This window comes from Leucopleurus acutus (assembly GCF_964270905.1).
Source record: "Leucopleurus acutus genome assembly, chromosome: 13".
Lineage (NCBI taxonomy): Eukaryota > Metazoa > Chordata > Mammalia > Artiodactyla > Delphinidae > Leucopleurus > Leucopleurus acutus.
The window spans coordinates 51,208,062-51,352,240 of record NC_139155.1 but is presented as its reverse complement, the minus strand read 5'-3'; positions in this window follow the sequence as shown (position 1 = coordinate 51,352,240).

Here is a 144,179-nt window from a genome sequence, read left to right as displayed (position 1 = left end):
GAAAGTCTTTAAACAAAAACAAATTTGTTGACATACTGGGACAAGAAACTCAGAGAACAGACAAAATGTTCCATGAGCCAACTCTGCCCTCAGCTTCAGCATTCATACTTTTCTCAGCCAACAGTCCTTGTTCCACTCTATAGATGAAGCCAACTCATCAGCTTATCATGATTAGGTCAAATGCCTTTACCAAAGGACCAAAAGAACACCAAGACAATCATAAAGAGAATCCCCAATTGCAGAAATCTCCAGCTGTGGTACGTAAAGGAAACAACTAATCAACAAAAGGAATGAAGAAAGGTATTGACAACAAATAATACATTGAGATGGCTTTTGTACTTCCACTCTCTGTCAAGCAATTAATTTCCTCTGGCTACACTTCCCTCCTCTCCAAGGGTACATAGAGAGGGGTCCCTCTGCCTTTGTTACAGTGAGTGACAACATGACAAAACTTAGAGTTCTGCTTCAAAATAGAAATACAAATAAAGATTAGGGTTCCCCAAGGAAGGAAATTGCTTTTCCTTTCCCAAGCAACAGTGAAGGAGACAGGGAAAAGAGAGTTCTGGGGAATATCAAAATAGCAACAGTTCCTTAGGCAAAGGAAAACTGTATTGCTTAGGGGTAGCCCCATACTGAGGAAAGAGATACTGTTAAGAAAACTGATCTTATGAAGGACCAAGGCAGCCAGAAACCAGACTGAATCCCTTTACACCCAGTGGAAAACACTGGAGGCTCTTGGAAACCCAGTGGATTGACTTATTATTCAAAGATAATGGAGACCTCTAGGATTTGTGCCTGTGTGCCTCTTTTACCTCTTGGTTTCTTGGAGAACAGGGTCTTAAAAATGGCACACAGGAGCCAGAACAGAAGACGCAAGAATGTTAAGTAAATCACAAGCACAGTGCTGCATATTTTTTGTGCTGTGGATTTTCTTGGGTTGTTTTTCTCAGGAGTTAATGAGTGGAACCCAAGAGAAAAGCTACTAAGATGCTCAGACTTGCTTGCTTACCCACACTACTTTCTGAGCAAGACAATTCTTTTCTCCCTCAGAAGCCCCTGTCTCCATTGATAGAAATCAATAATAAGAATTAATATCAAGTTCAGTGGCACTCTATCCAAGCAGAAAACTTTATTTTCCAGGGGCTCAAGTGCTTTCTAAACACCAATCCTGAGATTCACAATTCTGATCAGTATGTAGCTAACAAGATAGATTTATCTTCTAAATATCAACATCTGTGTTCAAATCAAGAATAGATCCAACCAATAGTGGAAGGATTAGAACATGCAATTTAATGTCCCATCAATATAACCCAGGGCCATTATGTCAGTGCTACAAAAAATGATGTGAACTGATTAGGTGACCACCATTAATGCAAGACATGATGTGATGTCCTAATGATTCATGCCATTCCTCTGAGCCTGGACCCAAAGCTATTGTCCACTCATGCCCATAAAATTAGGAGAACCCAAAAGACTGATATTATTTTCCCAGGTTCTCAAATAATAGTAATCCTCTTTGTTTCCTGTGAATAAATTAGTCTCTCCAAAGAGAAACTCATCTACAATAATTAGTTCCCTTATATCTTTTCACAAAGTACAGGACTAAATGTATCCTGTGGAGCTTGTAGCCCCAAACTAACATTTTCATTACAATGGCATGCTTCGGTTCATTGACAACAATAAATTACTAATTGTGGAATAATTTCTCTGGTATTTTATAGAATTCAAAAATAATAGTTAATAATAATGTATCGATATTGATTCATATTATAACAAATGTACCACACTAATGCAACACGTTAAAAAAAAAAGAGAGAGAGAGAATTGATGGGGAGGAGAGGGCCTATATAGGAACCTTCTATAAACCTAAAACTACTCTAAAAATTAAAGTCTGTTTTAAAAAATAGGCAATAATCTGAACAGATGACTCACCAAAGAAGATATACAGATAGCAAGTAAACATATCAACAGATGTTCAACATCACTTGTCATTGGAGAGTTGCAAATTAAAACAATAATACCACACTATATACCTATTAAAATGGCTAAAATCCAGAAAACTGACAATACCAATTCTGGAGAAGATGTAGAGCAACAGGAACACTCATTCATTGCTAGTGGAAATGTGAAATGGCATAGCCAGTTAGGAAGACAATTTGGCTATCGATTACAAAGGTAGGTATAGTCTTATCATCCAGCAATCTCAGTCCTAGGTATTCACTCAACTTATTTTAAAACTTTTGTCCACACAAAATCCTGCATGTGAATGTTTATAGTAACTTCATTCATAGTTGTCCAAACTGGAAGCCACCAAGATATCCTTCAATAGGTGAATGAGTTAGTAAGCTGGTACATCCATACAATGTAATATTATTAATTGATAAAAAAGATGAGTTATCAAGCTGCAAAAGACATTGATGAACCTTAAATGCACATTCCTAAGTGAAAGAAGCCAGTCTGAAAAAGGCTATATATTTTATTAATTCAATTATATGACATTCTGAAAAAGGCAAAACTATGAAGACAGTAAAAAGATCCCTTGTTGCTGCTGGGTCACAACCTCAAGAGCTTCCTGGGTGAAATCTGAACGTGGCTCCCATAGAAGAAGAGCGAGACATGGCAGATCGCTCCAAATTGGCAGGTGGCAGGTTTAATAAGCAAAGAAACTTTACAAAAAGAAAAAAACCATTTATATTCTTTCAGAAAGTTAACATAAATGAAACAAGGCCAAGTTTATCAAAATTCCTTAACTGTAATCTACTCCACAGAATCCCAATGCTGGAAAGAACCTTGAAAGGACACCTAGTTCCTTTTCAAGCCTTCAGAAAAGAAAAGACCAAAAGAACTGGGAATAAAGAAAAAGGAAATTTAAAAAACCTGGATTCTAGTCCTGTCTCAGCCACTAATCCATCTGACCTGGAACACATCACATCATCTTCCTCAAATTCAATGTTTTTATACATGAGATGCATACATCAAACCAGATTATATATAAGGTTCCATCCAAAGTGAACATCCATGATTATATGAAATCCAACTACTTTTAAGGTTGACTAGAGAGAAACAGTCTACATCCTGCTTTAGAGCTATTTGCCAGGACTTTGTAACTTCCAACTAGTGCAATACTAATTGTCATAGCTGACATCTGGGGTAATTTTAATCTACACCAAAGTCAAGCTTCTACATAATTATTAAAAAATGAGAATAATTTTTCCTACTTGAGACAAACTAGGAGAGGGACAAAATGAGAAGACAGAAAATGTGTGTCACCATTTGCTCTTGTTGAATGCAGCATGACTAGAGAACAGGTGAATACTACACCTGACCAGGGAGCAGCTCAAATCTCTCTCCTGGTCATTCCTCTTTTGCATGAATTTTATGACAAAATTATATACAATAGAATAATCATTGATTATTCATATAGTAAGTTGAGGTTTTCTGGATCATGATTAGAAACTTATCAGAAGAACATGTCTTACAACTTTTCTGCTTCTAGATTTAATTCTTTATACTAGAACTAAAATACTCAGAGTTGAAATGACTCTAAAAATGAACATAAGTAATTTAAAAGAAAATGTTTAAAGGATATTGTCAATACAGTAGCATAAAATATAAAACCTACAGGTAAATACTGTGTGGCTTAAGATTAATATCATAGCTTTGCATTTTAACTCTTTGGACTAGCAATTATTTTATGAGATATTTCCAAAATGTAAATTAGTCAGATAGTATGTGGTGAATGTATTTGTATTCTATAAGAGTATTCATGGATATGGAAAAATCTCTTCCCTTTCCAAAAGGATAATTTATGTATTTAAAGAAAAACTTCAGGTAATGGACAAAGTTTCAGAGTTAAAATGTAAATGTGGAGAACTTCCAATTTAAAATGGTACATAGCACTTAATTAAGCCCTTCCCCGTTTGTCATAAAAATAACTTTGAAGACAATCCTAGTTTAAGGAAAACATCCTATGGAAGTACACAATTACTCAAAGATAAATGTATAAAGATATTCACTGGTGTGTTCTTTGTTTAAAAACCATTAGAAATCACCTAAATGTTGGGCTTCCTTGGTGGCGCAGGGGTTGAGAGTCTGCCTGCCAATGCAGGAAACGGGTTCGTGCCCCGATCCGGGGAGATCCCACATGCCGCGGAGCGGCTAGGCCCGTGAGCCACGGCCGCTGAGCCTGCGCGTCCGGAGCCTGTGCTCCGCAGTGGGAGAGGCCACAACAGTGAGAGGCCCGCGTACCGCAAAAAAAAAAAGAAAGAAAGAAATCACCTCAATGTTCATCAAGAAACAAATGTTTAAATAAGCTATGTAATACCAATGAATGGATTAATTTCTGGAATTTATAAATATTGAAATCTGAATATTTTGACCTAAGAAAAATGCTCATTGCATAACAAAATTTTCAAAATGTCAGACTAGTATCTGTAGTATGTTCCCTTTTTAAAAATAATAATCATAAAATATGTATATATTTTGATAAAGCAAAGAAAAAGTCTAAATATTTGCCAAAAATTATAGTATACTTTCCCTTCACTTTTTACTTGTTCATTTATTTTTAACAGCTTTATGAGATATAACGTCCATACCATAAAATCTACCCATTTAAAGTATATCATCCAATGGCTTTCAGTATATTTATGAAGTTGAGCAAAAATCACCTCAATCTAATTTTAGAACATTTTGTCACCCCCTCAAAAAACCTCATACCCATTCGCAGTCACTCCCTGTTCCCAACTGACCTAGGAAACCACTAATACACTTTCTGTCTCTATGGATTTGTCTATTCTGTACATTTCATATAAATGGAATCACACAATATGTAGGTTTTTTGTGTCTGGTTTTTTTCACTTTGAATAACGTTTTCAATGTTCATCCATGTTGTAACATGTATCAGTACTTTATTCCTTTTTATGGCTGAATAATCTTCCTTTGTATGTATGGTACATATGTATGGTACATATGGATATACCATATTTTGTTTATCCATTTGTCAGTTAATGAACATTTGAGTTGTTTCCACTTTTTGGTCATTATGAATAATGCTGTTATGAACATTTGAGTTCATTTGTGTGTAGATTTCATTTCTTTTGGGCAGATAACCAGGAATAGAATTGCTGGGTCATATGGCTACTCTATGTTTAACTTTTGAGGAACCATCAAATTGTTAACCACAGCAGCTACTACGGAAATTTTACAGCAATGTATGAGGATTCCAATTCCTCTACATTCTTTTCAACACAGTTATTGTTTGTCTTTTTTATTACAACCATCCTAGTGGATATAAAATGGTATCTCATACTTTTATTTCCATTTCTCTGGAGACTAATTATGTTGAATATCTTTTCATGTGCTTATTGACCATTAGTATATCTCTAGAGAAATGTATATCAAAATCATTTGCCCATTTTTAATTAGGTTGTCTTTTATTGATAATTTGTAATAGTTTTTTATATATCCTGGTTACAAGTCCCTTTATATATATATGATCTGCAGATGTTTTCTCCAGTTCTCTACATTCTTTTCACTTTTTTGATGGTGTCTTTTGCAGCACAAATGTTTTTACATTCTAAGGAAGTCCAACTAAGCTTTATTTTTCTTTTCCCACTTGTGCTTTTAGTGTCATAACTAAGAAATCATTGCCTAATCCAAAGTCATAAAGACTTATTAATATGTTTTCCTTTAAAAGTGTTGTGGTTTTACTTTATATATTTAGGTATTTAATTCATTTTAAGTTAATTGTTGTTTGTGGTGTAGTGTAGGGGTCCAACATTGGGGGTCCAACATTCTTCTTTCACATGTGGATATCCAGTTGTTCTAGTACCACTTGTTGAAAAGACTGCTCTTTTCCCATTGAATGGCCTTCGTACCCTTGTCAAAAATCGATTGATCGCAAATGTAAAGCTTTATTCCTGGACTCTCAATTCTGTTCCATAAGCTATATTTCTATCTTCATGCCAGTACTATACTGTCTTGATTTCTGTAGCCTTATAATAAGTTTTGAAATCAGGAAGAGCGAGTCCTATTTTGTTATTCATTTTTAAGATTGTTTTGCCTATTCAAGTTCCCTTGCATTTCCATATGAATTTTAAGATCAGCTTGTCAATTTCTGCCAAAAAAAAAAAAAAGGACAGCTGAAATTTTGACAAGGATTGCATTTAAACTATGAATTAAAACGTTTCACTTAGAAGTGAGTTCTAACAAGCTGACCATATGAAGATATTATTTGATATTTCAACAGGAAAGTGTATCACATGTACTGATCTAAGCCAAGATAGATAAATCTCAGAAACCTCAGCTTCAACCCTGACAATTGCCCAAGCTCTTAACTCAAGGCACTCCTGCTCTTTGGACTTGAACTTCATTTAATTTCACTGATTTGACCTACTCTCAACAGATGACTTGCCTCACCACTTTGGTTCTTCTTTTTCTATTTCAGACAGTGTTATTTCTGCATCTCCAAGCCTAGCTTAAGTAGGAATTCAACTGATACTGATTTAAAGAGTGATGAGGATGGGAAAGAAATCTCAGTGAAGCAAGATATACTGGCCGTCTGCTCCAGGGCTCACCTCACCAAAGTAGCAGTTTTCCTTTCAATTTTTAGTATATTTTTCTGTTTAGGAAAATACTGATACCCAGTGACTTCTCATCTGCAGGATCATTCAAACAATCTTCAGTGTGCAAACAAGCCAGGGTGGCCCCTGCATCAGGCAGAATCAGGGCAACCCCGCAGGTTGCCTAATTATACTTTATTTCTCATAATCCCTGAGCAGTGCAAGAGCTCAGATAGAAAAATGCCTTCTTGGCGCCATTAAGAGCTTTTTAGGAAACAACCTAAGTGTCTGTCAATGGATGAGTGGATAAGGGAGATGTGATATGTATATAAATACAATGGAACATTATTCAGTCATTAAAAAAAGAAGGAAATCCTGACATTTGTGACAACATGGATGGAACTTGAGGGCATAATGCTAAGTGAAATAAGCCAGACAGAGAAAACTAAACACTTCATGGTATCACTTATATGTGGACTCTTTTTTTTTACAGTCAAACTCATAGAAACAGAGTATAGAAAAGTTGTTGCCAGGAGTTGGGAGGAGGGAAAAATAGGGGGGTAAAGGGCAAAAACTTTCAGCTATAAGATAAATAAGGTCTGAGGATCTAATGTATAACATGGTGACTACTGTTGATAACACTGTATCATACAATTGAAATTTGTTAAGAAAGTAGAACGTAAATGTTCTCACCAAAATGTGTGTGTGTGTGTGTGTGTGTGTGGTGATGGGTGTGTTAACTAGATGGGAGGAACCCTTTCACAATGTGTACATATACGAAATCATCACAAAGTACACTTTAAATATCTTACAATTTTATATGTCAATATAAAAAGCTGGCAAAAAAAGAGGTTTGTATTAGTGTGGAAGGAATGAATGGGGTGAGGGAAGAACACTCTCGCCCTGGAGTGTTTCCTTAAAGACCATCCATTGCTCCAAAAGCAGGGGATACGTTATGGCTGTACAAGACTATTTTTAACCGGGCTGTCTTCTAAATGAGAGAAAACCCAGATGCCGGACAGCCTCCTGACACCAGAAGGCCCGTGTCACCATCGCTGCGTAGACTGTTGCGGCAAAGCCCTGGAAGATGGCCTGGGCGGTGTCAGGTACCGGCCAGAGAGGGGAGCTTCCTAGTGTACATCCCGGCTCCTGAGAGGACCTAACCCGTGTGAATCCAGGTCGCAGACCTCCTCAGAACCCTCCTGGGAAAGGCAGGAATACCACCAACCCAAGCACAAAGATCACGTGAGTACAACTGCAGCCCTGCTGAGAAGGTGCTGGAGACATCTTCATTCCTTTAGAAAATTAAGCCTTTCCTCTAATCTTGTCTATAACCCCAAATTGTGATCGCTGGGTCCTTGATTCATACAAGTAAGGGAAATGGTTTTGGAGAACAAACTGCCTTGGCCCTGAGAGCCATTTCTTACTTGTGCAGTCGAGGATGGTTTATTATAGGTCTGTTTAGTGTCACAGTCAAGGGAGGGAAGGCATAAAACGCTGATCCAAGAAGCCATCTTGCTCTGAGGAGTGATGAAGTACATTTTTGTGTGCTGAGGCACTCTTATGGGTTAGATTTCTTTGCAGAACGAGCCCAAGTAGGCAGGTACAGGAATAGAACGGTTCACTGAGAGATTATTAGTGAAATCAGAGGCTTATCTGGCTCTGTGTCTCGGGGGAGATGCACAAAGAGGGAGAATTAATCCACTCCAAGAAGAAGAAAGCAATGGCGCCTTATCCCTAATTTGATATATCACTCATATGGTGGGTGGGAAAGTTCTTTCAAGTCCTTTGGGCCTGGGCAGTAAATTATCCTCAAGTTTCTGTTTTGTAGTGGTCAGTGAGCTGTGAGTCATACAGTGACTCACAGCGTCATCATCAATGTATATTTTGGGGTGCTCACTGGGTTCTTGGGTTCACACTGATAAGGAAAGCCAGCCTTTGTTGTGACTGATTCTTTTTCCGTGCTACGTGTTTTCTGTGTTTTCTTAGCTGCCACTGCCATCCTGATGTTGTCATAGCACTCAGAATGACAGAAATGTAAAACGCTTTCTGAAACTAGGCAGACAAGAACATTATGCATTTGGGGAATTTTAAAATGCACACCCACATGTCGGGCTCACCAACTGTATTTTTAAAATCATTTTTATTTTTATCTTGATTTAGCAAAAGGAAGTACACTGATGCTTTCTTTATGGAAAGTACACTAATTCTGCTGCTCAGTAGCTATATGACCTGGGACATGTCTCTTAAGCTCCAAAGGCCTCAGTTTCCTCGTTTACTGTCTACTCCTCTGATTCTACAGTAACACATCACTGGTTTTCAAATGAAGCCTAAAAAGTACCAGAACACACATCTCTCTTTCAAAGGCCTTCTCAGGTCATGGCTTCCCCAACCCAGGTTATGACCACTGATGATCTCTCTATGAGCAAATGACTGTCTGAATTTGGTTTATAGGATATTCACACAATGTGTTGGCATTAGCAAGAAATCCCAGCTGGAAACATACAGCCCCACTCAAATACGATCGTCCATTCAACAAACACTTATCCAACACCTACTACTGACATTCTTCTAACAAATTTCTTTTTTTCTTATATTTAGGAAAATTGGTTACTATTGCCCATAAAAAAAATCCCTGCCTGGCACACCTACCATTACTTCCCCAATATTGATTCCCCCATTATCCTTCCTACTTAAATCCAGATTTTTGAAGGGTCAGCCAGGTGCTCAGCTCCAGGCAAGCTATTCATATTCCGACCTCCCATTTAGCTAAGTGTGTCCACATGACACAGATCTGGCTAATAAGTTGTAATCAGAAGTCTGCTAATATATTGTATTAGATAATCTTGTGTGTTTCCTCATATTCTTTCAGTGTCACCTGTCCCCTAGACCCTCAGACACTTGCTCCATTTCAGCTGTTGCTGTGGTGACAAACTCCACACTGTGTGAAGTTCTACTGCCTGAATCCCACATCCAGAGTCACTGGCTCTGGCTCCTCCTCCACTCTCAAACTCAGAGGAAGGACCACATTTCAGGACATGGACATTGGTTTCCCTAATAGCTGTTGAAAAGGTCAGTTAACACAACCTAGAAATGTGAAAGAGTTAACTCTTTGAGGAGAGAGCTTAAATCAACGAGAGACAGGAAATGGGAGAAAACCAGAAGATAAATTCCTTTTCCATTCCTTCATCTACTGGACTATTCTAAGGCATGGTTTTTCTTTCTTTTTTTTTTTAAAAAAAGATTTATTTATTATTTATTTTTTTATTTTTTATTTTTGGCTGCGTCAGGTCTTAGTTGAGGCACGGTTTTTCTATATTGCTTGTCTGGCGACATCTTACACAGCCAAGAGGGTAGACTTGCTCAAACAACAGTTCTGTCTCTTAGTGCTTTGTGCAGAGACATAGTGACAGGCCTTCATCTTATGTGAAAGAAAATGGAGGGCAGCTAGGACACCAGATTCATAGAAACACCAAAAAACTATACCTTAATTCCATACAAATTTAACAGGTATAATCCTTGATACTCAGGGTATTCCTTTATTTCTCAATATTAATTTAAGAATTAGCTCCAAGTCCCACATACCAGATTGGCAAGAAGTCCATTATCACATTTCAGGGCTTCCTTGTCTCTCCTGAACTACCCCAGAACCATGTCCTGGAAAGGAGGTCTGCAGAACTTTCCCTCCAAAATGAGGGAAATGACAGAACCCTGGTGTCCACCTGCTAATGCTGCTACACAACACCAGGTCTCCTCTCCTGTCTGGCCTTGCTCATCTTACCTATAAAAGATTTTCACAAGCTCCTGACCCTCAGCTGTTTAGAGTTCACCACACTCCTCTAAAAGAGGTCCCTCAAAGGCAATTTCACTATTCCCTCCATTCTCTCCATTCCCCTCCAAAGCCCCAGTTCTCCCAGAGGCACTATGCAGAGCTGGCTCAGTCCATTCTACAGTGGAATCCATGACCACTGGCCCACTGTTCAGTCCCAGAGACCCATCTAGGAGTTGGGTCACTTTGCTTTTCAAACCCCAAACACAAAACATTCTTTCCTTTCTCAAAGAACAAAGGAAGATGGGCTGAACCCTTCAAATCTTGCAGGGCTATCTACAGATTGATGTGTTCAGGGTAGGCTGCACATGCCTAGAGCACCCTAATCACAAAGGCTTGATCCCTAGGTGGAGAAAATACCTTCTGATCCTCAAAGTGTGAATTACTACCTCTTATGGCTATCAAAGGAACACTCAGGTATCCCTCTTGCCAAAAGCTATGAAAATAAAACACAAATATAGTGTTTAGTAAGTTCTCTCCTACACACACAGTAGCCAGGAAGAAAATTTCATGGAAACAAACACTCTGTTCTATAGGGGATCTATAGTAGATCCCCTATTGGTTGTCTGCACAGTCTCTCAAAATTTGGCAAAAAAAAATGGCCTCTACCATCCATAGGGTCAAACAATAGTCTTCTAGTCATAATGTTGTGCTATGGGACCTTGTACCCTTGGTTAAAGGTATTGAATCAGAGGGTGGATAGCTGATTCAAGCTTGGGCAATCCAAGTCACATCCTTGGGAACTAGAACTGAGATACAGAGAGAGATAAAATGTAAATTCAGCTATTTTCAAAAGCCAAATTTTATACCCTATGGACTGGAGAATAAAAGGAATTGGGTCCACAGAGAGAAGAGGAATAATGAGCAGATGTACAAAGAGAAGTAAAGATGAAAAAAGGAGGAAGGGTAGTTTGGGCATAAAGTTGCTATTTCCAGTTGACTCCTGAGGCTAGCTGTTTTCCCATCCTTAAATTCCATGAGATGCTCTTATAGTCTAATAATAAATTTCATATTTTGCTAAAGTTAGTTTAAGCTGCCTTATGTTATTCACAATCAAGGCTCCTATCGATTATACATTCATAACAGCAACAAAAGATCTACAAACTTAGGGAAAAAAACTAAATAAAATAGATGCCAGAGCTATAATGAAGAAATCTAAGTGACTACAGATAAATTTAAAGTTTTTTCTTATTTGAAGTTAGTTTCTTACAGACAACATATAGTTGGATCTAGGGGCGGGGAGGTTTGTTTGTTTTGTTTTTTGTTTGCTTGTTTAACCCACTCTGTCAGTCTCTGTCTCTTAATTGATATATTTGGACCAACTGCTTTCTCCATTCCTTATAACATTGCTGTCATTCATCTCACCTGTCCATAAGCTATAATCACCCAATACAAAATATTGTTTTGAACAGCTATATATTAGATAAATTAATAATAAAAAATGAAAGGTTTCATTTTACTTTCATGTATAATTTCTCTAACATGCTTCCTTTCTTTATATAAATCCAAGTTTCTGACCTATTTAATATTTCTACTCTCTGAAGTACTTCTTTTAATATTTCTTGCAAGAAGGTTTACTGGTGACAAATTCCCTCAATTTTTATTTGTCTGAGAAAGTCTTTATTTCTACTTCACTTTTGAAGAACAATTTCACTGGATACACAATTCTAGGTTGGCTTCTTTCAAGACTTTAAATATTTCCCTCTACTCTCTTCTTACTTACCTGATGTATGAAGAGAATTTCTATGTATTTTTATCCTTGTTCTTCTGTAGGTAAAGTGTTTTTCCCCCTCTGGCTTCTTTCAAGATTTTCTCTTTGTCTTAGGTTTTCTACAGTTTGAATATGATATGCCTAGGTGTAAACTTTTCGTTCTTTATCCTTCTTGGTGTTCTCTGAGGTTCCTGGATCTGTGGTTTGGTGTCTGTCATTGATTGTGGAAAATCCTCAGCCATTATTACTTCAAATATTTTTTCTTCTCCTTCTCTCTCATTCTTCTTCTGGTATTCCCATGAATACATGTATTCCATGAATACATGCACTTCTATTACATGTATTACTTTTGTAATTGTCCCACATTTCTTGAATATTCTGTTGCTTTTTTTAAATTCTTTTTTCTCTTTGCCTTTCAGTTTGAGAAGTTTCTATCAACATATCTTCAAGCCCACTAATTCTTTCCTTGGCTGAGTGCAGTCTACTGATGAGCCCATCAGAGTTCATTCTTTACTTCTGTTACAGTGTTTTATATTTCCTTTTAATTCTTTCTTAGAGTTTCCATCTCTCTGCTTATACTACCTATCCATTCTTGCATGTTGTCCAGTTTTTTCATTATAGCCCTCAGCATATCACAGTTATTTTAAATTCCTTGTGTGATAATTCCAAAATCTCTGCCATATCTGAGTCTGGTTCGTTGCTTGCTTTGTTTCTTCAGACTTTGTTGTTTTTGTTGTCTTTTAGCATACCTTCTAAATGTGGTTGAAAGTCAGATATAATGTACTGGGTAATAGGAACAGAGGTAAATATGCCTTTGTGTGAGGGTTTATCTGGCTAGACGTTACACTGTGCTTATTGTTTGCTGTAGTTATAGATGTCTGAGGCTTCAGTCTCCTCTAGTGTCCTTGTTTTTGTCTCCCCTATTGTACTTTAGTTTCCCTAGAAACTCCTTCTTAAATAGAGTGTGAGCCTTGCAGTCCTTTCAGCTGTAATCCGTTATTATACAGGAGCCCTTTTGATGTCTTGATAAGGTGTGTGGTGGAGGCATTCTGTAATCCTATGATTAGATCTCAATCTCTACTGGGCCTGCATCCCTAGACTGTGACCTTCACAATGCTTCTCAGTACCCACCTCCACTCAGATGAGACAAGAAGGTTAGCAGGGCCTACAGTTGGATATTCCCTTTTTTCCACGTCAGTTTGACTCGTAAAGCAAATTCTTTTGAGAGCAAACAGAGAACAGAATGCCCCAGGCTTATTTCAAAATGGCTACTTTTCCCCTGGGCATATTTCAAAGTGGTGGCCTCCCCTCTCCACCTTGCTGGAAGCATGGGGAATTTGTCTTCAGTCTTCACTGTGAGAGAGAACCTTTTGGGGCTTCTGAAGATATAACTCATGAAAGTGTGGGGAAGCCGCCACCCCACTAAGTTTTTCACTCTCAAGTTAATCTATACTCAGTCTCCAGCAGTTCAGCAATGACAGTTTCAGTTTTCCTAACAATTCCTGGCTCCAGTGGTCTCTGCTCCCTGTAAGCTGTGATTGTCTGTATTTGCCTGTCTCCCCAATTTTAGGAGTGTTGGTTTGCGCTATGACCTCAATTCTCTGACGGATCTAAGAGGAATTATTGATTTTCAGTTTGTTCAGTTTTTTTGCTTGAGAATGAGAGTGACAACTTTCAAGTTCTTTATATGTTGGAGCAAAAACTGGAAGTCTAAATCTTTTTTTTTTTAATTTGTGGGAATAAATGATTTGTTCTTGGGAGGGAGTAATACAGTAGATGTCAATTCCTCTTTATTTAATCTATATGATCAATTCCATTCAAATTCCCATTTGGTTTTTTTTAGGATTTGAAAAAATATTTTAAATTCATCTAAAAGATTAAAGATGCAACAAAGAGCCTTTAAAATATAAAAAATAAGAATTAAAAAGATCCTGTTCTACCAAATATCAAAATGCATTACAGAAGTATAGTAATTGAAACAGCCAGGAGCTATGCCAAAATGTACATCCAGATAAATAGCACAGAATAGGTGATGCAAGCATAGAACAAAGTTCATTTGAGACTTCATTCTATGATTGAAATGGAATTTCATATCAAAGAGCAAAATATGGATTATGTAATAAAAGTTATTGAAGCAACTGGTTAGATATTTTGGGGGAGAAAATGAAGTGAAATCCATCTTGACATCTTGAACCAAAATAAATTCCAAATTGTTCAAAGTTTTAAATAATAAAAGTTAAACAGTAAAAGTGCTAGCAACAAGGAAGATGGTGACTTGAATGCATTCCTGCTGTCCTCCCTTCCCAACTCCAATCCAACTGCAACTGTCTCCACTGTTTTCAATGTTATTTCCTTAATAATTAAGATTCTTAAGGCTATAAAATTTCCTTTGAGTTTAGCTTTATCTGTGTAACGTAAGTTTTGGTAGGAAGTGTTTTCCTCTAAATTATGTTTTAATTAGTTTGAATTTTCCATTTTTCTTATTCTTTGATCCAAGGGTTAATTAGAAGAGTATCTCTTAAATTCTAGATGGTTAAGTTTTTTTGTCATCTTTCTGTTATTCATTTTCCAGAAGTTTTAAAGGAAATTTGAACCTAGATTCTTATAACCAGCCAAACTAGCATCAGAACTAAAAGTTCTGATAAAAACTTTTGATAAGCATACAAATATTCAATAAACTGACCACATATTCTCTGAATTATTTAATTACATACTCCATAAAAATGAAAAATTATTCAGAAAAAAATGCAAAACTTGAAATTAAAAAGTGATGAGCAAATGAATCAGTATATTTTACAATTTTCTAAATGATTATTAGTACATAAAATTGTTACATAAAATAATTATTAGTATGAAAAAATAATAACTAAAAGTTCTGGATAGTCTCAACATGAAAGGTTAGGGGCAGACTGAAAGAAGACAGAGAGAACTGAAAGCATGCTAAATTTCTTGTCTTGATGCAGCAAGGGAGCAAGCAGGGGCCGATATAAATATTGATTAATTTGAGATATCTAGATAATGAGGTAAATTTAAATATGTCCTTTAAATTTTAAGTAAAACTACTAGAAAAATAGGAATAGGATCCTGAACTTCTAAACCACTAGAGAAAAATAGAATAAAGAAAATATGATCAACATATCAAAAAACGGGGAAGGAATAAGAGAGGGGAAGATGAATGGGAAAGGGAAGGGAGCATGAGAAATGAGGAGGACAGCGTGGCAAATGAAACTATAAAGCAAGATGTCAGGCATGTATCCAAATATTCATTAATCACAAGAAATGCAGCTGTGTTAAATTTCTCAATCAGATTGTGGGAGAATAAAATCCAACTCTATTTCAGTTACATGTGTTACACATAAAACAATAATTTTTGAAATTTTTTTTGAGATTTGAATTTTCAATTTCAAATCAAATATCAGAAAAATTAAAAACAAAGAGAAAAGATAGCAAGCTAATGTTAGCAAAGAGAAAACAGGTATAAACATATTACTATTATACAATAGGGAATTTAAAGCAAATAGTATTAAATGTGAAGAAAGAAATGTATTTCATACAGAAAAAAGGCTTACTCCAATAAGAAAATGTGAAAGTTTGAACGTTTTAATACCTAAAAACATAGCATTAGGGGCTTCCCTGGTGGCGCAGTAGTTGAGAGTCTGCCTGCGGATGCAGGGGACACGGGTTCGTGCCCCGGTCCGGGAAGATCCCACATGCCGCGGAGTGGCTGGGCCCGTGAGCATGGCCGCTGAGCCTGTGCGTCCGGAGCCTGTGCTCCGCAACGGCAGAGGCCACAACAGTGAGAGGCCCGCATACCGCAAAAAAAAAAAGAAAAGAAAAGAAAAGAAAGCATAGCTTTAAAATATATAAAGGCTGTCAAGCTTCATTAGGTATAAAGATTACCTGGGAAACTTGTTAAAATTGCTGATTTTCAGGGTCTATCTCCATCTCCCTACCACCATTCTAGTCTAACTTACCTGAATTACAAAAACATCCTCCTATCAGGTCAAAATTGCAGTTAAAATTTTAAACCTGAGGAATTAAGTGAGATTTAGAGAGGGAAGAATAACTGATTCAAGGTCACACAGATAATGACAGATCTGGAACTAAGATCTAAGAGTTGGGAGAATTTACTCACAAAAAAACAGCATTGACTCCAATATATATTCACATCAAGATTGGTTTTTCTAGAGCTTAGCTTTTGCTCACAACATTATTTTCTGCACAGAAGCTCTGTCTGGGCAAGACTGACCAAGTGAGGGATGGCCATGAGTCAGAGACTAGACAGACCTATACAAGGGAGTCAGGAAACCATGAAAGGTCCCACTATAGACAAAAAAAAGAAGGAAATGAGGCAGAGGGTAAATATATTGCAGCTGGTAAATAACATAGCCCAGACTCACATCCATTATATCATGCTGTGGAATCTGGAAAAAGGTTACAGGCAAAAGTTTTGGCAGAATTTTTCATAGTCAGTCAGGTGGTTAAAGACAAGGAAATGTAGCCAAGAGGAACAGACAAAGTACAGCAAATAAATGGATTATGGATTGGATCAGGTGGAAGGTGGGGAGGGTGGTGCTGTGGCAAACCGTGGAGAGCCAACTACAAGGAATGGAGTGAAAGACAGGATGTAGTCCTAACAACCTGACAGCACCCAAGTTCTTCAAGGACCAGAATCCAAGTCAGAAATCCTGGCATGAAAAGTGAGAACGGAAACCATCTACACCTACACAGTTTACTGATTACATCAACATGGCCTTACTCTTACACTGTCTTCATCAACAAGACATCACTATTCCAGGAACCTCTTGCCCAGGAAGATAAGCATTCAAACAACTATATTATTTAAGTGAACATCAACTCATTCATTTCTACAATAAATAGTAGCAAATGATAATTTACTTTTGAAAACTCTTTGAATCTCTCACCTCAAAACCCTCATCTCTCTATGTCCCCTAGTTCTAAACTACTATATCAGGATTCTTAGCCAATCCTAACCAAGCCCTCATAATTTAAGACCCACCTTAAACCACATTCTGAACATGCATAACTATGCCCACTTTGCCCTCCCACCCTCTGAGACACTGCTAAAACCCTTGTCATTGTAGTACTCTCCTTAATAGCTTAGGGAAAAATAACTTTATCTGTTTTTTTCTTTTTAAGTTCTTTTATTTTTTTGGCCGCATCACAGGGCATGTGGGATCTTAATTCCCTGACTAGGGATCATACCCGCACCTCCTGCAGTGGAAGCATGGAGTCTTAACCAATGGACAGCCGGAGAAGTCCACAAAACAACTTTATCTTATTTATAATTTGTCTTGGTGATATTTTCAGGGATCCAGCACTTGACAATGTTACAGGTCCATCAAAATCCAAACAAGACATTCTCACTGCCATGGTCCAAGACCCGTCTTAACCCAGTTCTCCCCAAATTTGCACAAAACTTTCTTAAATCAGAGGCTAAAGAAAGACTAAAATTGATTGTATAAAGTCTAATAGAAAAAGGACTCAACATACCTTATCCTGGCCCTTGTAACACTCCTGTCCTTCCAGGCAAAAACCCCAATAGACAAGGTATAGATTCATCAGATCATGAGTAAGATAATCTTTCAAGGTTTCCCTATGGTATTGATACTAAATCCAATGCCATTTTGTGTTAAGTGCCTCCTGAGACTACATACTACACAGTTGTAGATCTGTGTTCTGCTTTCTTTAGTGTCCTTTTAGCTCAAAATAGTCAATACTTGTTTGCCTTCTCTAAGGCAAATCAACAATATGCCTGGACTGTGATGCTCCAGGGGTTTTTGAAGGCATCTGCTGCTTTTCATAAATCCTTAACCGGGACCACAAGAACCTTAACTTTCCCTGTTGTCCTACTCTTTTGCAGTATGTGGAAAACCTTTTGCTAAAATGAGGTAAACTCTAAGACTGTCTCCATCTATCTATTTACTGTTCTACCTCAGGATAGGCATATTTCCAAAGAGAAGGCAAAATGTTGTCAAAGTAACTTCATAATATAGGACAAGGATTGGCAAACTATAGCCACTAATCAAATCCAACCTGCTGCCTACTTTTGTAAACAAATTTTATTTGGAAAACATTCACACCCATTCATTTATTTATTGTCTATGGTTACTTTAACACTACCACAACTCTAACAGTTGTGACAGAGGCTATATTACCTGGTCCTTTACAGAAAAAGTAGAAGTCATGCCCTGATCTAGGATATGATTTATCCCAAGGGAGTCAATCCTTTACTCCTAACCAACTACAAGTCATTCAAAATTTTACTGGGCCAGAGATAATTGAGAGGATTCTTCAATCTCACTGATTCAAGTGTCATGGATTCTCAAGTTTTCTAATTGCCACTCCATTATAGGGCTTAACCGAATTCTCAGTAACCTAACCTCTTCCCTTAGAATCTAAACATGAACAGGTCTAATTAATATTAGCTCTCCAACAACCTCCCAGTCTGGGCCTATCTAATTATCATAAATCTAATTAACTGGATGGGTTCCTGGCATTCTGACTCAACTCTATGGAAACTATGAGAGATCAATAGCTTACTAACCGCCCCTTCCTGACCCAGTGGCAAAAGCCTACCCATCTCCTCAATAATCACAGCAGCTAAACCAGTAGAGATATCTGCTGACTTGGTTTTAGGGTATCCTTTAAATTTGATGGTCCTTCATACTGTACAGTCTTTCAACTTACTGAAAATACACACTTCTTAGCGAACAGGCTTACTGCACATGAAATCCTATTTTCTCCCTCATATATTTCTAGTCATCATTATAGTACTTTAAAATCCTGTTATTTTTCTTCCATTACTTAAAATAGGAAATTCGTGACTGTTTAACCTCTGTTCATAAAACATCTATGCCCTAAGTAGATTTATTAGAAACTCCTTTAGAAAACCCAGACTCAATATTGTTTGTTAACAGGTCATATCTGAACATTGATTCAGCAAAATTCTAGGTAAGACTATCACTCCTTACCAGAAGCAAAGTCTGCCCAGATGGAAAAACATGGTGCACTCACCAGAGCTTGAAAGCTAGCTAGAAGTAGAAGGAACATTTCCACTGATAGTAGCTATGCTTTTGGATAGCCCATAATTTTGGAATATTTTGTAAATAAGCGTTCTTAAACCCCAACAGGAACCCCAATTCAGAATGGGGTCAACAAATTAAAGAACTTCTGGGTGGTCTAATGCTTCCTAAGGAGGTGGCTATATAAAGGTAAGGGCTCATAGAAAAAGGGATAACATGGAGCAAATCCCTGCTCCTCTTTATACCAGACGGCAGCACTCACTAAGATTCTAGCCCTAATGGTAAACTGAGAGATTAAATCTTGGGGTGGCGGGCATTCCAAGAGGCTTTTATAGAATGCCAGTCATTGCATCCAGAGGCAGAAAAGGGTACTGGGAGAAATCCGGATATAAACTGCACAGAGATAATCTCTGGCACTCTGAGAATGGCTTCATAGAAGTACCAGACAACCTCAGATGGAAACTTGCAAAAATATTACATGCCATGGTTCAGAAAATGCAGAAGAGTTCAATAATGCCACCACAGCCATAGAACTCCTTGCCTGGAAGGATCATGAAATCTGGCAGAATCAGAATAGAGCCACTTTAGATATAATATTGGCCTCTTGAGGGTAAACATGTACTATTTTAGGGGAAGAATATTGTGCTTAGATCCCTATAGACCTCTCTAGGATCTATAATATTACTCAAAATAATTAGAAAGCAAAAATCCTAAATGTAAGTAATCTGGTAAATTATCTGAATCTGTGGGCACTTCGGGTTGGGGATAGGCTCTATTCTCTTGGTTTAAATTGGGTGCCCTTTGTTCCTGGCTGAGAAGTAGACAATGAACTCTTGATCATAGTATTGGTCCATATTGCAATGTTTAGAGGTATGACCTCCAGAGTTTTAAGTGCTGCTATATAACCACTATCAAATGATCCTTCTTTGTGTTTTGTGATGTCCATTACATGATCCATCAAAAAGAACAAGAAAACCCACAGGCATGATGGGTGAAATAACCATCCCCAGACTGGTCTTGATGTTAATGGTCTACCTTTTAGCTTAGGCTGAACAATGATCACAAAGTGAGACACTGAGAAGCGAAACCATTTACAACCACACAGCTTACTATCTCCATCAACATGATGTTACTGTTCCCCAATAGTCATTAACATGGCTTTAATATTTTGAGAAACTCTTGCCTAGGAAGATAAAAGTTGCAAATAAACTCTATTGCTCGTTGCAGGAACGTCCCCGAAACCCGCTTAAATGAATATAAAATGGTTCAGTTCTTCAATAGGTAGCATCAAATGATAGTTTCTCTCTAAGATTCTTCGAATCCCCAGCTATAAAATCCTTGCCTTACTACATTTTCCAGTCCTAGACTCTTATATCATGATCCTTACCTAACCCTAATCAAGCCCTGAGACTGAAAGACATACACTGAACTAGACTCCAAAACCTCATAAATATCCCAACTTTTTTTTTTTTTTTTTCTTTTTTGCAGTACGCGGGCCTCTCACTGCCGTGGCCTCTCCCGCTGCGGAGCACAGGCTCCGGATGCGCAGGCTCAGCGGCCATGGCTCACGAGCCCAGCCGCTCCGCGGCATGTGGGATCCTCCCGGACCGGGGCACGAACCCGCGTCCCCTGCATCTGCAGGCGGACTCTCAACCACTGCGCCACCAGGGAAGCCCATAAATATCTCAACTTTGCCCCCTGAGGGCACTCCACTCTGAGACATCACTTAAAGACTCCCTCAAGGTCATGCTCTCCCTTACTGAGACAAGAGTAAACTCAGCTTTGTTTTGGTGTTATTTTTGAGAAATTATTGTTTAACAAGGGTCACTTAGGGGAGAAGCTTGGTTTTAGTATAAAGAAATGACAGCAAACACTACAAGAATCAACCACAAGGCAATGTGGACCGATGGATTGAGGAGATTTTTATTTGTTTTTATCAAAACTCTAACTGTTTGAAGCATCTGGAATGGCACTGAGCCTACAGGAAGGGGCTAAGTATTTCTGCTTACAGGCCATGGGGGAGCAAGGCTTCAGGGGCAGCGAAGTAGACGGGTCATTAAAATGTATGCCTTTCGAGAGGGACAAGGACACGAAAGTTAATTGGAATTTATAAATCTTATCCTATGCACATTTAAATGCTGGAAACTTGGAATCTTGTTTTGAAGCTAGGTTTAGGGCAATTCAGGAAGGAAAGGGCCCAAGAGAACTCTCACCTGTATTTCATTCATGGGAGAAGTTCTCTCATCTCTCTGTGTCCAGGTTTTCCCCTGTGAAGAGTACACATGGTAATTACTTGCTCTAGTCTCTTCATTGTCGATGCAATTGCTTTTTTGCCTTTGCCCTCTTGTCCATATATTTCTCCTTTTTTATCTCCCCTCTTTTTTCTAATTTGTCATACTTTCTTCATCTTTTGTTACAGAAACACGTCTTTAGGGAAACCAGTCATTAGGACGAAAGAACTGAAACGGAAAATTTCAATTTTCAAATAAGAACTTGTTTGATCTAACATGAATAAATCATTTGCACTCTGCCTTTGTTTCAATGCATGTAAAATCGGGTAAAGAGATCAACATTATCTCTAAGTGTTTCACGTTCTCCAGCCGACTTTCAAGTATTGAGAGGCTGATAATCCAACTTTCTTGCTTTGAAAACGGGTATAATTAAGAAAAAGAACACTGGCCAAGCTTAACAAATTCTGGCTTTTTCAGTTATTACCTTTCTGCCTTTGGGCAAGCCAGGGAACCACTGTGAAGCCCAATTTCCTTGCTGCTCAAGAGAGGCTGTCTGCCCCTCTGTGTGGTTGTGAAGAACCAACAAGATAATGCCTGTAAAGTCCCGGATGCACAAATGGTAGCGGCTGCTGTGATCACAATGTAATAAATATTTAGGGATTGGTGTTGGCTTCCTCATTGTAAAAAGAAAACGGAGACTGGGAAATCATAAAACTGGACTGGCAGAACCATTGCAAAGTTTAAGAAAGTGCTTTGTAAACTAAAACAAGTTACAATTTCAAACTAGGCTTTGTATTCTTTCTCCTTCTACATATCTTAAGATTTTTATTGTTTATTAGCAGCTTCAAAGAAAGTGAACTTCAACTCAAGCAGTATTTCTCATAAGGAATCATGAGAAGGAGTTGCATCAACTGCTTAAAATGAGATCTGAACGATCTATAAATGTGGCTCCTCATGGCATGCATCTCTCCACCATTTTCACTGAAAATGGAGGTTCCTTTCCATTCCCTTTTCTTCCCAGTAAGGTGTTATGAAAACAGGGAGGCTTTAGGCTTAGGCAAACCTAAATTCAATTCGTGATTCTACCTTAAAACAGGAAAATTAATATCTACTCTATAGGGAAACAATGAAGTAACTTTTGTAAAGTGTTCAGTAGCCAAAAGATTGACTCCTTTCCATCCAAAGGACCTACAACTTAAAGCAACTTTAGTTAAGTTCTTTGATTCTTGATACCACACACCTCAAGTTTTAATCACATTTAACAGACCTACTTTCAAATTCTTCCACTAAATAGCAAATTATTCAACCTCAGTTTCCTCTTCTATAAAAGGGAGATAATAATAGAACCTAGCTCATAGGGTGAGCAGAACAGCTGAGAAAGTGCATGTAAATGCTTAACCTGGTGTCTAGCAAATAATAAATTTTAAGTGATAAAACTATAATAATACTAATAGCAACAACATTTCAGATATATTCTAATTCTCACTGTAACAAACACTTAAATGGGTCAGTGGCAAAGCTATAGGGGTAGTTTGCCAGTTTTTCCTTCTTAGGTTTCCTTGGCTCTATTTCTCTCCCTCCCTTCCCAGGGCAGGTCTGTTTCAGTTCAGCTGCTCGCTGGAACATCTGGCAGTGTGCCCACCCTTGACGTTTTCTGTGTGTAGAGCCAACAGGGTGGGGAGTTGGGGGTTTGATCATCTTCACCTCTGAGACATTGGAATCTGTTGAGTTAAACATTGCCCTACTGTTACCATGCCCTCCCTTGCTTTCTCCCCCCGTGAATGAATCTGGAAGGAATGAACCTGAAGTCTATCTTGAACAGCTATAAAACCTTTATGGTACGTGGGCTGCTTCTCGGGGAGTAGGGCATTAGCCTCCCTGTTCATTCCTGGAGTAAACATAACGCGTCAGCGTATTCCCTAACACGGGGTCAACGTCTGAGGGAGCGGTGCGCTCTGTGCCTGGCACCTGCTGGTGTGGAGAGGCCTGCTGGCAGCAATACACCGCAATCAGCTTTGATGACGGCACTAAGGACAGAGCTCACTGCTCCAGTGCCTTTTAATTCGCAAGTAATATTTATCCTCTGATAGCACGTCTCCGAGACTCAACACTTCTGCTCAATCCTCTAAACTTACAGAATTCTGTAAGAATATATTCTATACTCTTGTGTAAGACTATATTATATAATAGAATACATACATATGTATTACAATGTATTATATGGTACCCATGTAGCCAACATTAAAGTCACACTGAGTTTTCTAAGTGATCTCTGTGAGAAAAACCCAAAGAAGAACTTATCTCTCTCTTGGAGGTGCATGCTGATTCTTGATCCAGGCTTTGGAAATGCCCTGCTGTCCTGTTTGATGTCATCCATAAAATGCTAGCTCCCTGATGGCAAGTCAGTCTCTAGACCCTCAGTCTATGAGTTATTACAGGTGCCGTGTTTGAAGGATCTATGGCACCGTATCATAACTGTTGTCTGTTTACCTGAAAGTTTTCCATTTGTGATAGCAGGTCTGTAACCCTTTTTGAATCTAGAAGGGATAAAGAACATAACTCATTTTGCTGGAGGTCGCCATTATCCTTCCTTCTCTCTGTCTTTATCCCATGCCAATCAAACATCATGTTTTATCTCCAGTCAGTTCTCCAAAGGCTTTTCTGTCCACATAGTCGTCCTCATCTCTATGGCACATCCTTGTAACTTCACTGGGATTCTATTGTAGACTCAGTTAGACTGCTATCTGCGTAGAAGGACTGTTCATTGCTTATAGCATCAGGCCACCAGAAGCTGGTGACATCCAACAACCAGCTAATGATGGATACACTACAATGGCATAAACATGGGAGCTCAGTTTGGAGTGCTAGTGCCATTTTACTACCAAAGATTATGGCATTGAGAAGTTCTGCCTCTTAATTGTAATCATCTAATTACTCCAGAAGTCATGCCATAGTCAGTGCTAAAATAAGGACAGCAGAGAGAATCTCAGAAAAATCTCAAAACCTTAGGAAGAGGAGGAAATAGAAACGCCCTTGGTTGGCAAAAGTAACAATTACACTGAACATTTTATATCAACAAACAAAACTTTAAAAAAATTGAATCCCCGATTACAATCCAGAGTTTGATTTATGGTAGATTTAATTACAATTCCTTTCTGAGATGCAAGATAACTGAGCTGTGTACTAATTTAGTCATCAAATATTTTCCATGAATAACCCAAACCAGAACCTATGAGTATATTTCCTCTGAGGTGTGAGTTTATTGTAAACCTTAATCCAATCTGTAGAATCAAATTCTATAAATTTATACTTCCATTGTGAACAACTGTGAAATGGAAAAAATAGTCCTATTTTTGTATTTTTTCTATTTTAATTTTAAGTACATTCTACTTTGTATTATTTGTTTTTTCTAAACACGTAATGTTTATATAAAGTTAATAATGTATTGAAAAGTACAAATAAAAGTTAACTATAGTCTCACCATCCAGATGGAACTGATAAGAGTTTGCTGTCTTGTTATATGTATAAATACACATAAGTATTTTTTTTTTAATTTGGAGCATACCATTCATACTTTTTTTTAATTTGGAGCATACTATTCATAACTTTTTCACTTAACACTATGCTAAAAACATTTCCCACTTAATGAATATTCTTCTAAAACATAATTTTAACTGTCTATAAGATAGTTGGCTATATTAATATAGTGTCTTTTTACTTTCTGTTTCTCTGACATCTATTTGTATGCCTCTGAAGGCTACAAGCATGCAGTCTCAAGATTATGTACTTTACTAATCTAGTATGTTCCAAATCTCCAAATACAAAATTTCCAACACTGAGAATAAAATTAACTTCTACACACTCCCAGTACCAAATCTACCAGTGTATCCACATTTGTATACACATACTCTGCCTTCTTTGCTGCCAAAAGAATGACCTGATCTAAGACCGGCCCCTTCACTTGTGCCCTGGATCCCACTCCCACCCAGGACTTCTCAGGGACTTCACTCTTACAACTGTCGCCTCTCTGTCCAGCATCATCAGCTTTTCTTACGATCACCTTCAAACATGCTGTAATGTGCCTCTTCTTAAAAAACTCTCCCTTTACCCTTCAGTCCCCCTCCAGCTTCCACCTCATTCCTCTGTACCCCTATTCACTGCTTCCAACTCCACTCCTCCAATTCCCTCTAGAATAAGAGAATCAGGCCTCACTCTTATCACATCACCAGTTGGTCACCAGAGACCTCCACATTACCTAATCCAGTGATCCCTGCTCATTCTTTATCTTAATCTCTGAGCAGCACATTCCACAGTTGATCACTGTCTCCTTCTTGAGCCAGTTTCTTCATTTGACTTCCAGGACACAACATCCTTTACCTCCCTGTCAGCTCCTACTCAGTCTCTTTTGCTGGTTCCTCCCAGCTTCCTGATCTCTAAACACTGTAGGGGAGCAGGAAGCAGGTCTCTTCCTTTCTGCATCCACACTCACTCTCAAGGTCAGTGGTTTTCAACCCTGGTTTATGTTAGAATAACTAGGAGAGCTTTTAAATACTCCCAGTGCCAGGGCAGACCCCCAGTGTTATACTCTAGACCAGAGTTGGTCTAGGATGAGGCCCCGTCATCCATACATGTATGAGCTCTCACAGTGATTCTAATGTACAGCCAAGGTTAAAAACGATTGGCCTGGGCCCTATGTGATCTCATCCAGACCCGTGGCTTTAAATAATATCAATACAATGGAAATTCCCAAATATTTATATATAATATACATATGATATATAAATATATATAGAGAGAGATTATATACATCTATTATCTCCAGCCTGAATTCCAGATTCAGATATCTAACTACCATCTTGACATCTCCACTTGGATGCTTATTAGGCATCCCAAAGTTAATATGCCTAAAGCCAAACTCTTGATTTTCTTGCTCCTTCTGTAGTCATCTGCATCTCAGAAAATAGCAAACCCAACCTTTCAGTTGCCAAACACAAAAATATGAGAGCCATCCCCAACACCTCTCTTTTTCTCACACTACATTTTAATCCATCAGTAAATTCTGTTGACACTACATTTTAAAAATACCCAGAATCTGACAACTTCTCACCGTTTCCATCACTACTGCCCTCACCCGAGTCACTATCATCTCTGGTCTGAATTGTTGCTGTAGCCTCTTAACTAGTCTCACTGCTTTTGCCCTTACTCCCCTAAGTCTGTTCTCAACATAGCAGCCGAAAAAGTATATCGAATCATATCACCCCTCTGCTCCAAACCCTTCAATGGCTTCCCATGCCACTCAGAGAAAAAGTCAGAAGTCTTTCAGTGACTGCCCTGATCTGCCCTGCTCACCGTGCTTCCCCAAGCTCATCGTCTGTCACTCTTCTCCTTACTCACTCTGACCCAACCACTGGCATCTTTGCTCATCCTTGAACAAATAAAACATATTCCCACCTTAGGGCTTTTGCATTTGCTGTTCTTTCCACCTAGATTGTTCTTCCTCCCGATATCTGCCGGCCATGCTCTCTCACTTTCTTAAGGATCTTGTCCAAATGTCACCTTATAAAAGAGAACTTCCCTGACCACCCTGTATAAGAGAACTCTACTGCCCCCCACCAGTACCGTCTCTATTCACGTGTTGTGCTCTATTTTTCCTCATAACATCTCTTACCATTGACAATACATGTATTTGTTCATACGCTCATTGTCTGTCTATATGAGTTCTCTAAGAGAGGAATTTTGTCATTAGTGTTCACTCCTGAATCCCCACCAACTAGAACAGGCCTGACACATAGCAGGCATTTAGTAAATAACTACTGAGTGAATCAAAGAGTGAAGCTCTAGTGAATCAAAAACTGGAAGACAATAATGCAATTCATTTTCATCTTTCAGGGACCTTAGAGGTCATTTGCTACAACCTTATCGTGTCATATTTGAGGAAACCGACCTAGAACCATTGAGGGACCTACTGAAAGACTCACAGCGGGCTATTGGGAGAGACAAAATAGATGCCACACCCTCTCCTGGTGTTCCACATTCATTCTATTTTTTAAAATCATCCCTTTCATGTTAGGATAAGTCAACAATAAAATAAGGTACACTTACATTATCATCACTAAGCTAAATTATTGAACTCAACTCAAATACAGAAACTGAGGTCTGATGAAAAGAGGAATTTCAAAGACAGTAAAACCAATAACTAAGCCTAGAATCAAATGAAAAATGGGAAGCACCTTTCCCCCAACTTAACCCACATCCTGACTTCCATGCCGCACTAAAATCATCGTTATATTGTATTCTTAATGCCCCTTCAGGGCCTTTTATTTTTCGCATTAACGGATAGGAAAATTGAGCCAGAGACCAAGAGGAGAGAACTGTCCAGAAACATTGACATAGAAGTATAATTTTGAGGTGGCTTATGTTCATAATTAACTACACAGAGACATTTACTGAAGGGGGAAAAAAGGAGGAGGCATTTCATATTTAATAATCTGACTTTTATCTCCAGTCACTTTAGGTTTTTAGTATGTGTGCAGGACAAGGATGCTAGAAAACATATTAAGGTGACCTATAGGCACCAGATCTGAAGAATGGAGGGACCTTTTTTAACCATTCACATTCTGTTCTTTGGTATAAGCAGCAAATCTGGTTCTGAGCCTGACTCATATAATGGAAGATTAACATGATAACTGGTTGCACTACTTCCTCTCCCCAAAGACTCATCCTAAACTTCCTTTGGCTAAATCACATGGTGTGTTTTTCATTTTCAGTTAAAATAGAGGGGAGTGGAAGAGAGAGAAAGAGAGGGAGAAAAAGATGAAGTTTCTTTTAACCATTCCTCCCATTTGAAAAAAAAAGCACTCAAACAATAGTCAATTTTCAGTTTGTCTATAAAATAGAGTAACTTATTTTTTTATTACAGAGAAAAGTTTTTGTTTCTTTAAACACTGCTTGAAATAGTTTCAAAGTGTTGGGAAATCAGTGCATGAATCAAAGACACATCCAAGGAATCCTGTAAATTTCAATGAAATCCTGTTTGCCACAGATTTGGAGCATGTTTCCTCTGTCCTTTTGAACTTGTTCTGTTCTGCTGCTCTTGCAAAATATCCTTATACATAATTTAAAACCTCTAACAGGGCAGGTCTCTTCATAGCTCACTTGCAAATCATTTGGTCACTATGTAGGGACTTGCAGGTAAGTGGGGAAGGGAGCTGGATAATCTTCATAGCAGCATTGTTCCTTTCTTCCCCAGAATCCTAAAAAGAGCATTGCAGACCCAGACATAGTGTCCTTATTTGTAAGAAGATCCAAATCTAACATAAGCTCCTGGCACAGACCTTCAAATCTCACTGGCCTTTAAGACATGACGTAAGTAGGACTAGTGGCTATGAGTACAATGGAAATAGGTAAGCAGGAGACAGGCGGAGGGAATAGGACTACAGGAAATAGATCCTGTTCTGACTTCAATTTCTGATTTAATATGAAAGCCATGGAGTTTTTAACTACCCAGTCCCAGGCTGATGGCTAATATTCTGGCCACCCAAGAAGACATCTTAAAAACGTAACAAAATATATTGTTACCAAATGGCCTCATAAGATTTGGTAGTGCGTGCGCACACTTGTGGGGCTAGACTGCTCAGTTCCTAATATCAAGAATATCCCTAACCCATCCGGAGACCTGTCAGCACTACTTAAGAAGGTCCTCAGGGTCTCATCCTGAATTCAAGATCCTCTTCCGTCTTTGAAATCCAAAGGGGGAGCTAGTGTCACTTATCTAGAAAATATATGACTAACAGTTAAACACTGGCGTGATGTCAACTCAAGTATTCAGTTACTAGGCAGAGAAAAAGTCATTTGGAGAGGAAAAGACACCTGGAAGCTCTTCTATTCGGCCTCTATTCAATCCATTAGGTGTTTATTGAATTGAACAATGCACAGTTCTGGGCATATTGACTTCTCCACCACACCATAACCTCATGTTGACAAAGGACCTTACAGATGAAACATAGATAACTACCTCTGCTGCTGAAGTCAAACATGGGGAGCTCCCTATGGCCCTCAAAGTTCTGAGCTCCTAGTGCCTAGTCCAGGCATCATAAAGACTTCTGGCCTCCTGCTAGCGGTACATCATTAAGTCATAGTTAGCAGGTCTTTTCAGCAAGGAATGAGGGTTCTTCCTTTGGTGAAGTTAGGTTTGCCAGAACTGTCTACACATAGATGTATTCCATCACAAGTTACCACTGAGTCCAGGCAAGGGCGAAACTCAATTGACTCTCTCATGTAGGCATCACTGAAGGATGCTAATGAGACTCCCTTCCCAAGGTTGTGGACCAGGTGTTTTCCTGAGCATTAAATTTATGAGAGTTCTACACACGGACACCTTAGGCAAATTGTAAGCATATTTGAAGTTTACCTTCCCCTGACTGTCATCCTTCCTTTGACTTTATGGGTCCTCAGCACAGATGACAACAGGTTTTTCTGAATTTATATACAGGCTGCTGTCTATGTGCTCTCCAATCACTGAGCGGGCTTGTAATGTCTCCCATGCAGATGGGGACTGTGTCATCATTTCCTCCCAAAAAGAAGCATCTGGGGATATGCTGAGTCTACAGCAAGTATTTAAACATTCTTTCTGAGCAGGTGAAGGAAAGAATGAATGAATGAGGTGAGTGGGGCAGTAAACGAATGACCACACCTACTTTCTTTTCCTCTCTAATAATAGGTCTTACCTGACTATCTTCTATGGCTTTCCTCGACTTAAAGGATTATCTCACATCTTTTTCTCTTTAGGGAACCAGAGTAAATTCTACAACTTCTTTGTCCTCATATTCTTTCTCTTCACCTCACCTACCCAATCTTACTGTGTAGTCACCGCTGTGGTTTCTTGCCTCACCACATTATCACCCCATTTGGGTACAGTGTGATCACTTTCCCAGCGATCCTGAGTCGCACTCCAAGGGAGCCCCTTCCACTGCTCCTCTCCTCATGGCAGCCTCCTTTGCCCGTGTTCTGATTGCACTACGAGCCTCCCACACCTGAATTACCTTGCCCTGTATATTTGCACATATCAGTATGTTAACATGACCCTCAAAACTCCTTCCAAACTAACAAAGATAATCTTCCTCTCACTGCTCTACAAAAACACCTCCAAAAAGTGTAAAGCTGGGTTTCAAACCATGATAGAATTGCACACAGTAAGAAAAGGAAAAGAATGTTCAAAGACACTGAGATGATAATAGAGATTGTGTCTAGCAAAGAAAACCACTTATATTGTTACCCATATTAGAGGTCCTGTATCATTTTTCAAATTTTTAGTAATAATATAACTTCTATGACAGAAAATAAATGTAATTAAATGCTACTCAAAATGTCAACTCACCAACAGGATCCATTTTCTCTAAATTGTCATACGTGCCACAAACGATCAAATACCAGGGTTACTAAGAATTTACAAAGGTCTTAGACATACTCTCACGTCATAGGTCTGCTCATTGACGCTGAAGAAAAGAGAAAACAGAAACTGGAGTCTTTTCCATCTAACTTCACTCATCCTTTGGCAAAGGATCCTCTCATTCTTCAGTACGTTATCCATGTGGCTGGATACCCCTCCCCCGCCCCCATCATCTACTTTGTCTTAACAACCACAGCTGGTGATGAGTTGTCCTGACTGAGACAGGCAGTGGTCACAGCTAGAGGACTAGCTGAGCCGGGTGTAAGATCCGGCTCTGACACTTGGCTGGTATGTAACCGGGGACAAAGATAAGCTCCCTGAGTGTCAGTTTCTTCATTTGTAAAGAGAAGCTTTATGAGGTTATTGGGAGGAGTGAGAGAAGTATGTGAAAACACTTTGTAAACTATTTGTAAAGCTAATATTGAATATTTATTGAATGTAGTATGTGACAGTCTCTGTGCTAAGAATTCACATGCCTCCCGTCATCTAATCTAATGTCAGCACTACTACTTGGGAAAGTCTTTGGGGCTCATCCCAAAATCAAGACCCTTTTCCCTCTTTGAAATCCAAACGCAGAGCTATTGCATTTACCTAGAAAATATTTGAGTTATAGTTAAGCCTCCATTTTGCAGAACAGGAAACTGGGCCTGAGATAAGTTATTTACTTTCCAAGGTCACACAGCTAGCACGTTGCAAAACCCTGGATTAAAGCAGGTCTATCTGACCCCAAGCTTTTAACCACCACCTGATTTTTTTCTTGTAAAATTCCTTTAACAGCTCTGAACTACTAAGTGGTGACATGTCATGAAAACTATTATTTTCCTTTTTCAGAGTAATTAACGAATCAAAACGGTAATGTACATTAAAACATTTGGTAAACCATAAAGAGCTAAACAATAGTAGGTTTCTTTAGTCAAACACCATTCTCCAGCAATAAAAGGGTGGCTATGTTGTTTATAGGATTTATTATTAAAGCAAGTATATTGAGTCAATAGCATTTATTCCTGTTTATAGAAAGCATAAAAGCTACCAGGGGAATTGCCTATTTAGTTGTGAGCCATGGATTACTTCATGTTTTGTATAATAAAGTTACAGGGTTTTTTTTAATCTAGAATTTCCTGGAACCGGCAATTACAATGCTTCATGGCCTAAAATACCTCCATGCCCAGGCAGATTTGAGTATCCTTAAAACCCCTTTCTCCATATGCTCTCCTGGGCTCCAAGCACTGGCTACCTGTAAACTAAATCCTAAGTACCCCCCAAAACAAGAAAAAAATAATATAACTTTATCCATCACTTTTATATTTCAAAGTCCTTTATCATTTGATACTCACAGGAATACTGAGTTCATTAGGGAAAGTTACTTTGGTCTCATTTTGTAAGTAGGAAATTAAAATGCAGAAAGGATAAAACATTCATATACAGTCTTATAGGTAGAGTGTCCTGGAATTGAGACTTGAATTCAAAGTATTGCACTCCCAGGTATATATCCACTTTGACGTGATTCCATCTTTGTTGCTATGGTACTTCTCCCAAAAGTATCTGCATCTATTCGATTCCATTCAATTCAACAAAAACGTTATTGAGAATCAATTTTGTACCAGGCATTTTGTAAGTGCTGGAAACTGAATGAGGAAAAGACACAGTCTCTGAACCCAAATAACTCCTAGTCTAAAGAGGGACAGACACACCTAGCTAGGAGGCAATCAACTGTAGTGTAGTAAACTACAGGACTGCTTTAAAACTTTTCTAATTATGACATAAAAGGCTCTATAGCAGCTAAAGGAGTTTTAGGCATAAGCTGGCAGGTGAGGAGTTATTTGGTTACAGGCTGGTAAAACAAGCTACCTTCAGGGGAGTATGCCTGGTTGTGTAAGGGTGCTTGGCAGGAATCAGGACAGATGGACCTGACATCCCCCTCTCAGTTTCCCCATATTCCCTCTAGAATGACAAGCCCACCCTCTGTGACTGTTGGTAGCCTGGTTCTGGCAAATGCTCCATCTGCCTCTTCCAACCATAGCTCTCACTCCCAACACAGATTCTGAGTCTCCAAAATCCCTCTCTCTAACCCAAGACTCCCGAAGCCAAGAATCCAGTGTGCTCTCTCAACCCTTCTTCCCTTTCCTCACATAGGAAAACCATGCCCTTGTCCTGGAAATCCTTACAGAACCAGCACATCAGGGTCTTGCTTTTTCTCTGGAGACAGGAAGAAGCAGAATCCACAGCCCAGGACCAGTTCTGATGGGAAAACCCTGAATGGTGACTGAGAGCATCTCAGATGTGAGAAATTGGCCAAGGGTATGGGAATAGGGGATCCCAGGAATTGACTGCCTGCAGTTAACACACACACGCACACACACACACATCTGTGTTTTTTTTTTTTTTTCGTATTTTTATATTTTGGGGCCACTCCATGCAGCTTGCAGGATCCTACTTCCCCGACCAGGGATGGATCCAGGGACCACGGCATTGAAAGCACCAAGTCCTAACTACTGGACTGCCAGGGAATTCCCTATCCGTGCCTCTTAATATGCATAAGTGTGTACGGTGGGACCATGAAAATGCCTGGCTCAGCTCTCCTGCTACGGGGGCATAGCTAACTGATGGCCCAGTTGGATCCACCACGGTGGTCAAGCCTAGGCCATGCTTCCAGCCGGCTGCTCCCAGCCAATGACCCAAAAGTGGGGCACTAGCGCAGGCCTGTTCCTGTGAGAGTTGGGACTCCTCTTAACAGGTGCCTTGGGCTCCTCAATCCCACCCCAACCCCCGCCAGCCTAGCCACATCTTTCTTGAAACTGCTGTGCAGTCAGCGATTCTTCCCACCCAACCTTCTGTCTCACGCCCTGCCCTTCACAGGTGTCAGGGTGCATCTTGGTCTGAAGGCTCCCCGGGCCTGCCCCTGCCCCTGCCCCTTTGCGCTTCACAGCCATTTCCCCCAGTAAATCTCCAGCACATCTAATCCCAGCTTGGCATCTGCTTCTTGGAGGACCAGAGCATACACACTGTGCTTGACGAAATTTAAACTGCAACAATGGTACTTTATGGGCCACTCCAAGCTAAGGAATTAAAACTTTAAAAAATCATAAAAAGATGCTTTGGTAGTATACAAGTGATAAGAATTACAGGAATTTATATGAACTGCTCACCATTTATGCCTAATTATCATGTGGAACAAGCACAATCATGCAGATTATTAAATACAGGTCAAATTAACTTTATTGTGGATTTGATAAAGGCATTGAATTGTGTTCTTTGTATCTACTAAAAATGACTTTAAAAAATTTTTTTAAGATTAGAGAAGATAACATAGACAGAGACCAACTGTCTTCAAATTCCACATATCAGAAAGGGACAGACTTTAAGGCATCTCCTGAAGATGTTTAGCAGCAAAGATTTGTCCTTTTACGTCTCACCTTGGATAGTGAGACTTCAAGTATGAGGATAAGAAACGACCTTCATTTCCTATGTGTGATCCTTACAAATTTGTTTTTCTTCCAACCAAATATTGCCTTTCTGGGATCGCTCCATATTCTCTGGTGAAAGTGGCTTCACAAAGCAGTTCACATTCTCCAGGGCACCCGAGCCCACGCCTGGAAATGTGGGCCCCTAGTTTGCTAACACTGAACGTGCCAGGCAGCCTGGACCTCAAGCAGGCAACGGCTTGTGCTGCCTGAGTCACTGAACCCACGGCCCAGGATTCAGTCTCCAGACCCAGGCAGCTGCAGGTGAGTGCAGTCATGCCCCAATTGTGAACACATGGGCTTTGCACCTCTTCGTGAATCAACACAGTGCCGCTGGGGGTAAGACGGTGCTGTCCCTGGGTCGCAGATAGACGAGTGAGGCAGGACAGGTCAGAAGTTCATAAGAGAATGCCAAACCCTCACCCCAGCTCCTCTGAGCTTTCTGGTTTGGACCCAATCTCCAAGGAAGCCTTTTTGCCTTGACTCACACTGAGAAGCCAGGGTCAGTAACTTCCCAGGGCTCTGGGGGGCTCCTAACACAGGGTGGAAATTGCCAAGTGGACCATTTTTGTGCGATAAATCTTCAGTGATCTGGTGGAGAGTTGGGGGGGAACATTTCTTGGAGATCTATCTCGAAGGTAATCATCTAGGTATTACTCTGGGCTTTTTACATATCTTATTATATTTAACTCCCACTATGACCCCTTTTCCTGGAGAAAAACTTGTGGGTCACGGATGTTAAATAACTTATTTAAGGTCACACAGGAAGTGGCAAAATCAGGATTTGGACAATGATCTGTTGAACTCCAGCTTCTCTTTCTCCTTCACCATGTTACTTCTCAGGAGTTTTCTTCAAATAAAAAAAGGAGCTTTGGGTCACATGGGTTTCCATTTCCTATGGCTGTTGTAACAGATCACCATAAACTTAGTAGCTTAAAACAGTACAAGTTTATCATCTCACAGTTCTGAGAGTCAGAAAAGTCTGAAACAGGTCTCACTGGGCTAAAAGCAAGGCTACATTCCTTCCAGAGGCCCCAGGAGAGAGTCATTTCCTGCCTTTTCCAGCTCCTGGGGGCCACTATATTCCTTTCCTCATGGCCTCTTCTTCCATAGTCCATATGCATCACTCCAACCTCTGCTTCCCTTGTCACCCTCCTTTTCCTGACTTTGATCCTTTGCCTCCCACTTATAAGGACCCCGTGACTATGTGGGGCCCACCAGGATAATCTCCCCATCGCAAGATCCTTAATTTAATCACATTTGCAAAGTCCCTTTTCCCATGTATTGTAACATATTCACAGGTCTGAGGATTAGGGCAAGGATATCTTTGGAGACTATTTTCTGTCACCACACATACAGAGTGGGTCCTGTCCCCACCTTGTGTCCTCTTGCATAGCCTGCACAAGATTCTTACCTATGTGTCTAAATCACATAAAATCTCGTGGGGACTTCTATTGGAACCTGAAACTTCCAAGCCAAGCGACATTTCTTTGCATAAAATGGTACATATTTATCATCTGAAAAGCTGAAAATGTAGTTGGAACATTTCAACAAGCCAACATATGGGTACTTCTTGCTCTTTGGTTGTTTTGCTAAGGAGGATGGTGGCATCAGAGCCTGAAGAAGCTATTAGTTCTCCTTAAGGTAAATTAATTTCATGCTTGAATTTCTTTCTGCTTCAAGTGTTGAAAAGTTGACATAACATTTAACTCTTCAGGGTAACGAAGGGCAGTAGTATAAATCATGTCCTTTCCCTAAAACTAATAGTCTTTTTTTGCCTAAAAGCAAACTGTAATAAGCAGTTAATAAATAAAATAAATAATAAATCAATAAAATGAGGAGCATCATTTCCTACTGGATCAGAATTAACAGTTCACCTTGACATTATAATACGTACTTGTTTAATATTCTGTCTGTGGCTCGAAACCTGTTAGTTTATCTTTCTTTAATGGGAATCACCACTACTAAGTATTATATGCATGTCTGGTTTGGGGCTTTTTAAATATTTACTTTCCTAGGTTGAAGAAACTTAGGAAAAATAGCACAAACTGTGTGAAACAAGCACGTAAAACTGAATTGTATCTAAATAGATGTATCTAAATAGATGTGTTGCTTTAAAAATGGCATCCACATGACTAAAGGATTTGTCCCACTTTAAGTCTGCAGTGTTGTTCTACCTGAATGCTGGAAAGATGAACTCAGTCTACAGAGTTAGCCTTCTTGCAGTACTATAGGTCCTGGGTGCTAAGTGACATTCACATACATGACATACCTCCATAGAGGACCTATGTGGTAATGAAACGCAAAATAACTTGGAGGGGAAGTAAAGCCATAGAGTGATTCATCACTACAGTTACTAACTCCAATTCAATACCAGACAGAGTCCACTAGTTTTTGATGGAAATATTACAAGCTACAAGTTACATGCAACTCTAGAATGCCAACTGCTACCCTGCTCCTTTTTCTCCTTATTAAGAAATCATGGTGGAATAAAAGTGAGGAAGAATGAAGAATTATAAGAATAACCTTAAACCTTGAATTTGATTTAATTTACTTGAAAAAATAATTACAAATATATTTGTATAGATAACATAAATATGACACAAATATGTGTATGAATATTTAATGATTATAAACATTGATACGTTATTATTAGAGATAAGTTACTTAATAAGGATCAAGACAGTTGATATAAAGCAGAAATGAGGAGGCCTGGGCTGTCTTCTAAGACCTTTTGTTTTCTACCTGATATTGTCTCTTTTTATGTCTTCTCTGAACAAAATTGTAAAAGTAGATGAAACATACTTTTGATGTCTCCCACATCTTATATCTGGAGTCCCCCCAACCTTTGACACCTTGACTCCTGACTCCCAGGACCTCTGCAGTACAATCCTGCAGCACTGGCCATACTTAGAGCTTCTTTTTCCCCAACAAAATTTATGCCCTGTGCTTTGTCCTAGGACTCTGTTCTCTGCAATGTGAATATGATCACTAATGAATCAACGTGTTATTTCTCCTCTGGTCACAAATTGCATTTTAACAGGCACTTTTCAGAGTTTGTCTTAACCAAAGGAGTTCATAGGAGGCAGCAGATACCTTTGGTTGGGTACAGCCTGAAATCTCACCCTACAGTACTTTTCCTATCAGTAGACTTTGTTTTTAGCACTTTGTCCCTTCCCTCATTATGCTTTTAATAGTATAATGGTCTAGTCCCTGAGAAATGTTTAACTTTTAACTGAACACGCACATATACAGAATCCGGTAGAATCACATAGGAGTTCCTTACTTCTGACTCAAGATACCCATTGTAATCCGTAGAGTTTCACTAGCCTGTGGAGTGGTTCCTCTATCTTATTCAGCTCATTCTACCAGCTTCTCAAACTTCTTTCTTAATTTTGGGGGCCAACCATTTGGTCACCATGTCCCCATCCTTCAGGGAGCTTCCCCCTTCTACAAAATCTCTCTTCCTTTATCCTCCACTGCCAGGAGCCTCTCAGTCTCTTAAAATTCTCCCCCCATCCTGGGAATCTTTTCTTCACTTTGATCTTCAGAATGGGGTTGTCAGTCATTTCCTTCCATCTGATTTTATTTTTTTCTAGTTGGATCTAGATAAGACTACCACTCATGAAAACAGAGGAAGAAATGGAAAACCAATCCTATCAGAGTCAAATATCTTCAAGACAATCACACTTTTACATCTCCAAGAAAGACTCAGCATAATTCCCTTGTGTTTTTAGACTAAAAAAAGTCTTTGTCTCCTTTCCCTAGCTGAAGTTGCTCTAATTTGATATGTACATAACTTCAGAAGGGCGATGGACATAGCCCATGCTTCCTAGAAGAAGAGGGAGGGGAAAAATCTATATTGCCACAGTTCATTCATTGATTTTGCAAATATTATTGGGCACTTATTCCAAGCATTAAGGCTAAGGAGTAAATAAGTCAGACTTGGTTCCCTGCCCTCCTGGAGCTTCTGATCCAGATTCTAGAGCTGGACAGGCTTTAAAGACTTCTTAATTCAGTGGTTCCCAAACTATCTACCAAAGATCACTAATATTCTATGCAATGTTAACTGCTGTTTCTTGGGTGAAGAGAAGGGAAGAATTGTGTTCAATGGTTAAATTAACTTTGAAATGACAGGTTAACCAAAGCTAAGCCAGTTTCCTCACTCCAGACCTTTAATATGCTAACACACATGTGACTCTCTTAGGGGGTGGGCAAAAGGATGAGATGCACTATAATAATTTGCTTTCCTCAAACTTACTTCAACACAAATCCTTTTTGAAGAGTACCCACTAACAACAACTGTTGACAAACTATATTCCTGTAATGCTTCCAAGATCCAAGTCCAAATGCTTCCTTCTGCACATGAGGAAACTGATGTGGCCAAGAATGGTGAGGGGCAGAGCCAAGACAAGACTGGGTCTCCTTCTTATTATTCCCGTGATCTTTTGACCATTCCATACTGTTTGTTTCTACTATCTTCTCTTCATCCTCTGGAAAAACATAAAACATCAATGTTTCTTCCTTCTTTGCTTCCCTCTTTCCTCTCAAATAATGGTCATGGTACTTGTCTTGTCACATGTTTGCTGGGTTTTTCCTGTTGTTTATAACACTGGCTCTTATATGGCAAGGACCAGCCTTACAGGCAATGAAATAATGGACAATTTGTGCTCAGTAAATGTTTGTAGCCAAGAGATGATGACAACTTCCCGATGCACATCTCCCGCAGCCTCATACAGACCTTCCTTCTATAGAGACCATCCCTCTCCCAATCCAGAACCACTGAGGCATCTTGTCTGCAATAATAATACCTCCCCTAAAATGGGTTACTCTTGGTATACTGCCTTAAAAGTACCATTGACAAGTTTTTTAATTGACTTTGCCTACTTACACAAGCGATTGCATTATTAATACGTATGATTCACACATGATTAGCTAAGTGCTGGACAGAATATACAGAATATACAGCCTCTCATATGCGACACGTTGTATGTGAGAATATTGTGTGAGTACTTGGACTTATGTGAGTATGTGATTAATTATGAAATCTACCTAACTAAAAATTAGGTCATAGGGATATGATTCTAGATTTTAGAAACTTAAGGGGGAAAAAAATCTCCTTTCACTGTCTCAGTTTAAAAGATATCCATGACCCTAATATGCAAGTAGGGGCTGTTATGCTGCCACCTTGTGGTAAGTATGCATAAGAGCCAATTAAATCAATACAGCCGACCCTTTTCTCTAGTGCATTATTACATAATGCCCCAAAGAGGAAAATACTTGAAGTAAGGAGTTATTCAGGAAAAGGAAATATTTTAACATTAATTAAGTGACTCTTGATGTATCATTTGGGCCCTTAAATCAGGTTTTGCTTAATAATCAAACAGCAAATGGTCACCATTGAACACTTACTGCATGTGTGACCCACCCACCCTGTGGAAGAATTTCCAAACTTCTAGTGGATAAAGATGGGAACATGACAGTGAGCTATGAAGCAAGCCCTAGTGGGTTATATTAGGAGGTGTAGCCTCAGAAATTAACTTTAATTGTTGGATCTCTGTTCATTACGTGCTGGGAGAACAACACTGATCTGGTCCATGGGCATCTGATAGGTTGGGATTGGCCATCAAACATTCTACTTGCGTGTGGTCTGATGGACCTCATGTGAGAGCAAAATGCCAAGGGGCTGAGATGTTCTGCTAAGGAGACACAGCTAAGTCTACCTCCTCACTTCTCGAAAACCAGCCCCCTTCCCACAGGGCAAGCAAATCACCCAGAGCCAGATCAAGGTAATATTTGTTCATTCATTCTTTCGTTTAACCAATAATTATTCATTCCACCAATAATTATTAAGCATCTACCACATGCCAGGCACTTGCTAACTGGAGGAAATATAATGGTGAGAAATGGTCCAACGGTGAGACACGGCCTCTGTTCTCATGGATTCACAGAGCACTAACTAGACTTGGACAAGGCGGGGGTCAATGAAAAGTGATCATTTCTCATGTGCTGTCACTCATGCCTTCCAACCTGCCCCTGAGGGAACTTATGTCAAGTTCTGAGAGAGAAGGTGTCAATAACAACTCAAAAGGACTAGGCAAATAAGAGTTTTAACACTCAGGAGGCTGGGAGAAGAGACCCTCCATGTTAGAGGCCCATTGACAGATCACAGTTGTGGGTTTATCCCACCTGACAGGTGTTTGCTGAGTCTGTAATATGAGCTTAGCACTGTGCTGGAAGATACAGACAAAACCCAGCCAATGCCTCCAAGTAGCTCAATTTTCATTGCAGAATAAGATATACATGAAAAATTAATTAACATGCACAATCACAAAGCAACTTAAAATAAAATGCTAAAGGAATGGTATAGACAATATAGACTAAACAGAGAAAGCTCCATGAAGGAGGCAGCAAATCTGTCATGAGCTGGGCGTTAAAGAGGGGCAGGAGTTGGATAGGTAGAGAGGAAGGGGTAAAGGAAACTCATCCTAGGTAACAGAACAGCAGGGAGCAACAGGGATGAGATGTGACTGGAAATGTACACTGAAGACCATGGAAGGAATCTGAGACTCACGGTGCCTAATTATAAGTCCATTTTTCTGAGTACACATAGAAATTTACAATGCTAAAAGAGTGGGTTCTAGTCTGAGAGTATCTCCTCTGTTCCTTCCTAGCCTTAGTGGCAGGTCTAGCCAGTCAGGTGAGCAGGAAAAGTGTCACCAAATAATAAGGTCATCCAACTAGCGCCAGAAGTGGGTAGAAAAAGGCAAAGACCTTTTTCTATCAAGTTTCCCAGCTCCTCTCCCCATCAAGGCTTCTGGTCTTGACCTCAGAGAAGAGCCTGCATTTTCTCTCCAGGAAGCAAGTTCCAGGATAATTGTCATATCAGAAGGGGGATGACACCTTCTGGGAGAAGTGCTCAGAGTAGAAAATGTAGGGCTTAGAGAAGGCATGACCAAGTCTCCAGTAAGGTAGAGAGTTGAGAAAAGATCCATGAGGTTCCCAGGGCACTCACACTGCAGAGGCACCTGGAAAATTAACTCATCAGCATCATCCACTTCCCTTATCTGCTGTGGGCATCTCCTGGGTACCTGTTACCTCACTATTAAGTAATCTGCGCATTGACTAGCTTCCCTGTGTTGTTTCCTTGTTATCTGAATCACATGAGGTTAAGCTGTATTCCTTTACATTCTATTACTTAATATCTACATATTGAGAATTCAAACTTACAAAAGTATTTAATAGTCTATGAATACTTACTCTTGGCATATGGTCTATTACAGCTTTATGGCGTAAGACAGGGATCTGCAAACTACAGTCCATGGGGCAGATCTGACCTGCAGCCTATTTCTGTTAATAAGGTTTGACTGGAATACAAACATGCCCATTATTTTGTGTACTGTCTATGGATGTCTATAGATGCTTCCATACTACAACAGCAGAGTTGAGTGGTTGTGACAGAGCCCATGTGGCCCACAAAGCCTAAAATATTTTTAACCTGGGCCTTTACAAAAGAAATTGCTGACCCCTGGCATAAAATAGATATAATTGATGATTATAAGACAGGTTCAGACTTACTGACCAAGGTCTTATAATCACTCAGAATCTGAGTTTATCACCTCAAAACTGGGAATGATAATGCCTGCTTTGCCCATCTCATGACACTTCAGTGAGGAATGAATAAAATAACACATTAGTGTTTATAAACTTTAAATGTAGGGCTCCAGGACTCCAGAGTCCCTAATCTTCCCATTGCAACTCTGAAGCTGTTGCAAGACACCTTCCTCCTCTCCAGGTAGAGTGAGCCCAATCTTCCTCTTGGCTGGATTACTTACTTTGGTTGGATTCTCATCCCCTTTCCCACTGCTGCTTCCAAAGGGCTTCCAAATATGCCTTTAGACCCTGCCTGCCCTTTGGTATTTTTGTCACCCACAACAAATTCAAAGGAAGGGAACTCAGTCATTCATCAATGGATGACTAAGTTTTAAAAGGGATAAGGGAGAAAGCCAAATGAAGATATCAGAAGACCACTGTGGCTAAATCTAAGAATCATTAGGAGATATGCCCAGATGTTTAAAGCATAATGAGAAGACTTTGAAGACAGTGGCCATGAGTTTATACTTGATTCAATGAATGGTGGGAAGTCCCCAGAGGACTGAATAATAAGACTAAAGCAGCAGGTGCAGGGAAGGCTCTCAGCTATAGTAGGAAGGCTCCCAAGGGACTGCCATTCTGTATGGGGCTCCTGCCCAGCCTCCCTTTGACACTGGGACCAGGCCTAAGGGTAACTTGCATGGCCTCCCCACCCCTCACCTTCTGGTTTCCTCAATGATTAAGAGCCTGGCCCTGGGCCTGACAGTAAGCTGTAGCCTCCAACTCAAAGGAAGCTCAGCAAGAATGACCTTGGTAAACTCACTCTGCAGAGCACCGTGGATGTCAGCAAGCATCTCTCGGAGATTTACGGCCCTGAACCTAGTCTCCTGTTACTTAGCAATTCCACTGAATTTTCCATTGAGCAATAAGAGCAGGATAACAGCCCAGCTGCCCAAGGTTAGCAGCCTTCTGAAGTCCACCCAGTTCCACACAACTTCTTCCTAACGGTATACACAGGAGATTTATTGGGATGTTTTTGCAGGCCAGGAAATTGCTACATGATTTTGTCATTGACAAAGGAGCAAACGTCACTGCCCAGCTTCTGTTGGCCTTTCTCCACCTCATTAACTCTTAAACTGGAAATGATGAAAACAGGCTGATTTCTTGTTCAGTTATCAGGTTGGAGGGCAACCCAAACAATATTCTAATTTTATTGTTTTCACTTCAGGGATTATTGATGGCAACTTTAGGGTACAGCTTATATTTGGATTTCCACTTGGTTTCCTGTTCTTGTGGGATTCATTTGAATTGCTACTTGGTTGGACATTCAACATTTCTCTTATTATGTTGGCTCTAAACTAGTGAGGGAAAACTACGATGTCAGAAGTAATTTTATTTCCACCATCTTTGCAGATATGTCAAAGCTAGAGATCAAAACCGGTTTTTCTGCAAAGAAGGGAAATCTGTAGCTATGCCATCAATTCTAATTTCCATAGAATATCTGTCATCTACTCTTCCTTACAGTCAAGGAATTCCCAAGCCAGGCATATTTGTTCTAATACTATTTATGTCTGCCTTGGTGTAAAAGCAGTAAAAAAAAAAAAAAAAAAGCATGAAATAGTAACAGTACCATGGATAGTACACACTATATTGGTAATAAGTGAACTGAATGCCCATGGCAGCATTCATACATGCCACATTCTCTCCATGACATCAGTTAGGACCAGTGATACAGGGCAAAACAAGGAGGGGATGTAGTCAAAGATGACTTTTTGAACTGGTAGATTAGGGGAATAGTGGGGTCACTACTGGTAGAAGGTTGAGAGATTGGAAAGGTACGCCGTTTTTAGTACTTTCTGGTGTTCCTTTTTGTTAGCCATCTTTCTTAAATGCCACCTGAAAAATATGAACACTTTTCTATAATTGCATTCAGTATGGTATTTTAGCACCCACTGAGCCAAGGGTGCAAGGAGGAGAGGAAGTACTCCCAAATTTGTGAAAGAGCTCCGGGTTACAGGAGGGAGGGATTCAGCTGCAGATGCCTCGGTCCCAGCAGCTGCTCTGAGTCACTTATTCTTTAAATCATAGTTCCTATCTGCCAAAAAAAATGTATGAATAACAAATTAATATCTTACCTTGTTTTAAGAATTAGAAAGGAGACAGCTTTGGAAAGCCCCTTGGAAGCTCTAAAGTGTAATGATACCCTTTGACCCTCCTCATTCCAACGGAAGTTAAACAGAAAGTAAAACTAGAATATTTCACATAGAAAGGCGAAACAACTTCCTCTCTAACAACTATCAGCTAGTAATGGACCAAATTATCAACACTGGGTCCCCACGTGTTGGGCCTTCTCAGGAAAGCAGCTCTGTCTGGCTGGAGATGGCCTCCTGGAGTCCTCCCCGGACCTCTGTTTCAGCACAGCCTCCCATCTCCCTCCCTCACACACACATTCTCTGTGGTTGAGGGCTGTCTGCGAAGCTCTACTCCCTTCCTTTTCCCAAGTCACAGTTACAGGAACTATTGCAAGATTAACTTTGTTGTATTAAATTTCATTCAACAGAATAGCAACTCAGGGTTTTGGCTTCTGGAACAAGACTAAAAGATCTTCTACAAAATATTAAGTTCCTTGGAAAGAATCTTTTAAAACAATTTCTTGCTGGTGAATGCTGGTCAAAAGTGTCGTATCAGCAGCCGCAAAGTCTGAGTTTATGTTGATTCACCTAATAGGTAACGATTCACAATACAATACAAATATCCCACCGATTTACAAGACTAGGATAAGGTAAATTCCATGTAAAAAGGTAATTTCTTATTGTCATATCGTAATCTTCACATAATGTGGTGCCTTCTAAGTACTTTCACATGAATTATGTCATTTATTCTTGTGAATCTTTAAAATAATAGTGATAACAATGATGATGTATAAACACACCACTTAACCTGCTTTAGTCAAGACTGTTTATATCTTTTTTTTTAATTAATAGACTTTATTTTGATCAGTTTTAGGTTTACAGAAAAATTGAGTTGTTTGTCTTTTTTTTAGAGCAGTTTTTCTTCTTAAAAGCTAAGGTGGGGCTTCCCTGGTGGCGCAGTGGTTGAGAGTCCACCTGCCGATGCAGGGGACGCGGGTTCGTGCCCCGGTCTGGGAGGATCCCACATGCCGCGGAGCAGCTGGGCCCGTGAGCCATGGCCGCTGAGCCTGCGTGTCCGGAGCCTGTGCTCCGCAACGGGAGAGGCCACAACAGTGAGAGGCCCGCATACAGCCAAAAAAAAAAAAGCTAAGGTGAATTTTACTGTAATGAAAGTAACTTATTATCCAGAGTCAGAGGCGATGTATAAGATAGTAAGCATGGACCCTGGAACCAGATCCTAACTCCACCCTTATCAGCTCTGTGATCTTTGGTAAGTGAATTCCTTACCTTCTCTGAGCCTCAGTTTTCTCATCCCTAAAATGAGAATAATAATAAACAGCATAATACAGAGGACTATAAGAATTAAATGAAACAGCAAAGGTAAGTACCTAGCACAGGGCAGAGCACAAAGCAGATGCTCAAGAAATGTTTGTTTTGTTTCAATTCGCATTGTATCCTTGGAGGCTGAGACATTACTGGATCAAGGTACACCTCCTCTGGGAATCTCTTTTACATGAGGTTACTCTGCCTGAGGGCTTTTACATTAGACTAAAAGGGAAGAAAAGGTTCCTGTGATCTGCACAGAAGCAGGGAATTGGAGACATCTGGTTTTCCACCCAGCCTTGTTAACTGAGCTTTTTGATCTGCTCTGAAGAGATGGGATTAGAGGGAAAAGCCAAAAGAAAATTGAGAGGCAGCCTCTGAACTAAGGTAGGGCTATGCCTGGCAGAGAGGAATGGTGAAGGAAACAGCAGTGCACTGGACAGAGCCCAGCTGAGTATATTAAGTGCCCAAGTTGACCACCTAGAGGCCCAGAGGGAGCCGAGCCCAGATGGCACTGACACAATCTGGTAAAATGCAAGACAGTCCAGGAAACTGCCAGGAATGCGTAGGGGAGCCTTGCTGGGCCCTACATGAGTCAAGTGTAAAATACTGTGGGCAGCAGAATCCAGGTGTCAATGCTATGTGATCTCATTTGTACTCAAAGGCTATGGAACCTGAAGACATTCAGGTTGTATCCTCAGCCAGGCCATGGATGGGTGGCTGCAAATCAGTCAGCCGACTCTGAAAGCCTTTTTCTGCCCTTGATGGAGGGAAAGGAGCAAGAACTTTGGAGTCATGCATGCGAGTGTGTGTTGAAGGGAGGATGATGAGCTAAGACTACAAAAAAGAAAATGAAAAGAGTAAAGATTTATTTGCTAACCAAGAGGGCATTCACAAATATTTCTCCCACATCCCATCCAGAAAGATTTCAAGGCCAGGAAAATAAAAGCACCTGTCAGATATCAACTGATTAAAGCTCCAGGGAAAACCAGCAAATGTCTTCATTTTCTTTTTCAAGGACTCTTTTATAATCAAACATAAGAGAAGAAAGTTTTGAGTAGGTGCCTAAATTATAAGATATATGAAATGTTTGACATGTGGCTTAGTTCTACAAAGAGAAACTTCCAAATAATTTATAATGCAATTTTTTTCAGATTTCCACTTTGGAGGAGTCTTGAAATCTTATAAACAACTATACAGACTACAATTTTTTAAATGTTAAGAAGAAAAGGCTTCCCCATACACTAATTAATACAATTTTGTATCTGTGACTTCAGACTTAAAAAGACAATGACTTGTAAAGCAATTATAGTCCAGTAAGATAAATAAATTTAAAAAATAAATTCCACTTAACAATAAAAAAAAAAGCAATGACAAGTCAAGGGTCAACTATTTTTGGATCCTCCAACTCCTTCCCTGTGAATAATACTTTCACTGAACCAACACAACTCTCTGAGATTGATACAAGTCTTCCGGCTTAGACAAGCAGTTCAGCAGTTCACTTCCTTCCAGTTCTTTCTTTCAGAGGGCAGGTCCTAACATATCCTTTAAAGATGCTATCACCAATACCCTAGAACTTTTCCCTGATGAATAACATTTCATTAGATAAAAGAGTTCTGTGTGGACAGTTTCTCACAGAGAAGCCAAAAAAAAACCCCCAAAAAGTGAAAGGTATAGTAACAAAGTCTCTTAAAAGAATGATTTGATGGTCTTTGGAAGTGACCATTTTCCATGTTCCCTTCTTATATCAAGTCTTAAAGCCAACCACATTAAAAAAGTTTCCATCTATCTCGAAGTGATTTAATTCAACAGTTGGTACCAAGTGACAAAAAAGAAATAACTTCTCTTCAGGGAAAAATAAGGAGGCGAAACCATACTTTTAAATATGAATTTTCATCTTTACCCTTCCCTCTGTGTGAACAGACTACCTTGACTCAAGGCTAGAAATGGTTTGGCAAGATCAGTTCATCAGTGTGAACAGCTGCCTTGAACTCCCAAAGTGGTTTGGTTGAAATTAAGCTTGGAGTTGAATCTTCAAAAGTTGTTAGACAGTGAATGGTTCATATCATGCTTTTCCTCATTTATATAGGAAAAAAAGTCCATCGTAATTTTCCCGTGTAGAGTAAGCAGCGAGGTATTATTTGATTTCAGTAAATTCATTAAAAGGGCAAAATTAAATATAAAAAATACAGATAAAGTAATTGAAATATTTGGTAACACAGAACACTTTGGTGCCGACCTGAAGGCACATTTACATTTAAGTTTAGATTTCTTCTTACCTACACCTGTTGAAGTAAGTCCTCTGAAGAAAAAAAAAAAGGATCTATTGTACTTTGCTAAGCTGTATTCATTTTTGAGTGGGTTTTAGAGAGAACTGGTGAAATTCTCCTTGACTGAATCATAAATAGAGCTAACAAGTTAGTCATAAGTTTCAAAAGTTAACGCAAAAATCCTGTAAAAAGTATTTTGTTTAATAAAAGTTTTTTTTAAATCATGTAATACTAATCCTTGCAAGAGCACTGTTGCAAAATATATGTTGACCCGAAATAACAATCAATACAAGATGATGGGATGGAAGTGATTTTTCTTTCCATGATATTAGGCCAGATCCTGTCAGATGGTCAACCTATATTTTACAAGCAAAGCAAAGGCACACTCAAGAATAGTTCCATCCTCTTGGGTTCTTGGGACACAGTTGAGTAACTGCTGTCTCTGTCACATGGTGGTCAGTAGCCTCAGTAGGGACATGTCACCTCATGCATCAGCAACAATTCTGTATGTGGGTAAAATACTACCAGGGCCTCCCATTCTCACCAAGTAGCAGCCACTCTTCCATCCCTGTTAGTCCTTCAAGTATCCCTCCTTCCATCTAAGTGTAATCCCTCCACTTTGCCCCAGATCTCATGCTCTCCTGCCTACCTTCTTGAGAATCCCATGTCAGCTATCACTCCCTCTCTCTGGGGGTTTAAACTTCCTGCTCTTCAGTGGTACCTTCTTTTTATCAAGATTTATATCATACTTGAGTCTCTTCCACCTTACAAAACCCTTCCCTTCAGCGGCTACTCTCTCTTCTACTCCTTTCCACAGCTGTGGAATAAATAAATGAATGAATCTCCAACCCGCTCACTCCCTAAACATGCAATTCATCACTTCAGTAAATGGCACTCCCATTTACCCAGCTGCCCAATTTACCCAGAAACACAGGGCTAGCTTGGACTCAGCACAGTTGTTCTTACCCCACATTAAACCATCGCTCAGCCCTGCAGTATCCCCTGAAAATCAACTTCCTCTCCTACCTCCTGTCACATAGTTATTTCCTATTCATCCTTCAGGTTCCAGCCTAAACATCATTTTTACAGGCTATGTCTGTTATGTTTCCTTTTAAATTCCCAACTAGGCCTAACACATGTCTGGCTCATACTAAGGGTTCATCAAATATTTTCTTGAATAAATAAATGGCATTTCTCAGAAATGCCAGATTAGGTTCCCCTGCTCTCTGTTGTTATGGCACTCCGTAAATTTCATAAAACACTCATCTCACTTTTCGATAATTACTTTTTTTTAATGTCCTTCTTCTCCACAAGATTATAAGCTCCCTGAAAACAGAGACCTGCATGAAGGTGGGAATAAGCAAAGGTCCTAAAACACAGAGATGACTGGCCTGCCTATACCTTACTATTACCTTACTGTGCTGGTAATCCAGGAAGTTGGTTGAATAAACTGGGGGCAGGAGCTTGGTTACAGACGGATGGATCCAGAGAAAGGGACTTCATTTTCAGATATCAAAGGGAGAGAGAGACTATAATAAAATAAGCTGGGTAGATTTGGCCTCATACTTCTATATAAATCATTACAGCACCAGTTAATTTTTAGTTTGGCTTGATTATTAAATCACTATAATTTAGCCAACACATTACTGATTTTTTAACTTACCAATTTCAAACACTTCTAATTTCAAGCTTGTATATTCTGTATAACACATTGCAGTCCAATTGCTCTAATAATACACTTCATTAATTTACAAACAGTTTAACTGCTAATTTAGAATATCTACCTATATCAATGTAGATAGGTAGATAGACATTCATATGCATGTATACACACACACATCCATTCTATAAATGAGGAAACTGATACTGCAGAATTTTTTATTTACCTCATGATGATATAATTCATGAATGGTAGAGCCAGGATTTGAACTGAGGTCGGTGTGACTTCAAAATCCATGAGGTTTTACTATTTCACAATATGATATAAATTCAGAGTGAAAAATATTTGTATGAAGAATTATGATTAAAATGAACACAAATTAAGATTATTTTAGCCCAATAATAAGTACTTATGGTAGCTCATGGATGTATTTAATATTAATTTGCTCACAGGTGATGATAGAAATGTCTACCATGAGGATCTATCAAATATTGTTTGAACTTTTGCTAGATATAAATGACAGAGCCATTACCTTCGACTTAAACTCGTACGCTCCTCTCACCATCAATAATCCCCACTCAAGCCCAGCCAGCTTTATTATACTCTGAATATTTATCTCTACAACTTGAAGATAAAAGTAAGATTGTGCCTCCTTCTCTCTGTTGTGCCCCACAGCAGCCTTTGGTTCTTGAATGAATAAATGAATGACCTGGGATGAGGAGAAAATAGAAACAAGCTCTTCTACCACTTCCATTTCCAGCACAGGCTAATATCAATATCAAATCATAACCTTGGATATTCCCGAATTCCAGAAATACACCATCAAAGCAGCATACATATGCACTGAGAATCCCAAATCTGTGTTTGTTATAATTTTGGTGAATATTAAGTATAAATGTATCAGTCAGTTTGCTTCAACTCTCGAGTTGATTAGAGTAAATAACTATGAAGCATAAATCACATAAAACTGAGATCATCAACAGCTAGGATTTACCCCAATACATGAGGAATGGATTTCTAGGAATATTCAAAGTCCTGATGCTACATCACTGTGGAGACATGACAGTAGTACAGTCAAGCATGATACAAATTCTCAGGTCTGAATAAGCTACTTGACTTTCTAAGGTGAAAGCCCAATAAGTTATTATTTATAGGCATTCCCATCAGAGTTATTTCTTTACTTTTCAAATTAAATTGCATTATTACTTTATAGCTTTGAGGGCACGTACATGTTGCCACTAGTGTCTATTATGATCATCATTCCATTAGAGAGTGACCCAGGCAACACTTGGTTCTAACCTATTTAACTGCCTGATCTATTTAATTGCCCATTAAGGACTTTTAGTCCGTTATTTAAATTATCACTGGCTTTGTCTCGAGAAGTAACAAAAGAAGTATAATTTATTGTTTTGATAGGCTCAATGAGGAGTTTTGAGGTTCTAACAGACTAAAATTAAAACAGCAACTACCAGATAAACAAGCCATTAGAATATAAACTGAAGAATATTAATAATTATCTCTGTACCTATCATTCTTTCAGCCTCCTACCCTTCCCCTTCACTGGACACCTCCCCCTTAACCATCCAGACTCAGCATAAACAACCCTTCCTCCTGAATTTCTCCTGAATTAGGCCCCCTTGTTATGTGCTCCCTCTACTTTCCCTGTCGTAATACTCACCATGCTTTGCTGTAATTACATTTTTAATGTCTGACTTTGCTGCTAGCTTATAAGATCCTTGAGGACAGGGTTCATGCCTGTCTTGTTTACCACTCTGTATCCAACACCCAGCACAGTGCCTCACCCACAGGAGGTGTGTGACACGTCTGTTAAATTTAAATGAAGTTAATTTGATCATTGCCAATGATTTGTAGTTTGGATCTTAGTGAAACCTGTTAGATTTACTTCCTATTACATGTAGGAAATTTATGTCTATGGGCAAGGAATCACATACAAAGATTTTCAGAACAGCATTATAATAGACAAAAATAAGAAAATGGATAATTAAATTATTATAGGGATAGTCATATTAGAGGATATTTCAGTCTACATAAGGTTATATTTCTGAAGTGTTTCTGAATGACATGGGGAAATTCTCAGTATGTAATGTTAAATAATAATAAAACTGATATTTATCAAGTGTTATGAGCCAGCCATTCTTCTAACAGCTTTATATACATTAACTAACTTAATCCTCCCACTAAATCAACAAGATCCCCAAGTGATTCATATATTCATGAAAGTTTGAGCAGCACTGACCATTCCCCTCATTTTACAGAGGAGAAAAATGGAGACCAAAAGAGTTACCATCCTTTTCCCAAGGTCACACAGCTGGGAGGGTGTGGGGTAGGGGACGAGAACAGAAGAGCTGGATTCAAACCCAGGATGCTTGAAACTCAGACCAGTGTTCTTTCTGTTAGAACGCATTGTAAAGCTTTGAATTTGATGGATGTTTCTTTTTCTCCCTTCTCCCACCTCCAAATGGTTTCCACCCCAATGGAGTACCTAAAGCTTGGTAATGCACAAACGCTGTGTCATTCCCTGAGGAAATTTAAAGTTGGCAGAGGGAGGCTTAGAAATTAAGTGCCTGAAAGCCAGTAACTAGCCCCAGAGATCTCCAAGGACTGCTGTCCAGTCCAAGATTCCAAGACATCTGCACCACAGCCTTGAATAGAAACCAGAATGCTGGTATCCAATGCAGTGAGAATTTATTTCATAGTTATCAAAGCAAACCAAAGGTTATCAGTGGGTTGGACATTTAAAGATTAAGTACAGCTGATCGCACTCAGCTCTTATGCAGGTAGCTTAACTTCAGTGGGTCTGGTCTCTCTCTGAAGGGAAAATGGAGGTGTTTATGATCCTGTATCATAATGGGTTCCAGGTGACCCAGGCTAGGCGGCTGAGTCAGGCCCTCTCTTCTTTGATTTACATGGCAGGATCCAGGCCATCCCTAAATTGAAAAGATATAGTAATGAGCAAATGCAGAAAAAGAAAAGAGGAAAAAAAGAGCTGAGGGAAAACGTGGAGTGCTTTTCCAAGTCCAAAGTGAGCTATGGCTGCCCTCTCTGCCTCAGAAGGTATGATCATAAATTACTAGCTAATGTTTAGCACTGGGGCTCTGGCTCATGATATATTACAGAAGACAAGATGCCTCCAAGCAGAAAACACTGTAATTGGGGAGCAATAACATCTGTGTCAGTCATGGGACTGCAGTTAAAGTGAACTGAGAAATTACAGACTGCATATGCAAAGTAATGATATGCACATTTTTTAGCTAAAAAGATATGTCATCAAGATATGGGCCTCTTTAAGTTCTCTGGTGTCATGAGAGCCTGAAAAGTATCAGTAGGACTCCCAGATTTCTGTTTTAACATTAGCACTATGTTAGCCAACACCTCAAGAGGATTACAGTTTAGAAGGCAAGGAAGCCTGAGGAAATTGGAGTGTGGGCTTAGTTTTCTGGGGTGTTGATTCTAGGTCGTTGTGATGCTTTGCTGCATTGAGCAGGTCACCTAATCTCTCTGAGCCTCCTAATGCGACATGGTCAAAGAATTACACATGACGGAGCTGGGTCTCAAGCCCAGATCTTCTGGCTATAAATCCGGTCATCTTCCCAGTGCATCTCTGTTATGATGCTGATATTTAAGTCATTATAATACAGTGAGTAGATGCTTATTTATTCTGGGACTGAAGTGTGTGCCAGGGACTTTTGTTCCTGGATAGATCAAATGAAAGAAAACTGCTTTCTTGCAACCTTCCATTTAAAAAAGTCTCCAGTCACATGATAATTGCTAAAAAGCCAAGCCACCCAGAAGTGTTCAGGAAGAGACTGCCAGCTGGGGGTAGTCCATAGAGACCTAAATTGACTTAAAAATTCTGCCCAGATGGCCAGACTCTGAGGTCCCTTTTGACTCTGATAATTGATGATCTGGGGGCTCACTACTGAGCCCAAAGTCCACCTGTGACTTCAAACACCCTCTTTCTTCATAAGTGACTTCATAGACTGATTCGCAGGCAAATGAGAACCACACTACTCCTTGCCACCATGCTGTGTCTCTTTGGCCCTTGTCCAAACCAGCACAGTGCTCTTAACTGCATCTCCACAGGAAAGACTAAATCCACACTATCGAAAGTCCTTGTCACTACGCCATGAATTTTGAGCAAGCAAACCTCTAGGCGGCTTCACCTCACTTTCATTCCAACCTGCATATTCAGGTACCTGAGCAAGCACCTGGGTTTGTTTCTTTGTCTGGCCCTCGTAGAGCAATGCCTCAGGTGAACCATCTGCTTGGATTCACCACCAAACACTGTCTTTCAGGTCTACCAGTTCCGTTCTCCTCCTCCTGTCAGGCCCAATTTACATACTTTTGTCGCTGGGCCCCACTTATCAAGGAGGGGTGCTACGGGGTTACCTTTATGCCATTGCTGCTGCCTAGTCCCAGCCAATGTGTGATCTAATCCAACATCAAAGCTACTGTGTGGATTTCTCACCACCAAACTACTATAACAGCTCTGTATCTACCATCAGAATTCTTTAAAATCTGGTTGTTGTAGAAATGAGTTTTCCAAGGGCTCAAATACACCATTTTTATAAACTTATTTATTTTATTATTTGTTGACCAGTGTTGCCTTTGCCCATATTGAATATCTGCCTCACGTGGTACATAAAAATTCCTTTACTTTTTAACAATAAACTAATTCTTACTATGAAAAAAAATCATTTAGCATAAATTGACTTATCTCAAGAGCCAAGAGAATATAAAGTATGGTAGACTGGAAAGTCCAATTTTTGCTTTTCACTGGACTGAAGCCTGGTGGTTTAAACTATTCTAAGGTTGTTTGTGTTTTACGTTTATATCTAAGGAAATGCTGTAAGGGTGAAACTATACAGAATGGATCAATACTTAGCACAGAGCCCCAAACTATATATCCAAAATGCATCCTCTTCACTCCCCAAACTTAGGAACATTCCTGACAATTCTTAATGTGTTTTTTGTTTTAATTCATTTATATCTTATCCTATACAAAAAGGACCTGAAACAGCCTTCTGGAAAGATGGACAATGTCCTCAGGCTCTTTCTTTGGAGCATCTAAAAATGCTAGCCTTGTGGAGAGGTTGAAGAGAAGATGCTAAGCTGTCTCCAATTAAGAAAGTGTTTAAAATGCTTTGAAATCTCTGATCCCTACAAGCATCCACCTGACAACATCACTGGAATAAATTTCCATCAGTGGCAGAAACTTCTTGCAGTCAGGGGTGACCAATGAGATGTAAGTGGAAGTTTATATAAGGAGCTTACTCAACTGGGAGGAACAACCCTGGGACCTTTCCCTCTTTCCTCGTTCTTTCTACCTCGTATGTGTCAGGTTGCCAGATTGAGCAAATAAAACTATAGGATGTCTAGTTAAATTTAAATTTCAGATAAACAACAAGTAATTTTTGGTCTAAGTATATCCTATGCAGTTTGGGACATACTTATACTAAAAAATTACTTGTTGTTTATCTGAAATTCAAATTTAAGTGAGTATCCTGTATTTTATCTATTTTATCATGTCCCCAAGAATTTGGACATGAAGACTGAAGCTCCAGCAGCCATCACGGACCATAAAGAGAACTTACGGCCAAAAGCCACACACCAAGGATGATAGAGAGGAAATACGGAAGACTCTAGACCAGGAAGCGCCATACTAAGCCTTGGCCACCTTCCTCAGAACTTTTTCTACGTGATATAAATAAAGCTTTATCTTGTTTCAGCCACATTATTTGGAAATTGTTACATGTAGCCAAACTCAGTCCTAACTGGGAAGCTACCATTTCCACATTCTTTTTCCTCTCCATCCTCTTTTATGTTCCTTTTCCTCTCCCCAGTGCCCATCCTGTGCATTTTAGGTTGATTTTATTCATTTACAAGAATAAATGGGTAGAGTAAATCCCACACAATTATTTGTACCCTTCCTACAGCTTAAGAAACAGTTTTAACTAACAAAGAAAATATAGAAATATGACTTGAAGCCCTTTAGGAAAAAAATGTCTGAGGGACTCCCAAAAGACCACCAAGCAATGGAGAGTTCCTTCTAAGGACCACCATGAACATACCACATTTGGAGAGGTTTCAGGGAAGATGTGAAATTAGGCAGAGATAGGAAGCACCAATGAAATTCTAAAGAGAAGGGAATACATTAGAAAATATCCAACACTGTTTTACCTCTAATTCCGTGGCACTGTGCATTGCCTTAATAATCATAATTATAGCTAATAATTATTAAACATATATATCAGAACCATACTAAGCATTTTATTCATGTCTATATACACTATTTAACACCCATGCTGACCCCATGAGGTTGATATTATTAGTAACTTTATTTTCCATATAAGGAAACCAGGACGCAGAAAGGAAAAGGAACTTCTTCCAAATCAAAAATCATGCAAGATGTGCAGCAGGAGTTTGAGTCCAGATCTTTCTGGCTCCAAGGCCCAGATTCTGTGCTCTTAATCACAAAACTGTACTGTTTCCACTTTAGCTGATGATTTGACAAAGACATTTCAGGACTCAGTTCAGTTTTTTCATACACATACGCACGTCACATACACACATCAAATATATATGCATATACATATATATAACTCCTGAAGTAGGAAAAAAAAGTATACAACTTCACAGGCAAAAGGATTGAGCACATGTTAAATGAATTGGGGCCCCACTTCCCGATATCCTGCACTTAAACTCTGCAGATGAAAGGATGCTCTGCCTGGATTTAGCTCCCTTCTAAAAATTGCTAAAAGCACAATACAAAACACCAGATTTTTATCAGGTTCACTGTTACTCCGAGCCCTGCTTACTGAGTGGAGAAACTGATGTCCAGAAATCAGGGTACCCTAGGAGAGCGTTAGAAATGATAGAGGGTGAGGGGGAAGAGAGTACATCTGGAGAACAATTAAAGTTTAACTTTGAGTGACCTGAGCATCACGTGTTTAACCGTCTCTACCAACTTGCTCTCACCATGAGAACATTTCTGTTTTTATGTCTCTTAAAACCACAGATTGATCAGGCAAACCCACCACACAGGCTCACTTTGTTGTGACTTAGCTTTAGCATCCCCTGAGAACATCCACAAAATCTGGACAGCACTTAGCTTCCTTGGACCTGCGGACACAGGCCACGATGGTATAACATGATGAAGAGCTCCCTCTGAAGATTGCTGAATCACAGGAAAAACACAATCCAAGCAGGAAAAACGTGCCTTGCACTTTTCCACAGAATTCACCTATTGCAACTGGGGGTGGTTAGGTTTCTATGAATAGGGCACCTAAGGAGAATAGCTAATAACAGACTGATCCAGAATTGAGAAAGAATAGCATGGCATCTTGCCCCAGTCATGAATAGATGACATAACAAAGAGGGAGGAAAAAGAAACAAGGAACTCAGGAGTAATGGGGAGACCAGGGCTCACCAGCCAGGCGTCTGGTAAGCACAGAGTGTGGGAAATTTTCCTTGCCTCTGAGACACATATTGTTGTCCAACAATGGCACGGCGGCTGACGTTGCAAAGCCTCCATTTCAGAGGAGAAACCAGCAGAGGTGTTCTGCTCCTCCTCTCCCCTTTGGGAAATCCTGGGAATTGCCAGCCAGCTTGCAGTATTGTTAAAGATGTGAGATAACAACATGCGGCAAGCTCTGTGTTTATAACGGGCAGAGAATGGGATTAACAGAATTCTCAGGGCCTCATGACAACGTCACGCAGTAAAACTTGCTCTGGACTAGGACGCCAGAGGATAGCAGTGGAGCCCGTGCTCAGACAACAACTTAAGAGAATTTGGCAAGTAACCCCACCTCTCTGGTCCTAGTGTCCTCACATGTAAGCAAGAAGGCTATATTGCCAGCTTAACGCATCTCTTCATTCAAAAATATTTGTTGAGCTAGAGTTGCATAAGGCCTATGAAGGAAAACAATCATCATAAAAGGAAAGAGAGCAGTGAGTTAAGCTGGCACTAAAGTAAGGTAGTCAGGGAGGCTGCTCTGAGAGGAGACACTGAGCAGAAGCCAGTATGATGAGAAGGAGGCAGGTGAAGATCTGGGGAAAGAATGTCCCAGGCAGAAGGAACAGCCATGTGCAGCCATAAAATAGGAGCATGCTTGGCATATATGAGGTACATCTAGGGGGCCAATGCAGCTGGAGTAGAAAGAACAAGGGGAAAAGTGGTTGGAGAGGAGTTGGGGAGATAAGTAGAAGCCAGATTGTGTAAGTTTAGAATCAGATTTTAAGCTTAATGTGTGATACAAAACCCCTGGAGGGTATTTATTGAGCCGAGAGGTGTCCTGAAACTTCTTAAAAGATCACTTTGGCTGATGAAAGTAGATCACTTACTCATTCAATAATAATTTACTGAGCATCAGTATCCACCAGGCTTTGTTGCAAGTGCAGGGGGTTAATCAGTGAATGAAACAGGTCTGTCTTCTGATAGAGATTGCATTCCAGTGGAAGACTGCTTGGAAAACAATTATAGTGGTCTACTGAAAAATGGCAGTGACTTGGAAAAAGGCAGTAGTAATGGGAGTAATAAAGACTAGTCAGATTCCAGATTTGTTTTGAGGGCAGAGCCACAATGATCAGTTGATAGATGGATGTGGGGGGGTAAGAAAGTAAACAATGAAGAATTACATGATTGATTGATTGATAGCAGGTAGATAGATAGATAGCAGGTAGATAGATAGCAGGTAGATAGGTAGATAGATAGATAGATAGCAGGTAGATAGATAGCAAGTAGATACATAGATAGCAGGTAGATAGATAGATAGATAGATAGCAGGTAGATAGATAGATAGCAGTAGATAGATAGATAGATAGCAGGTAGATAGATAGACAGATAGCAGGTAGATAGATAGATTGATAGATAGATAGCAGGTAGAGAGATAGATAGCAGGTAGAGAGATAGGTAACAGGTAGATAGATAGGTAGATAGCTGATAGATAGCAGGTAGGTAGGAGATCGATAGCAGGTAGATAGATAGATAGCAGGTAGGTAGATAGATAGATAGCAGGTAGGTAGATAGATAGATAGCAGGTAGATAGATAAATAGATAGATAGATAGCAGGTAGATAGATAGATAGATAGATAGCAGGTAGATAGATAGATAGCAGGTGGATAGATAGATAGCAGGTAGATAGATAAATAGAAAGATAGCAGGTAGGTAGGTAGATAGATAAATAGCAGATAGATAGATAGATAGCAGGTAGATAGATAGCAGGCAGATAGATAGACAGATAGCAGGTAGATAGATAGATAGATATCAGGTAGATAGATAGAAGGTAGATAGATAGATAGATAGCAGATAGATAGATAGCAGGTAGATAGATAGATATCATGTAGATAAATAGATAGATAGCAGATAGATAGCAGATAGATAGATAGCAGGTAGATAGATAGATAGATAGCAGGTAGACAGATAGCAGGTAGATAGATAGATAGCAGGTAGATAGATAGATAGCAGGTAGATAGATAGATAGATAGATAGATAGCAGGTAGAGAGATAGCAGGTAGAGAGATAGGTAGCAGGTAGATAGGTAGATAGATAGATGGATAGCAGATAGATAGATAGATAGCAGGTAGATAGATAGACAGATATCATGTAGATAAATAGATAGATAGCAGATAGATAGCAGATAGATAGATAGCAGATAGATAGATAGGTAGATAGATAGATAGATAGCAGGTAGATAGAGAGCAGGTAGATAGATAGCAGGTAGATAGATAGATAGATAGCAGGTAGATAGATAGATAGATAGCAGGTAGATAGATAGACAGATAGCAGGTAGATAGATAGATAGATACCAGGTAGATAGATAGATAGCAGGTAGAGAGATAGGTAGCAGGTAGATAGGTAGATAGATAGATAGATAGATAGCAGATAGATAGATAGCAGGTAGGTAGATAGATAGCAGGTAGAGAGACAGATAGCAGGTAGAGAGATAGGTAGCAGGTAGATAGATAGATAGATAGATAAATAGATAGATAGATAGCAGGTAGATAGATAGCAGGTAGGTAGGAGATAGATAGCAGGTAGATAGATAGATAGACAGATAGCAAGTAGATAGATAGATAGCAGGCAGATAGATAGACAGATAGCAGGTAGATAGATAGATAGATAGATAGATATCAGGTAGATAGATAGAAGGTAGATAGATAGATAGATAGATAGATAGATAGATAGATATCAGGTAGATAGATAGAAGGTAGATAGATAGATAGCAGATAGATAGATAGCAGGTAGATAGATAGCAGGTAGGTAGATAGATAGATAGATAGATAGATAGATAGATAGATAGATAGATAGATAATCCCTCTGTCTCCCTCTATTTCCCTCTCTTTCTTGCTTTTTAACCTGAGCTGGCTCCTGAATGCATCCTTCTCATCATTCTAATTTCTGCTCAAATGTCACCTCTTCAGAGAGGCCTTCCCTGACAATTTTAGTTTAAAATGTCACGTTTACTCATTACTCTCCTTCCTTTTACTACTGTTGTGCCATTTACTGAAATAAGGAAGATTTGGGGAGGAGTACAGTTTTATTTGGAGTCCTGATTTGGAGGTGTTAACTTTAAGATGCCTATTTAATATCCAGGAGAAGATACATGTTCAGCTGGTTTGACATATAGCTTGGAGGTCAGGGGAAAGGCTGGAAGTGAACATACAAATTTGTGATATCACCTAAGAAAGACAGGCATATATTTAAGAGAAGAAGACACAGTACTTCCTAGGGTATTCCAAAAATTAGAGATCAAGAAGGGGAGGAGTAGCTAGTGAGACTGACAAAGAAGGTGAGCATGATGTCCCAGAAACCAGGGGAAGAAAGTGTTCCAGAAAGACGAAAGCATCAGCTTTCTCAGCTGCTTGGGAGTTGAGTAAGTATTAGAAAAGAACCATTGGATTTGACAACATGGAGGCCACTGGTGGCCTTGAGTGGCTCCAGTGGATATATAGGGACAAAATCCTGATCAAAATGGGTTAAAGAGAAAATGGGAGCCGAGGAATTAGAGACAGCTCCTCTAAATTTAGACAGCTCTTTTACAGAATTGGATCATAAAGGGAGTAGAAAAATAGGCAGCAACTAATAAGAGGGAAGTTTTTGTTTGTTTGTTTGTTTGTTTTAAAGATGGGAGCTGCAATTTGAAAAAACAACTTTAAAAAAGATTTTTTGACACAATCATGAAAATTTGAATGAAGACTGGCATAAAATGATATTAAGGAATTGTTATTAATTTTACTAAAAGTGATAATGGAATTGAGACTGTGGTTTTTTAACTTCCGTGTGAAGGATGTATTACTAAATAAAATAAAATCTGGGATTTGCTATAAAATATATGAGCAAGGAAAAGAAAGTGTGGGGAGATAGATAAAACTAGATCAGCAAAATACAACTGTTGAATTTGGATGATGGGTATATGGAGTTCATTATACTCTTTTCTCTACTTTCATGCATGTGTCAAAGATTTTAAGATGAAAAAAAAAAAAGATGAGCGCTAGTTATATTATGGCAGTCTGCTGTTGCCATAATGGTCCAGGGACCTGCTAGGGTGATGTCAGAAGAGGCTGAGTGGGAAGCCAGGATTTCTACCACCCCCAGAAGATAGTTAGCCCCCTCTACCCTCAGTGTTTCAGTGGGGGGCATGGAGATAGCAGTAACAAGATGCCCTCTCCCTTCTAACCAGCGTGATGTCATCAGAGGCCTGGGGGAAGCCTGAGCCCATCCACCCCCCAGCAATAACAGAGTTCCACCCCCTCCTCAAGAGTCAGTGGAGGCTGAATAGGGAACTGGACTTCCACCCACACTGGGCGGAATCAAGGCAAGACCCCCTTCCCCTCCCAGTGTGGAAGCAGAGGAGGCCTGCTAAAACAGAGGATTTAAACAAGATTCATAGTCTCTACACAATACCCAAAACATCCAAGATACAAATGAAAATACTTCGTCATACCAAGAACCAGGAAAATCTCAAATGAGAAAAGACCATCAACAGAGGCCAACACCAAGATGACAGAGATGTTGGAATTCTCTGACAAGGATGTTAAACCATCCATTATAAAAATGCTTCAACAAGAAATTATGAACACAGTTGAAACAAATGAGAAAAATAAAAAGTCTCAAATAGTATGTACAAGCATAGCAGGTTAGGAAAAGGAGCTTGCAGAAAATTACTATCTTCCACATTGTTCATATTAAAAAACTGAGTCCCCCAGAGTCAGCAGACGTGAAAAAGTCTTGTCCACATCTGGTCCACTTCATCACCATCCCTGGGGTCCCAGATGTTTAAACCATCACATATTTCCCAAAACTCAGGCCACATTTCAGCAACTCCATAGCCTATTGCATCACTGAATGTTTTCCCAGCCTGCTCCCTGGCAAGAAGGATTAAGATTTCAGAGTGTCACTTCAGTAACAATGTTGTATCCAAAGTAATACTAAGTCCCAAAGACTAAGATTTTAGAGATTCCAAGATTTCTTCTGAAGTTTCATCCTGCTTCCTGAAGTTGTTAACTTGAAAACATTTATCAATACATTACAGAAAGGTCAGTTAGAAAACACTCCAGGGAGATAATCAGAAATGAATTGTGGGGCTCATGCTCTAACCATTTCAGAAAATGTTTGCATGCTTCCTTTCAGCACCACATCCATGGAAGAAAGAAAGGGGTAGAGAAACAAGGAATAGAAAGAACACGGCATATAAATCCTCAAAACTTGGTGTTTGTGTTATTTTGTCTACTTTTCAGCCTTGACTCACCGTTCACAGTGGCTATGTCTTTTTAAACTCAAAGTACAAATAAACTTATGTCTAAAATAAAGGGAAAAGGAACTAACATGGATTGAATACTTAAATACTTACTATATGCGAGACTCTATACCAGACACCTTACATGTTATTTTTTTATTCCTCAAAATAACTCCATGAAGTAATATTATCATCACCATGTTATAAATGAGAAAGCTGAAATTTCAATAATCAGATAACTTAAAGTTTCACACTGCAAAGTTATGGAACTGGAGTTTGAATTCAGAAATGATGGCTCTTTAGGCCACTACACCTCTACTATACCATGAAGTTTCCATACAGGTATTATATTCTCAGAAGGACATTCTAGCTGCGGGCAACTCCAGGCCTCTCTTCCTCTCTTCCACTTAGGGAATTGTTTTGTTTGTTTTTTTCCTTAAGTATCCATTCAAACCCCAATTTTAGTGATTCTACCTGTAGAGAAAATGGGTTTGACTGAATGTTTAGTATGTAGACTATTCTTATCTGGGTACTAGACCCTTTTTTTCAGATACCTCTATTGCTATATCCCCAAGGGGGAAAAAAATGAAAACAGAGGAGGAATTTTTTTTAAGTATCTGTAGACAATAAGTTATATATAGAGAGAATGGCTGTGCAATAGTAGGAGGCATGTTTTGGGAAAACTAGGCCTATGAGGTCCAAAGTACTGTGCTAAGTATTAGTAAGAATTAAAATACAAGTTACGGTCCTGCCCTTCTGGAAGCCTTAGGAGGAAAACATGTCACATAGAAAGCTACTGACCTCTAAGTGGTCCAAGCAGTTCCTGACATAAAGACCCTGACACTGAATCAATCCTGCACCCAAGCAGCCCCTGACTAGATATAGGTGCCGCTGCCCCCAGGGTTTTCGATTCTCCCTCCTCAAGCAGATCTGATGGGAGCTGCCACTGCTGAGATCACCAGAACCAAGGATGCCCTATGCTCATGGGCAGGGCACCACAATAAGACGGGACCCCCGTATCAAACTTTTCCAAAAAATAACTTTACATATCATCATTAGGTTCCAGTCCTGAATCTTAACAATTCAGTTACACTGTGAGTTAGATAGAGCAGCCGACGTACCACTTGGCATTGCCTAAGCCACCATGTGTAACATTACTCCTATGGTAGAATGCGCTCAAAGGTCTAAAGAACCAACTTGCATATCTGTAAGTTAATAAGACGGTGGACATGGAGGAGGCTGTCAGTGTGGAACTGAGTGTTAAATGAGTCATCTGGGCAAGTGGACTGATCAGCAGCAGCTTCAGAAAAGACTGGATTTTACCTGGGCTCTGGAAGACAGGATTCCAATTGGCAGATGTTGGATAGCCTTTGCAGGAAGGGGGTGATATAGTCAGGCCTTCAAAACTGGGAAAGGGAAAAATCCACTTGGGGGTCTATGGAAAGAGTAGACTTTTCTCATTGGAACAGAGGGTCTGGTTTGGGGTACAGAGTTTAAACAGTCGAGGCAGTGGTTTGGTGCCTGTATCAGTGAGGCTTCCATCAGGTGACAAAAACCACATCAATTATTTCAACAGAGAGAATTTAATATAAACAATTGTTAACTAAGTATAAAGTTGTTAACTAAGAGTAAAAAGAGAACTCTAGGGTATCACTGAGGTAGCAACTGTAGGAAGCAGCTATCACCCTTAGGCCTGGGGGACAAAAAGAAGAGGGATAATTAAAATGTAGAAACTTAGAGGAAGGGACCCATGTGCCTGGGACCCGAATCTCTGAGGAGAGGCTGGGACTGGAGTCTCTGAAGGGGCTCAAGAAGGCTGATTCTCCAAGGGTGAGGAAAATGGCAAACTGGATTCAGCTGCTTCTACAGGAAGGCACTGTGGCAGCAGGAATGAAAAATGAGGCTGAACTACACTCATAGGACTCACAAGCAGACAGGAAGCAAGAGAGGAAGCAGCAAGTCCCTGCTCCCCTCTAGCACGCCAGTATCCCTCTAGCGCCTCCTATTGGCAGGGCCAACAGAAACCCAACTGGCAAAGCAGAAATATAGCCCTGAGTCTCCCAGCCTCAAATAGCAGAGTACAGGGGGGCCTTGAGCTGAGAGACAACAGCTTAAAAGCCTCCACAGGGCCGACTTAGAGTGCCTTGAACGCTAGGCGCAGAAATTTTAACTGTCTCCTGTAATAAAAAGTGAGAATTTAAAGTTTTTTGTAAGACAGTTATACGATAAAAGTGGAATTTTTAAAAAGTTTAATCTGGATGCAATATGTAGGATGACTTGAAATGAGGATAAAAGCAGGAAGACCTATTAGGACACTACAATACTTTAGACTAGAGTCTGAATAAAGCAGGCAAAATGGAAATGAAAAGGAAAGCATAAATGCAAGAGACACTACATACAGAAAACTAACAGTATGTTATGACTGATATTATGAGAAAGAAAAAGAGTGAAAATTCCAAGATGGTCAAATATTCTGCATACAGTTATGTATTATGAACTTGCAAATGCTTCTAGAGATAACTTCCTGGAAGCTCATAAGACTCTGTCCTATTTAGATTATGATGAAGATAGTAGTCCAAGTATGTGAATAAAAAATGAATTATTAGATAATGATATTGAGATAACTGGGTATTCACTAAAAATACAACATGAAACTGTTTCAAAGAGTTCAACAGAGAGAGAGAGTCTTTAACTGCAATAGAAGAGGGTATAGAAGAGTTATACATAAACTCAGAGTGAGGAAAGCATTAGGCACAAAATCTAAAACTTCAAAACAAAACTGAAAAACAACTACATTTAAAAAATATAAATTTTATATAAAAAAACAATAAAGTAAATTGACAAAGGAAAGCTTGGGAAAATATTTGCAATATAAATGAGAGACAAATAATTTCTTCAGTATGTAAAGAACTCTTTACAAATAAACTTTAATGACTAAAGAAGAAAATCAACAAAGTAACAGAAAAACGAACACAAGCTATGGGCAGTTTGCAAATAAAGGAAATATAAATAGTTCTTAACCATGTGAAAAGAAGTCAGCCTTCCCCAGAATAAAAAAATTAAAATATAGTCATACTTAAATATCATTCTTTAACTTCCACATTGACAAAGATCAAAAAGTTTGAAAACAGAAAAAGGGTGTGGACAAGCAGTGCTCTCATTCATTGTTGATGGTAATATCAACTGGTACAACTTTTCTGGAGGACAATTTGTGAATATCTTACAAATTTTAAATGTACATACATTTTTGACCTAGAATTTTTACTAGGAATTTATCCTACTTAGATAACTCCACATGTGTAAAAAGAAAAGAATATAAAAATATCATGGAGAGACATAGCAGCTGGTGCACTAGATGACCGTGGTGGTTTTCCTTCAGGTGGTCTAACAGCAAGAAAGCTCAACCAGAAGGGCTTCAAGAAACCTGTCTGAAACCAACACCAATGTGCAAGCTTTCCAAACAACTGGCATCTGAGGGCAAGAGGTATCTCATGACAGCAAGGCTATAACTTTGAATGCAAAACTGAGGGTCTTCCAACTTACTTGAGTAATTCCTGACTCTTCCTTACAACTTTACAAATATTTGAAGAAGCAACGGATTGGGAAACTTCTCCTTAATTACAAGCCATGGTATGCTCAGTCACACCCAGTCCAAGCTCGCCTTCCCACGTGTATTAGTTTTCTACTGCTGTGTAACTAATGACCACAAACTTAGCAGCTTAAAACAACACACATTTAGTATCTTGCAGCTTCTGTGAGTGTGAAGTCCAGGCACAGTTTAGCTGGGTCTTGTGCTTAGAATTTCATGAGGCTGTAATCATGGTGTCAGCCAGGACTAAGTTCTTATCTGGAGGCGTAACTAGGGAAAAACGTGCTTCCCAGCTTATGGGTTTTTGGCAGCATTCAGTTCCTTGCATCTGTAGGATTTGTGGCAACTTGCGTTTCACAGCTGGCAAGGGAGGGAGAGTCTGCTAGCAAGACAGAGTCTCCTATGATGTAACATAACCATGGGAGTGACATCTCATCACCTTTACCACATTCTGTTGATTAGAAGGAAGTCACAGGTCCCACCAACAGTCAAGGGGAGGGGAGAATACTAGAACATGAATACTAGGAAGCAGGGATCTTGAGAGTCACAGAAAAGCCTGTGCAAGACACCATGTGATGGAAAGAGTCAATGGGGACCCGTACACTCTGCTAGACCTATGCCAGGGGCTTTCTGCCTTGGATGAGCCACATGTTGTTTGTGCTATTGTGAGACAATATCTGTTGGAGCACTACTTGTTGTAGTCGAGAATAGGAAACAACCTAAATGAATATCAATGGAGGACTGATTAAATATATTATGTTATAGCCAGACCATGCAACTATTTAAAAGAATGAAGAAAAATACTATGTATAGATCAGAACAATCTGATCTACAGCTAAGTAAAACTAAAGCAAAGTGTCCCTTTAACATGCTACCATTTGTGGTAAAAAAAAAAAAAATAGTGGGACAGGGGAAAGAATATCACTTAAATGGTATAAATAACTGGTAAAAGCTGCTCTGGGAAAGGAAAATGGAGGATTAAGGAATGGGAGTGAGAGAGACACTTTGCACTGAATATATTTTGTACTTATTTTTTAACTAAGTGTATATTGCCTAATTAAATAAGAATTAAATTAATAAGAAGTTTTTAAGGAATTAATATTAAAATGTTGCCATTTTAATATTAGAGTATACCAAGATAAATCAGTGTCCTGATTCAATTCAATTTTCTTCCATTATACTACAGCCCTGCAGATGTGTTCCTCAGGAAATGGCTGGTTGGCTAACAATGTATTATCTGTCTGCAGTTGTTTATATTTTAGTAGAGCAATACTCAAAAGACCAAACCTCTAATGTTGAATTTTTAGGCACCAAAATGAGCTGTTGGGAGTTATCTGGTGGAGAGGAACCTGCCTAGAGAGGAACCTCTGGTGCAGGTCTCCCAAACTATAGTAAGGGCTTAGATTTAAACCATTGCAAGGGCCTTAAATTCCAACTTAACTTAAATTTAAGCTGTATCTGGTATCTTCCACCAGACAGATCTAACTACAATTATATTGTCATTGCCCTTAACCTTATTGAGAAATCAATTGCAAACACTAGGGGCTTAGCCTCAGCTCCTGCACCTCCTACACAAAACACCTATCAACACTTCTGGATGTCTCTCCCCAGCCCCATTCTCATAGGCATCACTAAATCATTCCATGGGACAGACAAATACCATCCAATTGGTGGTGTGGACAGATAGGAAAGGTCAGGATAATTGCCTACAGGCAATCCCTGCAACGGTGAGGATTACACTCACTTATCTGACATGAGTCGAATATTCTAATGCTTACCAGCCTGTTGAGAGGCCACACTTAAGACACTGTCAATCTGTGTCCCCAACTGATATAGGTCCCACTTGGGGGATGCTAATAATTATAAACAATACTCCTTCCAGAGGCACCATGGTCATCCCCAGGACTGTACCTGTGATGACACTAGACATTCATCTGTATGCTCCCCAAGACCACAGCAACCTACACCCTACACTTGGTCATAGCATCTTCAAGGATTTGAGGAAGCACCAGTAGTAGATTATGCTGTCTTCAGACATCTGTGAGATTTCTCTGAAACACAACCATCCTTAGTTACTTGGAGAAAGTCTCCTGAAGGATAACTGACTCATTGTTTATTCTGTGGGTGTTTATCCTTCCAGATGGAGTCATTCAATTAGAAAAGCTGTTAAGAAATTTGTTCCTGACTTTAACCAAAGAGATCAGTGACACTAGTTTGAGTCTTAAAGGCATTGAAGTCAGCCTCATCTCACTGGCCAGAGTTATTACTGATGAGAAAACTGCCTTAGACTGTCTCAGAGGCCAAGGCAGAGCCTGTACAATCCAAATACACCCTGCTGCTCCTGGATTAATGCCTTGGGCCGAGTGGAAAGGTCAATACAGAGCCTTCAGGAGAAAGCCACCTGGCTTTCTGATGTAGACCCTGGTGGTTTGTAGAACTTGTTCAGTTGAGTCCAGGGCTCTGGGAAACAGTCTGTACTGCAGTTCCATCCTGCTGCTTGATGTCCTGTTGATAGTGAGAAGTCTTAATTAAATGCTGTATGAAACTATTGAATGGGATTGATCTCAGCCTTTGCTGGTCATATTTATCAAATCTCAGCCCTGGCAATTGCCTCTTTCCTCCTACCTGATGGCTTCCCTGATGCCACTGAGGGGTAAGATACCAAGGGACCTGATTAATGCCACACACACCTAACCTATAAAAGCAGGGGCATTAACAACACCCCTGGGGGCAAACCTTGACCTGTGGGAGATGGGAGATGGCAGAGAAATTCTTCTCAAATCCTCCTTAAGAAAATCTTAGGACATCTATTCATTATTATATTTATTCTTTATCTATAAAAAGGTAATTAAACTTTACTCATATTGCCTGTTCATCTCAGCACTGGCCCCCACACATGGTCTGACTGGTTGTGTGTCACATACACATACCACAGGAGACATCCCAATGGATGAATGGGAACTTCATGAAGGAAAGAAGTTTTCAGGGATCTCTCACCTGTTTGCTTGTTTTCCCTATATGGCCACGTATTTCAGTTTATATAGACCTGGAGGCATGAGCTACAAATTACATCATCTAGCTTTAACTAAACTAGCCCTCAAGAAATGGACAAGTGGCTTAAAAAGATTTCTGTAAAGAAACAGCAAATTGAGGATAATATTAATAACAAGTACAAACAAACAAGAAAATAGCAGAGCAGATTTTTCTCTTACTTGTGATATAAATTCCTTGTCTACCACACACTACAGTGCCAGTCCAACCAGATGTGGCAGGAAGCAGACCTCCTGGACAGTGCTCTCCTCCCAAGGTCCAAAATGATGTTGTGCAAGCTTTATGTCACCTCAACTCAATGGAAACCCACCACCACCACCCTACCTTAGGAAAAGGTTGAGGAAATCAGAACTGTACTATCCGTAATCCCATTGGTTTATACGTGGGCAGAGACCAAACAGATGGTACTCTCCTGCCAAAGGAAGGAGGAAAGAAGTGTGGGGAGAGGGTGGACTCTTCCTCCCCAGAACTGCTGAGAGGGCAGAAGTCTTAGCAGAGGTTCCTTTTTTATCAAAACATGAGAAGGGCAGATAGTAAGTATCCTCCACTCACCTCCCACTGCCCCCAAACAGCAGAGCTCCAGTTAAAGGGATCTGGTTTTCTAGGAGCTTAGAAACTAAGACTGAATAAAAGTATATCCACAAAGAGCTATAATGTAAAAATATATTCCTTATATTAAATAACATCATATTTATGTCAGGGGAAAAGAATGTTCAGTGAGAAGAGCATGTGGGGTAGACTTAAAGGCAATGAAGATACGTCCCTATGAGAAGCAGAGCGATGATCCTGGTTGCGAGGGCATAGATAAGGGGCAGTTTAAAACCACCAGCGAAGGTCTTTATGCAGTAAGGATCCAGGCTCTGATGTGAAAGAAGACTTCTCTGAGGCTTCAGGATTAGCATAACCCAGTGAAAGCAAGTTGTATAAAAGATGGTGATGATATACACGTATTAGAGGGTGGAAGTCTTGAAAAAAATGTTTCATATTGCAGGTAGGCTTTGGCAGAAGGTCAGATTCAGGTCAAAGTAAAGCAGAGTAGCATAATGAAAAGAAAATAGGCTTTGGATAGAACTGGGTTCAAATCCCAGCTCTTCCACTTACCAGCTGTGTGACTTCAGACAAGATGTTTAACCTCTCTGAGGCTCACTTTCCTCACTTACAAAAGGGGGACAATATTGCCTACCTCAGAGTTGTTTTGAGGGATAAATAAGATAATAATGTAAAACACTTGGTACAGGGCTTCTCTCCACATGGACCTTCAGTAACAAAGGCTGTTAGTAAAGAAAGCAGCAACAGCTGAGCTATTCAAGGACATAGACATAAGTAGTGTTAGACTTAAATGAAAAATGACTCAGGTGTTTGTTGCTGGGCCCTCAAGGAGAAGGTATACATAGAAGAAGAACACAGAGGGGATAAAGTGTGGACTTTTGTAGTTTGGCTATTTTCTTTGGAAATTTTTGCTGTTTTCAGTTTCCCTCATGGAGAATTCCCTGTGTTGGCCACTTGCATTTGCTTTCCACACATGCAAAATTGTCACAGATAAGATGGCATCTCCTTTAGTTGGAAATAGAGACTCACCAAATGCCAAAGGCCTCTCAGGAGAGATGTAATCTCACTGTCCAACAGACTGTTCAGGAAAGGTAGCAGAGCATCACTAAGGACGTCCTAACTCACTTGGGGCCAATGTGTTATGATGTCACTTTGCTTATTCTATGTCAGTTTTACTCCAGTGCAGGCTGTAAGAAAAAAGAAGACCTTTCCAAGACAACACTACCCAGACACACCCAGAACTAACTTCAAGGGTCTAGAAGAGTTTTTAAAATCTTTCTCAGAATACTAATAGGCTCGTAGACACTCAGCCATGAGGCCTTTAGAGACTACCGATGAAATGACATTTCACTGATGAGTGCATTCCGAAGGATGGACTGAGACCTGTTTTTTTTCTCCTTTTTGAAATGATTTTTAAATACATAAACACATCAGTGACCTATACGTAATGAATTGGTGTCTGGATCTTTCTTGGAAGAGCCTTGGGTTGAAAATCCAAAGCATGTGTGCTCCAAGGCAAAGATCTCAGAACATTTATACACATGTTTTTGGCTACATGTAGCAGGGGGCAATGACACAGGAAGGAAGACAGAGGTCCATGTTCCAGGCTTCTTGAGAAACCATCTCAAACCAGCCCCATAAGTGTGTTCTTAATTCTGGATAAAGAGCCTGTGGGATCTCCTCAGGGTCCAAGGAAGGAGCCCTCTTTGTCTGAATCACTTAATAACAAGAGGTGGAAGAGACTTAGAAATGACCTCTACTGACAATGAGCCCAGTAGAGAATTCTCATCTTCAGCAACTCCATCAGGTGGCATCCAGCCTTGGTCTGATTACATCCAGGAACTGGATGCTCATTGCCACTTAGGACGGACCATTTCCATATTTAAACAGTGAAATTTTTCTGGAACCACTTTTGAAACTTGAGCCAAAGCCAGACACTGAGCTATAATCCCAGCTTTCTAGGAAGCAAAGGTCTCCTCCACCATGGGGGTGTGGAGAAACATACTATGAAATTAGAGTGACCAATAATTCTGGTTTGCCCTGCACTGTCCTGGTTTTAGCACTGAAACTCCTATGTCCCAGGAAACTCTAGGTGAAATATGACATAGGGCTAAAAATCACAGGCTTTCTAGTCCTAAGGGACATGAGTTAGAGCCCCAGCTTTACGATTTAACCTGTTTCAGAGCTTTAGGCAAATAAATTCTTTATTCTAAGCTTCAGTTTGCTCATCTATAAAATGGGGATAATAATGTTCGCCTTACAGAGTCTATGTAAGGATTAAATAAGTAGTATATAAGAAGAGTAATATATCAGAAGAGCTTAGTAGTGTGCCTTGCACATGGTTTATAAATGCTAGCAAGTACAGCTACAATGAGTATACTTTGACATATATTGACCAAAACTTCCCTTCCAATTCGCAATCATATTTCCTTCATCCTTTGAAATACTGCAGAGCAAGTCTATTCCTCGTCCAAATGAAAACCCTTGAAATATTTGAAGGCTACAGCATGCTCCATGCCACCCACTCTCTACCTCCAACCCTGCACCATTCCAGTCTCCTCTTTTCCAGACTAAACATTCCCAGTTCCTTTGACTGTTGCTCATAAGACATGATTTCCAGAGCTCTGGCCTTCTTGCTAACCTTCTTCTAGATCTATCAGTCTTAAAGCACAGGCCAGGAACTGAGCACAATCCCTTGATGTTGTCCGCCCTGCGTGAGGACACTTGGATGATCACCTCGTTTCTTCTGGATGCTCTATTTCCAGCACATGGCCTCAGATCACATTAGCTTTTTGGCAGCCTTCACCCAGTTGGCTTACATTAATCTGACAGTCAGCTAACACCCTTGGGCCTTTCTCTTATAAGCTCCTAAACGAGGTCTCCCTTGTTCTGGTTTCAGCTGATTCTTTAAGCACAAAAGCAAGAGTCTAAATTTGTCCCTATTAATTTTATCTTGCTGGTTTCAGCCTATCCTCCCCAGTTGTTGAGCTGTTTATGGCTCCTTAGCCTGTCAGCCAACATACTAGCTGTTTTTGTCAGTTTTGTGTCATCTTTAAATTTGATAAGAATGCTTCAACCCGTTTATTAAAAATACTGAATTTGAGGCCAAGAACAGAACCATTCAAAAGTTCTGTAAAGGTTAAGTCTGGTTAATATTAAAATTTCTACCATTTGTACAGTAATTGCTGTGAGCCAGGGACCAAGTTAGATGATTATGAACAGTACTTCATTTCACGGCACACGATTCTTTAAGGTAAATATGATTGCCCTCTCCTTACGAATGAGAAAACGGAGGCTCAGAAATGTCAAATGTCTTACTCAAAGTCAAACAGCTAATAAGTGTTGTAGCTAGTAAGTTCTGTAGCTGCTCAAAATTCTTTCTACACTGCCTTTGGAAGGGGAGTTGTTGAGACCATGAAAAAATCTTTAAATCAAAGCCCTATTTGGAACCCCAAGGTTAGGTAAACCCCAATCACCTCCATCTCGCCTGTGGTCTTCATCTCAGTGACCCACAGTCACAACTTAGGGTATAAACCCTTCTCCTCACACTTCTCTCCTTTTATCAGGGCACTGTACTTCCTTGCTCCATCCTCAACCCTGCTGCCTTCTTCCTACTCTATCCTTTAGTATTTCAGTAAATTTTCAAGAAACCCTCTCTTACGGTTTTACCCTTTTCCTAGTACATTCCCCCTTTGCAACACCTGACATTAAACTAAAACCTAAGGGCAAGACTTCCCTCATCAATTTCTCTCATAGAGACCTATTCATTAAATTCATCAGTCACTTTACAAATAGTTACTGAGAAAATTCCCTGTGCTGGGCACTGTGGCAGGAAGAAAAATAGAACAATGGAAAAAAGTGGTCCCTGTCCTCATGGAGCTTATAACCTAGGGGAGGAATAGACATCAAACAACTATACAAGAAAGCACCTAGTTACAAATATAAGTCCTGCAAAGGAGAAGTTCAGTGTTCTATGAGAATATACAGTACAAGCACCTATTCTAGTCTGGACAATAAGAAAGGCTCCCTCTTTTTTTTTCTTGGCCTTGCCATGCAGCTTATGGGATCTTAGTTCCCTGACCAGGGACTGAACCCGGGCCCTTGGTAGTGAAAGCACGGAGTTCTAACCTCTGGACCGCCAGGGGATTCTTGAAAGGCCCCCTCTTTTAAAGGGAATATTTATTATATTTGTTGAGCATCTATTATATCTCAGAGAGTAGCAGCACGTATTATATATGACTATCTATAGGTACATAATGTTAATAAAAGACATGGAAGGAAATTAACTTTTATAATACAGTGTGATACCTGATATGTAATAGATAAGCACAAGAGCATTTGTATAGGTGCCAGGAATCAGGGAAAACTTCCTGTAAAGCACTCAGCCTCATTTTGATGCATAAAAATTATTGAGCCAGAGAAAGGGGACATTCCAGTCAATGGGAAGAACATATGCAAAGCTTTGGAGACAGTTATATCCTAACACATTTGGACATTTGCAAGGAGTTTACCATGGTTAAAGCGCAGACTATGTTTCGGCGTAAGGATGATTTTGACCCATCACACAGATGATCCAAGCTTTAAAGGTAAAAAATCTTCAAGGATAGATGGTGCTTCACAAATATAATGTTCAGCTAGAAATAAATTATAATTACAACATTTGTGCTAGAAAAGGCTATTTTTGACTATCTGAGATAGATGTGTGTGTGTGTGTGTATGTGTGTGTACATGTAGCAGAGGAGGATTGGAAGTTAAACTAGACTCCAAAATTATTTTATAAACAACCCACAGCAGTTTGACCAGGAATTTGTTTGCAGTCCAGTCATAACATCATAAAACATGGCCAAAAATGTAGCTGTGACCCTGCATAAACAAAAGGAAAATAAAGTACAATGATCCCATTACTGATCATTCATACTGGCATGCATCTCATTAATTAGACTAAGTTAAAGTGGGTTTAAGTATCCAACTGATGAAAGGAGTTTTTGTAAAAGTTGGAATGTAGTGCAGCAACTTGTCTGTCCTGGCTGTGTTGCCTACAGACAGTCATTAATCAGAAAGGGAACTATTACTTCCCTATGGAATTCAGGTTCAGTTATTTTCCTCTTGAACTTACCTGGGAAGCTTTAACATGGAGAGTCATGCTACATCCATTCCTAATTGGAAAATTCAACTCATCCTTCAAATGTATCTCCTAAAGCTTAAATCCTTCTCTTTATTAGTCAGAATGTACCAACTGCAGTTGAGTTCCTTCCCATCTTTCACATACATCTTTCTGTCACTGTTAAGGATTATGGAAATTAATTTTAAGGGGAGGGTTGAAAGCCTACATGTGGGGCTGTTTAAACAAAACCATATCTTTAGCCACAAATTAACTGAACCAGATGATCTAGAAACTCAACTGTGAAAAGTTTACTCTGCAGTAAAGCTTTTGTCTGGTTTGGTTTGGTTTGGTTTCTTAAATAAAGTAACAATTGAGGTTTGCGGGAAGTGACCAGAGTCTCAAATAAAATCTTGGACTATCTTTTTAAAAATTTTATACACCAACAACTTACTTTACTTTTGTTTTAAAGACTGCCTTTAATTTCTCACTTCTTTTTTCAATTAAGAAGCCATATCATAAGGAGTATAGGTTACTGAGACATCGATCTTTCCCACCACACCAGGTTTACTACAAAATATTACTCTATTGTTTAGACCCATAACTCATTGTTATTAAATAGTAAGCTTATTTCATTATTGGACTGAAATTTTCATTTTCACTTGCCCTCTGTCCTTAGCTCTGCCCTGCTAATACCAATGGGTAAGATGCAAATATAGAAGTTATGCTACAAACAAATTTGTAGACAATAAAAATCCCAAAAGGACAGTAAATATTGTTGATAAAAGAATCAAGGTTCAGAAAGAGCATGAGAGCCTTGAACAATGGACCAAATATAACAAACAAAATTAGAATGAATAATTACAAGACCCTATACCTGGGTTCAAAAATTAACTATGCAAGTAGCAGTAAGTATGTAAGAGACTTGGGGATTTTTTAATAATAAAATCAATGTGTCAACAGTGTGATATGATTCCAAAAGAAATCTAATGGCGCTTTATGGTGCTCTTGTAAATATATAATATCAATAATGAGAAAGTAGATAGCTCAGTACTGAATTCAACTCTGGGCACACATTAGAGTATGCTTGGGATATGCTTGGTAAAAGAGTCTGAATGCACATTCCAAGAGAATGTACTCAAGGGACTAGGTTATTTAACCTAAAGACAGGACTTGAGGAACAAACAGTAGGTATCATCAAATAGTTAAAAAGGGATTCAACTTACTGTGCATAGACCCATGGGGAAGAATTAGGATTATTGAGCCTACATTTTAGGAAGACAGATTTCAGTGCAAAGGAAGGGACTTTTTTGTAGTCAGACAAATAGTGATGCAAAGATGGAATGGGCTGCCTCCGAGTCCCCTGCCCTTCACTGGTGGTGTTCAAGCTCAGGCTGGACAACCCCAGCTAGGAATATCGGCAAACATCACAGTGAGGGCTCCAGCATTATGTGGATTATTGGACTGGATAGTCTATGATCCAGCCTTTTTGGACAAACTCAGCTATCACAAAGGGACTCATCTGGGCCCCCACAAGGCACAAGATCGCTTTCAGCTGTCATAAAATATGGCCCTGAGTGTGGTAAAGCTGAAAGGAAGTTAATACTTTAGTTGTTCTACATGGGAGCTTAGCCAAAAGGTCAAGAACCAATATATTTTAGTAGTGTGCAATGGCCTGAGAGAGGGACAATTATTTTATTATGTGATGCTTCTTCTAACTGGGTGAGATCATATTCATGTTTCCAAGAACACTGCCCAGAACTTGTGGGGACTGCAGAGTGAAGTAATGCCATACTTGAGCCTTTCAGAAAAATGGTGTGCTGAGAACAAACCCAACTTAGGATCCCTAAACACAAATCTAAGGACCCTTAGCCAGAGCAAAGAATACAAAGATCCATAAAGACAGAAGTCTCAGAGATTAAATGGGGAATTTATTTACCTAAAACATTTTCAGACAAAGTATCTTTAATGCTTGGATTTCCATCTTGATGATAAATGAAGCAAACCCACCATGATGTCCTGCTTCACTTTATACCATATCCTCTATAAGGGATGGGGTCTGAGGTGTGCTGTAAAACCTAGAATCCTCATTTCCTCAGATTTTGTTTACGGTATTTTTCTAATTCTGTGAAAATACCCCTCTCTCTCTCTCTCTCTTTTCTCCCTCTCTCTCTCTCTCTCTCTCAATCTCTCTCTCTCTCTCTCTCTCTCTCTCTCTCTCTCTCCCTCTCTCTCTCTCTCTCTCAATCTCTCTCTCTCTCTCTCTCTCTCTCTCTCTCCCTCTCTCTCTCTCTCTCAATCTCTCTCTCTCTCTCTCTCTCTCTCTCTCTCTCCCCCCACCCCCAGAAAATCGCTGTCCCTCATACTTGACACCGTGATCACTCTCAGAACTGCAGAACTAATAGCCAGAAGCATGAAAACTTTATCTCCCTCAAACCACAAGAGGAACAACTAGAAGAAAGGAAAAGCGAAAGGATAATTGTGATTGCCAGGGACCAGACAGAGGAGGGGAGAATGCGGAGTTGCTATACAAAAGTTTCAGTCTTGCAAGGTAAAAAGTTCTAGAGATCTGTTCTACAACATTGTGCTTAAAATAAACAATACTGTACTATACACTTAAAATTTTGTTAAGAGGGTAGATCTCATATTACATGCTTTTTACCGCAACAAAAAAACTCACTTTTTTAACAACCTCCTAAAGTTAAAAGTCCAGCCAGGTTGTAGATTATAAAATCAATGCACAAAATCCATCGTATTACTTTATACAGCAATGGACATAAGGAAACCAAAAGTTAAAATAAGATGCCACTTTAAATTGCTCCAAAGAAAATGACACAAAACATGTACAGGATCTGTATGCTTTAATTATGTATATAATGAAAGAAATCAAAGAAGACCAGGATAATTGGAGCGTTCATAGGTTGGAAGATTCAAAATAATAAGGGTGTCGATTCTCCCCAAATTGATGTATAAGCTTAGCACAATTCCAATCAAAACCCCAGCAGGAGTTCTGTATACATAGACAGGCTTATTCTAAAATTTATGTGGAAAGACAAAGGACCTAGATTAGCCAAAACCATGATGAAACCATCAGACATTGTGGAAGTTACTACTTCCACTTTATTCACTTTGATAATCACTTCTGTGTGACTGCTTCACCTGCATACAAACGGTCAGGGAACTGATAGAACACAGAACCCACTCACAAATCAACCATTGAACCCAAAAGATTTTATGACCTGTACCATGTTTTCTTTTCTTACTCTCTAGTGTAAGATCGAGAATAAGTCTAATCATGAAAAATTCACAGACAACTATTCCCATACTTCCAGAGGCCCTCATATTCCTCTGACTCTGCTGAGGATCAAATATAGAGTAGGCAGTTCCTTGTTCCTCATAATCCTTGAAAAAAAATATTTTCCAGTGATCCAATCCAGTCAATTAATTTAATTTTTTGTATTGCTTTGAAATAAAAGAATTATTTGTGCATAAAAATTAATCTGTAGCTACGGGACTTGTGGACACCCAGTATTTGCCTCTTTCCCACTGCAGTCTTGATTTAGGATGTTTGTTTTGCTGTTGTTGTTGTTATTCTTGTTATTGTTTTGGCCTTGCTGCGAGGCTTTTGGGATCTTAATTCCTCGACCAGTGATGGAACCCAGTGAAAGTGCCAAGTCCCAACCACTGGACGCCAGGCAATTCCCTGATTTAGGAGTCAAAAGCATGGAGTTTGAACACACACAGGCTGAGTTTGAATCCTCTATATCCCAGTGACTGCATACTTACCTCTCCGTGCCTCTGTTTCCTCATCTATAAAATGAAAATTAAAATAACAGCCTCATAGGGTTGTTGAGGATTAAATGAATCAGTATTTGCAGAGCACTTAGAATAGTGCCTGGCACATTATTTCAAGACAAAATGTTATTGTTGGATCCCTCTTTAGGTAGAGATCACATGACTGCATTAAACCTTGTACTATTGTAACTTTCTGAAATGTGAAGCTGGCTGTTGTGATGACTGTGTTCAGAAATAGCACAGAGATAAACAGTACCAGGATTTGAACCTGACCTACCTGCTGGTAAGCTAATGAGAGCTGCAAAACCCAGACCACACCATGTCTCAAGTGGTGAAGAAATTTTCCCGTCTGTCCCCCCTGGAGGAGCCCAGGGATTCCTCCCATTTACTAAGGTGCAAAAGAATTGCATTTTGTAGCTGGCCCCAGGATTTTTACACCTGAAAATAAAATTTTAGCCCCATAACTAAAAAATGTAATTTGTACTACATTCTACACTGTGCCTTCATTGCAAGGCAATGTTTAAATTAAACTAATAATAATTATTATTCATGAAGGGCATAATAATGACAGATTACATTTATGTATCTTTATCTTTACTAAAGTATTTCATGAATATTATCTCATTTGTTCCTGATGAAAACCTAATTGATAAGAAGTTGAGGTTTCTGCCTATCTTACAAGTGACAACTTCAACGTCGCATTCTCATAAAAGCCTAAGTTATGATCCCCATTATTATTCTCCAATAAAGCACTCTATTTACTCCTGATAATTAGAGGAAAGAGGGCCAGTTAATATAAAGGTTATAACAGCATTAAAGCTTGTATTGATGGAACATAGAGAAGGGCTTTGTGACTGAAGCATGGGACACAAAATGAGGTTGGAGAGGTAGCAGTGGCCAAATTTTCATATAGGCCTGAAGGCCATGGTCAGGAGATTGGATTTTATTTTATACGTAATAAAAAGTCAGTGAAGAGTTAGCAAGTGAACAAAATGGTCCAATTTACATTTTTTAAAACTAGTCTGGTTCTTATACAGAAACATTGTCTACTCATAAAAGGTCTTCTTTGATCACAAATCACTGACAAACAATATCTACCACTTATATTCTGCCAACAAACTTTAAAATATAAAGAAAACAGATGATCTTCTATCAAAATATAAATTCCTAAAACTGACTCGATGATAAGTTGAACACCTAAGCAATCCAACATCTATAGAATTTGAAAAACTATATATTCAAACTCTACCGTTAAAAATGGCACCAGATTCAGGAGGTTTGCCCGTAAGTTATCTCTAAATTCAAAGAACAATCATTCCCATGTTATCCTATTTCAGAGTCTAGGGGGAGAAAAAACAGAAGTCTTCCTATTCATTTTACAATTCTATTATAATACTAAGGCCAAAGCTTGACAAAGCTATTCCAATAAAGAAAACTAGAATGCTTATAGTTAACAAAAATTAAAATCTGAAACCAGATATTAACAAATCAACTCCAGTAATATGTTGAACTAGATATATTCTATGAGTAAGTAAAGCTTATTCTGGAAAATCAAGATGTCCCAATTTTAAGAAATATATTAGTATAATTTATTACATTAAAAAATTAAAGGAGAAAATATGCGATTACATGAGTTCAGGCCAGAAAAATTTTTGAGATATTGGAACAGATATTCCTGAGCTTAAAATAACTCTACAAAATAAGAATAGTTTCTAAACTTGATAAAAAATATTAAACAAATCAATAAATTTGGGGGGAAAAAACAAAAATAATTATTTGCAGAGGATTTGGCACATGCCTGGAAAATACAAAAGACTCAACCAAAAAGCTATTGACCTTAATTAAAGAACTTAGTAAGTTGACTAGATATAAGTATATAAAATTTATTAAATTATTCCTATATTAGAACTGATAGGTTAAAAAATAAAATGGTGTGTGTGTGGCGGGTGGGGGTGCATAGTTAGAAACTATTCAAATAATGACAAAACCTAGAAATACATTTAACGATAAAGGTATAAGACCTACAGAAAATACAGAATAAATGAAGAAACACATTATAATTCTAGAACACAAAGATGGAAAGAATTAATAGCATTAAAAAGTCTATCATTCTTGGGACTCCCCTGGCGCTCTAAGTGGCTAAGACTCCACGCTTCCACTGCAGGGGGCACAGGTTTGACCCCTGGCCAGGGAATTAAGACCCCACATGCTGTGCAGTGCAAAAGTCTATCGTTCTCAAGCTAACGCACAAATTTAACATAATATCAATTACGATCCCAAAATATTATTTTGTTTTTGGTATGAGGGTGGGGTAGAGGTTGGAACTGCATAAAATAATTCTCAAATTCACCAGAAGAATAAATGTCCAACAATTTTCTAAGAAAATTCTGAAAAAGAATAGTGATGATGGGACAAACCTGCCAGATATTGTCTACCATAAGGTTTGTGTAAACAAATACAGTAATTTTCATACAGGAACAGTACAGGAAAGTAGATCAGTGGAACAGACTATAGAACAAATTGAAGTATATTCAGAAATTTAACATTTAATAAAAACAGCACTTCAATTCAGTGGGTAAAGACGTATTCTTTAAAAAAACATTGGAGTTGGGACAAGCTGCTATCCATGTAGAAGAAAATGTTGAATCCTAAATTAATTTCAGGCATAAGGAAGTAAATGAGAAAAAACTACAAAAATATTTTTTTTCTTTTTTTTTTGGCGGCGTGGCGTGTCATGTGGGATCTTAGTTCCCCGACCAGGATTGAGCCCATGCCTCCTGCAGTAGAAGCGTACAGAAATATATTTTAAATGTTGAAACATTTTCATAACCTTGAGATGTAGATCTTCCTAAACAAGATTAGAAACTCAGAAGCCATAAAGAGAAAAAAACAGAGTAATGACCCATAAAAATCTGAAGTTTCTTTACATAAAATAAGACCATAAACAATGTAAAAACACAATAAAAGGGAGACAAATGGTTACGTTTTCTAATATAGTCAATCCATGTCTGGAGTATTAGATGAATGGATAGGAAAGCGATTGGTTCTTATTTTATATTCTTTTAAGTGTTGTAATTATGGGTAGGGATTTCCCTGGTGGCACAGTGGTTAAGAATCTGCCTGCCAGTGCAGGGGACTCGGGTTCGATCCTTGGTCCAGGAAGATCCCACATGTTGTGGAGCAACTAAGCCCATGCGCCACAACCACTGAGCCTGCACTCTAGATCCCGTGAGCCACAACTACTGAGCCCATGTGCTGCAACTGCTGAAGCCCGCGTGCCTAGAGCCAGTGCTGTGCAACAAGAGAAGCCACCACAATGAGAAGACTGCACACCACAACGAAGAGTAGGCCCCGCTTGCCGCAACTAAAGAAAGCCCACGCACAGCAACGAAGACCCAATGCAGCCCAAATAAATAAATAAATAAATTTATTTTAAAAAAGAAAAGAAAAAGAAATTATGGGTAACTTTTACTTTTTGAGGTTGTTCAGTAGTTTTCAAATAATACTAAGAATAATTGAATTGGAAGCAGAAGTCAGATTATGATAGATTAAGGAAGCAAAGGGAATTGATAAAGTAGAAGAAAGTGGTGACAGGAAAACATGAGATAGGGAAGTGTATTTTTTAGATTGTAGGTATTTTTTAGATTGTAGGTATTTTTGCATATAGAGGAGAAAGAGCCAGTAGAAGAGAGACATGAAAGATGCAAAAGGAGGAGGGAATGAGACCCAGGAAACAGGTGGAGGAATTACTTTAACATAAGGGAGAGACCTCTTCCTGTGAGATGGAATAGGATCTCTCACAGACAAGTTTTAAGGGAGACAGGAATAGAACAGAGATAATGCCTTTCTGCTGATGGTCTCCTCTTTCTCTTTGAAGAGGGAAAGACTATGAATATATTGCTGGCTGAAAATGAGAAGAATGAAAATGGATAGAATTCCTAAAGAAAGTAGTGCATTTTAAAATAGCTGCTGTGGGGAAAGAAAACAAGCTGATCAAGGACAAATAAGAAGGTTTCTGAGCTTTGTGGAAAGCCTGGTGGGAGTTTGCATTAATGCCAGCCTGGCTGGTCATATAGTTTTCTCCAGCTGTATTCCTAAAACAGAGAGCAGAACACAAACACTGGAAGAAGGATTAACCTAGAGTGAAAGGCTGACTGGGTAGATGGGATGAGCATGCAAGGGTTGGAAGGAATTGATGACATTACTACGACTATCAGTGAAATCCAAGCCTGGTGGGAAAAGAAATGAAGACGGGGGATCAGATAAACCAAGACAGTGGCTCCCAAACTATATTATGAACAGGAATCACCTTCAGAGGAGTCCAAGAACATACTCTGAACAATGCTAGCCCAGAAGGATAGAGGTGCATAGAAGCAGAGACTTGAGATTCCAAAAGAGTCAAAAATATGGTAGAGGGAGTAAGAATGTTCTGAAGGAAGGTTAGGTGGCTTTGACCTTGGTGCATTTTCAGCAGAGGAAGGGAGTTTGAGTTTTCTTCAAATGCTGCTACCACACATTAGATATTCTTATTTGCTTTAATTTCTCCATTAAAAAAAATTAAGATGCAATTTTTCCCTCCTTGTATTTATTTAGTCAAGGGTTAACTGTCATACTGAGAAGTGTGAGGTTTTTTAAGACTACAAAAAAATGTTTACGCCACTTGAGCCTGAGACCTGATGAGATAATATACCCAGGAGACTTCCCAACCTAACAGTTTTCATCATTAGGAAGCAGATGGAATTTTGTTTGTTGTGGCTTTGCTTTTTTGAAATATGGTTAACGAATTGGAGCCTATAATGGTTAATTTAATGTGTCGATTGACTAGGCTAAGGGATGCCAGATAACTGGTAAAATATTATTTTTGGTTGTGTCTGAGGGTGTCTCTGGAAGAGACAAGCATTCAAATAGGTGGGCTGAGTAAAGAAGATGCCCTTGCCAGTGTGGGTAGGCATCATCCAATCCGTTGAGGGCCTGAATAGAAGAAAAGGAGGAGGAAAAGCAAATTTTTTCTCTGTTTGAGCTGGGACATCCATCTTCTCCTGCCCTCAGACACCGGTGCTCCTTTGGACTCAGATTGAATTAAACCAGCTTTCCTGGTTCACCAGTTTACATATGGAAGATTGTGGAAATTCTCGGCCTCCATAGTCATGTGAGCCACTTCCTATAAAATATCTCCTCTTATAGGGAAATTCCTCAGTATCCACAGGGGATTGGCTCCAGGACCCACCTCGAATACAAAACTCCAAGGATGATCAAGTCCCATAGTCGGCCCTATGTATCTGCAGTTCCAAATCCACAGATTTAACCAACAATGGATCATGTAGTGCTGTAGAACATATTTATTGAAAAAAATCCACATATAAGTGGACCCACACAGTTCAAACTCATGTTGTTCAGGGGTCAGCTGTATATACGTATATACTATTGGTTCTGTTTCTCTGGAAAACCCTAATACATTAAGTAATACCTCTAACACTAAACTAAGTGTGGTAAGGAATATAAAGAAATAAATATCACGATATAGTCCTCAAGGAACTTAGAGTCAAGTTGCTACAGCCAAAGAAACAAGAAATAGTCAGTGAAAGCTACTGAACAGCAACCAATGAATCTTGTTTGTTGATTCATGTCATTTATTCATTCACTGTAAAACACTTCCTGAATCACAAATAACGGTGATTATGCTAGTGAGGAATGTCCATTCTTATCAGAACCTCACTAATTATGCAGAAGCCACCTAATTCACTCTTTGTATCTGGATTGGCAGTTTTTCTTTTTCTCTATTTTTTAACATTTCCATTTCCACAGGCTTAAAGGTTGTGGAATGTGGCTTTTCTTTTCAGAAAATCTAGTTCCAGCATTGTTCCCTCAAGCTAGCAATTCATAGGCTTTGAGATTTTAGTTTAGTGTGATCATTATATTTGTTTTCATAGTGAGAAAATCTATGTCATTTGGGGCACTGGCTCAAGGTAACATGATGAGGGCATGGACCCCTTCCCTGAACTCACTAACAAACTTAAACCATAATTCCTGAGCAGTGATTGAGGCAGGAGATGAGATGGTGCCAAAGTCACACCATCACCATTCAGAGAACTTGCCAAACTTACTTCAACTTTTTTGTTATTGTTGTTGTTAGCACAAAACTTTAATGGATAAATAAGGACCAGAATATGTAGCACCTAATTGCCCTCCAAACTACAGACAATGTTGTCACACAGGCTTTTGGCAATCCAAAAGGAATAGAGTTGAAGCAAGTAACAAGGGGAAATCAATATCTTATTCATGTTAAACCTACCCTAATGCCTCCCTTATGTGACTCACCACACAAAGAATCACTCCATTTCTCTTCAGGTAGAACACGGGGACTCTAAACTTTTCATTTATATATATTAACTTTTAAGAACAGAACTTCACTTAATGAAGCTATTACCTCTCTCTGTAAAACTGGTGGATTAATAGCAGAGTTTCCAAGCCCTTCATGTAGTTTTTTCATTATAAAACATAGTGATTCAATATTTTTATACATTATAATATGATCACAGCCATAAATCTAGTTACCATCTGTTACCATACAAAATTAGGGAAGCCCAAATTAACAGTGGAGACAAAAGCAAGGATGAAAGAGGAATTTGAAGGCTCTGGCACCTACAGCTATAGCAAACATTAAACACAACCTAACTTACACCATTGGCTCCCCTGGTTCTCAGGCCATTTGGTTTGGACTGGACTACACCACCACTGGCTCTTCTGGGCCTCCAACTTGCAGACGGCAGATTGTTGACCTCTCCATAACTGCATGAACTAATGCCTCATAATAAATCTTCTTCTATACCTATCTATCTACCTATATCTGTATCTATATCGATAGATCTCTATCTCTAAATATATCCTATTGGTTCTGTTTCTCTGGAGAACCCAGACTAATACAGACCCTCTCATACTTTCAAGTGATGGTCATATTAAGAACAATCTACAGTACAGTATAGACTAGGATATGCTGGAGGCTCTCTAAATTAGTAGGAGGAAATTGAAATTTATTCACAGCCTAAATGAGCTCAAGAACCCTTGAAAGTTCTTCTAGTCTACTTCTTGCTTTCTCTACCTCTTGATGCATCTAAATATCCATCATTATTAAACAAAAGGTAATTAAACACCAAACTCCACTTGCTAAGAAGAAACTGAAATTATACTATTCTAAGGCATTACAATTGGAGAAATGACAGCCCAGCTGCCTAAGATAAGGCACTGTCATACTTTTGGAAATTAAAAGATAAAAATATTCTCTCCTTTCTTGAGGTATCTGGAGGTGATGGTCTCCAAAGGCTAAGGCTTAGGGAGGAGAAACAAAGAGGACCATTAGAGTAAAGGCTTTTCCTCCTAAGGAGAGTTGGCCTAATAAAATTATTCTCTCTAAAATAAAAATCAAGACCACAATGAGGTATCACCTCACACCTGTCAGAATGGCTATCATCAAAAAGTCTACAAATAATAAATGCTGGAGCAGATGTGGAGAAAAGGGAACCCTCCTACACTGTTGGTGGGAATGTAAATTGGGGCAGCCACTATGGAAAACAGTATGAAGGTTCCTTTAAAAAAAAACTAAGAACAGAATTACCATATGATCCAGCAATTCCATTCCTGGGTATATATCCAGAAAAAATGAAAACACTAATTTGAAAAGATACATATACCCCAATGTTCATAGCAGCACTATTTACAATAGCCAAGACATTGAAACAACCCAAGTGCCCATCAATAGATACTTGGTTTAAGAAGGTGTGGGATAAATATACAATAGAATATTACTCAGCCATAAAAAAGAATGAAATATTGCCATTTGTAGCAACATGGATGGACCTAGAGAATATCACACTAAGTGAAGTAAGAAACGCATGCTTAAACTATTTCTAAATACATGCGTTGTCTACACTGCATAGAAATCCAAGGGATCTGGGGCAGAGTGGGGGTGTAGGGGATGGATGCATGTTGTAGAGTGAAATAATATATGGTATGAGAGAGGCTTATAATATACAGGAAGAGACAAAATATTTACATCCTAAAAATCGCCAGTGAACGCATGTCAAGATTTGTCAACTGTGCAAGTTGAATATATACAAGCTGAAAAACAAATACTATAGGATATCACTTATATGTGGAATCTAAAATATAATGCAAATGAATCTATATGCAAAATAGAAACAGACTCACAGACATAGAAAACAAACTTAGGGTTACCAAAGGGGAAAGCGAGGGGGGAGGTATAAATTAAGAGTATGGGATTAACAGATACAAACAACTATACATAAAATAGATAAGCAACTGTATAGTACAGGGAACTATATTCAATATCTTGTAATAGCCTGTAATGTAAAATAATCTGAAAAAATATATATACGTAGATTTATATATATATATAACTGAATCACTTTGCTGTATACCTGAAACTAACACAATATTGTAAATCAACTATAGTTCAATTAAAAAAAAATATTCTCTATAATGCCCTGGGAATGAGAAAATTTCTGACTTCCCTTAAGTGGTTCTCCCCCATGCTCAATTTATTCATAGGAAGAATTTTCTTTCCTGTATATTTAAACAATAACACATAAATGTTCCAAAATTCTGTGGGAATAAAATGAATTTAATGTAAAAGGAACTAGTCATGCATTTTTTTCACTTAACATATATTGAGTACTTCCTGTGTGTCTGGCACTGCAAAGAGATGGGAAAGGACATGAAGCATCACCCTGACTGGAGCAGAGTCACGGAGAGATGCAACATACAAATATGTGACATTTCACTCAGGACCCAGTAAGGAAAACAGAAACCACTCCAGGTTTTTCAACAAAGACCATTTGAAGTAAGGAATTGGTTGCACAGGTGATGGAAGCATTGATAAAAACAAAGAGGGGTGGTGAAGCAACCCAGAGATTAACCAAATCAGGAAACCACTACCAACCACACCTAGAGGATAGAGGAGATGTTAACGGAACCCAGAAACCTCAGAAAAGATGCAGCCCCTGCTGGAAACTGGAAAAACGCTCTCAGAAACACAGAAAGAGAGAGGAGAGAGACCCAGCCCTCCACTCCCTGCTTCCAGAGCCTCCCTTAGACAGACTTAGTTGAAGTAGGTTAGTAAGGGAGCCAGAGAAATTGAGATTGCAAAAGAAGGGTGAGGAATGAGCCTGAGAACAAAAGGAGACGACAGGTATATGAAGCAACGTCCTTGTAGGTGAGCCTAATATGCACGCTTACTTTGTCATACCAAAGCAAGCTTCCAGAAGCCCTATTTTTGCAAGAGAATTCCGTAGTCTCATGTACCTCCTGGAGACCAGATTGTCCCCAACAAAATCTGATTACACCTCTTCTATGTATCCCATCAGCTTGTATATATTCAACTTGCACAGTGAACAAATCTTGACACGCGCTCATTAGCGATTTTTAGGATGTAAATATTTTGTCTCTTCCTGTATATTATAAGCCTCTCTCATACTATATATTATTTCACTCTACAACATGCATCCATCCCCTACACCCCCACTCTGCCCCAGATCCCTTGGATTTCTATGCAGTGTAGACAACCCATGTATTTAGAAATAGTTTAAGCATGCGTTTCAGGAGACTAGCCTAAGGTAACTGTTCATGAAAAAAATTATCCATGGCCAAGTAAGTTTGGGAAAACCATATATTGTATTTTCCTCTTAGAGATTTACAATGAAGGTTGGTTAATTTAAAGACTCAGAGAAGTCCTCCAGGGTTTCCTATGTTAATTAAGTTAACACAGAACACATTTGTTCTTACAATGCCTATGAATACACTTTGCTAAACGCTGATTCGGATCATGTCATCACAATGTCAGTCTAAGCATCAGTAGCATTTATTGTTCAGGGCATTGTGTGAGGTACTGCTGGATGTATTGGATTGTAAGATACAATCTATTCCCACAGATGATTATAATAAAGTTGAACCAGAACATATAAATAAAGAGATAAATAATAATTTAAGGCACCATGGCATAAGTACAGCAAGGGTGGTCCAAACGAAAAGTGCAGCTAGGGTGCATGGGAGGCAGGATTGCTGTAAGCTAAGTGTTTAGGGAAGGTTCTAGAAGAATATGAGACGAGTTAATCCTTGGGAGAAAACACACACACACACACACACACACACACACACACACACACACACACACACAGAGGCAAAACTATGGATGGCATATTTGCAATAAATAAGAAGACTAGTTAAGAGTTTGTACAAGTACATAGAGTAAGAGTGTAAGCAGACCTTGCTCCAATTTCTATAGTAAGGATCTGGATCTTTATCATACAGGCCAAGAGGAGGTCTTTGAGTGAAGAGGAAACATTTCAGAGGCAAGTGTATTTACAGAAAGTTGTGCTGCCCTCAGCAACTAGAACAAAAAAGGCTTTCTTGTTGACCTCTTAGCTTAGGTTCCCCCAAAAAGCAAAGCCTGAGACAAGGTCTGGGATAAAGGTATTTTATTTTGGGATGTGATCCCAAGGACCCTGAGCTGCAGACTGAGAAGAGCACAAGAGGGAAGGGGAGAAGCCAATGCAATCAAGCTCCTCGCCCCTGTGGGAAACTGAGGCTTGATCCCCCAGGACCCTCTAAAAGAACCATGAAGAATGCACCTCTGAATTGTTCATCCAAGAGATTAAAGTGAGAAATATTTATCTATCAATTCCGATCACCCTTTAATTAAGGGTTGCTCTCACATCTGATGGTTTGTATATGCTCCAGAATGCCCAAATGGGTTTCTGCAGGCATCCCACTTAGTATAGGCAGAGCAGCCCTGGAGCAAAAAGTAAGAAATACACAGTGAGGCTCAGGTACAGTGTTTTCAAGTTAACACCTGCATGCAGCTGGTGACCCCAACTATGGCTGGAGTTAAGAGGGGTCCAAGAGGATATCTCCATAAGTGATGTATGCTATAACCTCCAAAGGAAGATCAATCCAGTCCAAAACCTTATTTCCAGGTTCCTACCTGATTCCTTTTTCTTAAGTCCTTTCTACCATGGTTCTTGCATGTGTGATCAACTCCAGGGTTTTAGCATTGTTCCTTTTCCCCCCTTCCATTTTCCCCTATCATTCCAAAAAAAGAAAATGAAAATAACCAAATCTTTTGCTTCAACCTATTTATACACACAAAAAAATGAATTATCAGATTTGTTTAATAAGGTACATATGATGGCAAAAAGACCACCAGAAGTTTCCAGACAAGATGTGCATGCTCTGTACATAAACAAATACTTCCATAAGAAAATGTTCAATAACTTTTACACTTCTAGGACAGTTCTGCATCTCCAATTGGCAGAAACCAAAGCACTGAAGTCACTGTCCTGCTCATCACTCCAGAACATGTCTGCCTCAGCAGACACCACACTTGAAGAGGTAGTTCTTCAAAACTGCCAAAACCAGCAATATTCATCATCCATTCATTCAACAAATATTTGTTGAAGACCTACTATGATCCAGGCATTGTTCTAAGTTCTGGGAATAAAGTTTAATAAAGTAGACTAAGTCTCCGGTCTCATGAAACTTACAATCTAGTTGCAGGGGAAATACACAAATAAATATCTAATATGTTGAGTGGTAACACAAACTATGGGAAAAAAAAAAAAAAACAGTATAAGAGAACAAAGGATTGCCATATGAGGAACGGAAGGATGGGTATTATCATTTTATATAGCATAGGTTATAAAATGTGATATTCGCACAGAGGCATGAAGGAAATGAGGGGATAAGCCATGTGGATATATGGGGAAGAAACCTACCAGACATAGGTAAAACAAGCACTAAGACCCTGAGGCAAAGCGTGCTTGGCCCGTCCAGGGAAGAGTGAGGAGGCCAGTGCAGCTAGAGTAGAGTGAGCAAGGAGGGATGTAAAAGGAGAAGGGTCAGAGAAGCAGCCTCTGGTAGATGGGATATGACATAGGGCCCTGGAGATCCTTATAAAACCAGGTTTTACTCTGATTGAAACAGGAAGTCATTGAAGAATTCTGAGTAGAGGAGGCACATAACAACTTATGTCTTTAAAGGATCATTCTGATTACTATGGAGAATAGATGTAGTGCACTGGGGTAGAAGCAAGGAGGCCAGTTGGGAAGATAGGCTAGAGCTGATGATGGCCCAGATTAGGATAATAGCAGTCGGGTTCCTGAGAAATGGTAGGATTCTAATTTTCAACATAGTTACAAGATTAGCTGATGGATTGGATGTGCAGTATAAGAGAAAATAAGGAGTCAAAAATGACTCTAAGATTTTTGACCCGAACAACTAGAAGAATGAAGCTGTCATTTAACAAGACAAGGAGGATTGTGGGCTTGGGGTTGGAGAAAATTAAAAGCTTAGTTTAGGGCATGTTAAATATAAGATATTTGTTAAACAAGTGGGGATGTCAAATAAGAAGCTGAACATAGGCAGTCCTCTCCCTGCACAATTCTGAAACTTTGCACAAATTTCAGTTACCACAGTTTCATTAAATAACAGCAGTCCTCCAAGAGTGTGGCTTGAATTCCAGTTACCCACAGTGTATTAACTATGAGTAACTGCAGAAAGTACAACTCCCCTGCTTCCTTGGCCCACAGATCACCACGTTTAACAGATACACATCATGATCAGCGACAAATCACATCACTTCTTTCGGAGTCTGTCTGTGATTGGTCACTGCACATCTTTTTTTTGAATATATAAATTTATTTTATTTTATTTTTGGCTGTGTTGGGTCTTCATTGCTTGAGCGGGCTTTTCTCTGGTTGCGGAGAATGGGGCCACTCCTTGTTGCAGTGCGCAGGCTTCTCATTGTCGTGGCTTCTCTTGTTGTGGAGCACAACTCTAGGCACGCGGGCTTCAGTAGTTTTGGCACACGGGCTCAGTAGCTGTGGCTCGCGGGCTCTAGAGGGCCGGCTCAGTATTTGTGGCGCACGGACTTAGTTGCTCCGCAGCATGTGGGATCTTCCTGGACCAGGGCTTGAACCCTTGTCCCCTGCATTGGCAAGCAGATTCTTAACCACTGTGCCACCAGGGAAGCCCAAGCCACTGCACATCTTTTATTCAGTCCCCACACAGAATGCAAAGTGTGTTGTTGTGTTGTCTCCTTATCTCCCAGTGATAAACCCACATGACATTCCACCATAATGGGTATTCAAAAGAGGAAACTGGTCAACAAAGATGAAACTGTAGCAAAGAAAAAAGTGGTAACTCTGGAAGTGAAATTTGAATCAAACATAAATGGAGTTATAGAAGGAATAGCTGACCTGGCTACCATCAAGAGACTCTACACATGCAGCCACAGGTGCCTAGTGAAGGCAAGCTTATGGACACAAAGGAGGAAAGCAGTTGTAACGAAAAAGATGAAAGTGTCCCAGAGGAGTGATCCTGGCAAAAACCTTCACTTTAGAGAAACTCTTGGAGATATTTCACAACACTGAAAGCACAGAGGCTAAAATGTTGGAAGCTGATCCAAACTTAGAAAGGACTGTGATAATTTGCCAGGGTATAGAAAAGATGCTGGCTCTGTAACACATTATACAACAGGAAGATGGCAAGCATGGTTCAAACCACTCTTGATAAGTATTTTACAAAGAAGTAAAACACTAATTCTTAATGTTTCTAATATTTTAAATTAGCATACTAAACTAAATTTAAAATAGTTTTTAAATATCAGTTTTTATTTTTTCATTTCCCTACACATTTATAACTGACAGAGTTTTTACTTTCTGACGACATTTTTAAGGTTCCAGAAAAATCATAATTTTTCTCATTGATTATTAAGAATACTTTGCACAGTTTCAGTTTGCATGGTCATTTTTATGGTCCCACAGTGTGCAAAGTGAGAACTGCCTGTATGTGAATTTGGAGTTTAGGAGAAGAAGTCCAGGCTGGAGACATAAATTTGTGAATTATCACCGGATAGATGATATTCCAGGATGAGATCACCTTGAGAGTGAGTGTAGATAAAGAAAAGGTCTAAGGACTGGGCCCCGGGGAACTCCAATGATTAGAGTTTAGAGAAAGGAGGAAGAATCAACAAAGAAAGCTGACAGAGAGTGCTAGTGAACTAGAACAAAAACCGAGAGAGAGGTGTCCCAAAGTCAACAAAGGGTTGCAAGGAAAGAGTAACCAACTGTACTGCTGATGAGACAAGCAAGACAATACCTAGGAACCGGCCACGGTATTTGGTTGGCAATATGAAGGTCACTGGTGCCTTGACAAGAGCTGTTCTCACTAAAGTGATGGGATGAAAGCCTGATTAGAGTGAGTTCAAGAGAGAATGGGAGGAGAGGAAATGGAACAATGACCACAGACAACCCCTCTGAGGAGACTCTCTGTAGGTAGCTGGAATAAGATATGAGTCCAGAGAACTGTCTTTTTAAGACGGACACTGTCACAGAACATTTGTATGCTGACTAACGCAATTAACTGGAGAGTTGATACTAGGAGATGTTGATGCCAGGAGACGGAACAATTATTAAAGCAATGTCCTTGAAAGAGGGTAATATCTTATACTCAAGTGGAGAAGCTTCCCCTAGACTCGGACATGGCCTAGCAAGAGGGCCAGACTAAGGAATTCTTCAGGATTCAGTTGGCTCAACTATAAAATGAGATTGGATTACACCAGAGGTTTTCAAAGTGTGGTCCCCAGACCAGCAGCATCAATATCACCTGACAATTTTGTTAAAAATGCAAATTCTCAGGCCCCATCCAAGACCTACTGAATCAGAAATTCCATTCTGGAGGTGGGCCTAGCAATCTATGCTTTAATAAGCCCTCCTGGGGATCCTGATGCACCCTAAGGTTTAGAACCACTGGACTAGATGATCTTTAAAATATCTCCTGGCTCTATCTTCTGTGAATCTTACACTTCAGTAACCTATTCCTTCCAATATCTATTAAGATTTCATAATACTGAAATATTATTTTTAAGTAAAAGTTCAAGAACCGAAGCTGTTTTCTAACTTTTGTCAGTCCCCAAGAGCCAAATCAAACAATAATAACATTTATGCATCTTAAAATCATGTTTATTCCAATTTCCAACACAACTTTTTCACGGTAGAGTATTCAACTTAGCTTTGAGGACATCAGTAGAGACATATATCAGTAAAGTATACTTTTTATGAAAAATCTTCAGGAATTAAAAACTATTGCTCTCAAGTTGTTTGGTATTGTTTTGTATTGCTTGGAGTACATTATTCCCTAGGAGCAGAGCAGACAAGGAAAGACAGGTGACATTAATCCCGTCCCACACTGTTGTTCTTTGTGAACCTGGGTCTCTCTAGCCACACACTTGGAGGAAATTCCATACAAACAGAGGAAGCCAGACTCTTTCTGGGAGAACTTAGTAGCTGACTTACTACATTAGACATTGATGCCTGCTAAAGATAAAACCTGGGAAAAGACCTCAGGTCCTATTCTCCATTGTTGCTGCCTGGGCCAGTGTGTATGTCTCAACCACGCACATTTCCCTGGGTGGGGGGCGTCATCAGTGTGCAGCTGTGACAGGATTGCTGATGTTTACAGTAGCAAGCTAGCACTGCTTTATGCCAAATCATGTTGTTTCTTATTTTAAAGATGAGAACAATTCCTTCTCTCCCCCACTCCATTGTTATTTGGTTTACTAGGCTTGCAGGAGAAGGAAGCAGTAAATTACTAAAGCAAAAAAGTGTAAATCTCACCAGGGTGTGCTCCTCGAATTTGGATGAAGCTTAGCATACCAATCTGATGTGACGATACAGAAAACAGATCCTCTCTGCTCCGTGGTAAGTTGGTTTGGGAAAGCGAAATGAAAGTCATTAGATACTTTCCTGTGTCAGCGTCCGCGCTTCTCTAGAAGCTCCAAGTCTAGCCACCTGTCCTAGTGCCTAGCTTGATGGCTCCAGAAAGCAAACCGGTTAGGGAACAGTGAGGAGCTGGCCACGGAGAACACTCAGTGCCAGCAAGCCCTCTCTTGAAGCTTTTCCAAACTCCTTTCCTTATTTAATTCCATTAGTTAACAGCAAATTCTCCCATCAGTGTATGTTAATAACGATGTACTGGGGGCGGGGGGGGGGGGGGGGGGAGAATAACAATTTCCTTAATCACAAAGAAAAAGAAAAGAAAGGAAGATTTACCTTAAAGCACAAATTATTTTCAAACCACATCTATAGAAAGCCAGTGTTAAAAAGAGGCCAGCAGATGCATAAACAACTTACCTATAATCTGAATAAGTCATCTACTTCCTCTATTCAACCATCCTTTCCTGAACAGTGTCAGTTCCAGCCTGGCTCTGCCACCTCCCTCTACTTTAGTGGGTCTCAACCCTGGCTGTACACTGGAGTCACCTAAAGAGCTTCAAAAACTACTGAGGCCTGGGTCCCACGCCCAAGGATCCTGAGGATTTGTAAAAGCTCTCCTTTGGTGGTCCTAAAATGCAACCAAAGTGGAGACACTGCTCTGATACCTCCCTCTCTTTTCCCCTCAGCTTCCCATCTGCCCTTCAAGACCAGCACCTCGGGCTTCCCCCTCCCCGGGAGAGGATGAGATAATAAAGGCGGACCTAGTAGTTCTTAGGACACTGACTCCCAGATTGACTGATATAAGAACCACTCAGGGCACGTAACAAAACATACACATTCCTGGGCTCCTCCCCTGGAGATTCTGATTTAGTAATTCTGGGACGAGGATCTAGAATCTATATTCACCCCCATGAGGTTCATATGAATAGCAAAGTTTGGGAAACACAATCTTAGGTCTTTTCTACCCAAAAAAAAGGTCCATAGACTAGCAGCATTGGCATCAACTGGGACTTGTTAGAAATTCAGACCCTTAGGCCCCATCCCAGACCCACTGAAGCAGAATCTGCATTTTCACAAGATCTCAGGTGATTCATATCACATTACAATTTCCCTAGTTGGTTTCCCTTACTTTGATCTCCAAAGCTTTGATTCTTCATTTTCCCTATTAGATTAATTCAGACTCACCTCTCCATTGCAATGATAAAGAATTACTCATGAGAAATAATTATACTGAAACTAATAAAATACATTATCTGAATTATCATAAATGGGCCAATTACTTTACTCTGGTGGTAGTAATATTTAAGATGAGCCTTAGGGAGGCCCAGCATCAACTCAAGAATTGAATGTTGCACTCGGTTCAATAGATAATAATCTATTTAAAAGCATAATAAACACTAATTAGAAGCTCAGGGTTGGAAAGAACTTTAAAGATGACAAAGTCCTACTATTAGTCTGAATCACTACAAATCCCCAATCAAGCAGCCGTCCAGTTTAGACAAGAACACCCCTCAATGACAGGGAACTCATTACCTCCCTAGGCAGTCCATTTCATCTTTGGTCAGCTCTGACCAAAAAAAAAGAAAATCATACATTGAAAAATGATTTCCCTGTATTTCTTTTAAGTAGAAAGGTTTTTTTTGTTTTTGGAAATTTTTGTAGAATTTTAGAGATCACGGGACAGTTTACAGCAAGGATGCAGATTCTCCACATGTTTAACTTTTTGCAAATACTAAAAATGTTCAGTAGGTGGCAGGGAGCATGCTGGCACTATGTACACACTAGTACATGAAACACATTCTCTACCCTCAACGTACTTGTAGCCTAATGACATACAGAATAAATCAGGAGTCATATACTTTGTGATATGTGATAAAATAGGGGTAATGCAGGACCACAGGAGCTTATCAGAGGGTACTTAATCCAGTCTGGAGGAAGAAAGTCCCTGAGAAGTGACATCAAACCTGAGGCTGAAGCATGAGTAGCTGTAAATCAGTGTTGCCAATTTTTCCATAGTAGGAAATTGTTTTATCTTTTCTCCAATGCTATACTGAATCTCACTTAACTGGCAATAACTTTCTATTTACTTTTGGTTTTCAAAGCCTAAAAGAGGCCAGTGCAAAAATGTAATCTTATATCTGACTTAAAGGCTCCAGCACCTTCCATGTGTTAGGACTGGGAGGAGAATGAAGGAAAAGGGCAGGCATCTCTTTATCTAACTGGACACAGTAATGGTTTTCTCAGTGTGTCTCTGGTGAGCATGGACTTCTCTTGATGCAAGCTCTCTTACGTGCGCATGTGTGAGTTCCTCAGAGAGCCCTGCAGTCCTCTCCACCAGACAGTTCCCAGACACTCCTGCTCTTCCACCCTCACCCATCCGTCCATCCCACAACCAATGCCCCTTGCTCACAGGTAAGTCCTCTTGGCTAGGGTATTGGCAAGATGTCTTAACTCAGCTACTTTCCATGGCGTCCACTCTCTAGTTTGAAGGACACAAAATCAACACACACACAAAAAATCATATTTCTAAATACTAGAAATAAACAATTAAAACCCAAAATTTTAAAACAATATCACTTAGAATGTCCCCAGAAGAATTAAATACCAAGTTGTAAACCTAACAAGAATGTGCAGATTCTGTGTGCTGAAAACTACAAAATGGTAATGAAATAAGACCTAAATAAATGGAGGCACATACGGTGTTCACAAATCAGAAGACTCAATGTACTTAAACTTCTCCCCAAACTGATCTACAGATTTAATACAATTACAGTCAAAATCCCAGCAGAATTTTTTGTAGATAAATACAAGCTGGTTCCATAATTTAGATGAAGAGGCAAAGGAGGTATAAGAGCCAAAATAATTTTGAAAAAACAAGAACAAAGTTGAAGAACACACACTACTGATTTTAAAATTACAAATAAACACGGTAATCAAGACAGGATGTTAATGAAGAAGGAATGCAGCCATAAATCAATGGAACAAAGTAAAGACACATGCAAATATAATCAATTGATTTTTGAAAAAGGTACAAAGAACATCAACAGAGAAAGAATAGTTTTTTCAACAAATAGTTGTGTAACACTTGGACATCCATATGCAAAAAAATTAAACCCTTCCTAAACCCTACACTTCATACAAAAATTAAATCAAAATTAGATCACAGAAATAAATGTAAAACAGAAAACTATAAAACGTTTAGAATAAAACATAGGAGAAAATCTTGATTACCTTGGGTTAGGCAAAGAATTCTTAATCATGACACTAAACACACAATTCATTTATAAAAATTAATAAATTGAACTTCATCAAAATTAAAAACTTTTCCTCTAAAGCGCCTCAGAAGCTAAACGTAGAATTACCATATGACCCAGCAATTTCACTCCTAAGTATACAGCCCAAAGAACTAAAAGCAATAACTCAAACAAATACTTGTACATCCATATTCATTGCAGCATTATTCAAAATAGCCGGAAGGTGAAAACAGCCCAAGTGACCATCAAATGAATGGATAAACAAAAATGTGGTATATACCTACAATGGAATATTATTCAGCCTTAAAAAGAAATTAAATTCTGATACATGCTACAACACGGATGAACCTTGAAAACATTATGTTTTGTGAAATAAGCCAGTCACAAATATTACATGATTCTGCTTATATGAGGTACCTAAAACAGGCAAATTCATAGAGATAGAAAGTAGAATAAAGGTTACCAGAGGTTGGCAGTGGGAGGGAATGGGAGTTATAGCTTAAAGGGTACAGAGTTTCTGTTTGGGGTGATGAAAAATTTTTGGAAATAGGTAGTGGTGATGGTTGTACAGTATTGTGAATGTAACAAGTCATGCACTTAATAATGGTTAAAATGGCAAATTATATATATACATGTACATGAATTTTCCTCCACAATTTTGAAAAGAACACAATTTTTAAAAAATGGGCAAAAGAGTTCAACAGATACTTCAGCCAAGAGGATATAGAATGACAAATAAACACATGAAAAGACGCTCAACATCATTAGCCATTAGGGATATGCAAATTAAAACCATGATAAGGTATCACTACACACCTACTAGGATTACCATAATTTAAAAAAAAACCATGTCAATACCAAGTACTGGATGGAACAACTGGCACTCTCCTATGTTACTGGTGGGAGTTCAAAATTATAACAGCCACTCTAGAAAGCAGTTTGGCAGTTCCCTGTCAAATTAAACATATACATATCATATGACTCATCAATGCCACTCATAGTTATTTACCCTCGACAAATAGAAATTACATTCACCCCAATACCTGTACACAAATGTTTATAGCAGCTCTCTTCATACTAGCCAAATCTGCAAATAACTGAAATGTACTTCAGTGGGTACATGGGTAAACAAACTGTGGTCCCTCTATTCAATGGAATACTAGTCCCATCCAATGGAATACTAGTCAGCAACAGAAAGGGACCAATTATTGATACTGTCTTAGTCAGCTCAGGCTGCTATAATGAAATATCACAGAATGGGTTGCTTAAATAACAGACGTTTATTTCTCACAGTTCTGGAAGCTGGGAAATCGAAGGTCAAGGTGCTAACAGATTCAGTTCTTGGTGAAGGACCACCTCCTGAGGCAGAGAGAGGGGCTCTGATGTCTTTTCCTCTTCTTTTAAGGGTACTTATCCCATCATGGGTGCTCCACCCTCATGACCTCATCTAAACCTAATTATCTCCCATAGGCCCCAACTCCAAATACTATCACATTAAGGGTTAGGCCTTTAACATATGAATTTTGAGAGGACACAAACATTTAGTCTATAACGGATACATACCACAACATGAATGAATATCAAAGACGTTATGCTTAGTAAAAGAAGTCAGTCTCAAAAGGTTACATACCGTATGTTTCCATTTATATGAGATTGTAGAAAAGGCAAAACCACAGAGACTAAGAACAGATCTGTGGTTGCCAGGAGCCAGGGGTGGGGGAGGATATGACAATAAAGGGTCAGCATAAGGGAGTATTTGGGGTGACAGATCAGTTCTGTGTCTTAACTATGATTGTTGTTACAAAATTTCATACATGTTAAAACTCTTAGAGCTGTATACTCCCCTGCAAAAGTCAATTTTCCCCATGTTAGTTTAAAAATTAAATTAAATTAGATTAAAAATTTTAATGGCAGCAGATTCTAGTCAGGGAACTAAGTACCAGGAAACATTTATTTAAAACTACAGGTGAGATCAGTACTAGTCTAAGTAGACTAGAGTGATGGTCTGTTTAAGGGAAATAACTTTTTTCAAAAAAGTACTGGAAGTACTGTTAACCTTGCAAATGTCAAAAGAGCAAAGTATGTGGAGACAAATTAGCACCAGCCTGTGAATCCAGCAGTGAGAAGAAGGTTCACGGGGAGGGAAGTAAGGGGTGTTGCTCAAATATCCGTGTCCAGTGGGGTCAGAGCTTGAGGAAAACTAGATCAACCTAATGACAGAAGAACATGAGCAACAGTCAGATCTGAAGAAGGGAGAGGCAGTTCCTCAGTGTCCACTTTCAAAGGGAGTGATTCAGAGGGCCACTGACTGGGCGTCTGAGCCCAAGACCGTGCAGCTGCCTAGGGAATAGGGCCCCAGGGGAAGTCACTGGAGTGAGTGGCCCCTGGAAGCTGTCCTGTGGAGACCTGCCAGCATAAACACTAACATCCAAGTTAAACCTCTGAATTAAGGTTGAAGGTGAGGCGGGAAGTTTCCAGTGGAATCCTTCCCAGTGGTTAATTACAAATGACAGAATTTAAATCTCCCATGCTTGGGTCTTCTCTGTTTGAATGGAAATAGGGATGGATAAACTGTTTACTTCTTTCATCTACTGGGGGTGGGGTGGACTCTCTTTAGGTGTTTAGTTACAAGGAGCTGTTAATTTAGACTTTCAAAGTGAGGGTAAATTCTTTGAAATAAAACAGAAGATTATAGAGGTGAGTATGTAATTAAAGAATTTTAATTAGGGCTTCCCTGGTGGCACAGTGGTTAAGAATCCGCCTGCCAATGCAGGGGACACAGGTTCAAGCCCTGGTCCAGGAAGATCCCATATGCCACAGAGCAACTAAGCCCGTGCGCCACAACTACTGAGCCTGTGCTCTAGAGCCCGCGAGCCACAACTACTAAAGCCCTTGTGCCTAGAGCCCATGCTCCGCAACAAGAGAAGCCACTACAATGAGAAGCTCGAGCACCGCAACAAAGAGTAGCCCCCACTCGCTGCAACTAGAGAAAGCCCTTGCGCAGCAGCAAAGACCCAACGCAGCCAAAAATAATTTAAAAAAATTTTTTTAAATTATTGTGTAGAAAATAGTAATGTGGACTTCCCTGATTGCACAGTGGTTAAGAATCCGCCTGCCAATGCAGGGGACATGGGTTCGAGCCCTGGTCTGGGAAGATTCCACATGCCGCAGAGCAACTAAGCCCATGTGCCACAACTACTGAGCCCGCATGCCACAACTACTAAAGCCCAGGCGCCTAGAGCCCGTGCTCCACAACAAGAGAAGCCACTGCAATGAGAAGCACGTGCACCGCAACCAAGAGTAGCGCCCGCTTGCTGCGACTAGAGAAAGCCCGCACACAGCAATGAAGTCCCAAAGCAGCCAAAAATAAATAAATAAACTTATAAAAAAGGACATAGTGATGCACATACAGTAGAAACTAACACAACATTGTAAAACAGCTAAATAAAAAAAAAGAAAATAGTAATGAACAGTGATGGTGTCTTAAAATAGTTTTACTATGTGCACCATGTAGTCTTTGTATGTTTGTTTCTGAAACCCATCCCTTAATTCGGCAGAGTTGTATGTGGATGACTAGAATCGTCCACCAGAGGGAGACTCACGACTGTGCTTTCCCCTTGGGGTTCCTTCAGGTTTAATGAGTACTTTGGTCAAAATCTCTCCCACGTGTTGGTACAGAGAGAGGCAATCCAAGATGGAGAAGAGATTTATGGTTCTGGAATGAGATAAAAGGATTCTGGTCTCCTTAAACGTCCTGCTTTTCCTCTGGGCCTTAGGTGACTTTCTCCTCCTGAGCCTCTGGGGTCTGCAAAGCCGAGCTATTTGTCTGCCTTGTGAAGTAAAGCCCTTTGGATTCCTGGCACTGTCCAAGCTGAACAAACTGTATGGGAATACTGCCACCCCACTCACCCACTGCCAAAGGAACATGTGAGCTAAAGGAGGCATGTACTAAATTTCAAGAGATCCCTCCAGGGATTATAAATGCCCCGAGGGAGCCAAAGGCAATCCAACCCTGAGCCACACCATGGAATTTGGTGGACGATGGTTTTAGTCTTCTTTGGAAGGATTCTTTTGTGAATTCACTCAACAAAGAGGAAGACTTTACCGGGACACAGGTATTATTTCATATTTTAAAAGGAGTCTCTAATAATAGGAAAAATCTAACAATGAAATAAACCTGTCATTAGAAGCACGCAAAGGCTGTTCTGAAAACCATCTCTGGACTTCCCTGGTGGCGCAGTGGTTAAGAATCCGCCTGCCAATTCAGGGGACACAGGTTCGAGCCCTGTTCCAGGAAGATCCCACATGCCACGGAGCAACTAAGCCCGTGCACCACAACTACTGAGCCTGCATTCTTGAGCCCATGAGCCACAACTACTGAGCCCATGTGCCACACTACTGAAGCCCGTGTGCCTAGAGCCCGTGCTTCACAGCGAGAGAAGCCACCGCAATGAGAAGCCCACGCACTGCAATGAAGAGTAGCCCCTGCTCGCCGCAACTAGAGAAAGCCCGCGTGCAGCAACGAAGACCCAATGCAGACAAAAATAAATAAAATAAAATAAATTAATAAAAAAATATAAACCATCTCTGAATAGAACATGTTGTTAATGTAGTTTACATATCAGCTTCTAGGAAATGTGTATACATCACCTTTTATCTGCGAAGGGAGATTCAAAACTAGAAAAGACTTCTTGACAAACAGCTATTAAGGAATGTACCAGTATAACTATAAAGTGCTGCTGGGATTTTTCTCTTCATCATTCTTTTAAAATAAATCAGACATATGTGGTTGCACAATTGCTTTCCATTCATGATTACCTAATTTCCCACATTAAACCCCCAAACCAGATCTTGAAAATAAAATAAAATTAGGCTTCAGGTTACCACGCATGAGGGAACAAACACTTTTGCATGGCTTGGCTGTAAACTTATTTTTTTTTTAATGACTTTAAATCCCACCTTATTTTAATATCCAGGACTTTGGGGTCTTGGACTCTGGGGTAAAAGTAGGGTCATAACAGAGGAGTGCTTTTCCCTTACTACTAGTTACAGCAGACTGGTATGGGGAAGCAGTGACTGGGGTTGGGAATGCAGGCTTGCAAGTCTGTAGTGGGAAAGAAGCCAGGGTCTTAGCATTCTTTTCCTTGGGCTCTAATCAGCTGAGGGAACCAGTGAAAGATGAAGAACAGGATGGGATTGCTTAGTGAGATCCTCTTCAGCCATGGTTTGTAATGCAAAATGCTCTCCCAGCTCAGGTGACCATAGGTGTTGCTGCAGATGGAAACACTGGGCTTGCTGGGACAGCCAGGGCACTGCCATGGACCTTGGCACTGGGTACCCACAGAGTTCTGAGAACATGGGCCCTGTGAAGCTGGACAGCAGTCATATGAGTGGGAATTCATCTTTGGTTCCAGAGGACATAAAATGACCTGTTTCAGTAAAACAGAAACTTACGGAGGAAAAACAAACCAACATAAAATGTGAACTTAGCTACGTCTGTTTTGGTCCTAGAGGAGCAGAGATGATCAGAATGACTGCAGAGACTCTGACACCTCACCCCGTTGTTTTGTCCATGAACAGACACAGAATTGCAAGAACTTTTAGAGCCAAAGGTTAATCACAGAAAGGGATCGTTTTCCATCTCTCAGGAACAAAATCTGTACAAGAAATCTGATGACATGTTCCTGGATTGAACGTAAAAACTATTTTCCCAAATAACATCAGTAAATTCTGGATTCTATCTTTGGGACTATCCCCAAATTCATTGGGGAAATCATTGTATTAAATCAGTTTGGTCTTACCAGGATACGATACAACTTGCAAAGCTATGTCATACAACCACATAGTTAGCGTGGATGAAAATACTGTTAATTAGAGATAAGCATTTGTCCAAGAACTTGCTGTAATCAGGTCTTGTGGGGATTTAGCTCAGTACTTCGCCAATTAGAGATTTTAAAAATAGATTTAGTTGTGAAATGGAGGCCCCTGTCTTACAGAAGGAGGTTCTTGTGACTTTTTCTTTCTAAGAAAAAATTTGCTCAATTCATCACACTCACCTTCCTCTCTTCATTAAGAAATCCAATCTTGTAGGAAACAATAAGCAATGAGCTTTAATTTTTGGTATTATCTTTTAAAAAGACTTTCTAAAAGTTTCCTTTTAAAAGTATTTTAGACTTGATCCCCCAAATAATTATACTTAGGTCATAAAACTAAAACGTCTAATATATAGAATTCTTTTAGAAAGTCTTTTACAAGATAATAAAAATGTAAAGCTCACTGTGCATTTCTTTATAAAAAATGGAAATTAGACATGATAAAATGATCTAATTTCTTTGAAATCAACTTTTTAAATGACAAAATAGGTTTACTTCAGAGCATATTTATGCTTCCTAATGGCAAAGCTGGAAGATAAAGTCCCACAAGAATGAATTCTGGAAAGCTCAATAATTATACTTTTAATTTGCAAGTGCTAACTATACAACTGTATGTTATAGCTTTAAAAATCATGTTATACTTTGGTGAAATGAATCTGATTTAATACAGTCATTTCCCCAGTGTGCCCTGGACAAAGCTCAGAGAAACATGTGACCTCACCAAAGGAACACAGCTAGAAGTTGAAGGTAGATCCAGGCCTGGAACACAAGCCTCCTGATTCAGTGCTCTTGCACAGTCATCATGATGCTCTCCACCCCCCCACCCCTGCACCCAACCTAGCGTGTGTCTCACACCCTCCTCTCAGTGCTGCGACTGCACCTCCCTGGCCTAGCCTCTCTGATGCAGCCCTTCACATCCCACCTGGCTTACCTCAGCTCATCTTTCTCTGATCATTCTTCCCTTGCCCTCTGCTAATAAGGCCATGCTAACATGTGTCTGACCTCTTTCTCCAACAAAAAGCCACATTCCCTTCCCTCAACTCCAGAGCTAGATACTCTGCCTACCAAGGTAACAGTTAATTTGCCTAATAAATGTGTCTGTCTAACCCTAAGGAAAGAAGACTACAGAAGCTCTCCCCACTCCTTGGTGACATATGCCCTGTTTCTAGAGACAGAGAAGAGATTACAACATTGAGGCACCCCCCAGGTGTCTTAAGTCTCGCTTAATTCTATGCCCATGGCCAGTTATGACCACTAACCATAGATCATGCCAATCCCAACAACCCACTGCCTACCCAGGATGACCTCTACCTTTGAGAATAAGTGTTTCACCACAAAAGGATTCTGGCCTTTGGTTGGACTGAGATGAATGTAACAATATGGTTGGCAGCTTACAGACAAAATGGAAAATAATACTTTCTATACAGTGAGCATCTGTTATAGGCTAGACACTACTACTGATTAATTAATTAGCTGAATTAATTAATAAATTCAGAATATATTCAAGGACTTCCCTGGTGGCACAGTGGTTAAGAATCTGCCTGCCAGTGCAGGGGACACAGGTTTGATCCCTGGCCTGGGATGATCCCACATGCTGTGGAGCAACTAAGCCCGTGCATCACAACTACTGAGCCCACGAGCCACAACTACTGAGCCCGTGCACCACAACTACTGAAACCTGCACGCCCTAGAGCCACATACCACAACTACTGAGCCCACGCACGGCAACCACTGAAGCTTGTGTGCTCTAGGGCCCATGTGCCACAACAACTGAGCCCATGTGCTGCAACTAGTGAAGCCCGCTTGCCTACAGCCTGTGCTCCGCAATGAGAAGCCACCACAATAAGAAGCCCACACACGGCAAAGAAGAGTAGCCCCCATTCGCTGCAACTAGAGAAAGCCCACCTGCACACAGCAATGAAGACCCAACACAGCCAAAAATAGAATAGAATAGAATAGAAGATAAAATATTAATATATATATGTATTTTTTTTCAAGAGTAACTGACTGCATGCTGGCACATTTTGAGGTCTGGAGATGAGAGAGCATGTTGTTTCAAGAGGTTCAATAAGATCAGAATATGGAGTTCCAGAAAGGACCAGAAAGATATGAGGCTCAAGAGGCAAGCCAAAGGGCAATTAACAAAGGCATCTTTGTGCCACGTGAAGGATTTTTGACATTAATCTTTTAGACAGAAAGGATGAGAACGTCAGTAAGGTATCAGGATTGAAGATATAGATTTAGTAGTTTTCAGTGCGTCCATAATCCTCACCAAAGAATCTAGAAAAGTCAGCACTAGCATTCCTACTTGACACTGAAAGCCCATAGTGCACATCTATTGATTTTATCTGCCAGGACCCCTTCCCTCTTCATCTAGTAACAGCCTCCCCCTTCTCTCAGGAAACTGCTCCTCCCCACCCCAGGCATGTGGTTCAAGTAGAGTCAGTGTAGAGCCCTGTGCCCTCCAAGACCAGTCACCCAAGGTGGGTCATTACAGTAGCTTACATTTCTGGCCACTGTCTTAGGGTGACATGACCAGAAGAAGGAAACTTTTACCTAGGTTTCTCTGAATTGTAACTGGGGTAAAGGGCCCCTTCCTCTCATAGCAAAATGGCACACATGTCAGTACCTTAATTACTGGCATATAACACAGAAAGGCAGAACTGCAGTGGGAGGGAATCAAACAGGGGGCCATGAGAAGCAAAGAGAGGACCCCCAATCACAATAAGACCTTGGTTCCCATTGTCCTCTGTTACACACCTGCCTTTCCAATTATATCGATAGTGAATCCCTCCCAGGTTCCAAGCTAGTTCTGACTAATATGGAAATTGGGACTTAGGCAGGTTAAACACCTTGACCGAGGCAGGTGGTAGGCGGAACTTGGAATCAGACTCAGGACGTTCTGGCCTCTGCACCATGCTGTAGAGTACAGCGTTCTAAGGTGATGCCCACTTTCTGACTAGAGGAGAATCTCAGACTTTGTGGTTAAGTGAATAAAAAATTTAAAATGAGTCAAGAACCAGGTTCAAAATCAGACAGGCTCAATTACTGCAACATTAGGCAAGTCAATTAATCTCTTTGAGCTCCATTATAAAATGAAATAGATGTCTGTGCTGCTCAATTCATAGGTGTTTGGTTAAGGGGGCTAATACACGTGAGAGCATTTTGAAAACAATAAAGAACCTATTCCAAGGTAAGTATTGCCAATCTCTACCAGCGATAGAAATGTGTATTAAATCCATTCTCTCTCTTGTTGCTTAAACTCACAATCATAGGAGTGGGAAACAGAAATTCAGAATGTTATCTCATCCATGCTAAATTCCATCTGAATAAACAGTCACTTCTGTGTTATTGTTGTTACCAAACATTTATTGAAAGCCAGACAGGGTCTGGGTGCCCTGGAAAATACAAAATCTAGAGAAGTCTCTGGGAAAGTCAGGAAGCCCAGAGCAATGGTTGGCATGGTACTTGGGAACAAGAAATCAAGGTGTGGTCCCCAAGTCCCCTTCAGAATTAACATGGCAGTCTGTCCACAATCTGCGCCTGTTCTGCACTGCCTTTTCCATTCCTCTCTCTCATGGGGCATTTTGAAGACTGGTAAGATAATTCAATGTGCATGTCTTGGGTCAGAGCATGATGTTCTGTAATTAGGCTTGGCTCTGTTTATTGCAGACACCACTTCATTTTGAAAACAGAACGCTGTCTTTTCCTCTGGGATATTTTTTATATCATAAGGATGTCACTGTTTTTTCTTTGCTGCACAGGTGTACCATGCTTAGACAATAGGAGATTCTTTGTCCTGGAAATGTACATATAAATTACATTTCGTCAAAATCAAATTATGTCCAAAATGTAATAGGATCCCTGTAGAGCTCATATAGGAGGTGGTTGTGTGTATAGGAAAGAGTGAAGGGTAGGAGTCAGAAAATCAAGATTCAAGCATTAGTTCAATCATTTCCTACATGTATGATTCTCAGAATTCATTTAATGTCTTTGTCTGAGAGTTTTTACATCTGTAAAATGAGGATAAAATGAATCTTTTACCTACACTATGGATTTTCATGAGTGCCCAGTGAAATGTTTTTAAGAAAGGTAAAGAAAGATTGAAGCCCTACACCTGAAACTAACATAACATTGTAAATCAACTATACTCCAATAAAATTTAAAAATAAAATAAAACAACAGACTTTTACAAAAAAGAAAAGAAAGATTGAAGTCATGTCATTTAGGATTTCAATCCCTATTCATAAAAATCCAATTACAAGAATTGGAAACAATGAGGAAGGGAAGGCAATGGATATGAAAATGAAACCATCTCAAGATATAAGCCATATTGCTGCCCATAGTATTTCTTGATTAAACAAAAAGAAAATATAACTGCTTCAGCCACTGTTTACCATCCTGTGCATTGGAAATCACAAGCAGTCTACACCCAGGCGGCACTCACTTATTCTTAAAACAAAGGCCATCAGCAACCTATGAAAAAATAACTCATTCTTATTATCAGAGGTCACAGTCGCACAAATCATTTGCATATCTTAAGTCATTCATTTACTTGAGGAGTCTTTTATTTCATATATATATATAAAATAAAAGTTTATATATAAACTTTTATTTATATAAACATATATATAAACTTATATACATATGGAAACAGTTTATATGTGTGTATATATATATATATACACATATAAACTGTTTCAAGACGGTTCTCAGAATGTGGTTCCTGAGACATCAACATCAGAACCTACCCCAAGGTTACATTTTGAAAATGTAGAATCCTGAATCCCAGCCCAGATCCAGTGAATTAGAAACTGGTTAATTTGCATTTTAACAAACATACACACACACACACACACACACACACACACACACACACAATGAACCCACTCCTACACTGTAATTCTAAAGTTTGAGAGCATTTTTCAAGTTTCCAGGAATAAGAAAAATTATATCTTTAGAAAAACCTGGCTCAGTAGAAATGTCTTCAAACTTCTGGGTTTTTTTTTTTTTATGATAAACATAAGAAACAATACTAGTGAGTCCTGGAAATTCATCATGCCATAAACAGTTAACTAAGACTGTATTAAACCTACTTAAAAAAATCAGTTCCTGCAATTCCAATGTTATATAATTATATATGTGCTCTGTGAAGTGTAATACAAATGTTATATATTATGTGTTTAATCATCTGCTGGTTTTAGTTTTAATATTTGGATTATTCATAACATCTGATTTTTCCTAAAATGGGGCAAAACTGTAGTCAGAGCAAGGGCATGATGAACTGGGATCCCTCCTTCGGGGGGGTGGGGAGGGCAGGAACTACACGACTGTAGGAACCAAGCATCTACCAATTAGGCGCTCACTCGGCGTGGTGACGGTCGAGAACTACAAAGGGTCTGAGATTTTACTCTGCTTGCATGCTAACCAGTTAGGCTGCCAGTTTCACGGGTGCTGCTAGAAGATACAAGATTCCTGGATCAGAGAAAAGGACTTTAGCACTCAAGCCACAGCAGCAGCATAAGCTTCATATTTGTATCAATTTCCCTCGCCCCCCAGGTCCCACAGTGGCACAGGGGCGGGGGGATGCCCAGGTGGACGCTGTACATACCATGGGTTTGCATCACAGCTGAGGGACCCCAGGTTTAGGAGACCCAAATCTCATAATGGCTGCAAGCAAACCTGCCCAACCTTTGCTCCAGGAGGAGACATTGTACTGGACAAAAGCAAACCTCTGCTCTGAAGGGAGACACTATTTCTATTTTCCAAGACTGTTCACTATAAAACACCCTTGAAAACATAATCTGGAACAAAAGGCTGTCAGTGCCTCTTTCACTAGATGTGCAAGAGACCCATGCAAAATTGTCTCCCAACAGTGACTTCCCAGGTTCTGGAAAAGACCTGGAGTCAGGTAATAACATCAACCCGTTGTGTCATTCATTTGCACCAAAGATTTAGTAAGAGAAAAACCCCAACTCCACTCGCTCCTTCAAGAAAACATAAGCAGAGCACACAGCCAGGTACACAGTTAGGCGTTCAGCAAATGTTAATTCCCTTCCCCAGTCTCCCTACCTATTTCCTTCCACATGATCTTGGTGTTCTTTTCTTTGACATATCCTCTTATATTCCCTGTTTTCAACTTTATAAAAAATATTGAAGTGAAAGTATGAGCCACAGAGGAGTTTGTCCCAGATGGCCCTACCTATAATTTTCCCAAAGATCTAAAAAAACTTTTTTGGATGTTTTGTCCTGGAGTTTGACTTTGTGTTTCTGTGCGTGTGTGATACACTAGGTGGTGCTAATGGCCTGATCTGAGCTGGGACACTTTTTCCAGTGAGGAAAAAGGCTAACTAACCTCTCACTTTGAATAACTGTTTTTATATGTGTAAATCCAAAGGAGTAAGTCTCAATTATTAACAACTGTACTTCTTGAAAATATAAAGGGAAAATAATTCTTTAGGTTAAGAATGATCATGGGCCTTTACTTCTTGAAAATATAAAGGGAAAATAATGCTTTAGGTTAAGAATGATCATGGGCCTTTTCCTTCCCCAAATTATTTATAATTACCTACTTTGCCAAGGACAGAATTCAGCTATAATTCTGCAGAAACTGTCATATAATTTTTAACTTCAGAAAAAGCTGAGCCTGAGTGAAATCTTCTAAACTACAAAGTCACCAGTCCCAGAGGAGTGACAATATGGAGAAATCCTTTGTAGAGCAAAGCAGAATTTTCATTCCAGATCCAGGCATGTTTAGGCAAGAATTTAAGACTACAGCCAGCTGCAGGGGAAGAAAATTCCTCTGATAGTCCAGATCAACAAACAACTAAATCACTAAACTAAAAGGCTCCTTTACCAATCTGTCCAATATGGTGAGAAACTTTAAGAAAAAAGAAAGTCTGATCTGAGTTGATTGTTCAAAGACTAGCAGCTCACCAACTAGCATGTAATCCAGTGCCAATATGAAACATAAAGGAAGATTCGTGTGAATCATACTTCCTCTGAACTGGATTAAAGGAGAAAATAGTTCTAATTTGTAAAGGTTAAAACATCTCTCACCCTTAAATAATTTGCTTATTTGTACAACTAAACACACACACCATCTTCTACTGTCTTTGTCCTTTGTGGATGCTGCCACCACGTCACGCAGCATCCTTTTAATACCACACTGATGTGCCCCTACAAAGTAAGGTCAAAATAATAACTGTTCCAAATCTTAGCCCCACCTCTGCCTGGTGGAATTTCCACACCAGGTCTTTAGATCTCCATTATATAACTCATAAAACTCTCTTCATGAATGACTACACCAGGAAGTTTGGCGCCTGGAGGAATATTTTTTCATGAACTAGATTATATTTAAGTAAAGACATCCGCTTCACCTCATAACTGGCAAAGGTCTCATTGTTATAAATAAAAGGAGAAATTAAGAAATAAATAAGCAGAAAAGAAATACAGAGGGAGATAATTGGGAACATATTAGTTCTTGAGTGGGTAGTGGATTCATTGTCCATTATACAATAAAAAGCATAAATAGACAATTAAAATAAATTAGAGCCATTTATGAAACAATGACAGTATATTATAAACCAAGGACTATGATGAATTCAATTCTATTCAAATAAATAAATAAAATCAAAGGCAGCATAACTTCTTCCACATCAGTGTGACTGCGTCTTGCCCTTTGCCCTACCAGATCTTCAGCTCAGTCTTGGATAATAACCTGGGCAAAAATATTTCAGAATCAGGACATCTGGTTCTACCCAGAGCAAGAGGACAGGTGCCTCCTTCCAGAGGAATGAAGTGTGTCTGGGTCAGAAGAAACAACAGAATTGTCCTGGGAGAACAAAGAAGCCCATTAGTCAAGGGCGCTAAGGAGATCAAGGGATCCTTTTTTTCTTTTTTTTTTTTTTTTAACATCTTTATTGGAGTATAATTGCTTTACAATGGTGTGTTAGTTTCTGCTTTATAACAAAGTGAATCAGTTATACATATACACATGTTCCCATATCTCTTCCCTCCTGCGTCTCCCTCCCTCCCACCCTCCCTATCCCACCCCTCTAGGCAGTCACAAACCACCTAGCTGATCTCCCTGTGCTACGTGGCTGCTTCCCACTAGCTATCCACTTTACGCTTGGTAGTGTATATATGTCCATGCCACTCTCTCACTTTGTCCCAGCTTACCCTTCTCCCTCCCTGTGTCCTCAAGTCCATTCTCCAGTAGGTCTGCGTCTTTATTGTTGTCCTGCCCCTAGGTTCTTCATGACCTTTTTTTTTTAGATTCCATATATATGTGTTAGCATACAGTATTTGTTTTTCTCTATCTGACTTACTTCACTGTGTATGACAGACTCTAGGTCCATCCACCTCACTACAAATAACTCAATTTCGTTTCTTTTTATGACTGAGTAATATTCCATTGATTATATGTGCCACATCTTATTTATCCATTCATCTGTCAATGGACACTTAGGTTGCTTCCATGTCCTGGCTATTGTAAATAGAGCTGCAATGAACATTGTGGTACATGACTCTTTTTGAATTATGGTTTTCTCAGGGTATATGCCCAGTAGTGGGATTGCTGGGTCATATGGTAGTTCTATTTTTAGTTTTTTAAGAAACCTCCATACTGTTCTCCATAGTGGCTGTATCAATTTACATTCCCACCAACAGTGCAAGAGGGTTCCCTTTTCTCCACACCCTCTCCAGCATTTATTGTTTGTAGATTTTTTGATGATGGCCATTCTGACTGGTGTGAGGTGATATCTCATTGTAGTTTTGATTTACATTTCTCTAAGGATTAGTGATGTTGAGCATTCTTTCATGTGTTTGTTGGCAATCTGTGTATCTTCTTTGGAGAAATGTCTATTTAGGTCTTCTGCCCATTTATGGATTGGGTTGTTTGTTTTTTTGTTATTGAGCTGCATGAGCTGCTTATAAATTTTGGAGATTAATCCTTTGTCAGTTGCTTCATTTGCAAATATTTTCTCCCACTCTGAGGGTTGTCTTTTTGTATTGCTTATGGTTTCCTTTGTTGTGCAAAAGCTTTTAAGTTTCATTAGGTCCCATTTGTTTATTTTTGTTTTTATTTCCATTTCTCTAGGAGGTAGGTCAAAAAGGATCTTGCTGTGATTTATGTCATAGAGTGTTCTGCCTATGTTTTCCTCTAAGAGTTTTATAGTGTGTGGCCTTACATTTAGGCCTTTAATCCATTTTGAGTTTATTTTTGTGTATGGTGTCAGGGAGTGTTCTAATGTCATTCTTTTACATGTAGCTGTCCAGTTTTCCCAGCACCACTTATTAAAGAGGCTGTTGTTTCTCCATTGTATATTCTTGCCTCCTTTATCAAAAATAAGGTGACCATATGTGCGTGGGTTTGTCTCTAGGCTTTCTATGCAACAAGATATTCTTGACACACTTTCGTGGACCATCAAATTTACTCAGAGATCTGGAGGTATAAGACATGACATTTATATTTTTTAAAAATAGAGTGTGAAAAATCAGTATGAATTTTTAAGATAAAATATGAAAATCAAAGACAACTCACACTTGCCGCTGAACATTTGAAGACATACTCTCAGACCCCAAGAGATGCAGGCTCACTCCTTCTTTTTGGTGGAAAATGTGCAACATACTGCCTGATGCATCGTTACACACACACACAAACACACAAACACACACACACACACACACACACACACAAAGAATTTGCTTCTCCCCCCGCAAAAAAAAAAAAATATATAGATTTAAACCCAGAAATTCTACTTTTAGGAACTTACCTTAATAAATAATTAAATAAGTGTGCAAATATATGTGAGTGCAGCTGTTCACCTAGGATTGCTTTTATAATAATGAAAACTATTGAACATTCTAAATGTCTCTCCTTAGGAGACTGGTAAAATAAATTATGGAATAAACATACAAAGAAATTTTACTTAAAATAACAGTGTGACCCTAAATTTATTGACGTTAAAAGATGTCCACAATATACTAACTGAGCTCATTAAAAAATAGTGTGAACAAGAGGATCTCAATTTGTTAAAAAGTAGGGACCTCAAGAAAAAAAAAAAATAGGTACCTCACTGGCGGTCCAGTGGTTAAGACTCTGTGCTTCCACTGCAGGGGGCACAGGTTCGATACCTGGTTGGGGAATGAAGATCCCGCATGCCATGTGGTGCTGCCAAAAAAAAAAAAATGTATACGTATGTGAATGACCATGTGTTTATATTCAGGAAAAAATCTGGAATGACATTTAACAAAATAATAATTATTTCTGGGGCTTCCCTGGTGGCACAGTGGTTGAGAGTCTGCCTGCCGATGCAGGGGATACGGGTTCGTGCCCCAGTCCGGGAAGATCCCACATGACGCGAAACGGCTGGGCCCGTGAGCCATGGCCGCTGAGCCTGCGCGTCCGGAGCCTGTGCTCCGCAACGGGAGAGGCCACAACAGTGAGAGGCCCGTGTACCACACACAAAAAAATAATTATTATTATTATTTCTGGGATGTAAAATTATAAGATTTTTTTCTTTATTGTACTTTTCTGTAAATTCTTAATTTTTCAAAATGAGCATATGGCAATTTTAAAGTATTGCTTATTAAAGATATTTATATAACACAAAAAAGTATAAAGAAAAAAGTGAAATAATCATCCCCATATCCACAAATAACAATTTTTTTCATTAGGTGACCATTATCCTAGGTATGTCTATATGCATAAATACACATAGACATGTAAATTAGATAGATAAATGATAGGTATATAAGCAGATCAATTAGAATTTATTAAAATAGAATCACAGTATACATGTTACATTTTCATAAAGAAGCATTAAATATAACCACCACTGATTTTAAAAGAAGAAAAAGAAAAGTACACTAAAAAAATTGCTGAACTTCAGCTAAATGTTTTTTATCACAGTAAAATCTATTATTTCCCCAAATATCTCTCTAAAGTTATGAAAAAGTTATAAAATACAAACAGCTTAAATTATTAAATGATGATTAAACTATATGTTTAATATAGACAGTATAAACTGACTCCTTCCTAAGCAAGAAAATTAGTAAGTTTCACTTCCCACAGCTTCATTTTAGTTAGTTATTATTTGTATACTCTCAGGGTTTATAATATTTACATTAGCTTAGATAGCTATAATTCCTCCAGTTGTTAAATCTTAGACTGATATATAAATAGATCCAACAATCACTGCCTGTTCTTTTACCTTGTCTTTTCCATTCCTGAGTTCTATATTTTTAATTTGTTCTTTGATTATCAGTATTTCATCAGTCTTTCTTTTTTTCAGAGAGGCTTCATATGTTCTGGATTCACTGAGTTCTTGGATGTTTAGGAATAACTTCCTGTTACCTTTATACATGAATGGCAGTTTGGCTGGGTATTACATTCTTGGATTGTGTGCTCTTCCTGCCATTGTCTTCTGACATTAAATCTTACTATATGGAATATATATATTCTATATATACTCTGTGTATATTACATATTTTTATATTATATTTATGAATATAGAATATTCAAATAATATTTTCTGGGCTATTTGTTGGGTTTTCTACTTCAGGGATTCCAATTATCTTTCTGCTATATCAGCTTTGTCTCCTCTATATTATCTTCTGTCTAATTATTTTAATGTATTTTTTGCTTTGATTCTATTAAGCCTTTCCTTCACATCAATAACTCAGTATTAAGCCATGTCAAAGCTGTCCATTACTCTACCAGATAAATCAGCTCTATATAGTGTTTGTCCTCTCTTTTTTTAGCTCTGTGACCTCCCTTTTCATTTTATTCTTCGATTTGAAAGTTTATTATATGTATATCATGTTCTTATTAAATCCTTCCATATGCAAAACACTCATGGAAAATTTTTTTCTGTTCCCTCTAATTATATATTTTCTGGACTAGGTTATTCCTCAGTCTTGTTATCCTATATATCTTACTTATAATTTATTGATTTATTTGCTATGTTATGCTTACTTAGCTGCCACTTTGTCTCTTTTCATGTTAATTAACATCAGAACTTCTCTTCATATCTTCTGTTTGTGTTAATGTGGATGAATTCTCTTTACTCTCTTTGCATCCTACCAAGAACTTGCTTCATTAGTTCTTAAGATGTCCATTTTGTATTTTAGCATCTCTAAAACCTGAGGACATCTTACAGTTTAATTGGCAGCATTTTCTATTCATTATTATTTTTTTTTTTTGCTGTACGCGGGCCCCTCACTGCTGTGGCCTCTCCCGTGGCGGAGCACAGGCTCCGGATGCGCAGGCTCAGTGGCCATGGCTCACGGGCCCAGCTGCTCCGCGGCATGTGGGATCCTCCCGGACCGGGGCACGAATCCATGTCCCCTGCATTGGCAGGCGGACCCTCAAACACTGTGCCACCAGGGAAGCCCTCTATTCATTATTTTGATTTCTCTTTCTGGGCTACAGTGTAAGAACGTCTATTACAAACCTCTATTTTCCTCAAACTTCCAACTTCAAACCACTTTTCATACTCAGTTGATGACCACTTATCCTACTTCATAAAGATAATAAAACCCATCAGATGGGAAACTCCTCAACTTTCCATCACAGAGCTCAAAACTTCAGAATTCTTCCCTCCAGTTTCTCCTGTCTAAGGCTAACCCTTCCTCTATGTTCTGAATCCCAATTCCTCCAGGCTTCTTTGGAATCTCAACCTTCACCCATCTCCTATCATTCACAATTCTTCAAACTCTTCTTCTACTAGCTCTTTCCCATCAAGACTAGGCCATCCTTTAAAAACAAATAAATAACCTCCTTCAGCTTCACATTCTTTTTTCTCCTTCAAAGCCAAATCACTTAAAGATCTGCCTAGAGGGAAGGCGGAAGATGGCGGAAGAGTAAGACGCGGAGATCACCTTCCTCCCCACAGATACACCAGAAATACATATACACGTGGAACAACTCCTACAGAACACCTACTGAAGGCTGGCAGAAGACCTCAGACCTCCCAAAAGGCAAGAAACTCCCCACGTACATGGGTAGGGCAAAAGAAAAAACAGAGACAAAAGAATAGGGACGGGACCTGCACCAGTGGGAGGGAGCTGTGAAGGAGGAAAAGTTTCCACACACTAGGAAGCCCCTTCGCGGGCGGAGACTGCGGGAGGCGGAGGGGGGAGCTTCGAAGCTGCGGAGGAGTGCACAGCAACGGGTGCGGAGGGCAAAGCGGGGAGATTCCCGCACAGAGGATCGGTGCCAACCGGCACTCACCAGCCCAAGAGGCTTGTCTGCTCACCCGCCGGGGCGGGCGGGGCTGCGAGCTGAGGCCGGAGCGCAGGGAGAGGACTGGGGTTGGCGGCTTGAACATAGCCTGAAGGGGTTAGTGCACCACAGCTAGCCGGGAGGGAGTCCGGGGAAAAGCCTGCACCTGCCGAAGAGGCAGGAGACTTTTCCTTCCCTCTTTGTTTCCTGGGGCGTGAGGAGAGGGGTTTAAGAACGCTGCTTAAAGGAACTCCAGAGACGGGAGCGAGCCGCGGCTAAAAGCGCGAACCCCAGAGACGGGCGCGAGCCGCGGCTGAAAGCGCGGAATCCAGAGACGGGCGCGAGCCGCGGCTGAAAGCGCGGAATCCAGAGACGGGCGTGAGCCGCGGCTGAAAGCGCGGACCCCAGAGACGGGCGTGAGCCGCGGCTGAAAGCACGGAATCCAGAGACGGGCGCAAGCCGCGGCTAAAAGCGCGGACCCCAGAGGCGGGCGGGAGACGTTAAGGCTGCTGCTGCCGCCACCGAGGGGCCTGTGTGCGAGCACAGGTCACTCTCCACACCCCTCTTCCGCGGAGCCTGTGCAGCCCGCCACTGCCAGGTTCCCGGGATCCAGGGACAACTTCCCCGGGACAGCGCACAGCGCGCCTCAGGCTGGTGCAAAGTCACGCCGGCCTTTGCCACCGCAGGCCCGCCCCGCACTCTGTGCCCCTCCGTCCCCGCCGGCCTGAGTGCGCCAGAGCCCCCAATCAGCGGCTCTTTTAACCCCATCCTGTCTGAGCAAAAAACAGACGCCCTCCAGCGATCTACACGCAGTGGCAGGGCCAAATCCAAAGCTTAGCCCTGGGAGCTGTGAGAACAAAGAAGAGAAAGGGAAATCTCTCCCAGCAGCCTCAGGAGCAGCGGATTAAAGCTCCACAATCAACTTGATATACCCTGCATCTATGGAATACCTGAATAGACAACCAATCATCCCAAATTAAGGAAGTGGACTTTAGGAGCAAGATCTATGATTTTTTCCCCTTTCCTCTTTTTGTGAATGTGTATGTGTATGCTTCTGTGTGAGATCTTGTCTGTATAGTCTTGCTTCCACCATTTGTCCTAGGGTTCTATCCGTCCATGTTTTTTTTTTAATTTTTTTTTCTTAATAATTAATTTTAATAACAATATTATACTTTGCCTTCGTTCTTTCTTTCTTTCTTTCCGTCCTTCCTTCCCTCCTTTAGACAACGAATCATCCCAAATTGAGGAGGTGGTCTCTGACAGCAAGATTTAGGATTTTTCCCCATTTACCTCTTTTAGTGAGGGTGTATGTGTATGCTTCTGTGTAAGATTTTGTCTGTATAGCTTTGCTTCCAACATTTGTCCTAAGGTTCTTTCCGTCCCTTTTTTTTTTTTCTAAATAAGAATTTTTTAATTCAATAACTTTATTATACTTTATTTTATTTTTACTGTATCTTCTTTCTTTCTGTCTTTTTTCCTTCTTTCCCTCCTTCCTTCCTTCCTCCCTCCCTCCCTCCCTCCTTTCTTTCCTTCTTGCCTCTTTCCTTCTTTGCTTCTTTCTTTCTTTCTTCCTTCCTTCCTACCCTCCTTTCCTTCTTTCTTTCCTCATACTTCTACTAATTCCCTCTACTCTTTCTCCCTTTTATCCTGAGCCGTGTGGATGAAAAGCTTTTGGTGCTCCAGCCAGGAGGCAGGGCTCTGCCTCTGAGGTAGGAGAGCCAACTTCAGGACACTGATCAACAAGAGACCTCCCAGCTCCACATAATATCAAACGGTGAAAATCTCCCAGAGACCTCCATCTTAACACCAGCACCCAGCTTCACTCAACGACCAGCAAGCCACAGTGCTGGAAAACCTATGCCAAACAACTAGCAAAACAGGAACACAACCTCACCCATTAGCAGAGAGGCTGCCTAAAATCATAATAAGGCCACAGACACCCCCAAACACACCACCAGACGTGAACCTGCCCACTAGAGAGACAAGATCCAGCCTCATCCACCACAACACAGGCACTAGTCCCCTCCACTAGGAAGCCTACACAACCCACTGAACCAACCTTAGCCACTGGAGACAGACATCAAAAACAGGAGGAACTACGAACCTGCAGCCTGCAAAAAGGAGACCCCAAACACAGTAAGATAAGCAAAATGAGAAGACAGAAAAACACACAGCAGATAAAGGAGCAAGATAAAAATGCACCAGACCTAACAAATGAAGAGGAAATAGGCAGTCTACCTGAAAGAGAATTCAGAATAATGATAGTAAGGTTGATCCGAAATCTTGGAGATAGAATGGACAATAGATTGGACAAAATGCAAGAATCAGTTAACAAGGACCTAGAAGAACTAAAGATGAAACAAGCAACGATGAACAACACAATAAATGAAATTAAAAGTACTCTAGATGGGATCAATAGCAGAATAACTGAGGCAGAAGAACGGATAAGTGACCTGGAAGATAAAATAGTGGAAATAACTACTGCAGAGCAGAATAAAGAAAAAAGAATGAAAAGAACTGAGGACAGTCTCAGAGACCTCTGGGACAACATTAAACGCACCAACATTCGAATTATAGGGGTTCCAGAAGAAGAAGAGAAAAAGAAAGGGACTGAGAAAATATTTGAAGAGATTATAGTTGAAAACTTCCCTAACATGGGAAAGGAAATAGTTAATCAAGTCCAGGAAGCACAGAGAGTCCCATACAAGATAAATACAAGGAGAAATACGCCAAGACACATATTAATCAAACTGTCAAAAATTAAATACAAAGAAAGCATATTAAAAGCAGCAAGGGAAAAACAACAAATAACACATAAGGGAATCCCCATAAGGTTAACAGCTGATCTCTCAGCAGAAACCCTACAAGCCAGAAGGGAGTGGCAGGACATACTGAAAGTGATGAAGGAGAAAAACATGCAGCCAAGACTACTCTACCCAGCAAGGATCTCATTCAGATTTGATGGAGAAATTAAAACCTTTACAGACAAGCAAAAGCTGAGAGAGTTCAGCACCACCAAACCAGCTTTACAACAAATGCTAAAGGATCTTTTCTAGGCAAGAAACACAAGAGAAGGAAAAGACCTATAATAACGAACCCAAAACAATTTAGAAAATGGGAATAGGAACATACATATCGATAATTACCTTAAATGTAAATGGACTAAATGCTCCCACCAAAAGACACAGACTGGCTGAATGGATACAAAAACAAGACCCTTATATATGCTGTCTACAAGAGACCCACTTCAGACCTAGAGACACATACAGACTGAAAGTAAGGGGATGGAAAAAGATATTCCATGCAAATGGAAGCCAAAAGAAAGCTGGAGTAGCAATTCTCATATCAGACAAAATAGACTTTAAAATAAGGACTATTAAAAGAGACAAAGAAGGACACTACATAATGATCAAGGGATCGATCCAAGAAGAAGATATAACAATTGTAAATATTTATGCACCCAACATAGGAGCACCTCAATACATAAGGCAAATACTAACAGCCATAAAAGGGGAAATCGACAGTAACACATTCATAGTAGGGGACTTAAACACCCCACTTTCACCCATGGACAGATCATCCAAAATGAAAATAAATAAGGAAACACAAGCTTTAAATGATACATTAAACAAGATGGACTTAATTGATATTTATAGGACACTCCATCCAAAAACAACAGAATACACATTTTTCTCAAGTGCTCATGGAACATTCTCCAGGATAGATCATATCTTAGGTCACAAATCAAGCCTTGGTAAATTTAAGAAAATTGAAATTGTATCAAGTATCTTTTCTAACCACAATGCCATGAGACTAGATATCAATTACAGGAAAAGATCTGTAAAAAATACAAACACATGGAGGCTAAACAATACACTACTTAATAATGAAGTGATCACTGAAGAAATCAAAGAGGAAATCAAAAAATACCTAGAAACAGATGACAATGGAGACACAACGACCCAAAACCTGTGGGATGCAGCAAAAGCAGTTCTAAGGGGGAAGTTTATAGCAATACAAGCCCACCTTAAGAAGCAGGAAACATCTCGAATAAACAACCTAACCTTGCACCTCAAGCAATTAGAGAAAGAAGAACAAAAAAACCCCAAAGCTAGCAGAAGGAAAGAAATCATAAAAATCAGATCAGAAATAAATGAAAAAGAAATGAAGGAAACAATAGCAAAGATCAATAAAACTAAAAGCTGGTTCTTTGAGAAGATAAACAAAATAGATAAACCACTAGCCAGACTCATCAAGAAAAAAAGGGAGAAGACTCAAATCAATAGAATTAGAAATGAAAAAGGAGAGGTAACAACTGACACTGCAGAGATAAAAGAGATCATGAGAGATTACTACAAGCAACTCTATGCCAATAAAATGGACAATCTGGAAGAAATGGACAAATTCTTAGAAATGCACAACCTGCCAAGACTGAATCAGGAAGAAATAGAAAATATAAACAGACCAATCACAAGCACTGAAATTGAAACTGTGATTAAAAACCTTCCAACAAAGAAAAGCCCAGGACCAGATGGCTTTACAGGCGAATTCTATCAAACATTTAGAGAAGAGCTAACACCTATCCTTCTCAAACTCTTCCAAAATATAGCAGAGGGAGGACCACTCCCAAACTCCTTCTACGAGGCCACCATCACCTTGATACCAAAACCAGACAAGGATGTCACAAAGAAAGAAAACTACAGGCCAATATCACTGATGAACATAGATGCAAAAATCCTCAACAAAATACTAGCAAACAGAATCCAACAGCACATTAAAAGGATCATACACCATGATCAAGTGGGGTTTATTCCAGGAATGCAAGGATTCTTCAATATACGCAAATCTATCAATGTGATAAACCATATTAACAAATTGAAGGAGAAAAACCATATGATCATCTCAATAGATGCAGAGAAAGCTTTTGACAAAATTCAACACCCATTTATGATAAAAACCCTGCAGAAAGTAGGCATAGAGGGAACTTTCCTCAACATAATAAAGGCCATATATGACAAGCCCACAGCAAACATCATCCTCAATGGTGAAAAACTGAAAGCATTTCCACTAAGATCAGGAACAAGACAAGGTTGCCCACTCTCACCACTATTATTCAACATTGTTTTGGAAGTTTTAGCCACAGCAATCAGAGAAGAAAAGGAAATAAAAGGAATCCAAATCGCAAAAGAAGAAGTAAAGCTGTCACTGTTTGCAGATGACATGATCCTATACATAGAGAACCCTAAAGATGCTACCAGAAAACTACTAGAGCTAATCAATGAATTTGGTAAAGTGGCAGGATACAAAATTAATGCACAGAAATCTCTGGCATTCCTATATACTAATGATGAAAAATCTGAAAGTGAAATCAAGAAAACACTCCCATTTACCATTGCAACAAAAAGAATAAAATATCTAGGAATAAACCTACCTAAGGAGACAAAAGACCTGTATGCAGAAAATTATAAGACACTGATGAAAGAAATTAAAGATGATACAAATAGATGGAGAGATATACCATGTTCTTGGATTGGAAGAATCAACATTGTGAAAATGGCTCTACTACCCAAAGCAATCTATAGATTCAATGCAATCCCTATCAAACTACCACTGGCATTTTTCACAGGACTAGAACAAAAAATTTCACAATTTGTATGGAAACACAAAAGACCCCGAATAGCCAAAGCAATCTTGAGAACGAAAGAAGGAACTGGAGGAATCAGGCTCCCTGACTTCAGACTATACTACAAAGCTACTGTTATCAAGACGGTATGGTACTGGCACAAAAACAGAAAGATAGATCAATGGAACAGGATAGAAAGCCCAGAGATAAACCCATGCACATATGGACACCTTATCTTTGATAAAGGTGGCAGTAATGTACAATGGAGAAAGGACAGCCTCTTCAATAAGTGGTGCTGGGAAAACTGGACAGGTACATGTAAAAGTATGAGATTAGATCACTCCCTAACACCATACACAAAAATAAACTCAAAATGGATTAAAGACCTAAATGTAAGGCCAGAAACTATCAAACTCTTAGAGGAAAACATAGGCAGAACACTCTATGACATAAATCACAGCAAGATCCTTTCTGACCCACCTCCTAGAGTAATGGAAATAAAAACAAAAATAAACAAATGGGACCCAATGAAACTTCAAAGCTTTTGCACAGCAAAGGAAACCATAAACAGGACCAAAAGACAACCCTCAGAATGGGAGAAAATATTTGCAAATGAAGCAACCGACAAAGGATTAATCTCCAAAATTTACAAGCAGCTCATGCAGCTCAATAACAAGAAAACAAACAACCCAATCCAAAAATGGGCAGAAGACCTAAATAGACATTTCTCCAAAGAAGATATACAGACTGCCAACAAACACATGAAAGAATGCTCAACATCATTAATCATTAGAGAAATGCAAATCAAAACTACAATGAGATATCATCTCACACCAGTCAGAATGGCCATCATCAAAAAATCTAGAAACAATAAATGCTGGAGAGGGTGTGGAGAAAAGGGAACACTCTTGCACTGCTGGTGGGAATGTGAATTGGTTCAGCCACTATGGAGAACAGTATGGAGGTTCCTTAAAAAACTACAAATAGAACTACCATATGACCCAGCAATCCCACTACTGGGCATATACCCTGAGAAAACCAAAATTCAAAAAGAGTCATGTACCAAAATGTTCATTGCAGCTCTATTTACAATAGCCCGGAGATGGAAACAACCTAAGTGCCCGTCATCGGATGAATGGATAAAGAAGATGTGGCACATATATACAATGGAATATTACTCAGCCATAAAAAGAAACGAAATTGAGCTATTTGTAATGAGGTGGATAGACCTAGAGTCTGTCATACAGAGTGAAGTAAGTCAGAAAGAAAAAGACAAATACCGTATGCTAACACATATATATGGAATTTAAGAAAAAAAATGTCATGAAGAACCTAGGGGTAAAGCAGGAATAAAGACGCAGACCTCCTAGAGAACGGACTTGAGGTTATGGGGAGGGGGAAGGGTGAGCTGTGACAGGGCGAGAGAGAGTCATGGGCATATACACACTAACAAACGTAGTAAGGTAGATAGCTAGTGGGAAGCAGCCGCATGGCACAGGGATATTGGCTTGGTGCTTTGTGACAGCCTGGAGGGGTGGGATAGGGAGGGTGGGAGGGAGGGAGACGCAACAGGGAAGACATATGGGAACATATGTTTATGTATGACTGATTCACTTTGTTATAAAGCAGAAACTAACACACCATTGTAAAGCAATTATACCCCAATAAAGATGTTAAAAAAAAAAAAAAAAAGATCTGCCTAGACTCACCATCTCCATTTGCTCAACTCTGACTCATTCCTTAACCACTTCAATTTGTTTGTGACTCTACTGTTCCAGTAAAAACTGCTCTCAGCAGGCCACCGACAACTTCCCTGTTGCTAAACACAACAAACTTCAGTCTGACTTGCGCTCTCAGCAGTACCTGTGGCAGCTGATCACTCCTTCCTCTCAACACTCTTCCCTTAGCTTCCATTATGAAACACCCTTCCAGTTTTCCTTCTTCCTCTGATTACTTCTTCTCAATACCTTTTGTAGCATCCTCTTCCTCTGCCTGTCCCTAAAGGTGTCTGTTCTACAAGGATCATGACTGGAATTTTTCACTCTACATCCTCTCAAGTATAGGAATCTATGTGCTTCGATGGTTCCTATTACATCTATAAACTTCTAAATTTATACTCCTATTACCAAATGTCTTTCCTGTGTATCTAATTATTTGTTGACTATCTCAGTTTGTAATTTCCACAACCAACTCAGACTTGTCAGGTTCAAAAGTGAATTCATGCTCTTCCTCTTCAATCTCAGCTTCTCTAAATGTCACCAACCAGTTGTTCAAGTCAGATTCTTGGGAAGCATCTTTAACTCTGTGTTTTCGTTCTCTCACAGCTAATCACCAGGCCAACTGATTTTACCTCTTAACAGAGTTCTCTAAGCTACTGTCTATCACCACTGCTATTGCCTATTTCAAGTTAGTATTCTCTATTTCCACTGTTTCTACAATAGCCTCCAACTGTCTTTCCAAAGTGATTTTACTAAAATTCTGATCACACTGCATCCTGTTCCCTATAAAATCTTTCAATAACTGGATATTGCCATTGGGATAACCTCCAAACACCTAAACCTAGCGTAAATGATCCTTCATGATTATGGTCTCTCCATACTTCTCCAAACTCATATTGTGTTCCTCACATTATATGCTCCAGTCATGTCAAGCTATTTATAGTTTACTACAGATAGGTTCCTTTTTAGCTGTGCATGTTATTCTGTCTACTTCCATCACTCTTGCCACTCCCCTTGGTCTGGCTAAATCCTAATTATCTTTCCATTCTCAAGTCCCTTCTTCTAGGAAACCTCCCTGCATCCCCAGTTTCAAGTTAGATATCCCCTTCCTAAATACTCTCATAGCATTCTGAACTTCCCTTAACACATTTTACTATAAAAGAATTGCCTGTTTACTTCTCTAAAGCTGGTCTGTAAGCACCATGAGAGCAAGTATTAAACTGGTGTTGTTAAAAGGTAGGTATTGGTCCTAAATTTTCCTTATATCATCTCTTATTATTAGCATGGTTGAAGTAGGCTGTGTATATTATAAAATAAACTGGAACACTGAGAAAAAACTAGTAAAATCAGGTAGTAACCAATCTGGATCATTTAAGTTCCAAATGTTGGTTTTCATTCACCAGTGTTTTTTCCACCTGAAATCTTCAGATATAACCCTCTGCATAGGTGAAGATTCATCCTAAATAATTCCAACACCACTAGTTGGATCGAACAATTCAGTGGAGTAAAATCCAGTCATCTGGGGTTGTTTAATGAAACAACTGATTGAACTGATCACTTTTCAGGGAATGTGTGTTAACTTAACATGAATGCGACACTGTTATCATGTCAGGTCAAGTGCAGAAAGAATTCATTCCCTGTAAGGAGTGAGCAATTTTCACCCACCAGGATAGATGATTATTATAAAAACTTTCCCCCTTATAGTCTACCACCAGGCAATTTGAGCCATGGTGCTAAATTAATATCTGTATTAATATATAACATTCAGCCCAGAATGGTACCTTGTGAAGCAGGGCTCTTTTCTGTCTTGTTCAGTATTGTCTGTCCAGTGCCTACACTGTAAGCATTCAGAAAATATTTGTTGAATGGGTTAATAAAAAGATTATCACCAGCTACATATCTAACTAGACAAAACATTTTGTCATAAAAAATCTGACCAGTCACATTTCATGTCTCAAGCTCTCCCAACATAAAGACTCCTAGGTAGTTATAGAACTGAAAAAGTAGAGTTGGCCTCAGTACTGATTTGGGTTCAAGACAGTAGTTTCCAAACTCTAGCATGCATCAGAATCACCTGGAGGACTAGTTAAAATACAGACTGCTGGGCCCCAGCCCTAGAGTTTTTGTTTAGTAGAACTGGGTAAGGCCTGAGAATCTGCATTTCCAACAAGTTTCAAGGTGAAGCTGATGCTGCTGGTACAGAGACCACATTTTGAGAACCACAAATTAAGAGAACCAGACTATTTGGTAAGAATAGCCTTTTATTTTGTTGACTGATATATTTTCTGTAAAAATCATGTTTACAAGCAATGGGTTTCTTGCACATGTAACACAATCTTATCAGTTCTCTGGAATTCACATAGTCTCTGTTATCCTGTATGGTATCCAACAGTAAATCTTTCTAGCTCAATTAGTAGCTGTCAATTCAGTGGCAAGAAGAAATTCTGCAAGCATGTCATTCTTCTTGATACTACAAGACTATCCAAACATTCCCAATTTTAATTTGCTTTGCTGGGAATTATTTCTTAGACTAGGTTTAACTACCCTCCACATTATAAGACACTATCTAGATAACTTTTGCCAGTAAAAGCACTAACAAACTATAATTGCTCTTCATCAAACTGAGGTGCTTTAATAGTAAATACCTCCAAATGGTAACAAGCCATATGGACAAAATTTTGGCTCACTGGTAAAAATTACATTTACAGTAATATTGTTAAAGTTTCTAGCTTCATCTTTGAAGCCATGCCAACAACTGCTCAAAGGAGTCTTCCGCTCCCACCCAGAGCAAGTGCTAAGCAAGAAATGATACATCAAATGCTGCCAAGGTTGAGTACCTAAAGACTGGTTTGAGTTGCACATCCAGCAAGGAAGCAGGTTTGGGGGAAGTGCAAGCATCTGATAGCACAGGAAGGCTTTTTGACAGCAGCTAGCTGGGGATTTTCTCAAAAAGATTTGCAAGATGCCAAGTTAATCTTGAGGCTTCTTGCCTCACCTCCTTTTATGTCCCTCCCTGAGCATTCTTGTATAAACTTGTCCTCAGGATGTCTTTCTGCCTCCTATAAACTCCCACCTCTGGGCAGCCTTGGCACCTCTGCCTTACCCTGAGGCCCTTGAATTACTTGCCCATTTCCACATTTCTATGCTTTAAAACCTTTCTTCGAGGCAGGAATGCAAGATACACCACATTCTCCTTTCTAAGTCAGGCAGAGAAAGCGGTCATTTTCAGGCCACGTAGCCTTTCACTCAGGCTATAGACTCTTTGTCCCAGAAGACTTTCCTCCCCTCTGGAAATGAGAAAATGAACTACCTTGACAATTAATTACCTAGTAAGGACTAAGTGAGGGACTCAATCTTTTGAAGAACCAGCTCCCAGACCATTTTGATTCAGAGCAAAACCCTGAACTGAATCCTTAGAGAAAAGTGGCCAGCACCCCATGCTGCAGGTTGCACCCCTCCAGGTGCTACTGGCAACCAATAACCCTCAATCTGCTTGGAATGCTGTAACAAAATACCACAGACTGGGTGGCTTCAACAACATAAATTTATTTCTCTTTTTTTTGTAAAACGGAAAGGCTGAGAATTTTCCAAACCTTCAAGTTCCAGCTCTGGAATTGTTTAACAATTTCTTCTCCAATTCATCTCTCTCCTCACATTTTGCTCTAAGTAGTTAGGAGGAACCAAGCCACTCTCTCAACACTTTGCTTAGAAATCTCTTCAGCTAAATATCCAGTTTCATTGCTTGCAAGTTCTACCTTCCAATGCTAGAATATGAACACAATTCAGCCAAGTTCTTTGCCACTTTATAAAAAGGACTGCCTTTTCTCCAGTTTCCAATAACATGCTACTCATTTCCATCTGACACCTAAGTAGAATGGCCTTTAATGTCCTTATTTCTACCAACATTAAGTTCATGATTAGTGATGTATTCTCTAAAGAGATGGAAGCTTTCTCTCTAGCTCTCCTTTCTCTCTGAGCTCTCACCAGAATTTTCCTTACTGTCCATATTCTTCGATGCACCTCAAAACTCTTCCAGTCTCTACCCCTTATACATTTCCAAAGGCACTTCCACAGGTTTAGGTATTTATTGCAGCAGCACTCCACTTCTTCCTCCAAGCCCCACCTCTTACCTCCAGCCCCACCTCTCCCTCCAAGCAAAGTCCCATAACCTACATTGGGATTTCACACTTTTCTTTGTTTCTCTTTCCACAGCCCCCAAATAACCAAAGTTTCTCATTTACTACATGAAATCACACTTGTCCTTCTTTTATCCAACCTAAATAAGATTCTGCCTTTATCTTTACACTTTAGCTTGAATTTTTTGCTCACGGTGGCCTCATAGTTTCCCCCTATCTTTCTCTTTATTAATTCTTCATCTCTTTTTCAGGATCCTTTTTCTTGCTTGCCTCTTAAATATCTGTATTCCTTAGGTGTCTTTCCTTGGCTCATATCTTTTCACTCTAGAGATTAATGGTTCTTCCCTTTGGGGAGTTAAAAATAAGACAAAAGCTATGGAAGCCTCTTCAAAACAAATATTTAGGGCTTCCCTGGTGGTGCAGTGGTTGAGAGTCCGCCTGCCGATGCAGGGGATACGGGTTCGTGCCCCGGTCCGGGAAGATGCCACATGCCGCGGAGCGGCTGGGCCCGTGAGCCATGGCCACTGAGCCTGCGCGTCCGGAGCCTGTGCTCCGCAACGGGAGAGGCCACAACAGTGAGAGGCCCGCGTACCGCAAAAAAAAAACAACAACATATATTTATTAAATATTTTAAAGAGCTTATTATGTGCTGGGCATTGTCCTAGTTGCTGAGGATATAAGAAGAGAACAAAACACACAAGATCCCTGTTCTCATGGGGAATGCAGACAATAAGTAAATAACTTTAAATATGTATACGATTTCAAATAGTGATAATTGCCACGAAGAAAAACAAAGCAGAGAAGAAAGACCTCTCTGAGACAGAAATTTGACCACATGTTATTTAAAACCATGACTCTGGATAAGATCACCTAGGGAGGACAGCAAATAGAGACCAGAAAGCTGAGGACTCAGCTCTGGGGTATTTCACCCTTTCAATTTCAGTAAGAATAGAAAGACCCCGTAAAGCAGACTCAGAAGGAAGCAGTTGGTAAGAAAAGAAAAGAAAAAGAAAATATGAGGCTCTGGAAGCCAAAAACAACAAAAAAAGTGTTTCAAGAAAGAGGGAGTAATCAACTGTGTCTCATGCTGCCGAGAGGATGACTAAGATGAAGATTAAAAATGGTTTATTGAATTTGGCAAGAAAGATATCTTTGCCAATCATGAGATCGGTTTAAGTGGAATCAGAGGACAAGAGCCTGACTGGAGTGTGTTCCAGAAAAAATGGGAGGTGACACAGTGATTACAGACAACTCTTTCCAAGAGAATGGTTATAAAAAAAAGAGCAGAGAAATGGGAGGAGGGAGTTGTGGGATAGGAACATGGGTCACAAGAGACCTTTTTCAGATGGGACATATTACAGCTTGGGGATGAGTATGATGCATAAAGAGTAGAAAATTGATGATGCAAAAGAGAAAGGGGATAATTGCAGAAGCAGAGTCCTTGAATACAAGAGAGGGGACAAGATTCAGTGCACAATTCTAGTTAGATAGGGGCTGGAACAGTTTACCTGTTGCAACAGGAATAAAAGTAGAGTATACAGATGCAGAGTAACTGGTAGGTTAGATGGTGAGAAGGTAAAGTAGTTCTCTTACAATTGTTCTTATTTTCTCAGTTAATTAGATGCAAAGTCATCAGCTGAGTATGAGGAGAAAAGAAAGGTTGTAAGAGGTTTGAGAAATAAGATTGCTGCTCTGCCACGGAAGGATCACTTAAAATAGGTGGTCATAGATTTAAAGTGGGACCAATCAGCACAATTGGATGTTTTCCTCCAGCTACATTCAGCTGAACTTCAGATTAAAAGAACTTCTGCTCTACACCCTCTCTCTGAGTGACTTCATCCAAATTCATGACTTAGCTAACATTTATGTCTCATGACTCCCAAATCTGTATCTTCAGCCCAAACCTCTTTTTGGAACTCCAAACTCATAATGTCTACTAGACTTTTCAAATTCAAATCTCCCACATACCTCTTAAATTCAACACATCCAAAACTAAAATAGTATGTTTAAAACTACTCCTATAGTCCTTGACTCTGCTAATGACCCACCATCCACCTAATGCCTAAAGGAAGATGCGAAAGTCTTCCTTATACACTCCAAACAGTCAAAGAATCTTGTGGCTCCTACCTTCTTCACATCATGCATATCTGTTCCCTCTAATTTCACTGCCATTTGCCTAAGTTCAGTCCTTTGTCACTTTTCACCTCAGTTCCAGCAACAGTCTCCTGTCTCTTTGATGCCAGTCTATCTCCCACTTAACCCGTCTTCTGCACAGCTTCCAGTCTTCTCTCTGGAAATGCAAATCTCATTACCTCACTCCCCTACTTAAACTATTTCAAAATTCTCTTTAGCTCAAAAAGTAAAATTCACTTCAAAGTGTGATGCTGACTGTCCTTTAGCCTAATATCCTACCAATTTGCCTCATGGTCTTTTCTTCCAGCCATTCCAAATTACTTGCAATTTGTACATTGCATCACACTTATGTACCTTCAAACATATCCCTATTTTGAAAATTCTTCTCTTCACCTGCTATTACTGCTAGCTCCTAGACCTTCCTCTAAACTCCATCCTGATATTTACTGCAGGCAAATTTCTTATGTACTCCCAAAGCACTGTGAGTACACTATACTTGTACTCACTACCATACTGACCTCACTTGACCCTACATCCCCTCCAGCTACTTCCTCATTTTTCTGCTTTCCTTTGTATCAAACCCCCTCAAAAAATCATCAATACTTACTGTCACCCCTTCCTCTCCTCCCTTCATCTCTGGAACACATTTAAATTGGTCTTTTCATCTTGACTCTTGTAGCAAAATAACTCTTTACAAAATCATAAATGTCTTTGACATGGCTATAAACAACGGTCAATCCTTAGTCCTCACCTCAGTGACCCATCACAGTTGTAGCATTTGATATAATTAACTACTCCTTCTCTCTTGGAAGACTTTCTTCTCTTGGCTTCCAGGAACCACTTTTTCTTGTTTTCCTCCTATCTCACTGGCAGCTATTACTCCATCTCCTTTGCTTCTCCTGATCATCTTAATCTCTAAAACTTGGAGTGCTCTTTTTTATCTATTCCCATTCTAGGTGATGTCATTACTATCATAGCTTTAAATACCCCCTAGAAGGATAACAGTGCCCAAATACGTATCCTAACCTAAACCTCTACCCTGAACTCTTGAATACCCAACTTAACACACGCATTTGAATGTCTAACAGGCAGCTTACTAAACTCCTTCAGCAATGCTTCCCTTTTTAGCAAAAAGCAATTTCATTCTTCCAGTTGCTCAAGCCAAAAACCTTGGAGTTATCCTTGACTCCTCTCTTTCTCCCACGCTTCACATTTACACCACCAGTAAATCTTGTAAGACCTGCCTTCAAAATATATCCACAGGGCTTCCCTGGTGGCGCAGTGGTTGAGAGTCCGCCTGCCGATGCAGGGGACACGGGTTCGTGCCCCGGTCCGGGAGGATCCCGCATGCCCCGGAGCGGCTGGGTCCGTGGGCCATGGCCGCTGGGCCTGCACATCCGGAGCCTGTGCTCCGTAGTGGGAGAGGCCATAGCGGTGAGAGGCCCACGTACCAAAATATATATATATATATATATATATATCTCCACAATCCAACCTACCATGTCTATTCATCACCCTGCTCAGCCCATTCTCTCTCACCTGGGTTATGTAACAGCCTCCCAAATGGTATCCCAGCTTCCACCCTTGTCTCCCTTCATACAACAGCCAGAGTGATTCTCTGAAAACGAGTTGTTTCATGTCTCTTCTCTGCTCAGAATCCCCAAATTATTATCATGTTGGAGGGCGTAATGGTTTACAAGACCCTACATAATTTAGCCCCCCTACTAACACCCTAAACTCATCTCCAACAACTCTCCCCAACACTTTGCTACAACTACACTGGCCAAACATGGTACTGCCTCAGCCTCTTTACACCTGATGCTTCCTCTGCCTACTGTGTTCTTCCCTGAGGACAGCCACATGCTCGCTCCCTCACTTCCTTCATATCTCTGCCATCCTCTCAGAAGCCTTGTCTGATTAATTTACAATTATATTTATCACTATCTCTTACCTTGTTTGTTGACTGGTTTATTTTCTGTCTTACTCCATTATAATGTAGCTCTATCAGAACAAGTATCTTATTTTATTCACTGCTGTATCCCCTGCACTTGTATAGTGCCAAGCACTCAATAGATGTTCCACAGTAAATCAACTAGACGTAGATACCTACTTATGTGTCTCCCCCCAACTAGAATCTATACTCTTTTATTTTTTTTCTATTCTTCATTTTTTGAATTTTATTTTTTTATACAGCAGGTTCTTACTAGCTATCTATTTTAAACATATTAGTGTATATATGTCAATCCCAATCTCCCAATTCATCCCACCACCACTAAACTCCCCCACCTGCTTTCTCCCCTTGGTGTCCATATGTTTGTTCTCTACATCTGTGTCCCTATTTCTGCCCTTCAAACCAGTTCATCTGTACCATTTTGCTAGATTCCACATATATGCTTTAATATAGGATACTTGTTTCTCTTTCTGACTTACTTCACTCTGTATGACATTCTCTAGTCCATCCATGTCTCTACAAATGACCCAATTTCGTTCCTTTTTATAGCTGAGTAATATTCCATTGTATATATGTACCACATCTTCTTTAACCATGTGTCTGTCAATGGGCATTTAGGTTTCTTCCATAACCTAGCTATTGTAAATAGTGCTGCAATGAACATTGGGGTGCATATGTCTTTTTGAATTATGGTTTTCTCTGGGTATGTGCCCAATAGTGGGATTGCTGGGTCATGTGGTAATTCTGTTTTTGGTTTTCTAAGGAACCTCCATAGTGTTCTCCATAGTGGTTGTATCAACTTACATTCCCACCAACAGTGCAAGAGGGTTCCATTTCCTCCACACCCTCTCCAACATTTGTTGTTTGTAGATTTTCTGATGATGACCATTCTCACTGGTGTGAGGTGATACCTCTTTGTAATTTTGATTTGCAGTTCTCTAATAATTAGTGATGTTGAGCAGCTTTTCATGTGCCTCTTGGCCATCTGTATGTCTTCTTTGGAGAAATGTCTATTTAGGTCTTCTGCCCATTTTTTGATTGGATTGTTTTTTTTTTTTAATATTGAGCTGCATGAGCTATTTATATATTTTGGAGATTAATCCTTTGTCCGTTGATTCATTTGGAAATATTTTCTCCCATTCTGAGGGTTGTCTTTTCATCTTGTTTATAGTGTTCTTTGTTGTGCAAAAGCTTTTAGGTTTCATTAGGTTCCATCTGTTTACTTTTGTTTTTATTTCCATTACTCTAGGAGGTGGGTCAAAAAGATCTTGCTGTGATTTATGTCAAAGAGTGTTCTGCCTATGTTTTCCTCTAAGAGTTTTATAGTGTCCAGTCTTACATTTAGGTCTTTAATCCATTTTACATGTAGCTGTCCAGTTTTCCCAGCACCACTTATTAAAGAGATTGTCTTTTCTCCACTGTATATCCTTGCCTCCTTCATCATAGATTAGTTGACCACAGGTGCATGGGTTTATCTCTGGGCTTTCTATCCTGTTCCATTGATCTATATTTCTGTTTTTGTGCCAGTACCATATTGTCTTGATTACTGTAGCTTTGTAGTATAGTCTGAAGTCAGGGCATCTGATTCCTTCAGAATTCTTCCAGATTCCTCCAACCTTTTTCCCTCAAGATTGCTTTGGCTATTTGCAGTCTCTTGTGTCTCCATACAAATTTTAAGATTTTTTTGTTCTAGTTCTGTAAAAAATGCCATTGGTAATTTGATAGGGATTGCATTGAATCTGTAGATTGCTTTGGGTAGTATAGTCATTTTCACAATATTGATTCTTCCAATGCAAGAACATGGTATATCTCTCCATCTGTTTGTGTCATCTTCGATTTCTTTCATCAATGTCTTATAGTTTTCTGAGTACAGGTATTTTACCTCCTTAGGTAGGTTTATTCCTAGGTATTTTATTCTTTCGTTGCAATGATGAATGGGACTGTTTCCTTAATTTCTCTTTCATATTTTTCATCATTAGTATATAGGAATGCAAGAGATTTCTTTACGTTAATTTTGTATCCTGCAACTTTACCAAATTCATTGATTAGCTCTAGTAGTTTTCTGGGGGCATATTTAGGATTCTCTATGTATAGTATCATGTCATCTGCAAACAGTGACAGTTTTACTTCTTCTTTTCCAATATAGATTCCTCTTATTTCTTTTCCTTCTCTGATTGCCATGGCTAGGACTTTCAAAACTATGTTAAATAATAGTGGCGAGAGTGGACATCTTTGTCTTGTTCCTGATCTTAGAGGAAATGCTTTCAGTTTTTCACCATTGAGAGTGATGTTTGCTGTGTGTTTGTTGTATACGGCCTTTATTATGTTGTGGTAGGTTCCCTCTATGCCCACTTTCTGGAGAGTTTTTATCATAAATGGGTGTTGGATTTTGTCAAAAGCTTTTTCTGCATCTATTGAGATGATCATACGGTTTTTATTATTCAAGTTGTTAATATGTTGTATCACATTGATTGATTTACGTATATTGAAGAATCCTTGCATCCATGGGATAAATGCCACTTGATCATGGTGTATGATCCTTTTAATGTGCTGTTGGATTCTGTTTGCTAGTATTTTGTTGAGGATTTTTGCATTTATATTCATCAGTGATATTGGTCTATAGTTTTCTTTTTTTGTGATATCTTTGTCTGGTTCTGGTAGCAGGGTGATGGTGACCTCATAGAGTAAGTTTGGGAGTGTTCCTTCCTCTGCAATTTTTTGGAAGAGTTTGAGAAGGATGAGTGTTAGCTCTTCTCTAAATGTTTGATAGAATTCGCCTGTGAAGCCATCTGGACCTGGACTTTTATTTGTTGGAAGATTTTTAATCACAGTTTCAATTTCATTACTTGTGATTGGTCTGTTCATATTTTCTATTTCTTCCTGGTTCAGTCTTGGAAAGTTATACCTTTCTAAGAATTTGTCCATTTCTTCCAGGTTATCCATTTTATTGGCATAGAGTTGCTTGTGATAGTCTTAGTCATATGTTGCTCATCATAGTCTCTTATGCTGCTTTATATTTCTGCGGTGTCTGCTGTAACTTCTCCTTTTTCATTTCTAATTTTATTGATTTGAGTCCTCTCCCTCTTTTTCTTGATGAGTCTGGCTAAAGGTTTATCAATTTTGTTTATCTTCTCAAAGAACCAGCTTTTAATTTTATTGATCTTTGCTATTGTTTTCTTTGTTTCTATTTCATTTATTTCTGCTCTGATTTTTATGATTTCTTTACTTCTACTAACTTTGGGTTTTGTTTGTTCTTCTTTCTCTAGTTCCTTTAGGTGTTAGGTTAGATTGTTTATTTGAGATTTTTCTTGTTTCTTGAGGGAGGATTGTATTACTATAAACTTCCCTCATAGAACTGCTTTTGATGCATCTGATAGGTTTTGGATCATTGTGTTTTCTTTGTAATTTGTCTCTAGGTATTTTTTGATTTCCTCTTTGATTTCTTCAGTGATCTCTTGGTTATTTAGTAACATATTGTTTAGCTTCCATGTGTTTGTGTTCTTTACGATTTTTCCCCTGTAATTGATTTCTAATGTCATAGCGTTGTGGTTGGAATACATGCTTGACATGATTTAAATTTTCTTAAATTTACTGAGTCTTGATTTGTGACCCAAGTTGTGATCTATCCTTGAGAATGTTCTGTGTGCACTTGAGAAGAAAGTGTAATCTGCTGTTTTCAGACAGAATGTCCTACAAATATCAATTAAATCTATCTGGTTTATTGTGTCATTTAAAGCTTGTGTTTCCTTATTAATTTTCTGTCTGGATGATCTGTCCATTGGTGTAAGTGAGTGAGGTGTTAAAGTCCCCCACTATTATTGTGTTACTGTCGATTTCCTCCTTTACAGCTGTTAGCAGTTGCCTTATGTATTGAGGTGCTCCTATGTTGGGTGCATATATATTTATAATTGTTATATCTTCTTCTTGGATTGATCATTATGTAGTGTCCTTCCTTGTCTCTTGTAACATTCTTTAATTTAAAGTCTATTTTATCTGATATGAATATTGCTACTCCAGCTTTCTTTTGATTTCCATTTGCATGGAATATCTTTTTCCATCCCCTCACTTTCAGTCTGTATGTGTCCCTAGGTCTGAAGTGGGTCTCCTGTAGACAGCATATAGATGGGTCTTGTTTTTGTATCCATTCAGCAAGCCTGTGTCTTTTGGTTGGAGCATTTAATCCATTCACGTTTAAGGTAATTATCGATATGTATGTTCCTGTGACCATTTGTTAAATTGTTTTGGGTTTGTTTTTGTAGGTCCTTTTCTTCTCTTGTGTTTCCCACTTACAGAAGTTCCTTTAGCATTTGTTGTAGAGCTGGTGTGGTGGTGTCAAATTCTCTTAACTTTTGCTTGTCTGTAAAGCTTTTGATTTCTCTGTCGAATCTGAATGAGATCCTTGCCAGGTAGAGTAATCTTGGTTGTAGGTTCTTCCATTTCATCACTTTAAATATACTGTGCCACCCCCTTCTGGCCTGTAGAGTTTCTGCTGAGAAATCAGCTGTTAATCTTTTGGGAGTTCCCTTGTATGTTATTTGTCATTTTTCCCTCGTTGCTTTTAATAATTTTTCTTTGTCTTTAATTTTTGTCAGTTTGATTATTATGTGTCTCGGCGTGTTTCTCCTTGGGTTTATCCTGCCTGGTACTCTCTGTGCTTCCTGGACGTGAGTGGCTATTTCCTTTCTCATTTTCAACCATAATCTCTTCAAGTATTTTCTTGGGACCTTTCTCTCTCTCTTCTGCTTCTGGGACCCCTATAATGTGAATGTTGGTCCGTTTAATGTTGTCCCAGAGGTCTCTTAGGCTGTCTTCATTTCTTTTCATTCTTTTTTCTTTATTCTGTTCCATGGCAGTGAATTCTACCATTCTGTCTTCCAGGTCACTTATCCGTTCTTCTGCCTCAGTTATTCTGCTATTGATTCCTTCTAGTGTAGTTTTCATTTAAGTTATTGGATTGTTTATCTCTGTTTGTTCGTTCTTTAATTCTTCGAGGTGTTTGTTCTTTACTTCTTCTAGGTCTTTGTTAAACATTTCTTGCATCTTCCGATCTTTGCTTCTATTCTTTTTTTTTTTTTTTTTTTTGCGGTACGCAGGCCTCTCACTGTTGTGGCCTCTCCCGCTGCAGAGCACAAGCTCCGGACGCGCAGGCTCAGCGGCCATGGCTCTCGGGCCCAGCTGCTCCGCGGCATGTGGGATCTTCGTGGACGGGGGCACGAACCCGTGTCCCCTGCATCGGCAGGCAGACTCTCAACCACCGCACCACCAGGAAAGCCCTGCCTCCATTCTTTTTCCAAGGTCCTGGATCATCTTCACCATCATTATTCTGAATTCTTTTTCTGGAAAGTTGCTTATCTATCTCCACTTCATATAGTTGTTTTTCTGGGGTTTTATCTTGTTCCTTCATCTGGTACATAGTCCTCTGCCTTTTCATTTTGTCTGTCTTTCTATGAATGTGTTTTTCGTTCCACAGGCTGCAGGATTGTAGTTCTTCTTGCTTCTCCTGTCTGCCCTCTGGTGGATGAGGCTATCTAAGAGGCTTGTGCAAGCTTCCTGATGGGAGGGACTGGTGGTGGGTAGAGCTGGTTGTTGCTCTGATGGGCAGAGCTCAGTAAAACTTTAATCCGCTTGTCTGCTGATGGGTTGAGCTGAGTTCCCTCCCTGTTAGTTGTTTAGCCTGAGGTGACCCAGCACTGGAGGCTACAGGCTCTTTGATGGGGCTAATGGCAGACTCAGGGAGGGCTCATGCCAAGGAGTACTTCCCAGAACTTCTGCTGCCAGTGTCCTCGTCCCTGTGGTGAGCCACAGTCACCCCCTGCCTCTGCAGGAGACCCTCCAACACTAGCAGGTAGGTCTGGTTCAGTCTCCTATGGGGTCACTGCTCCTTCCCCTGGGTCCTGATGTGCACATTACTTTGTGTGTGCCCTCCAAAAGTGGAGTCTGTTTCCCCCAGTCCTGTTGAAGTCCTGCAATCAAATCCCACTAGCCTTCAAAGTCTAATTATCTGGGAATTCCTCCTCCCATTTCCAGACCCCCAGGTTGGGAAGCCTGATCTGGGGCTCAGAACCTTCACACCAGTGGGTGGACTTCTGTGTTATAATTGTTCTCCAGTTTGTGAGTCACCCACCCACCAGTTATGGGATTTGATTTTATTGTGATTGCACCCCTCCTACCATCGTACTGTGGCTTCTCCTTTGTCTGGATGTTGGGTGAGTTTTTGGTGAGTTCCAGTGAGTTCCAGTGTCTTCCTGTCGATGATTGTTCATCAGTTAGTTGTGATTCCAGCACTCTCGCAAGAAGGAGTGAGCACATGTCCTTCTGCTCCGCCATCTTAAACCAATCTTATACTCTTTTAAAAGAAGGACCTTATCATATTCAACTTAAAATCCCCTTTGCCTAGCACAGTGCCTAGTAAGTGTTCAATCTATTCATGAAAAATGAGTTTAAAAGTATACAACTCAATTGCAAGCATGAGGATGTCTAACAGCCCTCAGAAAAAATGTTTAGCAAAAAGTTGACACTGTCAACCAAGTGAAGGGAGAAAATGTACTCCTAATAGAATCTGGGCTCCAGAGGTGGCAAGAGACTCAGGCCAGCTAATGGAGCTTTGCATTCCCTTGGCCACAGTGATGGTCTCAGATATGGATCTTCATCAGAACCATGGCTTCTAGGACAAAGACAAGTGATCTGTCTACCAGAATACAAGCTGAGAGGATATAAGGTCTGAAGTCTCTGCCACCATCTTGCTACCACATGAAATGTTAGACTAAAGAAAACACCACAGAAGACAGAACTGGGAAACAGAGAAACAAATCCTGAAGGCACTGCTTGAGCTCTGAATTCATACTGTCTGAAATCTACTCCCTAGACTTTTAAATTCTATGAGTCAAAACATTCCTTTTTTTGCTTAAACTCATTTGAATTAGGTTTTCTGTCACTTGCTAGAGAAAAAAAATTCTTGATTGATTCATGATCTTTAAAAATTAGATTCCTGTGCCCCAAAGCCAGATATTCTGTTTATGTCAAGGCCATGGAATCTGTATTTTAACAAGGTCTCCAGAAGTTCCCAACACGTACTGAGTTGCAAGCAACAAACCAAAGTCTAGCAGAACCAAAGCAAAAAGAGTCCATTAAAGACAGTAAACATCTTATAAAATAAATAGGAGGGCTGGAAAGCCATGCTTGGGGCTATGTAGTAAGGAATGAAGTCCAAAATTATGCTGGCAAATTCATCCAGTAGAGCAGTCACTGATGCTGCCAAAGAACATTAAACACTATGGTTTGCACAACTGTCCCCACGAATTCAGTCTTGGGGCAACCATCATCACCTCTAGCATTGCTGCCACTACTACCCTGTAAATTCAGTCTGGTTGCAACTACTACTGCAAACCAATCTACTGCCACTGCCAAGCCAGAAGCTTGATTTTGCTACTACTACCAATACTACTAGAAAGCCAGATACATTTGTCTATAATCCCCTCTCCTTTGCATCACTAGCTCCTCTGCATCACACTGGGATTTTCAAACCCTAGAAAAGAAAACAGTTTATGCCTTATAATAATATTCACAAATGGTCAACCAAAATAGAATTGATCAACCAAAAGAAGTCTGTTACTCTCTTGCCAATGAGCAGGACATGAAGAGGCCCATTCTTTGCTTGGCAGTCCAGAGTTTAATTTATGCCACTGGCATTGTTTCCCTATTTCTCATACCAAAAGATATTATAAATATTTCTGCTTATAACAAGTATACCATTTTGATCAAACTGTTAGAACAATCCAGGCTTATAAATAATTTTATTATTTTTTTCACTAAATTCTTTAGTGAATTTATAGGCCACACGACTTACTAATCCAAAGCCCACAAGTTAAAGATGAGAACCACCTGAAAGACAATTATTTTAGACACAGGTTCCAGGAATTTGACATAATATTTGGCATACCTACCAAAAAGCTAGTAAAGAGAATTTTCTGTAATCTTACAATATAATTAAACATCAAAAATCTTTCTCTATAACCCCTGCTTTCTTTCGCATGAGATTGGGAGATTTTCCTCTCCTTCCTCATGGACATTTGTCCTCAGCAATTCTGTTCAAATTATTCCAGCCAAACAATTGGTCCCATCTCTAATGATCCACTGCTTTGCTCTGCTATCTGTCTGTGTTCCTTCACGATCTATGACCGTGGAACTCTGGAAAAATGAGTTTGACCTCTTCATTAAACTCAATATGAAGTGTGGCCGGCATGCTCCCTGCTTCTTTCAACACGCAATCTTACCCACCATCAACTTTAAGCCAGAGACATGGTGAAAATTATCAGGTGATGGATCAGATCTAAAAAGAAGACTTTTCTAGTCCTCTTGCCACAGCAAAATCTGTTTCTCATTATGGCACTTGAACAGCTGACATAGTCCCAGCAGAGGAATCATTTCTCAGACCTCCATTCACAAATGCAGACCCACATGCTAATTAGTAACCTGCAGGCACTTCCTTAATCACTGGTAACACTTTTGACTAAGGTTTCTGACTGCACCCTATACCTAATTTGCTGTCACAATACCATTGGTGGAAGCTGTTGCAATCCACCTTTCCCCTTTGACAGTTTATTTCAGTGGATCCCATACACAGCTAAAGTTCTGAGTCATTGTCTGTCTGTTTTTCCATTGCATAACCTCAGGGAAGGGCTTTGCATGTGTTTGATGATGGGGCTTTCACCAGCACATTGGTTAGATCCCCTTGGACCACTGCTAGAAGGTATCCCTCCTGAGCACTGAGCTTGTGCCAGCCCTTTGTCTTTTTTCTCATCTTTGCTCTCTGACTCCTGGGCCTTCCCTCAAGAGCCTGTTTGGTTCTGGTTAAGTTATAGTTCCTCATGTGCAATTAGATTTGTACAGTTCCTTTCTGGTAGCAAAAGCAGACTATGGGTCTCTTTTATCCAAAGACCTGAATTTCCTTGAAAATCTACAGTAGGCTCTGGGTTATAAGCCCTGAATCTAGTCTACAATGACACATTTCATATCCCGCTTTAATCAAACTGCAGGATACATAAGATTTATCAAACAGTAGAAACAGATGAATCTAAGAGACTTCCTAATTATTTTCCCTTATATGAAAACGGAGATTCACAGTATTATCTTAAACCAAAGCTCATTCTAAAAAGCCATTCAGTTCCTCAAGTCGTTTATTCAGTAAATTTTATATCAAAGTTTTATTATTTTACTTAAATATAAGAATTAAAAATTCTTTCCTGGAAAAAAAAAAGAAAACAGAGATTCAGAGAGGTAAATTATTTTTAAAGATAAACAGCTATTGAAAAACAGAACTGGGACTGGAACCCAAGTTCAGGGTTATTTCTTCTCTACTACTCTGCCTTTTCTCTAAACTTTTTTCTTTTTGTCCATATGTAGCCTTTCTGTTAAAGATAATCTTTCCTTGTAGTTACTTAGTAAGTGATTTAATGGGAGGGAAGGAAGAAGGAAAATATACAACAATGCTTTATACAATGGGGTGATAGGTTGAATAATGCTCCCCAAAGATGTCCTTATACTAATTCACAGAACCTGAGACTATGTTACATTATATTGCAAAAGAGACAGGTGTGATTCAGTTAAGGATCTTGAGATGGGGTGATTATCCTAGATTATCTGGGTGGACCCAATGTAATTACAAGAATCCTTATAAGTGAATGATGGAGGCCAAAGAGTCAGAATCAGAGAAGGAAATGAGATGACAGAAACAAGGTTAGAGTGATGTGATGTGATGTGAGTACTCAATCCACCATGGCTGGCTTAAAGATGGAAGGAGAACATGAGCCAAGAAATGTGGGAAGATTCTATAAGATAGAAGAGGCAAGGAAATAGTGTCCCCTAGAGCCTCCAGAAGGAATGCAATCCCAATGATGAATGCAATCCTGATGACACCTCTATTTTAGCCCAGTGAAGCCCATTTTGGACTTCTGACTTCCAGAACAAAATTTATGAAAAATTCTCAAAAAGGATCCAAGTGATATGCAAGTAACTTAAATGGTTGCCTAAACAAACTCCAACAATATGTAAAGAATACAACAAAATACAGCATACCACAATGTAAAACAATGTCCAATATCCAGGCAAAAATTACTAGTTCACCCAAGAAGCAGGAAAATGTGACCCATAATCAGAAAAAAAAAAGGATCAATTAAAATAGACTTAGAAATGATAGAATTAGCAGAGTATTTTAAACAGCTGTTATAAATATGCAGAAGTATTTAAAGGAAAGCAGGAATCTAATGAGGAGAAAAATGAATAAATCAAAAACAAATGAAAACTTCTGAAGAAGAAACATACACACTCTGAAATGAAAAACTCACTGGGTGGAATTAAGAGTAGAATAGACACCACAGAGGAAATGATCAATGAACTTGAAGGTACAACTACAGAGATTACCTAAACTGAAGTACAGAAAAAAGAAAGGCTGAAAAAAAAAATTGAACAGAGCTTCACTGACCTTTGTCACAATACAGATCTTACATATGTGTAATTGAAGCCCAGAAGGATAAAGGTTTGAGGATATGAAAAAAATATTTGAAGGAATTATGGCCAAAATTTTATGAAAACTCTAAACTTACAGACTCATAAGGTTCAATGAAAACCAAACAAAATTAGCAGTAAGAAAACTACTCCAAGTCACACTGTAATCAAATAACTAAAAATAAGTGATTAAAAGAAAATCTTAAAAGCTATCGGAGGAAAAAGGACACATTACTACAGATGAATAGAAATAAAAATGGAAACAGATGTCTTGACAGACTATGCAAACCAGAAGAAAACAAAATGAAATGCCACCTTTAAACTTTAAGCTGATGAAAGAAAAAACTGTCAACCATGTCATCTAGTCCCAGCAAAAATGTCCATCAAAAATGGAAGTGAAATAAAGAGTTCTTAAGACAAACAAAAGCTGAGATAAAATAGATAACTAATGAGAACTTATATAGCACAGGGAACTCTACTTGATGCTCTGTGGTGACCTAAATGGGAAGGAAATCCAAAAAAGAGGGGATATATGTATACGTACAGCTGATTCACTTTGCTGTACAGTAGAAACTAACACATTGTAAAGCAACTGTACTCCAATAAAAATTAATTTTAAAATAAATAAAAACAAATTACAGATAAATAAAATAAAATCTTGTAAAATAAAGTAGACCAAAAAAAAAAAAAAAGCTGAGATTGCTCATATTCAGAAGACCTGCACTACAAGAAACATTAAAGTCAAAGGAAAATAATATTTGATGAAAACTTGGGGAGACCTTCAAGATGGTGGAGGAGTAAGACATGGAGATCATCTTCCTCCCCACAAATACATCCGAAATACATCTACATGTGGAACAACTCCTATAGAACACCTACTGAATGCTGGCAGAAGACCTCAGACTTCCAAAAACGCAAGAAACTCCCCACGTACCTGTGTAGGGCAAAAGAAAAAAGAAAAAACAGACAAAAGAATAGAGAAAGGACCTGCCCCTCTGGGAGGGAGCTGTGAAGGAGGAAAAAGTTCCACACACTAGGAAGCCCCTTCACTGGCAGAGACGGGGTGGGGGGGGGGGGTGGGGGGGTAGTGGTGGGGAAGCTTCGGAGCCAAGGAGGAGAGCGCAGCAACAGGGGTGCAGAGGGCAAAGTGGAGAGATTCCTGCACAGAGGATCGGTGCTGACCAGTACTCACCAGCCCGAGAGGCTTGTCTGCTCACCCACCAGGGCGGGTGGGGGCTGGGAGCTGAGGCTGGGGCTTCAGAGGTCAGATCCCAGGGAGAGGACTGGGGTTGGCTGCGTGAAAACAGCCTGAAGGGGGCTAGTGTGCCACAGCTAGCTGGGAGGGAGTCTGGGGAAAAGTCTGGAACTGCCTAAGAGGCAACAGACCATTGTTTTGGGGTGTGCGAGGAGAGGGGATTCAGAGCACCACCTCAACAAGCTCCAGAGACAGGCGCAAGCTGCGGTTATCAGCACGGACACCAGAGATGGGCATGAAACACTAAGGCTGCTACTGCAGCCACCAAGAAGCCTGTGTGCAAGCACAGGTCACTATCCACTCCTCCCCTCCCGGGAGCCTGTGCAGCCCGTCACAGCCAGGGTCCCGTGATCCAGGGAAAACTTCCCCCCGGAAAACACACGGTATGCTTCAGGCTGATGCAACATCACGCCGGCCTCTGCCACCGCAGACTTGTCCCGCATTCCATACCCCTCCTGCCCCCCAGTCTGAGTGAGCCAGAGCTCCCTAATCAGCTGCTCCTTTAACCCTGTCCTGTCTGGGCCGGAACAGACACCCTCAGGCGACCTACACGCAGAGGCGGGGCCAAATACAAAGCTGAACACCAGGAGCTGTGCGAACAAAGAAGAGAAAG